General features: G+C 47.0%; 1 protein-coding gene across 4 annotated transcripts; it reads left to right on the forward strand.

Moving 5' to 3' along the window:
* The first annotated feature begins 11,772 nt into the window (after nucleotides 1-11,772).
* Nucleotides 11,773-94,878, forward strand: LOC146338016 (mitochondrial peptide methionine sulfoxide reductase-like). Of its 4 annotated transcripts, XM_084815713.1 has the most exons (7): nucleotides 11,773-11,896; nucleotides 16,947-17,199; nucleotides 44,803-44,871; nucleotides 48,314-48,433; nucleotides 59,870-59,974; nucleotides 69,788-69,894; nucleotides 92,247-94,878. In XM_084815713.1, the coding sequence occupies exons 3-7, from the start codon at nucleotides 44,829-44,831 to the stop codon at nucleotides 92,403-92,405; spliced, it is 534 nt and encodes a 177-aa protein (XP_084671839.1). In that variant the 5' UTR covers nucleotides 11,773-11,896; nucleotides 16,947-17,199; nucleotides 44,803-44,828; the 3' UTR covers nucleotides 92,406-94,878. The 4 variants fall into 4 exon arrangements, with proteins under 4 accessions (XP_084671839.1, XP_084671838.1, XP_084671837.1 ...); XM_084815712.1 differs by lacking the exon at nucleotides 16,947-17,199 and having other exon boundaries at nucleotides 11,773-12,163; XM_084815711.1 differs by lacking the exon at nucleotides 16,947-17,199.
* The last annotated feature ends 49,301 nt before the right edge of the window (nucleotides 94,879-144,179 follow it).

Below are 144,179 nucleotides of genomic sequence, written 5' to 3' on the forward strand. Positions count from 1 at the left end.
TGATACCAATATATACCTAAGGCAGTTTTGGCAGAACAGCGAGAACCTGACAAGGGCTGAGCAGTGTGGAATCCTAGCTGAAGGAGCATGCTTTACCCTGGATAGCTCACACTGGAGACTCTGGGTCAAAGAAATAAGAAAGCTTGCATTTTATTGCAGGAAATACATGTTGTATAGAAAGGACCCCAACTCAAGATGGAGAGAGACCCAAAGAGAGGTCTTCTCTCTGAGAGGCAAAAGCATGAAGAAGTAGGAAGTGAGGTCAGTAACCCTAAGAGAATCTGTCTACCATTTGAAGGAAGGTCAACACAGATCAGAGGACAGTCTAGGAAGCTTGGAGGTCCTCTCTCTATCTATTCCTTTCCCATGAAGACACATCAGTCTTTCCCTTTTACTTTTGAAGCTAGCTGAGTTGCACCCACACTTCCAACAGGCAACACCAGAGGATTTGGACCACTGCTAGGCTGGATTAGCAGTGTGACAGAATAAGGTGGAAAAGTGGAGGATGAGTGGATGGTACCATTGCAGAGTACAAGTGAGGGCTGCTGTTTTTAAATGCTTCCTTGAGTTAAAAAAAAAAAATACCGCAAATAGTAAATTAGAAACTTATCCGCTTTCTGCTTTAATGATTTTTTTTTTTTTTTTTTACACAGGGGACATCCATAATTTGACCCCCACTTGAAATGGTGCAGTCCATTCAAACAGGGAGTTAGACCTGATGGTCATATAGGCCCCTTCCAACCCTTGTTGTTCAGTCATTCAGTCGTGTCCGACTCTTCATGACCCCATGGACCATAGCATGCCAGGCCTTCCTGTCCTCCGCTCTCTCCCGGTCCCGGAGTGTGCTCAAGTCCATATTCATTGCATTGGTGATGCTATCTAGCCATCTCATCCTCTGCTGTCCCCTTCTCCTTTTGCCTTCAATCTTTCCCAGCATCAGGGTCTTTTCCAGGGAGCTTTCTCTTCACATTAGGTGGCCAAAATAGTTGAGCTTCAGCTTCAGTATCTGTCCTTCCAATGAGCACTCAGGGTTGATTTCCTTTAGGATGGACTGATCTGACCTCCTTGCAGTCCAGGGGACTCGTAAGAGTCTTCTCCAATACCACAGTTTGAAGGCATCAATTCTTTGGTGCTCAGCCTTCCTTACAGTCCAGCTCTCACAGCCATACGTTGCTACTGGGAAAACCATAGCTTTGATTATATGGATCTTTGTCGGCAAGGTGATGTCTCTGCTTCTTACTGTGCTGTCTAGGTTTGCCATAGCATTCCTCCCAAGGAGCAAGCGTCTTTTAATTTCATGGCTACCGTCACCGTCTGCGGTGATCTTGGAGCCCAAGAAAATAAAATCTGTCACTGCTTCCATTTCCATTCCATTTCTTCCCCTTCTTCCATTTCTTCCCCAGGAAGTGATGGGGCCAGATGCCATAATCTTAGTTTTTTTAATGTTGAGTTTCAAACCAGCTTTTGCACTCTCTGCTTTCACCCTCAACAAGAGGCTTTTTAGATCCTCTTCTCTTTCTGCCATTAGGGTACTATCGTCTGCATATTGGAGGTTGTTGATAATTCTCCTGACAATCTTAATTCCGACCTGTGATTCATCCAACCTGGTGTTTCTCATGATGTACTCTGCATATAAATTAAATAAGCAGGGCAACAATATACAGCCTTGTTGTACTCCTTTCCCAATTTTGAACCAGTCGGTTGTTCCATGTCCGGTTCTTGCTGTTGCTTCTTGACCCTCCTACAGGTTTCTCAGGAGACAAGTAAGGTGGTCTGGTACTCCCATCTCTTTAAGAGTTTGCCACAGTTTGTTGTGATCCACACAGTCAAAGGCTTTAGTGTAGTCAATGAAGCAGAAATAGATGTTTTTCTGGAATTCTCTTGCTTTCTCCATGATCCAGTGAATATTGGCGATTTGATCTCTAGTTCCTCTGCCTCTTCAGAACTCAGCTTGGACTTCTGGTACTTCTCGGTTCGCATACTGCTGAAGCCTAGCTTGTAGGATTTTGAGCATCACCTTGCTGGCATGTGAAATGAGTGCAATTGTACAGTAGTTTGAACACTCTTTGACATTGCCCTTCTTTGGAATTGGAAAGTAAAATGACCTTTTCCAGTCTTGCGGCCATTGTTGAGTGTTCCAAATTTGTTGGCATATTGAGTGCAGCACTTTAACAGCATCATCTTTTAGGATCTTAAATAGCTCAGCTGGAATACTGTCATCTCCGCTAGCTTTGTTGTTACTAATGCTTCCTAAGGCCCACTTGACTTCACTCTCGAGGATGTCCGGCTCAAGTTCAGTGAGCGCACTATCATGGCTATCAGGGACATTCAGATCTTTCCTGTAGAGTTCTTCTGTGTATTCTTGCCACCTCTTCTTAATCTCATCTGCTTCTGTTAGGTCCCTGCCTTCTTTGTCCTTTATCATGCCCGTCTTTGCACAAAACGTTCCCTTGAGATCTCCAATTTTTTTGAAAAGATCTCTAGTCTTTCCCATTCTATTGTTTTCTTCGATTTCTTTGCATTGTTCATTTAAGAAGGCCTTCTTGTCTCTCCTTGCTATTCTCTGGAACTCTGCATTCAGTTGGATATATCTTCCCCTTTCTCCCTTGCTTTTCCCTTCCCTTCTTTCCTCAGCTACTTGTAAAGCCTCATCAGACAGCCACTTTGCTTTCTTGCATTTCTTTTTCTTTGGGATGGATTTCGTTGCTGCCTCCTGAACAATGTTACGGACCTCCATCCATAGTTCCTCAGGCACTCTGTCTATCAGGTCTAATCCCTGAAATCTATTCCTCACCTCCACTGTATATTCATCAGGGATATGATTTAGGTCATACCTGAATGGTTTAGTGGTTTTCCCTACGTTCTTCAATTTAAGCCAAAATTTTGCAATAAGAAGCTCATGATCTGAACCACAGTCAGCTCCAAGTCTTGATTTTACTGACTGTATAGAGCTTCTCCATCTTTGGCTGCAAAGGACATAATCAATCTGATTTCAATATTGACCATCTGGTGATGTCCATGTGTAGAGCCACCTCTTGTGCTGTTGGAAAAGAGTGTTTGCTATGATCAGCGTGTTCTCTTGGCAAAACTCTATTAGCCTTTGTCCTGCTTCATTTTGTACACCAAGGCCATGCTTGTCTGTTATCCCGGTGATTTCTTGATTTCCTACTTTAGCATTCCAATCCCCTATGATGAAGAGGACATCTTTTTTTGGTGTTAGTTCTAGAAGGTGTTGTAGGTCTTCATAGAACCGATCAACTTCAGCTTCTTAGGCATCAGTGGTTGGGGCATAGACTTGAATTACTGTGATGTTGAATGGTTTGCCTTGGATTCATACTGAGATCATTCTATTGTTTTTGAGATTGTACCCCAGTACTGCTTTTCCCACCCTTTTGTTGACTATGAGTGCTACTCCATTTCTTCTAAGGGATTCTTGCCCACAGTAGTAGATATAATGGTCACCTGAATTAAATTCGCCCATGCCTGGCCATTTTAGTTTGCTGATTCCCAAGATGTCGATGTTCAGTCTTGCCATCTCATGTTTGACCACCTCCAGCTTACCTTGATTCATTGATCTTACATTCCAGGTTCCTAAACAATATTGTTCTTTACAGCATCGGATTTTCTTTTCACCACCAGGCACATCCACAGCTGAGTGTCCTTTCGGCTTTGGCCCAGCCGCTTCACTCTTTCTGGCGCTACTTGGAAATACCCTCTGCTCTTCCCCAGTAGTATATTGGACACCTTCCAACCTGAGGGGCTCATCTTCCAGCATCATATGTTTTAGCCTTGTGATACGTTCCATGGGTTTTCTTGGCAAGAATACTGGAGTGGGTTGCCATTTCCTTCTCCAGTGGACCACATTTTGTCAGAACTCTCCACCATGACCTGTCTGTCTTGGGTGGCCCTGCACGGCATAGCTTATGGCTTCACTGAGCTATGCAAACCCCTTCATCACAACAAGGCAGTGATCCATGAAGGGGCTTCCAACCCTACTATTCTATGATTCTATGATCTCCACTTTGTTTTGCTGCTTGCCTGGATCTACAGCTGGACTCTGCCTTCAGTGAAGGGAGGGAATGGCTCTTGTGCAAGCTCTGTTCAACCAAATGGGAACTATGTGAACACCCAGCCATGACTTTGGGCAAGTCCCATTCATTTCAGCAGGGTTTGCTTGTACCCTTTCACTAGACATGTTCTTAGCAGATTGTGCCTAAGGCGGCTACTTTCACCTTGCCAAAAAAGAGGAAATGGATCACCAAAAAGAGAGGACACCAATTTGCATAACTTTTACATATGCTGATATAATTTGGAAATACTTAGGTTATTAAAATTTAAGTAGAAATACAATAAATCTTACCATGGTGAGGAAGACCGACCAGGTGATCTGTGTGTCTGCTCAGTCTGCTGTCCAGTTCTAATGCTTGTTGGACAACTTCAAGCCCCCTGATTCTGCCCTCCCTTCTTATGGTTCTTCAGTTTTAAACCAGACATGGACTGAGCAGTCCATCAAATTGAAGGCATACAGGCAATTGAAGGCATACATTCAAATAGAGGACTGTTCTCTGACAGCTCTTCAAATAGAGGAGCATCCTCTCTAAAGTAGGACACTTGACCACCCGAAGTATGTCCTAGTTTTCTTCCATATGTGTTCATATATTTTTCTCTAAACCAGGGAAACCTTTGGCCATGGGCCAAATGCAGACCTCTTGGCATCTCAACCCAAACCTGGCCATGCCTTCTCTCCCTAGGTCACACCCCATAACCGGCTCCACTCTGATATTATTTACTCCATCCCACTCTGTCCACCAGCTACAAAGGGGAACAATGCACAAGTTGGGGAAGGAGAATACTTGGATGCAAAACATATTTCCCGCAATTCCACTGCATATTGAACAAAGGCTGGAGTCTGATCTGTAACCCTGCCCACTTTTGGTTCTGGACCCCAACTGGTTTCAACCAAGATAATGTGGACTGCAATGAGAAAAAGGCTCCCCAACTTTGCTCTTAACAAATGCTTACAAAAGCAACTGGACCACTCCTCACACAATGTAGCTCAAAAGGGCATCAGTAGAGCCCTGCTGTATCAGACCAAAGGTCCATCTAAACCAGCATCTTATTCCTCGCAGTGGACAACCAGATGCCTCCTGGAAGCCCAGAAGCAGGAAATGAAGACAATAGCCCTCTCCCGTAGTTGCTCCCCAGCACACTGCCACTGAAGCTGGAGGTTCTACTTAACACCAGCAATTATAACAGGTAGCCATCGATAACCTTCTCCTCCATGAATTTGCCTAAGCCCTTTTTAGTGTCCGGTGGCCAGCTGCCTTGGGAGTGCTGGGAGCTCTAGGCCTTTTTCTTGTCTAAACGTGCATAGGATTGCAATCAAAATGATGGACAATGTCAGTCTTCCCCAATGTGGTGCCCTCCAGATGTATTGGACTACAACTTCCAGCATCCCCCAGCCATAATCCTGGACATTGAAGGTTGCCTTGTTTGTTTACTTAAAATGCTAATAATTTGTAACAGGACAAAATAAAAGAAGCACAATGATTTTGTTTTAGCAGTAAAAATGGCATGGGTAGGCTGTTTAGTACCTTCTCCTGCAGACGAAATGCTCAGACTGAGGGGCCATCCCTGGAGCAACACCTATAAAGCACTGGCCAGGTCCCCATCGGTACCTTGGGTCACTTGCCAAGCTGCAGTACTCTCTCTGGCCATTATAGGGGCGGTGCTGTGGTGCAACAGAGCTTAGGCTAAAAAAGCTCCGTTTGTCTAAACATCGCCTTAGCAGTACAGGGAAAAAGGCACCCAGGCCCTGCTGCCAGAGTCCCCAGTTCGAGACCCCTAAGACCTTACAGTGCAAGCTGTGATTGTGCCAGATGGCTTTTCCCCCTCCTGTGCACTGATTATTTCCTCTGCATGGAAAGACATACCCACGCAGACTAGGGACAAGCAATCTTTTTTCTCCGGAGGGCTGCATTCCCTCGGAGGGGGGGGGGTATCCTTCGGGGGTATCCTCCAGGGTTCGCTTGCAGGCAGTGGGTGGGGCCCAAGCCAGTGGTGGCCAGAACCAAAGCCAAAAGTGGGTGGGGTCACCCCCTTTTCTCTCTCTTTCACCCCTTCTGTTTCTCTCCCTTCCTACCTAGGTGGCTGTTGAGGAAAGTCAGATCAATCTTTCCAGAGGTCAGAACCGATAGCTTGCACAGGCCTTCTGAGATTAGGCCAAAGCCTATAGGAGCCTGGGAGTGTGAGCATGGATCAAAGGATCTGTAACACACAGATCAAAGGAATGGAAGGCTACACATGTTGAGATCTATGCATCTCCTACCTAAGTTTCCCCCCCAAGTGCCTTATCCACCTGGCTAGGTGGGGATCACAGCACTGCCCAAATGTATGCTGCAAGCTCTTCCTCTATGGTACTTTCTCCAACCTGGTCCCCTCCAGATGGTGGTGGTGGTGGTGGTGGTGGTTGTTGATGTTGTTTTTAACTACAACTCCCACCACCCCAGACTATTGGCCATACTGGCTGGGGCTGATGGGAATTGTAGGCCAAAATATCTGGAGGGGTGCCAAGCTGGATGGAAAGCCTGGATGGAAAGTCAGGAATCTTCTTTCTCCCGAGGATGCTTTTTGGCCCACCTTACTGTGTTCAGTAGCAGTGGCTTTTGTGCTGTTCACCGCTCAGGTTTCTCCTCCCAGGTGTCACTCTTTCAAACCTCAGTTCAAGAAAAGACTTATCTGAAAACAAAGGAGTTACATGCACAATTAATAGAGCAAATGGAACTGAAGGAGAAGAAAGCAAGGGAGCTATGAGGAAGGGGGGAAAGTCCCTCTCTCGGCAGGCATGGGTGTTATTAGGTGCTCACAAAGAATCCTTAATAAATGCCTTTTGACATCAAGTAGGAAATTATAGGATGTGTACATTCCTTCACTCACTCAGGTGACAATTGCGCCCAGGCTGTCAGAGTCATAGGAGATGGGTGGGGGGAGGTGTGTGTGTGTGTGTGTGTGTTGGGGGGGGTGTCGTAAAGGAGGCTCTAGAGGGAAAGCAAAAGACAGCAGGTTAATAAAGCTCCTTCTTTGAGCATTGATACCCCTTAGAGGCGAAACAAGAGAAGGATGTGAGAAATGCAGAGATAGCATAAGCCCAACACACAGGGGTGTAATGGATCCAGGGCTCACAGGGTTGAAGCCCCGGGACTTCTGGATTATCAAGGGTGATGATGTCACCCGCCACCCCCTTCCCCCAGAATTCCCTGCTTCCTCTGAACTCAGCTACGATCCTCACAGTAGCTGTGGAGTGGGGAGAATGATTTTCCCAGCAACAATATATTGTTCCCTGTTGTAAGGCAAAGACTTTTGGGGTGGCTTGGCCTTGAATGAGCAATTAAAATCTATTAGCTTTACAAAAGATCTGCTTCTGGTGGAGATGCAAATTTCTAGATCAACACAGCTGCTGGAATTTTTGGGCTCTCCTCATAGGTGTGGCTATGGGGAGTGTCATGATGAATGGCTGCACCTCAAAACTGAACACTGCACCACTGACAACATGACATCCATACTTATTCCTTCCAAGTTAGGATGCTGCGTTATAAACGAGACTGTCCTTGTAGACTGTTTGGAAACTTCACGTGGTTCAAAACACAACGGCTCTATTAACTGGGACATGCCAGTCCAATCATATCACACCTGTGCTAAAAAAAAGTAACCTTTCTCAGCAAGCAAGGAATCCTAACTTTAAAAAAGATATGATGGCACCATGGTTTCCATTTATTTCCTGCATTGAAGCTCTTTAATCTTCAATCAAATTCCAACCAAGTACAGTTGCCTACATTTTTTTCTGACTGATACTAACATACGCACAAAATAACAAACACTCACACACACTCCTTTTATATTTATTTATTTATTGCATTTATACCCCACCTTTTTTCCTCCAAGGAACCCAAGGCAGCTTACATTATCCTCCTCCTCTCCATTTTATCCTCACAACAACAACCCTTTGAGGTGGGTTGGGCTGAGAGAGTCTGTGACTGGCCCCAAATCACCCAGTGAGCTTCCATGGCTGAGTGGGGACTAGAACCCCGGATCTCCTGATTCCCAGTCCAGCCCTCTCACCACTGCACCACACCGGCTTTCCATATGTCGTATGAATTGTGTTTTTATGCTTTCATTAGGTATTGAGCTCCTACGCTGTTTTAGTGCTGTGCCGAAAATTTCTGCCACCAAAATTTTGACTGTTCTCATTCAGTTTGATAGAAATGCCTTTCGAAAAGAAATTCAATACTGAAGAAATTTTGGAGAAATTCTTAAGGGTTGGGCTTGAGTTTCTTGGGCTTACCTTACTTAGGAGGTGGCTGAGGAATGAGCATAAGTGTCCTATTCTTCATTGTACAATCTGCTCTCTGGCAGCCTGTAGCCTCCACAGCTCCCTACACTTCAAATGAAGCCCAGTGGAAGGCAGCATGATAGAATTCCTCCCGTGGGCCTTTTTCAGTTCTGGAAGTGCAGGCAGCCTGGGAGGCTAGCTGTGGTTAGGGGAGCTCAAAAACCCCACCCAAAGGAATTCAACATAAACTATAGACTGTCCTGAAAACGAGGCAGAACAATGGAAGCCCCTTTCATGAGGGAAGAAAACTTTCTGGAAATTGGAGGACAGATTTTGGCAAAGTACTAAGCCCACCTCATCCCTGGAGCTGGACACAACACTGCCCCCCCCCACCTGCATTGTGGTGGATGCGAAATGGGGGCCAGCCTGCCAATGCAGCTGATGCTGTTGCAGCACCAACCCCCCCCCCCAAACCCTAACCCCAAATGAAAGAAGCTGTGTTACAGGCCCTGCCAATGGGGAGCTCTGCCTGGGAGAAACCATGGAGAATTTCTCCTCCCCCTGGAGAAATTTGGTGAACACCCTAGTTTCTTTAGTGATCTTGATTTCTTATGATGTATGTTCTTTTTGTTGCCTTTATTTTGTTAACTTTATTTCAAAGTAAAATCAAATGTCATGACAGATGCTTAAAAAAAATAAAAATAAAAAGGTGAGCACCATTTTAAAGCCTGTCAAAGACAGCATGCAAAGATGAAAATAAGTGTCAGGGTTGGGGGAAGCTTCACTGGCTTCCAGTGTGTGTTTCTGGGAACAATTCAAGGTGCTGGTTTTGATCTTAAAAGCCCTAAATTGCTTTGGACCTGGGCATGTACAGGGCTATTTACTCCCATATGAACCTGCCTGGAATTTTAGATGTGTGCTGGATGGCCTACTCTAGATGACCCCTCCTTCAGAGGACAGGCAGGTGGTAATGGGGGAGAGGGCCTTTTTAGTAGTGGCTCCTGTTACAGAACTCGTTCTCTGGTCAGGTTCAGTTGGCATCAACTCATTTAGCATCTAGGCAACTGTTTAAGGCAGGGGTGTCAAGCCTTTTTCAGTCTGAGGGCCGAATTCCCTCCAGGGCCAATAGTGGGCATGGTCAAGGGCAAAAGGGGTGGGACCAAAAATAGTTAAAGAGCTTAAAGCTCTCACTGCCAGTAACTAAGCCTTCACAGAGGCATTTCAGCCTTTTAGAAGGGGGTGGGGAGAAACTGTGCAATGGCTGGGAAACCACCAAACAAATGGCTGTTGTGGGGGGATGGCGGCAGTGCCAGGGGAAGAGGACATGACCATCTGGGGAAGCCAAGATCCCCAAGTGGGCAGATTTGGATCGTGGGCCTGAGGTTCAACACCACTGCTTTAAGGCCTCCTTATTCTCCAATAATGTAATGGGAAATTGCCTTTAATGGGAAATTGGTGGCCAGTTAACTTACCTGAACTCAGTGGGTCTCACTACTTACACACGTACCTGAACTCAATGGGCCTTACTACTTACACATGTACCTGAACTCAATGGGCCTTACTACCAAGTAGACACAACTAGGACTGCAATGTTAGGGTGCAATTCGATGCATGTTTAGATAGAAAAAGAGCCCTACAAGTCCAAGCATTCCCCAGCCAAGCATTCCAAGCATTCCCCATTCCTCCAAGCATTCTCCAACTCCAAGCTTTCCTCATGGCTGGCTGGGGAATGCTGGGAGTTGTAGGGCTTTTGTCTCTCTAAATTTGCATAGGATTGTGCTCTTAGACAGACTTTGCTGCTTGCTATCTTTTTGTTTTACTGCGTTCTATTATTATTTTATGTTGAATTTGTTGATAAACAGGCTTTGGTTCTTTGAAGAGAAAACCAACATCATTTAAAAATAATAACAATATGTAAACGTTTTGAGAATCCCCAGTCAAATGAAGGGTGCACATAATCCATTCAATTCAAAGTTCATAGATGGAACGGTACGTACAAGTGCTGCCTATGAACAAACCAGCGATCCCATCCTCCCCGCCACCATTTCCCTTAGCAATGGGAAATAAAACATAATTAACGCTTCTTTAAAAATCTACTTCCTGCTTAAATTGGGCACAACATTTTAATTGATCAAAAGAGCTTCCATTGGTCAAGAGTCAATGGGAGCCCTCTCCAACCTGGTGTCCTCCAGATGTATTGCACTTCAACTCCCATCATCCCCAGCAAGCCTGGCCATGCTGGCTGGGGCTGATGGAAGTAGAAGTCCAAACTCTGATAGATTTCTGCTGTTAGCCTCTCCTGCTTCCTCCCCTTCTCAGTAGAGTGGGCAAAAGTCTCCCTTCCAGTGTCCCCGCCCATCCATACAACTGAATTGGCTTGATAAGGCAGCAAATGCAGCCCTGTGCCCTACCACTTGGGGGAGTCAGCCTCACTGAACTCAGTGGGACTTCTGAGCAGACATGTAGATAAGATTGTGCTGTAACATCCTCATTAGCCACCCTAAGGATCGATCCTGTAACGCAGCTGAGGTTTGCTCACTGTCTGTACGTGCACACATGCAGCCCTATCCCTACGCATCTTTATTCGGAAGTCCATCCCATGGAACGTACGCTTGAGTTAAGCGTGCATCGGGCTGCAACCTGAGTGTCGGGATGGTGCCCAATAATACAGAAATAATAACAATGCTGTATTATTATTGGCCACCAATTTGGATGACTACAAAAGGGGATTGGACAAGTTCCTGGAGAAGAAGGCTATGGATGGCTACTAGTCCTGATGGCTCTATGCTACCTCCAGTATCAGAGGCTGTATGCCTGTGTACACCAATTGCTGGGGAATGTGGGTGGGAGGGTGCCGTTGCACTGATTTCCTGCTTGTGGCTTTCCCAAAGGCAGCTGGCTGGCCACTGTGTGAACAAAATGCTGGAGTAGATGAACCCTTGGTCTGAGCCAGCAGGGCTCTTATTAGGTTCTTATGTACATAAGGATTCACACTCACCTCTATGGTATTTGCTATCTCACACTGTAAGGATGGCCACCAATTTGGAAGGCTTTAGAAGGGGGTTAGATAAATTCCTGGAGAAGAAGGCTATCAATGGCTACTAGACTGGATGGCTGTGTGTTACCTCCAGTACCAGAGGCAGTGAGCCTAGGCACACCAGTTGCTGCGGAACATGGGCAGGAGGGTGCTGTTGCCCTCATGTCCTGCTTGTGGGTTTCCTGTGGGCAGCTGGTTGGCCACTGTGTGAACAGAATGCTGGACTAGATGGACCTGGGTCTGATCGAGCAACCTAAATACTGATACTGATGATGATGCAATCACGGGCAAGTCAGGCATGGACTTGGGTCTCCTTCCCCGCTGCGTCACACGCCCCTCCCCTTGGCCTCGCCCCCCAATCGGCTGCCCCTGGCTGGATATAGGAAGTGGGAAGTTGCTAGTTGGTGGCGCGTGGACCGGGGAGGGACGGGGGCAGCTTCTTTGGTCGATCTCCGCAGCGATGTCTGGGAAAGCTCTGCCCGGCCGGGAGGAGAGTTCAAGGGGCAGATCTGAAACAGCCGTAGCTTCAGGTACTTTGGGAGGAGGCCACACGCAGGCTTTGTACTGGCGCGTGGGACGGATGGATGCGCGCGGGTGTATGGATTTTTGGAGGGGCGACCGTGTTGAGCTGCGGGCTTGAAAGCCACCCCCCGCCGCAGAAATCACGGCTGCTGTCTCCCTCCTTTCCCGATCCTGCCTCTCTCGTTTTGCAAAAGCGCCTCTTCCCCGGGCTGGTTCTCTTCGCATTGCCGGGGAAAAGATGGGAAGTCCGATCAGTTACTTTATCGCGTGCGGAGGTGAGAAAGAAAGAGATCGACTTCACGCGGCTGAAGATGGTTCCTGCTTTTCCCCTCCTTCGGGCCAAAACGGACGTGACTTCCAATCTGTGTCTACCAGCTACGACTCCCCCCCCCCACCGGGCCTCATTTTTTACTCTAGAGTAGGAGCAGGGCCCCCATTTCGGATCGGGACCCTGCCAAGGTGGGGTTGTGAAGGGGCTTTTAAAATCCGGATCGGGACCCCGGCGCCTAACCGAGGGTGGAACACGAAGGTGAAAAAGACATAGCTGGTAGATCTGGATTTAAAGTATTGTCTGTTCTGGCTCTTATTTAGTACACACACGCTCCGAAACAAGGCTTGAGTGAGTCGGAACAATCGTACACGTGTCTATAGTACGCATAGATATTGCAAGCCATACGAAGTAAGTCCTATGGTTTTGCTATGGAACTTATTCCCAGGTAAGTGTGGGTAGGATCGCTTCTAAGGGCACAATCCTATGCCTGTTTAGGCAGAAAAAAGCCCCTACAACTCCCAGCATGCCCCAGCCAGCCATGCTGGCTGGGGCATGCTGGGAGTTGTAGGGGCTTTTTTCTGCCTAAACAGGCATAGGATTGCACCTTAAGAGATGTTCCAGCACCAAGATACACTTCCTCTCCTCTCCTGTCCCCCACCCTTCCCTTTAACACACGTTTCCCCTTGGAATAAGGAACTGAGTTAAGTTTTGGATGGGCAAACTTCAGTTCCTTATTCAGGTTGCTCATGTATGTGCCTGTGCTGAATAAGCAACTGGGATCCGAGAATCCCATTCGGCTTTACTATAATTTCCAGGGTTGTTGCATCACAGATGTAGAGCTAGTGTTAGTACAGCTGGTGAGAACTAGGGGAGAGGGTGGATTCAGCTCCGCCCCCCCCCCATTCAAACTCATTATTTCCCCTCTGGACCCTGCAAATCTGAGGGGAGGGGTTTTTGCAGGGGGCAGGGAAGAAATATGGGCTGTGCAGCAGAAGGCAGAGACCTCCATTTCTCTCTAGGAAAGAGCAACATGCTTGTTAATGGCGAACGAGCAAAGGCTAAAGTCCATGGAGCAGCAGCAGCAACTTTATTTTATCTCCTTGCTTCCTCCGGCCTGGGGGATCTATAAAGCGCTATGGCACACAAAGAACAAATCAGATAATAAAACTGTTCCTGGTCTATACTGTTTCAGACTACTGGTGGGGAATTGCAAAGTATAATGCTTTCCCACTGCTTTGGGGGGAAGATTCTACTCATTAAAAACTAGCATGTTGGAGAGAAAGCTAAGGCAAAACTCTCCTCTTTGATTTCTAGTTTCACATAGATTTCCTTCTCCTGTCAGGAAAAATTCACACACCCCCCCCCCCAAGACTGGAGTGATATATTCCAGGAATGGCTTGATCCTTGCTTCTTCCATGTTATTTATTGCATGTTTTATCCCACCCTTTCCCGCAGGAACTCAGAAGTGGCACCTATGGCCTTCCTCCTCGTCTTGTTTGCTTCTCACAACAGCCCTGCAAAGTAGGATAGGCTGAGAGACAGGATGCTGGCCTATACTGAGGCAGACCATTGGTCCATCTAACTCAGTTTTGTCTACACCAGGCTTCCCCAGCTTGGTGCCCTCCAGATGGTTTGAACCTCACCTCCCATCAGCCCCTGCCAGCATGGCCAATGGACAGGAATGCTGGGAGTTATAGTCTAAACCATCTAGATGTCACCAGGTTGAAGAAGGCTGCTGTGCATTGTCTGGCAATGGCTCTTCAGGGATTCAGACAGGGATCTTTCCCAACCCTACTAGGAAATGCCCAGGATTGAATGTGGGACTTTTGGCATGCAGAGTGTATGTTCTGCCACTGAACTGCCGCTCAGAAACTGTGACTGGCCTAGTGTCACCAGTGAGCTTTATAGGTGAGTGGGGAATTGAAACCGAGCCTTCTTCACCTGAATGGACGTGTTAATCTGGGGTCCTCATCTTGTCAGGATCCTTATCAAAATAGATTTGGGATAAGCCAAAGTGAGGTAGTCACAAATGGATCAGTTTAACAGTTTCTTGATTACACATGTGATAGTAAATGGATCCAGAAATAAAGCAAGGGAAAGAACCTCACATATCCCTTGTGCTGACCAGAGCTGGCAACTCCCCACACAGCCACGCGTGTATCTGGCTCCCACTCAAGATTCACAGGAAGCCTCTCCACAAGCTGATAATCACTTCTCCAAGTTGGTATGTGTGCAGATTCTCCTTGAAGCAGGACCCAGCTTGGCATGCTTTAACCAATGCTTATATACACCTTTCCTTCCATGCCCTAGTGGATGCATAAAGCATCACAGTCAAGGCAATCAGCCCAACATTCCATTCTGGGCCCAGAAGCTTCCTGGCTGTTCATGGAAACATAATAATATGCTCTTATCTGAGGGACCAGAGTGACCTGGCAAGAATTAAGCAGCATCACATTTGTTGATGTATAGAACTGGCCTTGTCTGGCACTAGCACTCCCATGTAAGGCAACCTCCTTAATTACCTAGAAGCCACCTTCTATACTATCTTAACATAGTCCTCTATGCACTTAAAAAACTGTGTAGAACATGACTGTGGAAACCCACTATACTGCTTGCCATCTTCCAGTGTAACCCACTACAATCCAGCACTCTAGCTACTATACCACACTGCCTCTGTGATTCGATGAATTAGAACTAACGAAAAAAGAGTATCTTGCAAAACATAGTGTTCCCCCTGACACCCCACCTTTCTTCTTTCATTCTTCCTTCTTTCCCTTTGTTTGCAAATTGGGCCCCTCCACTTATTTATTTATTACATACTTATTCTGCCCAATAGCTGAAACTCTCTGGGCAGTTCACAGCAGTTAAAACCACAAGTTAGAATCATAGAATAGTAGGGGCGAAAGGGGCCTACAAGACCATCGAGTCCAGCCCCCTGCTCAGTGCAGGAATCCAAGTCAAAGCATCCCTGACAGAGGGCTGTCGAGCTTCATCTTGAATGCCTCCAGTGTGGGAGAGCCCACCACCTCCCTAGGTAGCCCACTACCTCCCTAAGTTGCATCATAAAATACAATATAACATGTATAAGCTTAAAACTACAATGTAAAAGTACAAACCAAAATAAAACCTAGCAGCAATTCACAGATTTAAAATACAATAACAGATTTAAAACTACAGAGCTAACTTTTAGCTTACTTTTACTTAAAGGGTGATGCCGCACATCCTTGCTCGCACACACTGGTGAACCTGCATGTATACATGTGTAACAATGAACGGGGGCTAAGGAGACCTTTGCCAGAGCTGTGGCACACCCACAGCAGATTTATGTACCATAACTCAGCAAATAAAGTAAGGGAATTAGCTCAGACAACCATGCAAGTCCCAAAAGCATAGATTATTTCTATAGATTTTGTTCTTCACACACACATATATACACACATTACAAAAGAGAAAAATTGATTCATATACCAGTATACTACTTCTAGTACACCTAACTTAAAAATAGAGAAAGCTGGAGATCAGGTGTGTGTGTATGTATTTGCCAAATTAGGAGTAGAAGGGGGTACTATGAAAATGGCAAGGCAGGGGATTGAGAGGCTATGGGTAAAATCCAACTTAAGTCTTACTTAGAGTAGGCCCACTGGAATAAATGGGACTTCAGTTAGTCCTGACTAACTTAAGTCTCATTCATTTTAGCAAGTCTATTCTAAGTAAGACTTACATTGGATTTTACCCTATATGTGTCCAGAAAAAGCTCAAGTGCTGGTGATCCCAGGGGAAGAAATTCATAGATTTAGAGGAGGGCAGGAAAAGTAATAGAGCATAAGTGGTTGTAACTGGCTTCAGAGTAGATGAGAATTACTTGTTGGTATACCTTTTGTTTCATATCATGAGACTTGCCCAGGCGGTTCTGAACCTGTTGACTTGTCTGGAGGATGGGAACGCTTCAGTACTGTACCCTGTTTCCCACCAAGGCTCTAGATTGGCCAGTGTCAAAGTACCCTGGGCAGTCAGTTAGGCATTCACATTGTTCCATAGTTCCATGGAGGTGACGGCCTTTATTCCAGCAGTGAGGAACCTCCGGCCCACAGGCCTGCTTGGCAGATCAAAGCACTTATCTCTAATCGGCTGGGGGCAAGCAGGAGATGAACCTGCTGGGAGATTCAGTCCTGCTTCCTTCTGAGCCTTGTCCTGCTTATGTCATGCAGAGGCTTGCCCTGCTTACTTGTGAGTAAACATGACAGTCATGCTTACTTCTGAGTAAAAATGCTATTCTATAGTGCTGCTGAATGATATGTTAGCTTGGCATAAGACAGCTGCATAATGTGATGGGAACCCATCAGAGGTGAGTGCTGTATACCTGAGATGGGGCAGAAGTGACTCAAAAGCCCCTGATGTCACCAGGGGTTGTCTTCTGTTAAAAGAATGCACAATCAGGATGTAAGATGAAGAAATGCTCTTAATTGAAATGAATAATCTCTTTCTGCCTCTTCTGAAATAACCCATTAGTGGAGGCTTTTTTTTCTTTCAAAATACGAGTTTCTCCTAATTTACAAAAGTGCATGGAGCAAGTTAAAGGATCTAATTTTGTCATTACACTTGGACCAATGCAAAGCCTCAAGAGTCATGCAGTGTTCTGCGGTCACTGGGCATTTTCAGTTCTCATTAGGTTGTTCCAGGTGTGCATGTGCGTTTTGTACCCTTAGGTTCCCCCCACCCCAAGATTTTGTTGTACTTCTTCAAACCTTGGCATTCTCCCAAGCTGATGCCTCCTTCTTGTTTTTCAGTGGCTCCATTTTGGCTGCAGCCCTGTCGGCACTCAGTGGCTGAGTTTCCATTGGAGAGAAGGAGTCTTTTTGGCCTTAAGCTTGAGCACCAGGAGTGGGGATGCTGATTCTTAATGGAGAGAACTCTATTGCTTCAGATCCTGGAGGCCAATTTTATTTACTCCTTCTACCTTTTGCATATAAAAAAACAGTGACTTGACCTTCAGTTGATGCGCCTTGCTTTCAGATCCGCTCCATTGATCCCCGAGTTTCGGTGTGAGCACGCCCTACATTCACTCTTTAAAGTGCTTCTCTTCCCTTTCTTGCTCTGGAGTGTATGATGAGTTGTATGCAGTGGAGGCTGGTGGCTCCAATGTCAGTGGGGCAGTGAATCCACTCCGGGATTCAGTCAGAACCAGTCAGAATTCTAAAGGAGCAATCCAAGACACAACTAGCTCCTTTAGAGTTCTGACTAAAACCTGGAATGGATTCACCTCCACACTGACATCGGAGCCACCAGCCTGGTTGTATGTATTGGGGGTTGGGGGGAGGGCATTGCTTCCTAATTTCCCAACTGTTCTTCCCGAGAGAGTGTCATCTCTGTTTACATTCTGAACATGTGCCAAGGCCCTGTGCTACGGAATGATGCCCTAGCTCCCCGCGTGCTGATTGGGGATGGGGTATACGGCACTCTCCATGGCAACACATAGTGTTGCTAGGAGACAGTAGAGGAATAAAAGACTGGGAGGGATGCCCGGCGGCCTTCCTACCCCTCCTCCTCATCTCCTGCTCTCTCCCCAAGTGCCTTTGGAACAAGATTATTCCTGAAATGTGGCAAGCACAATTACAACCATTACAGAAGCGGCACAGTAGGCAGCAGAGGTGTCTGGAACAGTTGAGGGCCGGGCGTCTTTTGGGGGTTGCACATCTGTTGTGTGGATGAGGGACCCGCCATGGCATGCCCTTCAGCCAAGTTTAGTTGAAGCAAAAGACTGCCCACCAATGTTCTATGGGGGGCATCTTGCAAAGTTCAAATTATGGGTGCAGTGCAGAAGAAGATGCTCAGCATGGATATGGCCCTAGGAGGCACTGCACATATGCTGATCTGGGCAAAGGCTCAGTTAGTCTAACAGAGCCGGCCCAAGACATTTTGCTGCCTGAGGTGAAGAACAAGATGGCACCCCCTCCCATTCCATGTATGCAAGGTGACTGGACTGGCAGTTTCCTCTTTCAATACTGGCACTGGGTCCTCTACCACACCTGAAGAAAGCAGGCTAAGTTAGTGATGAGGGGGCAGGACATGGAGCACAGAGCTCTCTTCTCCCACACTTGGTTGCTGCCTCCCAGAATGTGCCGCCTGAGGCAACCGCCTCACTCTGCCTCATGGTAGGGCCGGCTCTGTAATCCAGCATCCTGTTTCCTGCATTGGCTGCTTCCATGCTTTGCATGTGAAAAGTCTCCAGTTCAGTCCCCGGCATCTCCCAAGACAGCCACTGCCAACCAGAGTGGGGAATACTTAGCTAGATCAGGGGTGTTGAGCCTCTTTCAGCTCAATGGAGAAGCTCTTGGGTGGCTGCATCCCAGTGGTGGGTGGGGCCAAAGGCAAAGGGGTGGGGCCAGAAATACCAGCATATTTTATCTTAAAGCTCTTATTGCCAGTATCTAAGCCTTGGGAAAAGAGTTCAACCTTCTAGAATGAAGGAAAAAACAGCAAAAAAAAAAAGAGCAAAAAGCTGGGAAACCACCAAATGATTGGGGGTAAAGGGGGTGGGACTGGGGAAGGGTGTGTGGCCAACTGGGTAACCCTGGAGGGCCAGAGTGAGACCCCAGATGTGCAGGATTTGGCCCTGGGGCTGGGGTTCTGCAGCCATTCCCTAGATAGACCAATAGTCTGACTCGGTATAGGGCAGCTTCCCATGCTCCTAGTCCCCGAGCTGTGCATGGAGACACTAGCTCTCATTTCTGTCCCTCAGCCAGTGGTATTCAGTGCTATACTGCATCTGAACATGGAGGATCCATTTAGCTGTCGTGAGCATTGTATTTTTGGATGCTCTCCCATGTAAACAGCTCCTGCATATAGTGAAGGAGGGGTGGGCAGGAAGTAGATTTGGATCTCCCAGGAGATGACTTCTGGGAGATCCAAAGTACATCGGCAAAGGTTTCTCACTTCTGATGGTTTAATGATAGCAACAACAAAGTGACTCCCCCGCCCCCTTGCCCTAAATTATACTCCTGAAATGAAGAAAACTTGGGGTAAGCAGGAGTGTATTGTTGTGTGGAAGGGCTATGAGCTTCACTCTGTTCTGGTACTCAAAAGAAATATTTGGGCTTAGAATCCCTTAATTCTCAGTATATGAGATTTGCAGCAGTCTCCAGTTGTAGCATCTCAGGGTAAAAAAACAAGGTAGATCCTGCAAGCCTGAACTCTGCCCACCCATGTAGTAAGCTATAATTACTGCAACTCCAGTAAATAGTAAAATATAGTTTTCAGCATGCAGGGAGGTGTATTTTGTTTTAAAAACAAACAAAACCTGGGAGAGCATTAAGAGAGATGCCCCATCACCTGCAATTGGAAATGTTAAATCTAAAATTCTGCTTCTTCCTGCTGCATAACATGTAGAATTTCTCTAAGGTTTAGGCCAGGGGTGTTGAACCTCAGGCCTGAGGGCCAAATCTGGCTCTCTGTTGTTCCCCAGATGGAGGTTTGATCATTTGGTAGTTTCCTGGTTTTTGTGCATTTCACTCCCCCACCCCCACCCTGAGTTTAAAAGGTTGAAATATCTCTCGTAAGGCTAGAGATGTAAACTTTCCAGAAATGTTGAGGGCATGGGGGGGGGGGGAATTGAGTTTTTTCCTTGTTTTTTTTTCTTCTTCAGAAATTTTGGAAAAAATAAGCAATCCTTTTTTTTTTTACCACTCTTTACAGATCTAAAGTCACTTTGTTGCTTTAAGACAGCCTTTCCCAACCTGGTGCCCTCCAGATATTTTGGGCTTCAGCTCCTATCAGCTTCAGGCAGCATGGCCAGTGGTTACGAATGCTGGGCTCTGTAGTCCAAAACATCCAGAGGGTACCAGGTTAGAGGAGGGCTGCTTTAGGAACATAAAGCAGCCTTTCTGTTCCTAAAGTTATTTTATGTATGACATTGTTTGCTCATAAAATTATCATTATATTTTAAAACTTTTCAAAGTAAACTCAGTGAATTTGTAATTATTGTCTGAATAGATTAGAACTACATTAAATGACTGCCCCAGCATCAGAAACACAGGACTTTATAGAACAAAACCCAAGCTGTCAAGAATGCACATTTACTGTCAAGAATGCACGATGGTGACTCTACTCTCATGTTGGGAAATTGAGCATAAATGTCTGTCAGTAAAATATACTTTAGATCAATAATTTTAATAAGGAGTGAAAGAACTAACTATGCTGGGAATCTTATGGAAAGGATTAAAAAAATATTTTTCCCCATGGCTTCATTATTTCCAGACAATTTACATCTCTAATCCTTCTATAAAAGTGTTCTTATTACATAGTTTTTAGAAATCACTTTGGGGAGGGGAGTAAAGGTTGGATAACAATACACAAATACTTTGTCTTAAATTCTAACAGAAAACATTTCATAATCCAAAGCTTTTCAATTTTTCAGAAAAAAACAAAAATGGTCCTCAGGAAAAAAACATTTCCCCCCGAATTTTTCTGTTTTTCCCCCAGTCTTTCACGTGTCTACCTAAGGCTTAGTTACTGGCAACAAGGGTGCAATCTTACTGGGACACCCATTAGCCTCTGAACCTGGAGGCTGGTGGGCACGCTATGCAGAGCGGGAGGAGCGCAGGGACGATCTTCGTCTCCATGCTCCTCTCGCTTTGCATTTTTGCTAGACAGGCATTGCTGCCCAGCTAGATGGGGCTCTGCAGAGTGGGAGTGAAGGAGGCTGGGGAGGCCAGAGGATTCTTTGTGAGCTGGACTCTGCAGTCCCTTCCCCTTCCCGCTCATAGAACTGCCCTCTTTCCCTCCTCTCCAAGGTTGCCTTTATGACCTCGGAGAGGCAGCTGGCACGGTTTTCTCTGCCCTGGCTATGAGGGGGAGGGGGTGGGGAGCTTGGACTCCTGAATCTGAGGTCTGAGCACAGTCTCCGAACTCGGAGCCAGGAATCCGAATTATCCTATCCCCGCCCCCCCCCCCGGCATGCTGTCTGGGGGCTATAGGATTGCTCTCTAAGAGGTTTAAGTGAAAATAAGCTGGTATTTTTGTTGTTTTGTCCCATCCACCACTGGAATGTGGCCCCCAAGTGCTACCCTGAAATTGATTTCAGTTCTTGGGCCGAAAGAGTTTCGACACCCCTGCTTTAGGGTAACACTGTGATGGCATCTGGTAGGCTTGTACAGCCTCCAGGTTTCACATATTAGGTACTTTAAGCATTGTAGTATGGCACCTTTAGTAACTGAAGCAACTAATAGGAAAAAAGTGTACACGCAAAGCAAAACATATGCAGAGCAATGATACCTCTTCTTTATAAAGAATGCTCATCTAAGACAGTCAAATGGTCAGTTCTATTAGCAAAGACCGATGACAGATTCGGTTTCTCAGTAGCCAAGGATAAGCTAGCCACCCTCCCCCAATCTGGCGCGCCCTCCATATATTTTGGACTACATATCCCATCAGCACCAATCATGGGTCATTATTACTGGGGCTGATGGGAGTTGTAGTTCAACACATCTGAAGAGCTCCAGGTTGAGGAATGCTGCATGACAAGTGAGGCCTGCATTTAATTCCACTCTGTTGGTCCAAAAAGACACCCAAGCTCCCACTTTGCTTTTGGGTGATATTTTCTCTCTGAGATTTTCCACTTGCTTGGTTCTCCTGTTCTGGTTCCTTTCCAAGCTGAATCTTTGTGGGAAACATTTTCTGTTTGCATCCACCCATGTGTGTTCAAGTGACACTGAAAAACACCCATGACAGGATCCCTGACGGTTAGAGCAGGAGGTTAAGAAAGGTTTGTGATTCTAGTTGCTTTCCTATGTGACCCCTTGACTTAATCCCCCTGTCTTGTACATTGTCCAGTTTAGCAGTTGTTACAAATTAACCTAATCAGTCAAAATAATGCCTCATTGCCCAACTCCCCAAACAACTCCCACTTCAAGTGACACATTTAGTGTCATGTGTAGTTTCACCCCTTAAAGTGGGGATGGGCAGAAGGTTGATCTTAATCTACTGGTAGATCCCTGGCAAATTTGCAGTAGATCAGCAAGGATTTCTGACTCCCAGTTGTTAACAACAGTAGCAAGATAATGCCCTTCCACCACCACCCCTTCTGCTCCTGCCCTAAATTGTACTGCAAAATTAGCAGAGCTGGGGGTAACTGGGAGTGGATTTTTGTTTGGGAGGACTGTCAGCTCTGGTAGTCAAAGCAAATTCCTGGGTTCAGGATTCTTTTAAGTGTGTGACTTTTGCACCAGGCTCCAGTTGGTTGATCTCAGGGTTCTAGTAAAAACCCCAAAACTAACTAGATTTCGCAAGCCTGAAGTCTGCCCATCCTTGTGGTTGTCCCAAGCAACAATCATTTCAGCAGTATAGTTTAGGGCAGGAGCAATACCAGCATAAGGGCAATACATAAGAAAATAAGAAGAGCTAAGCTGGATCAGTCCAAGGGTCCATCTTGTCCAGCATTCTGTTCACACAGTGGCCAAACAGCTGTCAACCAGGAACCCTCCAGCAGGGCATGAGCGCAACAGCACCCTCCCACCCATGTTCCCCAGCAACTGGTGTACATAGGCTCATTGCCTCTGGTACTGGAGGTAGCACATAGCCATCAGGACTAGTAGCCATTTATAGCCTTCTCCTCCAGGAATTTGTCCAACCCCCTTTTAAAGCCATCCAAATTTGTGGCCATCTCTACATCCTGTGGTAGCGAATTCCATAGTTTAACTATGTGCTGTGTGAAGATGGACTTCCTTTTACTGTATCTGTCCTGAATCCCCCACCAATCAGTTTCATAGGATGTTCTTGAATTCTAGTATTTTGAGAGAGGGAGAAAAATGTCTCCCTATCCACACCGTCCATACCATGCATAATTTTGTAGACCTCTATCATGTCTTGTCTTACCCTCCTTTTTTCCAAACTAAACAATCCCAGCTGTTGGAACCTTCTCTCATAGGGGATATGCTCCAGCCCCTTGATCATTTTAGTTGCCCTTTTCTGCACCTTTAAGGGCAGGAGCAATACCAGCATATAGTAGCTTTAAGGTGCTGTCCTATGCATGTTCTGATGGAAAGAAATCCTCCAACTCCCAGCATTCCCCAGCCAGCACAGGGAAGCTCTTAAGTGCACAAAAGCCAAGAAACCACCAAATTGGCCATCATTTTGCCTTCCCTTGGTCCTACCCCATGTCCCCTAACGACCAATTCTTGGGTGGTTTCCTACCTTTGGGGCAGAAATTTCCCCATTCTAAGGACACAAACCTATGCAGGTTTAGACAGAAAAAGGGCCTACAACTCCCAGCCTGCCCCAGCCAGCTTGGCTGGCTGGGACAGGCTGGGATTTTGTAGGCCTTTTTTCTGTCTAAACATGCATAGGATTGCCCCTTAAGAGGCCGAAATGCTTCTCCTAAGGCTTAGTTACACGCAGTAAGTGCTTTAAGCTAAAAGATGTTGGCATTTCTGGCCCCACCCCTTTTGCCTTTGACCTGCCAGTCTGAAAGAGGCCAAAAATGCCAGCATATTTCACATTCAAGCTCTTACAGCCAGTAACTGGGCCTGAGGAGAGGCCTTTGAACCTTTTAGAATGGGAGGGAAAAACTGCACAAAAGCCAGGAAACCAAAGGATCACCTGTTGGGGGAAAGGGGGTGTTGCCATGTGAAGGACTCAAGTGGGCTGGATTTGGCCCACAGGTCTGAGATTCAACACTCCTGCTTCAAAATGAGTGCAAGCCTATGCATGTTTACTCAGATGTAAGACCCCCTGTATTTATTGAGGCATATCCCACAAAAGCATGTGTAAGATGGGAGCTCTGTAGTTCTGCTTTCCCCCAACGTGGTGTTCTCCAGATGTTTTAGATGACAACTCCCAGCATTCATGATGCTTAGCCATGCTGGCTGGGACAGGTGGTAGTTGATGTCCAACACATCTGGAGGCCATCAGGTTGGGAAAGGTTGGACTATGGGGCTCCAACCTTATGCCTGCTTTTGAGGGATAAGCCTAGATCTCTAGGTCAGGGGTGAGCAGAAGTTCAATTTCCAGATGTTTTGGACTTCAACTCTCAGAAGCCCCTGTTGGCATGGCCAATGATCAGAAATACTTAGAGCTGAAGTCCAAAACATCTACTTTCTGCCCACCCCTGATCTAGAGAGTCACAGGTTGGGGAAGGCTTGCCCTTATACAAATCTATGGTGCAACCACACTTGGAATACTGTGTACAGTTCTGGTCATTGAACCTAAAAAAGGATATTGTACAGTTGGAAAAAGTGCAGAAAAGGGCAACTAAAATGATCAAGGGGATGGAGCAATTCCTCTATGAGGAAAGGTTACAGCAGCTGGGATTGTTTAGCTTAGAAAAAGGGTAAGGGGGGATATGATAGAGGTGTACAGAATTATACATGGTGGGGAGAAAGTGGATAGGGAGACATTTTTCTCCCTCTCCCATGGTACTAGAACCCCGGGGTCATCCCATGAAGCTGATTGGTAGAAGATTCAGGACAGATAAAAGGAAGGACTTCTTCACACAGCACATAGTTAAACTATGGAATTCACTTCCGCAAGATGTAGCAATGGCCACCAACTTGGATGGCTTTAAAAGGGGGTTCGACAAATTCATGGAGGAGAAGTCTATCAATCGCTGCTAGTCCTGATGGCTCTGTGCTACCTCCCATACCAGAGGCAGTGAGCCTATGTACACCAATTGCTGGGGAACATGGGCAGGAGGGTGCTGTTGCACTCATGTCCTGCTTGTGGGTTTCCTGTGGGCAGCTGGTTGGCCACTGTGTGAACAGAATGCTGGACTAGATGGACCTTTGGTCTGATCCAGCATGGCTCTCCTTATGTTCTTATGTTAAAGCTGGTTTTAGTCTGCTGCCATGAAAGTAAGAAACACTGCTACCCTTCTGGAAGCCACCACCTTGAATTCTCTCTTTCCTCAAATTGCCTATGTCCCCTGCCCACCAGGCCCCAAAAGTATGCCAGTGGAGGTCATATCGTAATTTTGTAAATTGATTATTCTCCCAGCCTGTTTCAGGCAGTGGGTTTCTCTTGCACAAAGGCCAGTTTTTTTATAAACCTTTTCCCCATTTCTAGCCAATCCCTCCTTTTCTACAAAAACTTTGCTGCCAAGGAAGTCTCATTCATCAAGAAGCCTCTCATTTGTAGGCTTGCTCTCATCCAGATCATAGCAATGGCGGGCAATGAAGCATTACCCAGCCTAGAAGAGGCTCTGCCTGGTAGACCCGAGCTCATCACTGTATCAGGTACTTAAAGTGGCAGGATGCAACTTTGCTGTTGAAGGATTTGTGGGATGGGCGTCTTATAGGGCTTGTTTAACATCTAGCGGAAAGCTTGTGTCTGTGTTTGTCTATGAAAGGAAAGTGTTTACAAGAGAGAATTTCAAGATAGAAGCAAGTTATTCAGTAGGTTATTTGTTTTGTTTTTAAATTTGAAAGTGTGCATAGGCAGCCATCCCCAACCTTTTTGGGGGGTGTTTGATTTTTTTTTGGGGGGGGGCTTCAACTCCCATCAGCCCCAAGCAGCATCACCAATGGTTAGGAATGCTGTTATGGTATAAACCATCTGGTTGGAAAAGGCTGATCTAGATTATCAGGAGGCCTGGAGATGGCGAAACAGCTTAGGTGCAATCCTATGCATGTTTAGACAGAAAAAAGTTACAACTCCCAGCATTCCCCTGCCAGCATGGCTGGCGGAGGAATGCTAGGAATTGTAGGCCTTTTTTCTATCTAAACATACATAGGATTGCGCCCTTATAACATTTATAATAGAATCATATCAGTCACAAGTACTGGGAAATTCTATGTTTAGATATACACTGATTCATAAAATTACTAATAGCATAATGACTGAATACAGTACCTTTGCAATCGAGCGACTAGAATAGATCTGATACCACTTGAATCTAATATCAATTTTTTTACGCTAGGAAGCATGCATATTTATGTATCCAGCTCTTCAGGCCTGCTAAAACAAAACAAAAGGGCATTGACTTGCCATATTTACAATGCATCTTTGCAACTTTTCTAGAAAAAAAATATTAAAGTATAGCCTCAAATTTGTTTGAATATAATATTGATTTCTCCTCTCCCAGGTCAAATATTTTGGCCCAGCTTCATTTGGCTACAGGACATTTTTTGTTAGAGATTTATAGCCCAATTTTATATGTGTCTATTCAACAGGAAGACCCAATATCTCTTTATAAAATCTCTTTACAAGTTTTCTAGTAAAATTCATTTCCCAGCATATTCTTTCATGTGTTTAAGTGATGATAATGACGATGATGACAATCACCACCACCACCACCTATTCCAACTGCACATTCTTAAGTCTTTCTCCCTCCCTGGTCGAATATTTGGGCCTAGCTACTTTTGCCTATGGGAGCTTTTTGAGAGAGATTTACAGCCCAATCCTATACGTGTCTATTCAGAAGGGAAGTGCCTTTACATTATCTCTTTACAGTATCTCCTTACAAGTTTTCTAATAAAAATTAATTTGCAAGCTTAGCCTTGGGTTTGTTTGAATATAATATTTACCTATGCCAAGTGTACTTTATTGATCCTTTTCCTCTCCCTAGTCAAATGGTTTGCCCCAACTACTTTTGGCTATTGAAAAAAAAAAAATTGAGGGATTTTTATGGGAGGGAAGCAGGGACATCCCACCAGCCTGGAAGATCACCCCCATGAAGGTTCCTCCTCCCTCAACTGTCATTTCCAGCAGCCATTCCAGCAGACTGTATTGAGGGAGATGACAGGAGAAGCAGGAGATGACAGGAGAACCACCTGCCCTGATGAAAGGCTTATTTTCTCTCTCTCTCCTCCAGTAGAGTAGTGGCAAATTCAGAAGTGCAGGGTCCCTTCGTGCCAAACACAGCCACGCCCCCTCACAGCCACGCCCCCTCTAAGATTGTACAACCTTGTAAGATACACAGCCTTCAACTGGGATCCCAAAACAGTGCAGCTGAGAGCACGTCAGTGGTATTTCAATTGGATGTCTGAGAAAAAATGCAGGGGTGTTAATCTTTTTCATCCATCCACCCACCGACGCACTCACTCACTCACACAAACATTTTAGGTTTTCAAAATATGATACTCTATGGAAGCTTCAAACTCTCAACTCAGCCCTCATGAACAGATCCCTTCTCATTTAAGCAGTCACCTTGCACACTCCCTTAGTGCCCCAACATTACCCATTAGCCTTCCCTAAGCTCCTTCATTATATCTCCCCCCCCCAACAGAAAAATCCACACACCCAGCTGGATTGAACTACACACACACACAGAGTGATGTAGTGGTAAACTTGGAAATGCAGGAGCTCATTGTGACAGTCTCCAAGGGCAGTCCAAAAATTTCAGGCAGCTGTGTCGATCCATATCAACAAACTAGGGCTAGGAGTTTCATCTCCACCTGGGGCATGTTTCTGGTAAAGCAAATAGGTCTTAATTGCCCATTCCAGTCCAAGTCATCCCAAATACTTTGCATTCCAGCATGGAACAATATATTGTTGCTTGGAAAATTCATTGCCCCCACAGCTGCAGTGAGGATCACAGCTAAGCTCAGGGGGAGCAGGGAATTCTGAGCAGGGTGGCAGATGACATCACAGACCTTGCTAATGAAAAAGTGCCAGGGCTACGTCCCTGTGAGCCCTGCCACCACTACACCACTGCTCTCCCCTCCCTATTCCTTTTTACTTGTGGGACTGTCTTCTTTTTTTGATTATTTGAAAGCAGCTCCAGGAGACTTTTTGGCTGAAGAATGGGATAAAAATACTCTAAAGCTGGGTTCACACAACACGCTAACCCACCATGGGTTATCGTGTTGACTGAATGCAGCATGTTTTCTGCAGGGTGGCTTATTAATCATGCAGTGTGGTTTATTTTTCTCAAACAAGCCACCTTGTTGTTGGGTTGTTCAGGGTGTTTAACAAGCCACACTGCATGGTTAATGAGCAACCCTGTGGAAAACGAGCTGCGTTCAGACAATATGATAACCTACTGTGCGGAAAAAGTGCTGTGTTCAGACAACATGATAACACACCCTGCGGAAAATGTGCTGTGTTCAGACAACACGATAACCCATCCTGAAGAAAACGTGCTGCATTCAGACAACACAATTACCCATGGTTCAACAACAACCCACACTGGGTAGGTTAGCATGTTGTGTGAACCAAAGGGGGCAATCCTATGCATTTTACCCCATATGATTTTATCTCTCGTCATTCTTTGCTCCAAAATCTGTTTAGATGTGGAGCGTTATACAAATAAATAAATACATGTTTAGAGAGAAACAAGTCTTACAACAACCGGCATTCCCCAGTCAGCCATGCTGGCTGGGGAACGCTAGGAGTCGTGGGACTTTTTTCTGTCTAAATAGGCATACGATTGCATGCTTAATAAATAAATAATCAATAAGGGTGTATGAGATTACAGCCTTATAGTGCATGTCAAATTTGCATGCCATACTTTTTTTTTTTAGTTTTGTTTATTAGATATAAGTTAATTATATCAATACACTATGTTCAGCATCGAAGGGAAGGGAAACTTCCCTGTTCCAAGGGAAGCTCAGAAGGCAGCAATGAGGGAGAGGGCCTTCTCAGTGGTGGCCCCCCATCTGTGGAACAAGCTCCCTGATGAGGTCCATCTCGTGCCAACATTGTTATCTTTTTGACACCAGGTTAAGATTTACCTCTTTCCCCAGGCATTTGGCAGCACATGATGAGTTTTAATTGGTCTTATGTCTGATAGTAAAATGTTATTTTTAATTATATGTTGTTGGTGTGTTTTTATGTGCTTTTTTGTAAATGGCTTTTAAACTTTTTATATTGTATTTAATGTTTTAACTTTTGTAAACTGCCCAGAGAGCTTCGGATATGGGGTAGTATAGAAATGCAAATAATAATATTTATTTATTTATTTATTAAATATTTACCCAGCTTTTCCCCTCCCAGAAAAGAATAGTTCCAAATGGGTTTCAACATATACAAATAAACATGAGAGATTCAATCTCCATCATGTTAGAGCAGTAGTGTTACCCTTAACACAGAGGCCCAGCAGACATTGCCCACCCCACTTTTTTGCAGCCACCATACCACTGAATTTGCTGCCGAAATTTGGCAGAACAGTGGCAAAAAGGCTGTGTTTTTCCTGTAAAACAAGGCATGCCAGGAATATGCAGCTTGTTTTAAAGCAAAATTGTGCTCCCAGAAGCCAAGAAGGAACATGATTTAAATCAAGGTTCACCTTGTTTCAAAGGAAAAATGTGTCCTTTTTGCCCTTGTGCAACTAACTTTTGGCAATGGTAGCGGCGAATTTGATAGCAGCAGGGCTTGCTGCCCTTGGTGGGTTCCTGGTGTGTGTGGGGGAATTGGCCCCCAGACCCCTGGAAATGCCCACCCCGCCTTAACTGTTGGCTGTGCCTGGCAGGCAGGCTATTGTCCCGAGGAATCACAGCTCCCTGGCAGAGTCTCATCTCTTGCAAAGCACCTCTTAGTTCTTTTACCAGCTCAACGATGAGGATGGACCAAAGGAAGACAGACTCGAGATGCAATTCCAGACCACTCCTGTTGACATGCTGTGTTCAGGTTTTGACCTGTGGGTGATGGTCAGGTGATATATTAGGTCATGAGTGGGTAGAGCAAGATGTAGTAGTTGACCTCTGGGTGATTTGCAAGGGATCAGCAAAGATTCCCCCCCAGATGTTTTGGACTGCAATTCCCAGCCTTCCTGACCACTGGCTATGCAGGCTGGGCTCCTGGGAGTTTATGCCCAAGACATTTGGAGGACACCAGGTTGGGGAAGGCTACCCAAAATTAGACTGCTGAAATGAGCAAACCCTGGAGGTAACCAGGGTGGATTTTTGTGTGGAAGGACTGTGAGCTCTCTTGAGTTCTAGCACTCTCCCCTCCAAATTCCTGGGCTCAGAATTCTTCATTTCTAAGTAAGGATGCTGGAGAAATCTGAGATGGACTAAAATGAGTTTGGATTTCTAAGAACCCGACCTGTGGAATCCGCTGCGGACTGGCCTCCTCAGGACATACGGAGTCCGTGGACTCTCAGATCTTTTTGTTTACTTTCCCCAAATTTACGCAAATTTATTTGTAGGAAAATACGCAAGTTTCTGCTGACACATACGCTATCCTGGAAAATGGAATGGGGAACAATACGCTAAATGTTGCAAATTAACATAAATTACATAAATTGTTGAAAACTGTCTTGCAGAATGATTTGCGTATTTTCCTGCATAATAGGAAAACAAATTCAAATCCATCTGTGAATGAATGCAAGAATGAATGGCACTGCACAATCCACGAAACATACACGAAACATTTCACAAAATCCAGACATCCCAAATTCTAAATGCAGGTCTCTTTCACCTGGCTCCACTTGTGGATCTAAGAGTTTGAGTAACACCACTCCCCAGTTGATCCTGCAGACCTGAAGTCTGCTCACCTCTTGCATTATGCAGAGAGGCAATGTTTACCCTTGGACAAGAGTAATGGATATTTAAGGATAGTGCCTTCTGTGCTCAAGGGTCTCTGAAGGGCCTATTTTTGACTTAACATCTGTTTATCTGTCCCCCAACAGCTGATGGCTAGGGTCTTATCCTTAGCTTTCTGATGCAGTGTTTGTTTTAAGCTGACTGATTTTATGCTCTGGGTTACTTGAAATGACTCTGGTTCAAGGCAAGCAAATATACCAAAGCAAACAGTTGAGTGTTAGCATTCCTAAGGAAAATCCCTCCAATTTGCTCCCGATATCGATACCATTCCTGAGGTTTGTCACATCTTCCTTTTTCCTGTGGGAGGGATTGAACCATTTTGGCAGGAATAGTAAGCATTGTAAGTGGGCTAGGAACCTTTTGTTGATGATCTTTCCTTTGAAGCCAGGTTGGGGAATGTGTGGCCTTCCAGATGTTGTTGAATTCCAACTCCCATCAGCCCCATCCAGCATAGCCAGGGATTATGAGAGTTGTAGTCCAACAACATGTGGGGGGCCACAGGCTTCCATCCTGGATTTAAAGCCATGTATAGAAATCTCCATGTTCCATGGGATGGATGTATTGGGGTGGAGAACTGGAATGGGGTAGGTGCCAGATGACCACCCATCCCGCCGTGGGCCAAATTCAGTTCCCAGTTGAAGCACCAGATGGCGCTCCCCTAGCACCTCATCTATTACTGCTTCATCATCTCAGCATCAGGAGCAACTAATTGCATTATTTCCAGAACTCCATATCCAGTTCCTTCAAGGCTTGGCTGAAATGAGCAACTTAAGATAGATGGTATATACCTGTGTAGCCCTGGATACAACTTGAGACCCACCAAGACAGCTAACCCACTCTATGGGTTACTAAGGGCTTAGCAAATCTCATGTTTTTGCTGGACAGGGACACCCATGGAGGAATGAGCCAGGATAAAACACTGGGCTGCAGAAATTACTTGTGCCCAAATAGGAAGTGATTCCCCCCCAACACAGACACACAGAAATGCAATGTGGGGGTCTAGGGATTTATTATTATTTCTCTCCCCGTCCCATTTCATGACTTTAGAATGGCATGGGGATGTGGATTTGGCCTAGTGTCGTGCAGACTTTGGCTCACTTTGCAAACCACACCCACTATATTTGCAAACCACACCTACTTTGACTCCAATTCTGCCCACTTTGGGCTCTGGCCACACCCACAGACATGTTTTGACCAAGGTAATGCAGACCTTGACAGGAAAAAGTGTTCCCTTTCTCAGATTTAGCTTTTCAAAAGAGTATCCAAAAATAAAACTACTGGTTTGTCTGTCCTTAGTTTTTAAGCATAACACAATGAATCCAGACTTTGTTGTCTTTAAAGCAGACGCGCTGAAATTAATGGGACATAATTTCATTATGGCTAACTTAAGTTCCAGTGATTTCAATGGGTCTGTTAAGAATGACTAAATCTGGATCCAATCCAAAGTTTGCAGCGTACTTTCAGAGTGGGATGGGGAGGTAGAGTTGCTGCTTATTCTGCTTATACGTGTTTTTGAATGGCCACAGCCATTTCCAAAAGTAATATGGGTTTTCCAGAATATATTGAATCACATTTTCCACTGTAGCATGTTAGTACATCCCTGCTCAAGCCCCTTTCCTCCCCCGCAGTACCCTGAAGGACAGTGGGGTAGCAGTCAAAACCTGTCAGTTGGTGTGGCCAGGGCCCAGATTGTGCATATATAGCCATCATGACTAGTAGACATGTATAGTCTTGTCCTTGAATCTGTCTGATCACTTTTAAAGCCATCTAAGTTGGTGGCCATCCCTTCATCTTGTGGTAGCAAATTCCATAGGCCTTGGGTGTGATCCTGCTGGACTTCTATGTTCTCCTGATATTTCTCTCCCTCATTTTCTTGGCTAATTCTGAACTCTCGTGTGCGTGTGTCTGTCTGTCTGTCTATCTATGCTAAGAAGAAATCACAGAACTGGCATAGGATAATTTTGCTCATTGTCTCCCCTTTACTCTCTCTCTTTCTTTCTCCCCCCTCCCTTCTTTCCTTGTCCCATGATGCTTTGCACCTCAGCAAGCTGATGCCATATAAAAAGAGTGTCTGTTTTGCTGCCCGTTCTTCTGATGGCAGAAGGGGGGAAAGAACCTGGCACCATTTCGAGACGAAACTCGCCAGGCTTCTGACAGCATCCTCCTTGTCTTGAACTCTCTGGCTTTCTTTATCCCCCTTCTTGACTTCCAGAACCTCCTGTGGGTGAAGGGCACGAGGCGGGCACCTAAAGGGGTTCAGGCGGGTGCTGGCCTGAAGGAAATGGGGAACCGCACACCAAAGGGGGTAAGCTTTTCCTTGTGTTGTGTTCTTTCTGGATTTTTTTTTAATGAAGTGGTTGCTGTGACTGTTTGGATCTTTCTAGGTTTTTGTTTTGTTTTGTTTTTGGCTTGCTTTCTGGGTTCCGCCAGGCAGGCAAAGCAGCCGGAGAAAGGGAGGAGGGAAAGAGAGGGTGGCACAGAATCACTACAGTTGGGATGAAGGTTGGCAGGGAAGCTGTGAGACAGAGGGAGAGGGAGAGAGAATAAAGCTGGTACGGGCTGGAGGTCTGCCAAGGATGCTTGGCAGAGATGCCATCGAAGGATGGGGCAGCCTGGACGTGGCAATGTACAATTGGGAGGAGAAATGGTGAAATGCGGAAAGGTGGAGGAGCGAGGGGGAAGACTGTAGACTACTAAACTGGACACTTTTCTTTTGTGCCTAAGTATTTTAATGTTTTTAAAGATGGCAAGCCCTTTCATTGTTGATTTTTCTCTCTTGGATGTTGGTTGGTTGTTCTGTTGTTAGATTTTCTTTTAATTCGGCGGAGCGGGGAGTCGTGTTTAGGGAGTGTGGCTGCTCCTACGCTGATGGAATTGAATCTGGGCCAAGGAAATTATGTAGCCGGCTTGTCTCACTCAGAAAAGGGGGAGTAAGTGTGTGTGTGTGTGTGTGAGAGAGAGAGAGAGAGAGACTGGGAAGAATTGGCTGTGAGCTGCCAAACTGCCTGGCCACTTTGGCAATGAAACACCGAGCAGATCCAAGCGGGCCTCCATGCCTTTTGACTCCTCTTGGGCGTCTGGCTTTGTCCCCTTGGTTCCCCACATGGCTTCAACTGATTCTCGCCAGACTCCTAAATGGGCAGCTTTCAGAGTCTGTGACAGGTAGGAAAATGAAGGACCAAAAGCATCCATTCCTGGTCCCCATCATCTCTTTTATTTTTGATGCCAGACATCAAAACCTTTGCAAGTCAGTAGGGTCTGTGATTGGGGGTGGGGTAGGGTTGGTGTGGGGTCTGGTGTGTGTCAGGGGTCGAGTTCTACATTCAAATAACCACGAACGTAGAGCTGCAAGGGAGTTTGCTTCGTTGCATCTCGAGCAGCACACCCTCTTCTCATTCTCCAGAGTGTGGGATTTGGCAAAGCCTGCATGCTCTGTGTGTTGAATGAATTCCACATCATTGGCCCCTTGTGCTGGGCAAATCTCTGCCTGGCCAGCCCTGTTTTTACGCCTTCTCCTTTGGCCTGCATGCTCTGAAGGCTTAGGCACAGGCGAGGGTAGAGCCGTAAACATGGCCGCATCTTTGGCAGGTTTCGGATTGCCAAGAGATGCGTTGGGAGCTGCATTGGATGGGTGTGGTCCAGGAGGCCGGAGCTCAAGCTGGGACGTTGCTCTCCGATAGAGGGCAGTTTGCTTAGGCTGGAATTCTCATGTAATGCAGATTTGCAATAAGGCAAGGAGAGTGCTGGAAAGAGAAGGAAGCTGCAGCCATGCCCTTAATTGTCCTTTACGGCTAGCAACAGCTCCCTGTGGAGCCACTTATACATAGCTGCCAGTTTCCTTGTCAGGCGTGCGTGTATATGTGTGATATCCTGAGAGAATAAGAAGCTTAGATGCTTTGAAATGATGAACTCCCCTGACCAAGTGGAGGTTTAAGGAAAACGATTAGGCTGTTTTGGTACTCAGTTCATTTGTGGTATTAATGGTTTCATTTATTTCATTCTGCATTGGTAGAAATTCTATTTGTTTTATTGCTCATATTTGTTATTGTTGTTTCCTTCTTGTACCTTTTTTAAAACTGTCTGTGGCAGCAGAAGCAACAGGGCTGAGGTTGACAGCAGCTCGTTGTAACTGCCACAGTTTTTACCCATAATGCTCTGGATGTTGCATCATGGGGGGGGGGGAAATGGTGGTCTCCACTGTTATCTGCCATTCTTTTGTGTGGTTGCTACCTGCCATGGCCTGTAATGAGGCAGCTAATGAGAAAACCTCTGCTGCTGCCAGTGTGGTTGAGTTCCCTCACATCTGAATGGCACAAATGAGAAATGAATAGGTGCAAATGGAAATAATGAAAGGGTGTCCATTTCTACCCATTCATTCTTCAACACATTCATTTAGGATCGAATAGAAAATTGAACGGAATGATCCCCATTCTCGTCAATGTTTCCTTTGTTCCCAACCAGGCACGCATCCCTATTTTTTTTCCATATCCCAGTTAAATAGCCTCCCCCAACCTGGTGCCTGATTTGGACTACAACCCCCATCAGCCCCAGGCAACATAGCAGATGGGACATTGGTCTCATTTCAGCACCAAGTAAAAACGTGGCTTTTTACCGAAGCCTTTGGGGGCTAAATGCATTCCCTAGCACATTGTTTGAACTGTTTTATTGTTTTAGATTTTAACTGGTTTTAGCTTGTTTAATAGTTTAATGTGTTTTTAGGTGTTTACATTATGTATTGTTTTATACTGTTTACATCAATTTTATCTGCATGCTGCCCTGAGATCTTAATGATATAGGGCAGGATAGAAATGGTTTAAATAAACAAACAGACAAGCAAACAAATAAATAAATAAGCACATCTGGGGGCACCAGATTGGAGAAGGCTGCCTCAGTACTACCTGGTCCATTTTGAGATTAAATACACTTAAAGGGTTTTTTTGTTTGTTTTTTAAATAAAACTTTTGGCACGTTGCCTCAAAGGGTAAGAGCAGAGTGAAAGGTCAGATCAGAATTGCAGGGTGAAGGGATACCATGTACATCTGGAAGTGGAGAATCTTCAGCCAAATGTACGTGTGTGTTTGATGTGTGTATTTGGTGGAGGGGTGTTTTGCAGCAATTCTGGGGGAGAACGAGGGCTATTCATAAAAACACAAGTGCAACCCTCTTTTTTGCTCATGAACTGTCAGAGGCTGAACATGCTAGCAGCATGGTGTCGAGGTTCAAACGCTATGCTAACATTTTTATTTTTTTTTTAATAGCCAAAGTTAGGTGATTCAGATCTGTTCTGCAAATTGCATAAAGGATGATAAATGCACTTCGCATTATTATGTGTGCAAAATAGAGACATTTTGCCAGTTGGAGACTTGAATAATAATGGCTTAGGAGGGATGAGGCCCAGAGGATGTTGGAAGGGAGTAGCCTGTCAGGGACAGGGTATTTGGATTTTGGTTTTGTCGGGGCATCTGCGTTAAGTATGTCTCTCTCTCAGCTCCTCTTTCCCCCTCTTTTGTCTTCCTCTTCTGCCTCTCCCCTCTGGCTTCCCTTTCCTCTGTGCTCCTCTTTGGCCCGGTCTCTCTGTTTTGCCGTTCCTGCTCATCCTCCTTCTGTCTGGCCTCCTCTCTCATACTCTCTCCTTTCGTCCTCCTCCCCACCCTATCTTTCTTCCTCGTCTCTGGTGTTGAGTGACCTTGCCTCCCCTGCCTTGCCTGCTCCCACCTTAAGGCAGGGGTGTTGAACCAGATCTGGAGGCCTGATTATGTCAGGTCCTAGCCAAAGTGAGATTCTTTTGATGCCAGGATGAAACAAACCCACTTGTGCAAACAGGTGACAATTTATTGATTGAAAATGGATGCAGAATAAATAGGCAAAGAAGGCTTACATCTCCCCTCAGCCCATGCACAGCTGAATTGCGTGTCTGGACCCCTCAAGAGACAGACGGGAAATTGTTTCTCAACCATACAAGTTCTCCAAGCTGACAGCACATGCTGCCCTTGGAGCGGGACCCACTTGGCATTAGGGATGTACGCACTGTGTAAAATGCAGTCCATACATCCCTAATGCCAAGTGGGCCCCATCTGTCTTTCACGGCTTGTCAGGCACCTTTCCTACTGTCCACCTGCACATTGACTAAATCGGATTTTTTGTTTGTTTCTGAATTTGTGCAAATTTGCACGTGCAAAAATACACAAATTCCCCCCAAATGTGCATTTTCATACTTGTCTTGTGGGGAAAATGTACATTTTTGGCTGGGGTTTTAAAAAATATTTTGTGTATTTTTCTACTACAAAAAGTTAGAAAAACAGTTTGCAAGGCCGTGGAATCCGCCTGACCAAGGGGAAAGCCCATCTGCTGCAGAATCCACGGGTTGATTCATGAAAATCTGAATTAATTTGGTTCCATTGCAGATTCCTCCGACATCCCTACTTGGCATGCTTTAACCAGTGCTTATATACACCTTTCCTTCCATGCCTCAGTGGATTCATGAAGCATCACAGTCGATGCAATCGGCCCCAACATTCCAATCTGGGCTCAGAAGCTTCCCAGCTGTTCATGGAGACATAATACTATGCTCTTATCTGGGGGAGCTGAGCAACCTGGCAAGAACCAAACAGCTTCATGTTTGTTGACATACAGAACTGGCCTTGTCTGGCACCAACAAAGAAAGCTTACATCTCCCCTCAGCCCATGCACAGCTGAATTGCCTGTCTGGTCCCCTCAAGAGACAGATGGGAAATCATTCCATGACTTTACAAGTTCTCCAACCTGACGGCGCATGCTGCCCCTTGGAGCAGGACCCACTTGGCATGTGTCAACCAATGCTTTGATACTTTTCCTTCCATGTCCTAGTGGATGCATAAAGCATCACAGTCAAGGCAATAGGCCCCAACATTCCAATCTGGGCCCAGAAGCTTCCAGGCTGTTCATGGAAACATAATACTAGGCCCTTATCTGAAGGACCAGAGTGACCTGGCAAGAATCAAGCAGCTTCACATTTGTTGACATATAGAACTGGCCTTGTCTGGCACCAGAACTCCCATGTAAGACAGCCTCCTTAATGTCAGGGATGCATCTAAGTGCCCTGAGATGTCTGACAGTTCCAATTCTGAATCAGAGTTGGAGCAGCTAGGGGAGGAACCCTCCCTAGTGAGCCAAGATGCTGGGAGAGATTCCTCTGAAGGCCTTGCCAAACAGATGGCCCAGGCTGAGTCCCTGCCCTCTCCCTCCACTGTTAGAACTCTAGTTTCCAAGGAGGAGGAAGAGGAGGAGGAAGAGGGACATGACATGACTTAAGGGGACATGACATGAGGGACATGACTTGAGAGATGCTAGGGCACATCTCAAAGCAAAGCAGGAAAAGTTAGGGGCAGGGCTCAGACACTCTGCCAGGATAGCCACTCTTGGAAGCCAACGTGGGAGGGAGCCACCCTATGGGAGTGGCATTAATGTGAAGTGAGAGGATTTAATTATCCTAAGATGGTTATTTGGCCTGGTTAACCTTGTCCTGGATCAAGGGCCAAGGCTGCCAGGTCCTGAGGTCTGATGCAAACAGGAGCTTGGTAGGGGTGCTCAGAAAGCTTGAGCAATATGCCAGATGTTTCCTGTTTTCCTCCTACAGTTAGAAATTGCTGTTTACTAAGAAATGGTTTCTGTAAGCTTTGCAAACATCTGTACTAATTTAGGAATCATCATATGATAAGGAATAATCTTGAGTAATGTATGACATATGCTAATAGTATGCTGTATTATGATTGGCCATTAGGCTGTACTGTGATTGGCACTTGGGCTGTCTTATATCTCAGATATGTATAAGAATGTGTGTTTGTTAGAAAAAGGTTGTTGTTCCCACCAGTTGGTGACCAACCTTCCTGCATGAATAAAGGAGTATTTAACTCAACCTCAACCTCCAGCCTCATTCCTTACTTAATGGAGAACATGACAGAAGCTAGTCTGGCCATGATGTTCATGCCCAAACTGTCATCAACTTCACTACCCTCCAGTTCATCTCCTCTAATTAGGGATCACAGATTAGTTGTTTAGGGGCCTGAGGTAGTCTGAGAGTTTCCTGGAATCTGCATTTGTAAAGAGGCTAGTCTCTAGCAAAATAAAGTAGTATTAGCCTGAAGCTTTGTCTCCTTGTGGTGTTGATTGCGAAGGGGGAAGGACGATCTATTTCTGACACTTAATTACTTAGAAGCCGCCTTCTATAATACAGGCCGCTATGCACTTAACAAACTGGGTAGAACGTGACTGTGGAATCTCACTATGTTCTTTGTCATCTTCTGGTGTAACCCACAACAACTTATTTCAGCCTGTGGGCCAAATTCAGTTTCGGAGAAGCTCTCGGGGGCTTCATTCTAGTGGTGGGTGGGGCAGCAGGCAAAGGGAGTTGTGAAGATTTTCAGTGGTTGGGGGTGGGGCGTCAGTTTCCCAAATAACTTTGTCCTTTCTCCGTGACTATCAAAATCAGAATAGATTACGCAAAGTAAAAGAAATCATGCAAATGGTGTACCGACACCACTCCCCTGTGTCTCTTCCCCGCCCACAGTGTTCAGTCCTGTTCATACTGATTGCATTGCATGTGGGAGAGGTGAGGGCTGTGTGGACATGCAGCCTTCTGCTGTACTTCCAGTTCCATGGCTTTTGGCCATTTCGTGTACACTCTTTAAAACAGTAACCATGCACATTTGAAATGTGCCTCATCTGATACATGGTCATATGAATCCTCCAGGTTGTATTAATTTATCAAATTATTATTTGTTTTCCTTTGTGTTAGCATATCAAAGTTATTCTCAGTTTTCTTTGAAAGATGAATGGAAACCATCGCAAAAGCATTTTATTTTCCTTTACTGAAAGGTTATTGCAGTCTGTATGGAAGACACAGAGAGTCAGTACACCAGCATGAATGTCTCCTGTATCAGCTTTCTTAGAATGTCCAGATTTAAATTGGTTTCTTTTAGATTTTTATTTATTGCACTAGGAATGTTTTAAAAGTACTGAAGCATTTTATACATGAACAAATGTGTTTGTTCATTCAATCACCTTGCATAATTTATTTTAATAGTTTTATTGTAATTGTAACATAAAATTACAGAAAGAATTTAAAATATATATATAAATATATAAATACCTATATGGAGCGTAGAATATTTATTTATAAATAAATAAATAAGATATATGTTCTTGTATATTGTTCTGTTCGTGTTTGGTTTTGTTTTGTTTTGTTTTTACGGAATTGACTTTTAAAATCTGTATATTGTATTTTTAAATGTTTTAATCTTTGTAAACTGCCCAGAGAGCTTTGGCTATTGGGCGGTATAGAAATGTAATAAATAAATAAATAAATTTCTTTATTCACAGCTGGTGGCACCCTGATTGTGGAATGCCCTCCCCTTGGAGGCCCGATTGGCGCAGACATTGGTCTCATTTTGGCGCCAAGTAAACAACATGGCTTTTTACCAAAGCCTTTGAGGGCTAAATGCATTCCCTAAAATAGCACATGGTTTTAACTGTTTTATTGTTTTAGATTTTAATTGGTATTAGATTTTAATTGGTATTAGATTTTAATGGGTATTAGATTTTAATGGGTATTAGATTTTAATTGGTATTGTTGGTATTGTTCATGGTTTAATATGTTTTTAGCTGTTTAAATTATTTATTGTTTTATACTGTTTAAATTGATTTTATCTGTATGTTGCCCTGAGATCTTAATGATATAGGGTGGGATACAGATGTTTTAAATAAGTAAATAAATAAAATACATACATACATACATACATACATATTTATTTATTTATTTATTACATTTCTATACTCTCCAGTAGCTAAAACTCTCTGGGTGGTTCACAACAAGTGGATTGCCTCGATGCAGAATTTTAATTTTTTGAGGGAGTGGGGGTGGGGAGAGCATGGAGTAGGCACAATGATAGTTATGGGTCTCCCAAGTTGAGTGTGTGGCTTTGGGACCTGATGGTACACTCTGACTTTCACCAACCAACCAGGCTTTGGTCTCTTGCACGGTTGCTGCCATGTGTTTTCTGAACCTCCACCCTTCGCTATGCTCTTGCATCTCTTTCAGCTGGAGCTGGTTAAGCTTCCCCAGTGGATTCTGCTTCTATTGTCACTCTAATATTCTTTCTTTCTTGATTTATTTATAACATTTCTATACTGCCCAATATACCACTCTCTGGGTGGTTCACAAAAATTAAAACCACAAGTACAGCATGAAAACAATATAAAATATAAAAGCATTAAAACTGCAATATAAAAGTACAACCACCATAAAACCTAGCAGCAATGCAGACAATTAAAATGCAGTAATAAATTTAAAACAGTAGAGCTAAAAGACTAGAATGCTAAAATGCTAAAATCCTGGGAAAATAATAAGGTCTTCATCTGGCACCGGAAGGAGTACAATGTAGGCGACAGGTGAACCTCTCTAGGTTCTCTAGAACAGGGGTGCACAACCTGCAGGCCACATACGGCCCCCAGACATGGGTTGTTCAGCCCCGTGCTTCCACCCTCACTGCCACCAAATCCCCCCCACATACCGATTGCCATCACTGCTTGCACACCACTAATGCCGGTCAGGGGTGGCTGGAGGGGGAGGAAGCTAAACTCAGCTCTCCTTCCCTGTGATCCAGAAACAGCCGGCATCACTGCTTCCAGGCTGCTAAGCATGCCACAAAAACAGTGATGCCTGTTGGGGTCACTGGGGTGGGTGGAGGAGGCTTTAGCCTCCCCCACAGTGACCCCTGAAGCAGCGTTCCCCTATGCTTGTGTGCATGCAGGTGCAACCCCCAGGGCCGTGGCTGACACTTGATGCAGCCCTTGGGGCCGGAAAGGTTGTGCACCCCTGCTTTCCTGCTTCTCTCCTTGCAAGCAGTCATTCTGGCTATGGTTGTGGCTCCTCTTCTGCTGACCCACACAATAAGCGGCTGTGCTCAAGGAAGGGCATTGGAAGGAACGAAGGAGTCCTAACCCATGGGTTGGGTTTAAGGCTTACACGTAACCCTACACCTGTAGAATATCTAGGCTGATCTCCAGGCAGGTTTGCACTCTCCCTCCCCACTGTTCACCTCAGAAGGCCCTGATGGCAGCATGGAAGCCAAAGCAGCACTCAGCTGATCTGTCCCAGGCCATCTACAGACATAGCCCACACCATCTGTTGGGGTTGGAGGGGAGGAAAAGGCTCTTCTCTGAGCCAGCTCAGGCTGTCCTGTTCTGTCCGATCTTCTGGGCACGTGATGGTGGAAAGATACTTAAAACAGAGCTGTGCAGAGGAAGGACAGTTAGTGGGAGGGTGATGGCAGGGGAGAAATCGGATTAGGGCTGTTCTGTAGTCTTAATCTGTGAGACGGAGGAATGCTGTATAACTCTGGTGCGCATCCACGGGAGATGCCGGTTCGTCTGTGGGTGCGGATTAGCAGGCAGCGGCCTGACTTCCCTGCTTGTACTGGCTGTGTAGCAGGATTCCTTGCCCCACTGGCAGCTCCCTGTGGTCCAATAAAAATAGGCTGGAAGCCTTCTGAGTATTCTGTACAGTAAGGCTGGCTGCACGTTTCTGCTGATCCTCAAGTAGAAGGTGCCTGCGGGCCCCCCCCCCCCAATATTGTGGCTCTCTTTTTCTCTTCCCTCGACCCCAAATTGTGACCTCTCTCTCCCTGTCCCCATCTGACTGAGGGAATGGAGGGCAAAAAGGTGGAATGGGTTGGAGAACGTGTGTGTGTGTGTGTGTGTGTGTGTGTGTGTCTTTGGATATGTGTGTGTGTGTCTGTGCCTCCCTGCCTCTCTGTCTGTCTGTCTCTGTCTGTCTGTCTGCCCATCTGTCTGTCTCTGTCTTTCTCTGTCTGTTGTCTGTCTCTCTCTCTCTGCCTGCCTGCGTCCCTGCCTTTCTCTGTCTTCTTCTCTGTCTGTCTGTATCTGTGTGTGTGTGTGTGTGTGTGTGTGTGTGTGTGTCTGCTTGCCTGCCTGCCTGCCTGACTCGTCTCTCTCTCTCTCTACGGCTTTGTCTGTGTGTGTGTGTGTGTGTGTCTGTCTGTCTGTCTGTCTCTCTTTGTATGTGTCTATCTGTGTCCATTTCCATGTAGGCATGCATTCTTTCTCTGTCTCTCTGTATGTGTGTGTGCATGTGTGTGTATAGACATATGAGAGAGAGAGAGAGAGAGAGAGAGAGAGAGAGAGAGAGAGAGAGAATGCATGCCTCTGTTCAAAGTTGTCATGGGGACCCATGTATGTGTGAAGAAGGAAGAGAGAGAAATCTATGTGCATTTGCACATGCATGGCAGTGAGTGTGCCCATGCTGTGTGCATGGGTGTTAGTGAAAGATGCAGGGAGCATGCATGCACATCTCCTGGCAAAGTGCAGAATCAGCCCCAATGTGTGGAATTGGCTCCCAAGATCCTTAGAAGTGACATCTCCTTTGCCCTTTCCTTTAGTTTTCTGTCACTTCTTTCCTTGATTAAAAAAATACCTTGAAACAAAACCCCAATCCATATTGTTTGAGAATCTAAATCATGCCAGCAGGATACACCACAAGAGATTCAATCAGTTTGGCCAGTTTGTGTAATTCTGATGGTAGAACCAGAGTATTTGGTTTCCAGAATTTTTCCTCTTCTTTGGGATGTTTAGAGAACAGGCATGGACCTGCAAGTAATAGTAGTGCATAAGAATGGGCTGGATGGACAAGCTACCCCCAAAACTGGATTTTGCAGACCTGCTGGTATTTCTGGTTTTAGCTGCAAATGCTCCAAGCATGAGCTCTATGCGTGCAGTAATTATGATGCTGCAGAAGTCACAGGTCTGTACTGGATGTGTCTTTGACCTCCTTCTCCATCCTTCCCCAAGCTGGGGCCTTCCAGATGTTTTGGACAACAACTCCCAGCCTTCCTGACCATTGACCATCCTGGCTGGGGCTGATGGGAGCTGTAGTTCAAAACATCTGCAGGGCGCCACGTCGGGAAATGCTGCCCTATTCAAAACAAAGTGCAGCTGTGACTTGCAGTCACTTTGCCTGCACAATTGCACACAGCCAGGTCGAGTGACTGATGATCTTGAAGAGCAGAATGCAGTCCACATGCAGACTGGCTTGTTTTATGGTCCTGTGAACAGAGCAAACCTTTCTGCATTTTCTGCTGAAAAGGCACACCAGCAACAACGAGTGTGTTTGCAGAAGGGGTTGTTGGTTCTAAAGCTGCCGAGTATGGAGGACGGAGAAGAGAGAGAGGTAGGTGAGAGCTGCTTGAAGAGGGGGAAAGACAATTTTCCAAGGGTGGGGAGGCTGACTTAAACTCTCCCAACTGACAGCCAAGGTCTGCTGTTCCCAAATCAGATCTCTAGAGGGATAGTCCATACCCTAAGGTACTGACAGAGCCCAAACTCAGCTCTCTGTGTCTGGGTCCTTCATAGGTTCTGCCTCAAAGCTGCAGTCTATTGTTCTGTTCACATAAAGACACCTTGCTCCCTCCTTTCTGACTAGAGCAGGGGCTCAGAACTTCAGGCCTGGGGGTTCTGACTCTACATTCACACACACACACACACACACACACATACACACACACACACTGATGGATGCAGACCCCCCCCCCCAACAGACACAGACATGGAAACACACACATAGACATGCCGAGAAACACACACACACACTGAGGGAGAAACGCAGACACACACAAACCGACAGACACCCTTCAGCACAATATTTTTAGCTACTGTCCTGTTTAAGGGCATCCATCCATCCATCCATTACATTTCTATACCACCCAATAGCCAAAGCTCTTTGAAATATGTCTTTACTCAGGCTAGGATCAGCCTCTCCTTCCTGCCCTTCAGCCTGATAAGTTGTCCTGCCTAGTAGTCCCTCCTGCTGTTCTCATCTCCAACACAAACTTCCATCAGATTGGTGATCTTCTCTGAAATCCATGGCATGCATGACCCCAGGGTCTAGTTAGGAGAATGTGATATTTGAAGTCCAGGGGACTTGACAAAGGATTTATATGTACATCTCTATCTCCCTCTCTCTGAAATTCCATGGCATGCATAGCCCAAGTGTCTAGTTAAGAGAATGTGATACTTGAACTCCAGAATTTATAGAAATACTGGATTTATACAGGATTTGGCCAAAGATTTATGCATCTCTCTGTCTCTCTCTGTCTCCCCCCCACCACGCCTTCTTCAGCCAGCCATGCCATCAAGAAAAACCCGATGTACCCACCATTCCCGGAAGGAATGCAGATGGCAATATTTGGTGCGTGATTTGTTTTTGCTGTGATTTGTTCTTGTTTCATGGCCAGGTTTGAATATGATTCCACCCCCCTTCATTGGGTTGTAGTACTGGCTGTCCTGGACTCTCACCTTAGAAGAGGAAGTAAATTCCTTGGGGCTATCAATGGACAGAGAACAGGGACAGGCCAGGACATTTTGCTGCCTGAGGTGAAGGACAAGATGGAGCCCCCTCCCATTCCATGTACAAAAGCCAGCTAGACAAGCAGATGAATCTCTTCAACACTAATGATGAGGCAATGTCCTCCACTGAACCTGAAGGTGGCAGGCTAACTTAAGAGGCACAGAGTAGGCTGCAAGGCATGCAGCTCTCTCCTTGAACACCTTGCTGCTGCCTCCCAGCATCTGCTGCCTGAGGCCACTGCCTCACTCTGCTTAATGGTAGGGCCGGCCCTGACAGAGAACAACTCCAGATGGACCTCCTCTGATGGCTTGAAGGGGTCATATAGAGGCCCCCCTTGTGTTCTGGGTTTTTAAATAGGATTGTCTTCATTTTTTAACTGTTGGTATCCATTAGGATAGTCCAGGATGCTTCCTCCTCCCCCTCAGTCAACAGAGAGTACTGAGCTCCAAGCGTAGAGTTGACTAGGCCCTTGAAGCTCTCCAAGAGTCACCACAGAAGAAGCTTCCATGACCAGGAGTCTGACAAACAGGAGATTTATCGACTGTTTATCTGCTGATTTATCTACTGTGCCTAGATTTATCACAGGGCCCTCTGTGATAAATCCAGCCTCCCCATTCCATCTACCCCCCCAATCTTTCTCATCACGGGCTAGGTACCTTAAGATCAGAGCTGGAGCAACACCACTAGCTCCTTCCTTGCCACCTAATATCCAGCCACCAAATATCCAGCTGGGTCATTTTAGACCCTGGACTTAATGGTCTTACAGGGGCGGGGGGGGGGGTGGCTTTAGGTGATCATGTGTACTGCTTCCATTTTGAAGCACACAACTAACATTTCCCTATTTCCCCTTTCTCCCCACTGCAAGGCCATGCTTTACGACGTTCCTGAAATGTGTGAATCAAAACAGTTTGCCAACCCTGATAAAAGGGAAAAATCTCTGAGCACGTGCAGTTTCACAGTTTCAACTTACTGAAATCCTCATGCCAAATGACTACAGGAATAAAATGGGGTTTGCTTCTGCTGCCCTAATGTTAAACACATTTATTTGGGGATGGGAAGAAAACACTTCTGTCTGGCTAGTCATCTGGGGGGTGGGGGTGGGCTGAGCAGCGGGAGCTTTGGCTCTAAGGTCCAGCCCAAGATGCACCACTGAGCCAGTGTGAATCTGAATCTTGCTCCTCAGGGAGCTCTCCATGGTCCTGATCCTCAGCTATCTGACCAGCACCTTGCTGTATTTAGCTGCAGTGGAGGCTGGTGGCACCGATGTCAGTAGGGTGGTGAATCCTCTCCAGGTTTCAGTCAGAACTTTAAAGGAGCTATCCAAGGTGCTTCCACACCTTGGATAGCTCCTTTAGACTTCTGACTAAAACCTAGAGCAGATTCACCACCTCACTGACATCCAAGCCACCAGCCTCCGCTGCTTGGCTGGAATTATCCCCACAGGCTCCATCCTGAAACAGGAGACCAGTAAATCCAGACTGGGAATGGCCAGTTGGACACACAGTGGCTGGGTTCACATAACATGCTAACCCACATTCAGTGGTTGAGTATGGGTTGTTTTGAAGCGTGGATTGTTTGTTGAACTGTGGGTCTCTGTGTTTTCTGAACCCAAGCTATTTTCCACAGGGGGGCTTGTTAACCATGAAGTGTGGCTTGCTAGCCACCCTGAACACCCCAACAACAAACCATGGTTTCTCAAGGTGGCTTGTCTGAGAAAAATAAGCCATGTTCCATGATTAAGAAGCCACCATGCAGAAAATGACCTGGGTTTGGACAACACACTAACCCACAGTTGGACAAACAACCCACAGTTCAAAACAACCCATGCTCAAGCACTGAGTGTGGGTTAGCGTGTTGTGTGAACCCAGCCAGGCTTTGCTCAATTGGGCACAGATTCAGCTTTTGGTGTGTGCCTATTTTAATGGTTGGCATGTTTTTTTAAATGCTGCAACTGATGTGTTTTTATCATTGTAGAAGATGGTAAAATAGGCAATAGATTGAGAGCTCGTGTGGTGTAGTGGTTAGGGTGTTGGACTGGGACTCGGGAGATCTGGGTTCTCATCCCCACTCATCCATGAAACTCACTGCGTGCCTTTGGGCCTGTCACTGACTTTCAGCCTAACCTGCTTCACAGGGCTGTTGTGAAGATAAAATGGAGAGGAGGAGGATCATGTAAGCCACCGCAGGTTCCTTGCAAGAGGAAAAGAGGCAGGATAGAGATGTAATAATAAAGGAATAATAAATAAATATTTCATCGCACAAAGTGGCCCCACAATTAAAATTAATCTTCAGGTGCACTGTATTATAATGTACCAAGGGATTTTATGTTGGTGCTTAAATCTCCCAGTACTCATTATCTGAACTGATATGATCTCTGGGAATGTTTACTGATGTTCTGCCTGCTAAGAGGCATTGTCAGCCATAGAATGTTCAAAGCCCAGCTGTGTTTATGGAAATGAGAGGTCAGCTTGGCTGAGAAAAAGACATACACACCTTTCATCCAGGCTTAGGGATAGGTGGAATGGTTAAGGCATTTTAGGTAGACTGAAGACTGGAAGTCCAAAGCATTAGGGAAGCTAAGAGGCCAGGAGGAAAGGGTTGAACAGACAGTGTTCTGAAGAACAGTAACCTGGGATTAGAGCAGATGGAAGAGACCCCTTGAGAGGGCTTTTGCACTGGCTAAGAATTGCATATAAAAGGACACTGACAGAGAAAGCAGGTGTTGTCATTGCACTGCTATGTCTGTTATCACTGGAACATAGGAAGCTGCCTTATACCTAATGAGACCACTGGTTCATCTAGCCCAATATTGTTGACACTGACTGGTAGCGGATCACGCAAGATTTCAGACAGGAGCCTTTCCCAGCCCTACCTGGAGACTCTGGGATTCAAACCTGGGTCCTTCTGCACCTAGAACAGGTACTCTGCCACGGAGCATTCAGTGATAAGTAAGCTAAGGGCTGTGCACTCAATTCTCTCACAAGCATTCACAGAATGCATGTGCAGGGGGGAGGTCCAGCCCCGGCTGCCCCTGCCCCCTAACTCTGTCCAATTAGCACTAGTGTGAAAGGGGCTCTACACACGTGGAAGCCCCTTTCACACTTTACGTTGAATTTGCAGGGGTTGGGGCAGAGCCAGTGGAGTTGCTCCACCCCCCCCCCCACACACACACATGAGGAAGCCTCTACTCTCCTAGCAGGAGTCACTCTCCAAAACAATTCAGGAGCCAGGGACGTCTCTGAATAACCTCTTTCTTAATGAAGGTTTCCTTTCCCTTTCCCAGGCATGGGGTGTTTCTGGGGAGCAGAGAAACTGTTCTGGAATGTTCCGGGAGTCTTTTCCACCCAGGTGGGCTTCGCGGGAGGCTTCACCGCCAATCCTACCTATAAAGATGTCTGCACCGGTAAGAGATTAGTCTTCACTTTGGTGAGGCTTCCGGTCACGATTGTCTGCCTCCGTTATCTATAAAGTGGCATCTCACTGTGGGAGGATTTGTGCACATGTGTTTCCCTCTATACTGCAAGGACCTTTTCTTCTTCTTCATAGAATCCAGCGAAATAAGTTGGTACTACCATGCATTGACCTCAGATGGCCTCAGAGGTGGCAGCCATTTTTAGATTTCCACAAAGCCGGGGGTGCTGAACCACTGATTTTCAGGGAAGCTCTTGGGGGCCACATTCCAGTGGTGGGAGGAGCCAAAGGCAAAGGGGGTCAAGGTCAAAATGCCCCCAATTCCAGCATATTTTAGCTGAAAGCCCTTACTGCTGGTAACTAAGCCTTAGGAGAGACATTCCAACCTTTTAGAATGGGGGAAAACAGATACACAAGAGCCAGGTCCCAATGAACGCCCGCCCGCCCGCCTGCACACAATTCCTACCAGAAGGGGAAACTGCCATTGATACCACTTTTGAAGCCCCCCCCCCCCCCGACAGAAATATCTCTCTAATACTAGAAAACAAGCACAATAAAGAGAGCTGGACTAGAATATCTCTCACGTCCTATGCTTTAAATCATCATCAGGGAGTTCTGTAGATGAAGGAGCCTTCAAAGATGGCTCCAAAGACTCTGTGGAAGTCTTTTCCAAGCTCAGGGCACCTGGAGATTATTGGTTGACAACTCCCATCATCCCGAGCCAGCTCACCTGGTGGTTGGGGATGTTGCGCGTGGTTGTACAGCACCATCCAGGGGACCCGTGGTTGGCAAAGGCTGTGCTCTGTGGAAAGAAGCGAGGTGCCCCTCTTCCAAAATGCTAAGGTTGACACATGGGTTTGGCTCAAGCTGGGGAGGGCCCTGGGGGCTTGCTGGAGCCCCCGCCATTAGAAACCCAAGCAGCTGCAGGAGAGTGCAAGGGAGCGTGTCAGTTAAGGAGGAGCGGCAGCGCTTGTGTGGGTGTAGCACACGGCTGCCCCGTTTCCTTCACTTCATGCTAATGCATTTACTGGGGGAGTTAATCCTCCATCCTCAACCTGGACCCATCAGAAATCAGAACAGACGGTTTTGCAGCTTATCTGTAAAAACATTTTGAGTGCGGCTGCAGGGGATTATCTGTCTGCAAGAAATATTACCCACGTCTGTTGTCTACGTTCTGGGTATTTAGACAATGCAGCAGAGGAAGGAGCAGATCGCTCGCCTGCTTGCACACACTGCCTTTTGCTGGAAGGGCCAATCTCAGCAAAGCCCCAGGGGGCATGTAGGACTCTGCCTGGTTGCCAGCATTTTCAGGTCCATTGATGGCATGCACCAGCCCAGTGGAGCCTGGTGGCTCCAGTGTCAATGGGGTGGTGAATCTGCTCTGGGTTTCAGTCAGAACCAGCCAGAACTCTAAAGGAGCTCTCCAAGGTGCTTCCTGGAGTGGACCCACAGCCCCACTGACATTGGAGCCACCAGCCTCCACTGCATTAGCCTCTCCTAACCTAGGGTCCTCCAGATGTCTTGGAGGCTCAACTCCCATCACCTCCACTCTGCATGGTCAATGCTTGGGAATGGTGGGAGTTGTAGTCCAAAACAACTGGAGGGTACCAGACTGGGGTAGAGGTGTGAAGGCTAGGGAAAAAACAGGAAAAAATGGGGGGGGGGCAACATGTATTTCCCCCAAATTTTCCAAAAATCCCTGGGAAAAAATGATTATTTTCTAACTTGTCCCTGCAACCCCATTTTTTTCTGTTTCTCCCCCCACTCCACCCCCAGGCCTTCACATCTTTAGGTTGAGGGAGCTTGGTATACACATGTGTTTGGCTTTTGGATTTAGTTACATCTACCCCATTCCTGCGTACCATGATACGGTTAATATATTTTATATTCAGTTGAAATATTTATATGCTGCCTTTAAAGGCAAAGCCTTCCCCAGGCAGTTAAAAAAGGAAAACGAAAAAAGAAACAAAGCAATTTTATATATGCATGCACACAGTGGGAACCTATGCATGTCTGCTCAGAAGTAAGTGTCATTGAGTTTGCTGGAACTTCCTCCCAGGTAAATGTGTATAGGATTGCAGGCACTGTCATCTAAAGCAGCAGCATTAAAATACCTTTTTGTCACAAACTGAAAACTAAATGTCTGAAATGGTTAAAACCATACACATTAAAATATAGAATATACGCTATCTATTGAAAGTGGTCTGAAACATCCGAGACTTTCAGTCCCATTTAAAAATAGTGAGGGAGGCAGCCAGGCATGCCTCCTGTGGAAGAGCATTATCCAAGGATGAGGCTACCACAGAAAAGTCCCTGTCCCTTATGCCCATCAACTTGATGGACTTTACTGGTAGGGCCTTGAGCTGAGCTGCTGTGTCTGTTCTTAGGCTCTGGGCAGGTTCATTCAGGTATGGATGGTCTTTCAAATAACCTGTTTCCAGGTTGTTTAGGACAGGGGTGGACAGACCTCAGCCTTGTGGTATCTACTTTGTGTGTTTTTTAGTGGAACCCTGAAATATACCAACTGGAGCCAGGTTCAAAAGACATACGTTCAGAATGAAAATTCTGCGCCCAGGAATTTATTCTGCATACCAGAACTGAACAGAGCTCACAGTCCTTCCATGCCTAAATCCATCCCTCATTACCCCAGGCTTTCTTCATTTCGGCAGTACAAGTTAGTGTGTGTGTTTGATAAGTGTATGTTGTTTTATTACAATGGGGAGTTAGAAATCCTTACCGATCTACTGCAAGTCACCCAGAGATCTACCGGTAGCTCCAGATCTACCTTCTGCCCACACTTCGTTTAGAGGTTTGAGAATTTATGGGAATCCGCTATATATCCGTTATACCAGGTTTGCACATTCCCTGAATTTGCATGCCTCTGCTGTGCAATCGGGGCTCAATCCAGCCCTTGCCACTACTTGCAGGGGGAGGACAGCTCAGGGGCTCCTCATAGAAAATAACTCATCCCAACCCTCCCCTTCCAGTCCTGCCTTGGGTTGGGCATGCCACTGCTGGGCTGGGAATGCTGTAATGCAGGTGGCCATTCCAAGTGAGCTGAGTCCTTCCTGCACGATGCTTGCATGGAGCTGTCTGATGCTCCTCAGGCCTCACTGTGTGTGGTGCCACTCCTGCTGGGAGTGTCATATGGGCTGGGAGCCCTGAGAAGCAGCAAGCTTCTCAATGCACAGAAAGGGCCCTTGACTCACCAGAAACTTAGATCCAGGTAGGCACCATAGCTCAGTGGTAGAGCACAGCTTTGCACACATAACGTCCCAGTTTCAGTCCCTGGCATCACTGGTTCAAGGGATAAGGTGACAGGGAAGACCTCCGCCTGAGGCTCTGGAAGGGTACTGTCAGTCAAAATGGACCAGGGGTGCAGAACCTCACATCCAGGGGCCAAACCTGGCCCTCCAAGGGTCTCCAGATGCCCATGCCCCTTTCCCCCAGTCACCGATTGTTTGGTGGTTTCTCAGCTTTTGTGCAGTTTTCTACCCATTCTAAAAGGTTCAAATGCCTCTCCTAAGGCTTAGTTCCTGGCAGGAAGAGCTTTCAGCTTAAAATAGGCTGGTATTTTGGGTGGTTTTGGCCTCACTCCTTCTGCCTTTAGCTCCGCCCCCTTGCCTTCAGCCCTACCCATGACTGGAATGCGGCCCCCGAGAGCTTCTCCAACATGGAACCCCATACTTGAGATGAAAGAGGTTCAACACCACTGGAGTTAGATGGACCGATAGCGTGCTTTAAGGCAGCTTCTATGAATGGCTGGGCACATTGCAACACACTCTCATGTCCAAACCTCTCTTGAGTTTTTATCAGAATGCAGGGAGCAAACAGTTCCCTCATCTTGACAAGCAAGAGAAGGTAGCTGGGCTGCAGCCAGATTGTACCCTGTGAGGACCCGGTCCTTAAGAATATTCCAGACCCTTCCCTGAGTTTTCAGCTTTCATTTCTTTTATTTTTTTAAGATGTTTTGAACCCTTTTTCACCTGTGGTGACATCAGGCTAAGGATGTCCATCACTGGGAAATCTGGTTCTTGTTTTGACTTGACAAGAGTTCTGCAGCATGTATGGCTTGATTTGTGTTTGTGAGCCGAGCTGTGGGGTTTTCCCTGAACTCTGGGAACTTTTTTCATGCATTATTTTCACAGGTTCTGCAATTCTCACAAATTTCCAAGTAATTTGTGCAAATTTCTGAGCCGTTTGCACAAATTTCTGAGCCGTTTGCACAAATTTCTGAGCCGTCTATGCAAATTACAGCTGAATTTGTGCAAATTGCTCAGAAATTTGCACAAATTGCTCAGAAATTTGCACGAACTGTGGGACCTGTGGGGAGAAAATGCGCAAAATACCTGGAAAATCCACGAACTGGCCTGACTCACTGCGGATCAAGTTGGGCACTGCAGTGGGACCCAAAACTAAATCCAGGGGGGCAAGCTTAGGAAAACACATCAAACTCCATCCCCAAACAGATTTCTCTGACATGCCTACATCAGACAAAGTGTACACACAGCATTCTACCCAATTGTTCACTGAGGAACAAACTTGCTCCAGCCCTCCAGCATCCTGGGTAAGGCTGAGATGAAAGTTCTTTCTTGAACTTTTTCAGTGAATTTTAGTGGAGGGGTTCAAGGTTCCCTGAAACTACCCCTTCCTTCCCCCACACCCACCTTGTTACTGTTAATCAGCAATGAAGGTTCCCTGAAACTACCCCTTCCTTCCCCCACACCCACCTTGTTACTGTTAATCAGCAATGAAGCCATAAGTATCGTTTCAAGTTACAATCTGGTCTGTAGTGATGTTCTGTGGTGATGTATACCTGTTGGGATTAGCCTGGTTACCCACTGGGGTGCTTCGGACCCATTTGGTGCAGATTCTGAGGTTTAATGGGACCGAATTTACAGTTACAGTACATGCATTGTGTCCCTGGCTGTGGCAGCCACGACATTGTGCCTGGGTCTCCGTGGTTGGCAGACACCAATTTTTCTTCTTCCCAGAAGTCCCTAGAGTCAGGGCAGGAAGCATTGGCCTCACTCTGATTGGCTTCATCACTCTGGACATCCAGGAAAGTGAAAAAATTAAAAAGGCAGCCGCCAGCTGCCAAGACTCCAGGGGACGCTGTTGTCACTGGTGGCAAGTTGTCCCCTTTTCCATCCTCCTACCACTCCCGGAAAACTGCCCAAGTGACCACCCTTCATCTTCACAGCCTGTGAATGGGATGGTGACATTTGGGGGCAGACGGCGCTGGCCAATGAATACAAAGACACTGGGATGACTGATGAGAGCTACGTCCTTCTTTGAAATATTTTTTTTACATGTAACTGTATTGTGTTAATATTAGATACAGTTCGATCACTTTAAACCTGAGGTAGGCAACCTTTTTAGGCCTGTAGGCACATTATGCAATTTGAGAAACTGTTGTGGGTGCCACTACAAAATGGCTGACATGGGAGGTAAAAGACAGGCGATCTGCACAAAAGACTGCACAAGGCAGAAGTGGGGTCTGAGACCCAGCACACTAAACCCCTTTGACCCCACAGTTCAAAGTCCCTTCCTCTTTATTCCTGTCTTTTCCTTGGTGGCCAGGTGTGCCGCAGAGGAGAGCCTCGGCCCGCAGTGGCCCGTCATCTTCCTGTCCTAAGAACGTCTCTGACCCCCACATGCAGCCAAGAGCAGGGAAGGCTGGTGGCTCTGATGTCAGTGGGGTGGCTAATCCACTTTGGGCTTCAGTCAGAACAAGTCGGAACCAGTCAGAACGCTAAAGGAGCTCTCCAAGGTGCAGAAGATGGAGCAGATTCACTGCCCCACTGACACGAGAGGCACCAGCCTCCACTGGCCGAGAGGCATTCATGGAAAACAAAGATGGCAGCAACAGAAGGCCCTCGCTTTGCTTTGAAGTGACCCCAAACATGTCAATTAAAAAAAAGTTGGAGGATAGGGCACCTCAGTCGATGCCATGAAAGGTGCCGGGGGCACAGTGGTCCTTTAAACCTATGAAGCACTCCGCATTCATATTCCCACCATTCCCTCACCACAAAATTCCTAACAGAGTCCTCCAATGCCATGAGATCTAATGCAAACACATTGAACAACAGGGGTTACTCCAGCCCGGGAAGGGGGTGTCCGGTCCTTATCTGAGCGGGTGACACCTCTGCCCTTCTGCCACCCACCCCCCGCCCCACTTCCTGGCAAATCTATTAGGAATTTGCTTAGTAGATGGTGGTGGCTCCGATGTCATTGGGGCGGTGAATCCACTCCGGGTTTCCGTCAGAGCCACTCAGAACTTAGTGTGCCTTGGATAGCTCCTTTAGAGTTCGGACTGGCTCTGACTGAAACCTGGAGCAGATTCACTGCCCCACTGGCATCGGAGCCACCAGCCTCCGCTGCACCAGCCTCTTCTAACCTGGGGTCCTCCAGATGTTTTAGAGCCTCAACTCCCATCACCCACACCCAGCATGATCAGTGCTTGGGAATGGCGGGAGCTGTAGTCCAAAACAACTGGGGTGGTGGTACCAGACAGGGGTAGAGATAGGAAGGCTAGGGAAAAAATTTTCCCCCTGAATTACATTCTTATTGCTTTTTTTGCTGTCCACTTTGTGTGATTTTTATTGCGTACCTCGAGAGGGTTCCACCCTTAAAGGTGGCCTCAGTGGAGGCAGGTGGCTGCAATGAGGAGCACCTTGAATAGCTTTCTTTAGAGTTCTGACTGGTACTGACTGAAACGTGGAGTGGATTCACTGCCCCACTGACATCGGAGCCACCAGCCTCCACTGAATTTGCCTTTCCCAACTCCTCCGCCTGCTCATCTCTCGTCCTGCCAAGGAAACTGAGATTTTTTTCTTTCTGTAGAAACGGAATGGCTGCACTCGGATTTCTGGAGCAGCAGCCCTTTTTCTTGGCTCTGCCACACAGCCTTCCCCAAAATCTCTGTCCTCCCCCTCCGATGCTTGGTTGGCTGCAAATAACAGAAAGCCACAGACTTCTCTCTCTCTCTCTCCCTCTCCCTCTCCCCCAGCCCCTGTTACATACTGCACTGGGCTAAAACTGCAGCAGAGATGCATCTAATTATAACCCATCTCTGAGCTTAACCCTTCCCAATCTGGGCTGTGAGGCACCACATCAGAGAGAGAGAGAGAGAGAGAGACACGGACGTTGCCTTTGCCTTTTGCTTTTCTAAACGAGATGGGGCTTTGGTGATTGGGGTGGGGTGGGGAGGGCTGCTCTGCAGGGTTCTGCTCTGCTGCCTTCTCGTTCTGTGGCAGCTTGAGGTGAAAGGATGATGGGAGATCCGTTTGGGAAGGTCCTTTGGCATTTGCGGATGCCCAAGGCAATCACTAGGAATGCTGAAACAGCTATTAAAATCCCCAGCCTTGGTTTCATAAGAACATAAGGAGAGCCACGCTGGATCAGACCAAGGGTCCATCTAGTCCAGCATTCTGTTCACACAGTGGCCAACCAGCTGCCCATCAGAAACCCACAAGCAGGACATGTGCCAATAGCACCCTCCCGCCCATGTTCCTCAGGAACTGGTGTACATAGGCATACTGCCTCTGATCCTGGAGGTAGCACAGAGCCATTGGGACTAGTCGCCATTGATATCCTTCTCCTTCAGGAATTTGTCCGACCCCCTTGTAAAGCTATCCAAATCAGTGGCCATCACTACATCCTGTGGTAGTGAATTCCATAGTTTAACTCTGCGCTGAGAGAAAAAGTCCTTCCTTTTATCTGCCCTGGATTTCCCACCAGTCAGCTTCATGGGATGACCCCGGGTTCTAGTATTATGGGAGAGGGAGAAAGAAACATGGAATCCGAGCGCCTGATCTCACCTGATCTCGGAAGCTAAGCAGGGTCAGCCCTGGTTAGTACTTGGATGGGAGACTGCCTGGGATTCAGACTTCCTGCACTGAGGAGGGGGTTGGACTTGATGTTCTTATAGGCCCCTTCCAACCCTATGATTCTATGACTCCATGTTTCTAAGAGAACTATGTCTCCTCATCCACCTTCTCCACACCATGCAAGGTTCCAAGTCTTTTGTCCAGCTGCTTTGTTGGAACCCAAAAGGTTGATTCTCGGGGGGGGGGAGTGAGTGGGAAATCAGTGCTTTGTGGAATTAATGCCTTGTGGAAAACCATGAGATGTGGACAACCCATGGTGTTTCCTAGTCATCCTTAAGGGCTATGCAAGGGATTTATCCCTCGCCACCCATGCAGACGGTTAGGGCCAGCCCCAGAACTTGGCTTTGTCAGACTCCTGCTGAGGCCCACACCCCAGCAGGGTGCCTACTCTTGATTCGCAGAGCTCTCCTTGCTCTCACTATCTTCTTTATTACAAATACAGCCTTTGCACAAACTGAACGGCAACAGAGCCCCAAGCAGGGTTGGCATCACCAGGCACTGGCTGAGGCCCACACCCCAACAGGGGCCCACTGCTGACCCACCTAGACATCCCTTACCTGGTCCTCCTCACTGTTGCTATCAAGTCACCTGCCCTCTTCAAGTACACAAGCAGTGACAAGAGCAAGGAGAAAGACAAGCAGACTTCGCTTGCCCTGCCCTCTCTTTATGGATAGACTTGGTCTCAGGGAGAGAGGGAAAGCAAATGGACAGTGAGGTCACAGTGTCAAGGAGGTGATCCACCCCTAAAAGCCAGGAGTCAGTACCGTTCTTTTGTCACTGCAAAAATGGTAAGGGGAAAGTGATCACCAGCTACCCAAGAATACCTGGCAGCAAGGGTGTTGCTAGGCCTGGATCCATGGGGCCACAGCCCTGAATCTATTCCCCAGAGCCCTGAGCATCCAGTGGTCCCAATGGAAGGGTTTTTTTCTGAGCTTAATGGCCATGCAGTGGGCGATATTGAAGCTGCAACCCACCACCCACAATCCCTCTGCAAACCTCTCCCTGCACAGCAATTAAGCTTGGAAATGTTTTTTCCATCGGTTTGGGATGATGTTGGGCAAGGGTGCACATGAACTGAAGCATTTAATTTTTGTTTTGAGATGATTTGGATGAGAAACTAATTGGCTGGTGTTGCCTTCTGTGAAATGTAAATAAATCCTAGCAATTATTTCTATGTTTGCATATATAGATATAAATCAAGGTATGCACATTGTATGCAGATTTGTGTCCTGTGGGTCTGGCCCTCCAAATTGTTTAAATGCTTAGCAACACCCCTGGTGTTGCCCCCCCCCCCCCCGATGATATGTTTAAGGACCTTCTAATTCACCCTTTGCTTTAGGGGTAGTTTTGCAATAAGGCCGACGAATGTACCCAGGCAGGATGGGTTGGCTAAGCATGGCCAAACCTACCCCATGCCCTGCCTGCCGACCCCTCTGCATCCCTCCTGCTCTCGGCTCACTACTTCGTTAAGCAGCACAGGGCCTCTGACACCCAAGCGTGCAGTTCCTCCTCGGCCGCAGCAGAGGGCAGAGGCACACAGCCATGGAAGCCAGCCTGCTCCAGCCGAGACAAGCAGGCCTGTTTTGAGGCTGCAGCTGCGAATCTCTCTCTGCCGCAGGAGTGCGTGATTTTTTTTCCTCCTAGAGCCTGGCCGGTAGAGGGTTTTTTGCGGGGGGAGGGAGTGACTCGTTGCATGCATTTGCTTTAGGAGCTTGGCTTCTGTGGGATCGGCCTGCTGTCCCCTTGGCTCACCTTGCAGCCCTTGAGCAGGAGAGATGGGCGGGAGCGAAAATTTGCTCTCCCCATCTGCCGCCGCTCCCCTCCTGAATGTGTCCTGGGTGGAACAGCCTCCAGCCCCGGTGCTCTCCCAGCTGCCCCTCCTCATCCGCCTGTATGTAGGGCACCTCACAGCAGGCACAACAGGCTTGCTCCGTTCATCGGGTTGGAACATCACCCTCCCATGGCCCCTTTTTTCCTCCTAATTGCCATGTGAGGGGTGGCAGGTTTGCTTGAACAAAACCTAACGAGAAACTGCTCCAGGGAAATGTCTCTTTGAGAAGGATCGCCAGCTCCATCGGGGGATGCGGTCGTGGAAAGCGTGGCTCCCTCCCTTCCCTGCTTTAGATAGGAGTCAGCCAGTAATTCAGTGGAGATGCTTCAAATACGATTAACTCTTGTAGTGCCGCTTGCCGCGGTGGCTTCAGGACTGATCCACGGTGGAAGTAAAATCTTGGGTGCGCTAAGAAGATGCAGTTTCTGCTCAGGCGTTTTACAGTCAGTTTATCGAGAATCTGTACAATGCAAAGAGTTCTGTGGTTGCAGCTAAGCTCACCCTCCTAAGAACCCCATGACTGATATGTTGCTAATATTAAGTCCATTTTACAGATGGGTCCAAATAGAACGTGTTCAGCCCAACCCTGACTGTGGTGCCTTAGATCACAGGGAGGCAACGATTTGGGGCCATGGACACATTTGGCAATTTGAGAAAGTGTCCTGGGCACCACCACAAAATGGCTGCTGTGGGAGGTGTGGAAAAAGACAAGCAAGCTGCCCCACAGTGCAAGGCAGAGGTGGGGATCTGAACCCCAACCCGCTAAACATCTCCTTTGAACCCACAGTTTTCAGCACCAAACGAAGTCTATTTCATAGCAATCCCAGCGGCCAGTAAGAAAGTGGGTTAATTAAAAAAGACTAGGAGGGGTAGGGCACCTTGCTGGGCACCAAGAAAGGTGTCCCGAGCACTGTGGTGTCCATAGGCACCATGTTGCCTTCCCCTGCCTTAGATAGAAGAACTCCCATTAGTTTCAGATCAGTGGGACTGACTGGCTCAGAAGGAAGCATGATCATGAGCAGCATGTCTACTCAGAAGTAAGCAGGGCAAGCTTCAGAAGTAAGCACCACAGGACTGTAAGAAGTAAGCAGGGAGCCTTTTCCAATGCTCAGCAGGGGAAAGCTCTGATCTCTAATCAGCAGCTGATTAGAAATAAGATCTTTTCCCTGCCAGGACAAGCTGTAGACTGGGTGGGGAAACCCGGTGGGCTCTATTTGGCCTGCAGGCCAGTGGTCCCCTATGCCTGGGTTACACAGTAGGTGGGTGTTTTTCAAAGTTCAGAACTTGGGTGGCCCAGAATGTGGAGGTGATTAGCCCTGGAAATGATACTCCCACATGCACCTTCGCATGCTTCCAACTCTTCAGTCAACATGGCTGAAGTTAAACCAAAAGGGTGTTTGCACCCCATCATATGGGCTGGGTTTATGAGCATATGGAATCGACCAAAGAGGGTTGATTCCTTCCTCTCCATTCCATGTGAGGTTTTGAACTATGATAAGTTCAGACCCAGCTGGAGGAAAATTTCTCTCCTCCAGGCGAAACATACTCAACTCCTTCAACGTTTCCTCATAGGATTTGATCTCCAACCTCCTCACCATCTTTGTTGCCTTCCCCTGCATGCATTCCAAGGCAGTAAGGGAAACCCCTGGCCCATCAAGTGACCTTCCCTTTTCTTTCCCTCTGCTTTCTCCATTGCAATTCCCAGGGATGACGGCACATGCTGAAGTTGTCCGAGTTGTGTTTGACCCACAGAAGATCAGCTATGAGGACCTTCTGAAACTTTTCTGGGAGAACCATGATCCAACCCAAGGTAAGGTTCCTAGCATCAGAGGAAGGGGGAATGAGGGAGATTAGGTTAGACCAGGCTTCCCCAACCTGGTGCCCTCCAGATATCTTGGACTATAACTCCCATCCTCCCCATCGGCATGCTGGACATCTGGAGAGCACCAGGTTGGGGAAAGTGGGGCTAGATCTATGAGAATCTCACTTGTCAATGGTTACTTGCAGGAGCAGCCCAGTGAAGGAGAAGAAGCATAATTTAGTAGTAGGTTTGTTCTTATCTATGTTACGCATCTGCCCAGTTTCCTTACCTCCCATTCTTACTTCTTTTTCCTCATGTGTCTGTTTATGTAGATTCTACGACCTCACTCTCTTTTTTAAAGAATCATTTTTTTTATTGTGAAATTTCAACAAAATAATAAAGAGGAAAAAAAATGTAGCTACCCAGTGCATGCATGTGAAATGTTATAAGTACACATACACACAAAAATACAGCTTTCTAAGAATTCTTCATAAACTTCAACAAAAGCAGACCAAACATCCATATAAGTATCCCTTCGCAAGTGGCGTCTACATACCACCTGTTCAAATGTTAAAGTCGCCATCATGTCCTCAATCCATTGCATTATAGGAGTTGAGCGTCTGTCCTTCTAATGTTGTAATATCAGTCTTTTAGCTGTCAAAAGGGCGCAGAGAATCCATTTGCATTGACCATGTGTTAACTTCTAGGAAACAGGTAGATAATTTAAAAGGACATGTATATCAATAAATATTAAAGAGTGTTCCAATGCAAAGTTTATCCATATAATAATCTCCTCTCCAAAAGACGCAACTATTGGGCATTTCCAAAACATATGACTGAAAGAAGCATTAGCTATGTTACACCTCTAGCAATTAGCCAACTTTGACAAACTCTTATTAAAGAGACATTGTGGCATCCAATAGACACAGAACAAGAGGTTTTGCTGAATAAGGCATAGCCTGAGAATAAGGCATAACTCTTCTTTTTCCTCTCATCATCACCACTCCACACTGTTTGTTTTCTTATTTATTTCAAATATTTTTGGATCTCCCCTCCTCTCAATGAGTGCTTACGGTGACTATTTCTCTCCCTCCCCCTCTCTTGAGATTCTAGAGAGAGAGAGGTGGGGAAGAGCTCTGGCCCCACCCAGTACCTGCATGCACCCCCCGAGAGATTACCTCCAAGGCCATGCAGCCCTTAATGGAAAAAAGGTTGCCCATTGCTGGAGAAGACTGTAAGAGTGCAGGTTTTGCCATCATTAATTCTATACTTTTATACTATACAGTAGGGGTGTTGAACCTCTTTCAGCCTGAGGGCCAAATTCAATTTTGGGTAAGCTCTCGGGGGCCACATTCCAGTGGTGGGCGGGGCTAAAGGCAAAAGAGGCAGGGTAAAAACAACAGTGCATTTGAGCTTAAAGCTCTAACTGTCAGTAACTACGCCTTAGGAGAGGCCTTTCCAACTTCCAGAATGGGGAGGGGGGAGTGCAAAAGCTGGGAAACCACCACAAACAGTCAGGGTGGGTGGGGCCAGAGTAAGGGGGCATTGCCATTTGGAACCCCTGGAGGGTCAGATTGGAACCCCAGGTGGGTTGGATTTGGTCCCTGGGCTTGAGGTTCCACACCCCTACTGCATAGCATCATAGTGCTTTCAAATTGCCCCAGAACCCAACTGGAAGCCTACCACCAGCTTAAGGGGAGAGACCGTAGCTCAGCAGCAGAGCTTATGCTTTACATGTTCAAGCTCTGTGGTTCAATCCCTGGCAACTCCAGTTAAAAGGAACAGGTAGCAAGTGATGGGAAAGAGCTCTGACAAGAGACTGTGGAGATCCCCAAACAGACAGAGTAGGCAATCCTGCACTTAGATGGACAAATAGTCTGACCTGGTATAAGGTCACTTCTTGTGTTCCTAGCTGCTTGGCTCTTTGTAGCATAAAGGTACCTGACGCAGCAACCTTGTGGAAGCTAAACAGGTTTGAAACTGGGCTGTGCTTGGATGGGTGACTGGATGGGACTGGGCTCTGCCTGGATGGGAACTTTGCACGGTACGCCACCTTGAATTGGGCTATAAATATAAGGAATAAATAAGATGATCTCTACATTCCTGTGCTGAATTCTCAGGAAATGCTGGGCAGATGTAGGGAACAGCATATCATCATTTATCTGGGTAAGCCAGTGTGGTGTAGTGGCTAAAATGTTGGCCTGGGACTTGGGAGATCTGGGCTCTAGTCCCCACTTGGCCATGAAGCTCACTGGGTGACCTTGGGCCAGTCATTGACTTTCAGCCTAACTTACCTCACAAGGTTGTTGTGAGGATAACAATGGAAGAAGGAGGACCATGTAAGCCACCTTGGGTTCCTTGCAAGAGGAAAAAAGGACAGGATAATTGTTGTGAACTACCCAGAGAGCTTCAGCTATTGGTTGGTATAGAAATGTCATAAATAAAATAAATAAATATGAATGTAATAATAAATTGTTTAAAGCCTGTGCAGAGGATGCGTGAGGCTTGTAACCCAGGGCAATTTTGTTAATCCCGTCTCTAAGGAGTGACTGCATTTATGCACCGACTTTGTAAACCGGCCTCTGCATTCAGCTTTCTGTCTCCTTAAATGGCTTCTAGCACCCTGCCGGAGAGCAGGCCCAAGTAACAGTGCGTACATCAGGGGACCTCTGCTAAGGCAGGAGGAGATCAGTTGCAAAGAAGAGGGCAATGGGGATTTCAGTCTTTCCCCCCTCTTTTTCTTTTTTTAATAACCAGGAGGTGAGGGTGAAAGGCCTACTTGAAACCCGCCTCACGTCAGCGCTGAGCGACAGCAGGGGGAGGGTCGGAGGCCTGGGGAAGGCTGAGTGCTTTTGGGGGGGGGTAATGAAGTGTAATTTTAATGAGGAGATTAGCATTCTCTGTGTGTCACTGGCAGGGCACTCCTCCGGGCTGGTAATTGCGTGTTTGCGTTTTAATGAGTAACGTGTGTCTGTGTGGGATGACATCTTAGGGGGAGGGGGCATTGGGGGAGGAAAGCACTGGGCTTGGGCTGAGCCACTGACAGAGCTTGTAGATTTGGGGAGGGTACTTTCTCCCCACTCCATAATTGTCCATTATATCCAGTGGAGGCTGGTGGCTCCAATGTCAGTGGGGTGGTGAATCCTCTATGGGTTTCAGTCAGAACTCTTAACGGAGCTATCCAAGTTGCTGCAGCACCTTGGACAGCTCCTGCAGGCTTTGGACTGAAACCTGGAGTGGATTTAGCACCTCACTGACATCAGAGCCACCAGCTTCCACTGGTTGTATCCCGAATGGAGATTCAGTGTAACCCAGTGGGGGAGGAAATTGGGGATACCACTCCTGCATTAGCAATCTGGGGCATATTTACCATATAGGACCCACCTACCATTGGCCTCTCCATTCTGTAGATCCTTCCCTTGTTGTTGTTGTTCAGTCGTTCAGTCGTGTCCGACTCTTCGTGACCCCATGGACCATAGCACGCCAGGCCTTCCTGTCCTGCGCTCTCTCCCGGAGCGTGCTCAAGTTCATATTCATTGCATCGGTGATGCTATCTAGCCATCTCATCCTCTGCCGTCCCCTTCTCCTTTTGCCTTCAGTCTTTCCCAGCATCAGGGTCTTTTCCAGAGAGTTTTCTCTTTGCATTAGGTGGCCAAAATAGTTGAGCTGCAGCTTCAGTATCTGTCCTTCCAATGAGCACTCAGGGTTGATTTCCTTTAGGATGGACTGATCTGACCTTCTTGCAGTCCAGGGGACTCGTAAGAGTCTTCTCCAGCACCACAGTTCGAAAGCATCAATTCTTCAGCCTTCCTTATAGTCCAGCTCTCACAGCCATACATTACTAGTGGGAAAACCATAGCTTTGATTAGGCGGACCTTTGTCGGCAAGGTGATGTCTCTGCTTCTTACTATGCTGTCTAGGTTTGCCATAGCTTTCCTCCCAAGGAGCAAGCGTCTTTTAATTTCATGGCTACAGTCACCGTCTGCGGTGATCTTGGAGCCCAAGAAAGTAAAATCTGTCACTGCTTCCATTTCTTCCCCTTCTATATGCCAGGAAGTTATAGGGCCAGATGCCATGATCTTAGTTTTCTTAATGTTGAGTTTCAAACCAGCTTTTGCACTCTCCTCTTTCACCCTCAACAAGAGGCTCTTTAGATCCTCTTCGCTTTCTGCCATTAGGGTGGTATCGTCTGCGTATCTGAGGTTGTTGATAATTCTCCCAGCAATCTTAATTCCGACCTCTGATTCATCCAACCCGGCATTTCTCATGATGTACTCTGCATATAAGTTAAATAAGCAGGGTGACAATATGCAGCCTTGTCGTACTCCTTTCCCAATTTTGAACCACTCAGTTGTTCCATGTCTGGTTCTTACTTTTGCTTCTTGACCCTTGTACAGGTTTCTCAGGAGACAGGTAAGGTGGTCTGGTACTCCCATCACTTTAAGAATTTGCCACAGTTTGTTGTGATCCACACAATCAAAGGCTTTAGCATAGTCAATGAAGCAGAAATAGACATTTTTCTGGAATTCTCTTGCTTTCTCCATGATCCAGCGAATGTTGGCGATTTGATCTCTAGTTCCTCTGCCTCTTCGAAACCCAGCTTGTACTCGGTTCTCGGTAGTTCTCGGTTCGCATACTGCTGAAGCCTAGCTTGTAGGATTTTGAGCATCACCTTGCTGGCATGTGAAATGAGCGCAATTGTGCGGTAGTTTGAACACTCTTTGGCATTGCCCTTCTTTGGAATTGGAATGTAAACTGACCTTTTCCAGTCTTGCGGCCATTGTTGAGTGTTCCAAATTTGTTGGCATATGGAGTGCAGCACTTTAACAGCATCATCTTTTAGGATCTTAAATGGCTCAGCTGGAATACTGTCATCTCCACTAGCTTTGTTGTTACTAATGCTTCCTAAGGCCCACTTGACTTCACTCTCGAGGATGTCCGGCTCAAGTTCAGTGAGCGCACTATCATGGCTATCAGGGACATTCAGATCTTTCCTGTAGAGTTCTTCTGTGTATTCTTGCCACCTCTTCTTAATCTCATCTGGTTCTGTTAGGTCCCTGCCTTCTTTGTCCTTTATCATGCCAGTCTTTGCACAAAACGTTCCCTTGAGATCTCCAATTTTCTTGAAAAGATCTCTAGTCTTTCCCATTCTATTGTTTTCTTCGATTTCTTTGCATTGTTCATTTAAGAAGGCCTTCTTGTCTCTCCTTGCTGTTCTCTGGAACTCTGCATTCAGTTGGATATATCTTCCCCTTTCTCCCTTGCTTTTCGCTTCCCTTCTTTCCTCAGCTACTTGTAAAGCCTCATCAGACAGCCACTTTGCTTTCTTGCATTTCTTTTTCTTTGGGATGGATTTAGTTGCTGCCTCCTGAACAATGTTACGGACCTCCGTCCATAGTTCCTCAGGCACTCTGTCTATCAGGTCTAATCCCCTAAATCTATTCCTCACCTCCACTGTATATTCATAAGGGATATGATTGAGGTCATACCTGAATGGTTTAGTGGTTTTCCCTACGTTCTTCAATTTAAGCCAAAATTTTGCAAGAAGCAGCTCATGATCTGAGCCATAGTCAGCTCCAGGTCTTGTTTTTACTGACTGTATAGAGCTTCTCCATCTTTGGCTGCAAAGGACATAATCAATCTGATTTCGATATTGACCATCTGGTGATGTCCATGTGTAGCGTCGTCTCTTGTGCTGTTGGAAAAGAGTGTTTGCTATGATCAGCGTGTTCTCTTGGCAAAACTCTATTAGCTTTTGCCCTGCTTCATTTTGTACACCTTCCCTTACCGACTTACAATTTAAATATAAAAGGAAGGGAAGGATTTCTCCAAACCCCTTCAGCTCCCTTGGAGTCTGGAGACACTATCTGCTGCCTAGGCTGCACTGCAGTGTTGCACGCCTCTCAGCCGGCCTGATCAAGGGGCTATTGCAGAGGACAGCTTTCTCCAACCTGGTGCTCTTTTGATGTTGATGGACTACAATGCCCATCATCTCCAGCCAGTATGCCCTTGCTGGCTGGGGATGATGAGGATTGTGGCCCACCACATCTGGAGGGCACTGGGATGGATATCAGTCTCTCCAGCAGACTCCCCCAACCTGGTGTCCTCTGGTTTTTTTGGACTACAGTTCTTGTCATCTGCTGAGCTGTAGTCCAAAACATCCGGAGCCCGCCAGGGTGGGGAAGACTAGACCAACAGCGAGGGTTGCCAACTTTTTGACCGACTGTTCCCCCCCTCCCCGCTGTAGCTGTGCCTTTAACGGTGATGTGTTCTGCAGCAATTAGCAAGTGATAACATTTCTTTCCATGTCCTGATCAAGCCAAAGTCAATGGCACAGCAGAGGAAGGGTGATTGCGAAGTCACCTACGCTCCTCACAGCTGGCAGTGGTGAAGCTTTTCCAGGCACTGGAAGAGTGCAGATAGGGATCCAGTGATCCCTGGTGAGGAGTGTGTCCTTCTTATGATCCGTGAAGTCCTGAAAGGCACAGGGTGGGAGTTCGAGGCTCTGGGTTTGCAGAGATGCCCCCTGTGCCTCCAAACCACAAAGGTACAAGAACTATCAGTGGTCTTTTAAGAAGCAGCTAAATAAGTCCTTGCTGTGAGGGCAGAGGGCTGCATGGGCTGGTTTGTTTGTGCTGTTGAATCATGGAAACAATGATAACAGCCCTTGCGAATGGCAAGCCCACAGCCCCTGGTGGTGTCTGTACATCCTGGGGAAACAGTTGTGTTGGGGCGAGGCACACTTAGATCCTTAGTCCAGAGCTACAAGCACATGCAGGGCATCCTGTTGTTGCCCAAACCTAGCTCAGAAGCATTTATAGCTGGGGTCCTCAATGCAGTACCCATGGGCGCCACTGTGCTGAGATGCCCTCAGGGCTATTTTTCCCCTCTGCAAGGGAATGGAGCGATTTCTCCATTCACTTGCATAGGGAGGGAAAATGCTGCCTTGCTGAAACCCTGGAGAGCTGCTGCCAGTCAGTGTCGATAATACTTGGCGAGATGGACCCAGGGTCTGACTCAGTATAAGGCAGCTTCCTATGTTTCTCATGTTGTAGGTGCTTAATATAACTTCCGCGCTGTGTATTTTATTCGATTTGAATGATTGTTATTTCATATTGGTTGTTGAAGAGAAATAGTTCTGGGTCCCTTGCTGTTATGCTAGTATTTTGTTAGGTAGTTCATTGTTGTTGAAATACTGAGTAAAATCCAGTGTAAGTCTTACTTAGACTAGACCCATTGAAATGAATGGGACTTCACTAACTTAAGTCCCATTCATTTTAATGTGTCTACTCTAAGTAGGACTTATGTTGGATTTCTCCCACTGTGATTTTATTATTGAACTCTTAAGATGGATTTAGCAGGTTCATGAACTACATGTCCTGCAATTTTGGAGACTATGACTAGGTTCACACAACATGACAACCCACACTCAAGGTTGAGTATGGGTTGTCATTGAACCATGGGTTGTTGAGTTGTCTGAATCCAGCCCTGTGCTAACAAACCATGGTTTGTTAACCACAAACAACCCATGAATAGAACCCATGGTTTGTTGGGTTGTGAGCTGTGGATTGTTCATGGTTAACAAACCATGGTTTGTTATTGCAGCTGAGTTCAGACTACACCTCAAGCCATGTTTCAACCACAAACCATGTTTCAGTGACAATCCACACTCGACCCATACTCAACCTGGAGTGTGGCTATTGTGTTGTGTGAACCAAATCTTTTGTTCTTTGTTTCAGAGCTTGTTGAGATACTTTGCACTTTCCCCAGAAAGTAAAAGTGGGATATAAATATGGAAACATAATGAAATTGGTCTAATCTCCTTTTAAAAGCCATCTGTGAACTCCAAAAATGAGTGACGGGTTGTGTGAAGAAGTACTTTCAGTCAGTTCCATTGGATGACCTGAATTCGAGTATTTATGGGAGAGGGGAAAAAACATCTTTGTCTGTCTCCGTACCATGCATAGTTTTACTGACCTCTATCTTGTCTCCCCCTGCCTCCTTATTGGACTGTGGGCTGATGCATCCCTGGCCCACTGCACCACAGATTCTTCTGGGAGAAGATTCTCCTGCAGGAGGAGCTGTAGCTCAACAGTAGCCCAGGTTCAATCCCCAGCATCTCCAGGTAGAGCTGGAAATAATCCTGCCCAAAACCCTGGAGAGCCACAGCTGCCAGTCAGTGCTGACAATACTGCACTAGATGGACCAACGGTCTGACTCGGTATAAGGCAGCTTCCTAGGTTCCTAGGTTACCCTGCCCTTGGGGACATTGTCCTCTTCAGTGTCTTTCTTTGCTTCACTACCCTATAGGGGTTTTGTTTCTGCCCTTGCCCCATTCTCTCTGTTCCAGACCTAGGCCCTATAATATATTCACATTACACAGACACAGGAACGGCTGCGCTGACAAGCCACACAGCGGACACGTTAAGATTTGTCGTGCCTAGGTGATTAATGGCCTATCCCATGAGAGGAATAGCAATCGTTTGCTCACAGCTGGGAGGAAGAAGGCAGCAGGGAAAAGTGTATGTATGTACACATTGGACAGGCCAGGGTTTGGTGTAGACAGTTAGCTGGAGAAAACCATAGCACAGTGGTAGAACACATGCTTTGCGGGCAGGAGGTCCCAGGTTTGACTCCTAGTGTCTCTAGTTAAAAAGGATTGCCAGTTTCTCACACATGCATTTGCCTGGAGAGGGCGTCACCTCCTCCAAGCTCTGCTGGGTACCCCATTCCAAACTGGAGAGAGGTTTTCCCCCAGCCATCAGGAGACCATCTCCTAACCATTAGCTCCCATCAATAAATATCAACTTGACCATTGAGAGTGAGGTGTGCCATTCCTTGCTGTGAGGGGTTTGCCCAGGGAGGAAAATCTCTTCATTATTATCTTCCCCATTGATACACACACACACACACACACACACACACAACTTATGGTAAGAGCACAGTCCTTAAAGGATGAAGAGCCAGTGGGGACATCGCCTGTTTCTGCATGGTTTTGTTTCCTTGGGTCCTTTCTCTGATGTCCTGTCCCCAGGTTCCCATCCCACCATTCAGGACTTACTGCTGTCAAGCAAAGGGAAGCTTTGACACCCCAGTGATGCTCAGGGATCTATTCTTGGTCAGAGTGCTAAACAATTACATGGAGATACAAAGCTGCCTTCTGCAGAGTTAGACCCTTGGTCCATCTGCCCCAGTGTTGCCTATTCAATAATGGGCTAGAAATGGACTATGGGCCTGATGCAGCAGAAGGTCTCAGAGAGCCAATGTGGTGTAGCTGCTAGAGTGTTGGACTGGGAGTCGGGAGATCCGGGTTCTAGTCCCCACTCAGCCATGAAGCTCACTGGGTGATTTTGGGCCAGTCATGGACTCTCAGCCCAACATACCTCACAGGGTTGTTGTGAGGATAAAATGCAGAGGAGGATTATGTATGCCACCTTGGGTTCCTTAAGGAGGAAAAAGGCGGGATAGAAATGTAATAAATGAATGGATGAATACGGGTGTTTCCCATCACCTGCTACCTGATCTTGAGATGAGAAAGAGGCATAGAGAGAACTGAGAGTTTCCTTGCTGGAGCTAGCTGGGACTGGGATGCAGTGTTGGGAGCTGCCCAACTTGCGCTGTGGGGGGACGCTCCTGCCTTGTAGGAACATGTGTTTTCCTCAACTTATGCTGTGCTTGGCTGTCACATCCTAAGCAAACAGATGCCCCTGGAACTTCTCACCATTCGGGTGGGCGGACTGTGCCCCCCAGGTTCAACAGTTGCTGTCAGCGTGGCGGGGGCGGGGCGGTCATGTTGGTAATCTAATCTGGCTTTCTCCCCAGGCATGAAGCAACATGAAGACATTGGCATGCAGTATCGGTCGGTCATCTACACCATTGGAACGGAGCAGATGGAATCTGCCCTGAGATCCAAGGCAAAATATGAGCAGGTATGGGAGAGATGTGGACTTTGAGGCAGGGCAGGATCTGAACATACGGAGCTCCATCATACCATTGGTCCGTTTAGCACAGAGGTGCGGAACCTCAGGCCTGTGGGCCAGATCTGGTATTTTGGCCCTACCCTTCTTGCCCTTGGCCCCACCCACCACTGGAATGCAGCGACGGAGAATTTCTCTGAAATTGAATTTGGCCCTCTGGCTGAAAGAGGTTCAGCACCCTTGACATATCTCATTTATTTATTTGTTACATTTATATACCACCTTTTTTCCTCTTGCAAGGAACCCAAGGTGGCTTACATAGTCCTTCTCCTCTCCATTTTAGCCTCACAACAACCCCGTGAGGTAGGGTCAGGGGCTGGCCCAAATTCACCCAGTGAACTTCATGGCCGAGTGGGGACTAGAACCAGGGCCTCCCAAGTCTTAGTCCAACACCCTAACCACTACACCACACTGGCAGCGGCTCTCCAAGGTCTCAGGTAAAGGTCCTAGACAGTCCCACTACCTGAGATGTCTTAACTGGAGATACTCAGAATTGAACCCAAGACATTCAGTATGCGCAACATGTGCTCTACAGCTGAGCTACGGCTCCACCGGTGAAGTTATGTTGTTATTCCTGAGCCTGGTGCTAATTAACAAAACTGGTTATTAGTCGCTGTTCCCCATAACTAGAGAGGGCAGGTTAAATTAGTTCAGTCCGAATTTCTATACGAATTTACCTAATTTGCACTCCCAAACCAATAATCGAACTGGGATGCCTCTGTGCACCGAAGTTTGCCCTTTTTCCAAATTGTGATAAGAGTTCTCCACTCAAAAAATGTGTACAAAAATGTGTTCATTAGGGGAAAGCACACACAACAAAATGTGCACACTAGGGAAGAGTGTGCATAAACACGCATATATTTTTGGAAATTATGTACAAAAATGTTTTTTGCTGGAGAAAATAGCTGGTGAAAATGTGTATGTTAAAAAAGTGTGCACAATAATTCATAAATCAGGACATGTGCATGAAAATGCATATGAATTTCTGTGCGGATTTTTAAAACAAACAAACAAAAAGCATGTAGCCTGATGTGGAGCTCGGTCAGAATGAATGTAAGTTTGGAAAAATGAGAAACCAGAATCAAAAGGGACAGTTTCACTCATAATCCTCAGAGAAAGAGGTCAGTGGTTGTTCTGCAGCCATGAAGAGTATCCCCAGATGCATCCATTTGTTTATAATTGGGGGCTTTGTGTATGCCACAATCCTGCAGAAGCACAGAATAATGCCAGACAAGACCTTGCTTGCAAAATCCAGCTTTCTGTCTATCTTGCCTGCAAGTTTCCAGCCCTTATAGTTGTGAACATCGACTTAAAAGTGTATGGGAAACGAAGTTGGTTGAGACTCCAGAATATTCATAGCTGTGAAACGTTCCCCCTTGCCGACCATTTCTCGATACATGCCAAAGCCACCACCTCTTCCTCCAAAGCACTATCATTGTCTTACACTGACCTGCCAATGCAAATGTTCGCTTGCTAAGGTGGTACAGTCCTCTTTTGCACCTCTGTGCCACCTTACAGACCAAGGGGGCTGCTAATTGGAATGCCTTATATCAGCAAATCATGCCTCACATTAAAACTTGCCATCTGTGAGGATGGGATGGGCTGAAACGGATGCCCTCAGTTCACTACCCCATTTGTAGACACCGTAGCATCCTCTTCGGAGGCACTCTGGGAAGGACAAAAATGGACAGGAGCTGCTACCAAAACTCTGCTGCTAGTGCTGCTGTGTTACCAAAGTTGGCAGCTTTAAAACAATTCAAAGAAAAGGGGGGAAAGTAAGCCCCCCATCCACAATTGTATGCCCTCTTCTCTCCCCCTGCAACCTTTTCGTCTCCTCTCCTTCTGTTTTATTTCAGTAATCCACCTTGAAATGCACACACACACACACACACACACACATTCTGGCAAACCTTTGAACCAAAAGGAGACCAGGCGTAGAGAGATGGTTCTTTTTCACCGCCTGCCCATCTCGCAAGTCAAATATGCCGTGCCTCTTCCAGTTCAACTCTTGGCAGTTCTGGGGTGACACCATCAATGTGAATCTGAGTTGCATGTCCAGTGGTGATGAAACTACCATGCAATCCTTTTTCCATATGCCAAACTCTTCTTGGATCCCTTTAACCCAAATCTTCCACATTTGTCCTGATTTTAGAATCATAGAGTTGGAAGGGGTGTCAGAGGTCATCTAGTCCAACTCCCTGCCAAGGCAGGAGATCTGCTACTACAGCACTTCTGCTATGTGGCCGTACAGCCTCTGCTAAATACCTCTAGCGAAGGAAATTCCACCACTTTCCGAGGCCATCTATGCCACTATCGAACCATCTGGAAGCTCTTCCTACTGGTTAGTCGAAATCCACTTTCTTGTAACTTGAACCCATTGGTTTGGGTCCTGCCCTCTGGAGCAACAGAAAACAATTTTGCTCTAGTATCAATCATGTGACAGCCCTCCAAATATTCTAAAGGTGGTTATCATATCACCTGTTAATTGTCTCTTTTCCAGGCTAAACAACTCCTTCAACCTTTTCTTGTAGGACCTCATTAGGTCTCAGAGGTTTGGGGTTGCAGTCCAATTATTCCGTTTCCATCAAAACACTGTCAGAAAGGTGTCATTGCTTACGTTCAGGGTTTTCAGATATGTCTCCTTTTAAAGGGTTGTTCCTTGCACTTGGAAAAAATAATGCAAAGCCCTGGTGCCCTCCAGATATTTCAGTTGTTCCAAAATGAGTCCACACCTCTATTTTCTTTCCATACCCTAGTTAAACTGCCTTTCCCAACCTGATGCCCTCCTCATGTTTTGAACTACAGTTATCATAAGCCCCAGCTGGCATGGCTAATGGTTGGGGATTATGGGAATTATAATCCAAAACATCTGGAGGGCACCAGGTTGCCTACCCAGCCCTAAATGGTTTGTGTCCTGACTATCTCATGGCAGATCTTCTTCCTATCTGAACCTCTTTTGGAACTGAGGTCATGCAAATAAAGCCCCACTGAAATACCTCTAACTAAGGAAATTCCACCACTTTCCGAAGCCATCTGTTTCACTCTCTAACCATTGTGTGCAGATCCTAGGTTAGGTTCTGCAAGAAGCAGGGCCTTTTCTGTAGCGGCCCCAGAACACCAGAAGGTTTGGTGGTGTCCCTGGAATTCATCCATTGAAACTGATAAGTGCTAGAGTCAGGACTGAGCAAAATAAAGGACTTCTTCGTACAGCAACTAATTGATTTATAGAATTCGCTGTTACAAGCTGGTGTGATGGCCAGTAGTTTAGATGACTTTTAAAGGGGGCTTTGACAAATTCGAAACCCCATAGAGAGAAAGGGCTGTCAGTAGCTATTAGCCATGATGCCTGTATGAGGCAATTTATATCTGAATACCAGTTGCTGAGGGGCAACAGCAGCAGAGGAAAGCTGCCTTGATGCTCCGCTTTGAGGGCGTCCAGAAGCCATCTGGCTGGCCTTCGTGAGAAAGGGGGTGCTGGCCTAGATGGACCTTTGGTCTGATTCAGCAGGACTCTTCCTGCAGTCTTATGTTTGGAATGCTCTCCTTCTAGAAATTTGCTAGTCTCCCACCTCTGCCATCTTTTGAGAGTCAGGCAAAGACGTTTCTCCTCCAACTCTGCCTTTGGGATTTAAGCAGTTTTCCAGCTGTGCTGTTTTTTTGTTGCTTACATGTTTTGTTGTTTTTAATTTTTAATCCTTTTTACAACGCTGTCATTTGAGGCTTAGATTGCAAACCGTTTTGGAAAGCATGTGTTACAATCTAGAAATCCCCCAAATAAAATGGACCCAAGACAATCCACAGTTCCAAGTTTTGAGATTTTGACAAGTCTTCTTTACCTGAGATGCTGATGTGGCTTGTCAGCCAGACAGAGACACAGAGACGCATGCACGCAGATGCACAGAGAGAGACACACACCTATTCAGAGACATACACAGATGCAGAGACATACACACACACACACACACACACACACAGAAACACATATACAGACACGCAGAGACACACACACAGATGCAGAGAGACACACACTTGCAGACACACACATACACACACATACAAAGAGACACACCTACCGAGACACACAGAGACACAGACACCGACACACACACACACTCACAGACACACACAGAGACACACATACCAAGACACACAGATGCACACACATGCAGAGACATACACACACTCATAGACACACACACAAAGAGACACACATACAGGCACACTCACACAGAGAGACACACACATACAGACGCAGACATAGAAACACATACTGAGACTCTCTCTCACACACGCAGACACACAGACAGACACACACACTCAGAGAGAGGGAGAGAGAGAGGCCACTTACACAGACACACACAGAGACACAGAGAGAGGCACAAAGACACACACACGCACGCACGCACACACACACACACACACATATACAGAGACACACGGACACACACACACAGACTTTAAAGAGGCCAGGTTTTGTTTCTGTTCCCCCAGTGAAGAGACCCTGCCCCCTAAGCCATGCTCTGTAACAAAGGCAAGCAGAGTGAATATAGATAATTACTCCTTCAAGGCCATATATGTACTCTGGGATGGAAAAGAGGGATTGTGGCAGTGGGGCAGGGGGAGGAGACGTGTCGGTCTCCTTGGCAACTTGCCATCACAGCAATTGACAGCTAGGGAGCAAAGGTCATCGGCAAAGACAGGTGCAGCATCTCCCAGCCCCCCAGCCCTTTCGGAATGATTCATTGCCATAAGCGGTTTGCCCCCGGCCGCCATCGCAGGGAGAATTAAGGGCAACCCAGCTTAAAATTGGCACGTGCTGGGCAGACATTGGCATGTGTCTGAGGGGAGGAGGGGGGACATGGGGAGTGTTGTAGGCAGAGCTGGCTGAGCAGTGGGTCTCTGCCCAGGAAAGCGGATCCATGTCGGCAGGCCGGAGAAGAGGTGAGGTCAAGGGCAACCGGGGTGGCTTTGAACACCCTGCCCCTTCTTGGATTGAGCCGCTGAGAGCTGAGCATGGCTGGGCCGTGAGCCTGCCATCTCACAGGCGGACAGAGCCCCTTTCCAAGAATTAAGACAGAGGCGCACGGTTATTTGCATGCCTTTACACATATATCTCGGAGCCTGAAGTTCAAAAGGGAGGGATGAGTTGAAGAGGCCCCACTTAGCCAAAACACAGGCTAGCCAAAGCCAGACTGGGCCAAGGTGATCATAGACCAGCCTTCCCCAGCCTGGTGCCCTCTAGATGTTTTGGACTCGAACTGCCATCAGCCCCAGCCAGCATGGCCAATGGTCATGGGTGATGGGAGTTGTTGGCCAAAACCTGTGGAGGGCGCCAGGTTGTAGATCCTCTTAGCAACCCGATGAATAGAACTGAGGTTAGGGGGAGGGGGACCGTGGGTGGTGAGCAGAGGGGAGGGGGCAGCGGTTTTCCAGGGGAACCACTCCCAGTCTCATTCTGGACACAGCTCTCAGCAAAATAAAACATGTGTCTCTGGTCTAACATTTGGTGGGCCCCAGTGGAGGCTGGTGGCTCTGATGTCACCTTGGATAGCTCCTTTAGAGTTCTGACCGAAACCCGGAGGGGATTCACTGCCCCACCAACGTCAGAGCCACCAGCCTCCACTGGTGGCCCCCTCTCGTTGCAGTTCTAGCACTTCCCGCCTTGTGCCATGTCACTGCTGCGCCCTTCCACATCCTGTTGGCTTCGAGTTCCAGAGAGCCCTTGGGCAGGAGATCCTCAGCAGGCCCGCTTCCTCCATGCTTTCATCTTTCATTTCATTTCATTTCTTACATTTCTGTACCACCCAATAGCCAGAGCTCTTTGGGAGGTTTACGAAGTTTAAAACCCTAGAAATACAATATAATAACATCATAGAAAACCATTTGCATACAAAAATGTGAAACAATTTTGCACAAGCAACAATAAAACCCCCCAGGACCCGTTAAAAAAACTTATATGCTGGCAAATGCCTGGGAGTAGAGGAAAGTCTTAACCTTGGGCCGGAAAGATGACAATGTTGGCGCCAGGTGGGCCTCACTGGGGAGAGTGTTCCATAATGGGGGGCACCACTGAGAAGGCCCTGTTCCTTGTTACCATCCTCCGAAGCTCCCTTAGAGGAAGCACTCGGAGGAGGGCCTCAGATGGAGATTGTAGTGTATGGGTAGGTTCATACCAGAAGAGGTACTCCATCAGGTATTGTGGCCCTGAGCTGCTTAAGGCTTTGTAGATCAAAACCAGCACCTTGAACTGGGCTCTTCTGTTCCTGCTCTCAATTCACTTGCCTTCTCCCTCTGCGCTCTGTCTATAGAACCGCCTGTAGATAGAGCGCCAGAGAAGCAAAGGGTACTGCTCTGTCTCCTCACTCTGATCATGTGAACAGGCAGCGACAAAGGAAGAGGAGCAGCAGGGCCAGAAGGTGCCAGGGCTGATAGTGGGCATTGGCAGGTGCCCCTAACGCCCATCCCTGACACCAGCCCTACTTTCCATGGCATGTGCTTGGATACAGAGTGTGGCTTGTTCATTCCTTCGGTCCATAAGGCCCAACTGCCTGACTAGATGGGGTTAGGCAGCTAGCTTGCCACCTCAAGTTGCTGTGGCTTGACCTGTTTTGTAGCTGTGGCCACTTCTGGAAGCACATATTTCCTGTATTGGGCTCTGTAGTGGCATCATGGTTTGGAACGGGTTGGGCTATGGAGTGACAGCCCTGGTGCAGCCCAAAGGACGTCTTGGTCTCATTCCTAGCAAATGGCTCATGCCACTGGAGAGAGCAGGACGCGTGAGTGTGTATAGGGAGTCATGTGGGAAGATTTCCCACAGATTCCGTATACACTAGGGATTCGGAACCTATGGTCCGTGGGCCCGGAAGGCCACTGGGGTTCCCCATCTGGCCTGGCAGCTTCTCTGCCTGCTCCCCTCTGTCCCGGAGGGAAGAGCTCATATCTCTAATCCCTTCGTTCTGTACATGCAGGTCCCTTTTACACATACAGTGGAACAAGGTGGTAGAATGGCCTGAGCCACGTCAGACTATTGGGAGGGGTTGTCACCATGCTGAAGAGTCCCCAGTGTTAACGGACTTCCTAAAAATGGAAAACAAGTTTATCAGGGGTTAGAGTGGGGCTAGAATCTTTCTCCATAATGTGTTAGTTTTCTTCTTCCAGGGCGATATATGGAGTGGGGAGGGGAACAGTCAAAAGTGGTATGCCCCACCTGTAGCTTGAACTGGTATAGTCCATTCTACCACCTCAGAATGGTAGGGGGAAGAACAGGACCTTCCAGACCCCAGTAGGCGACCACATTTATGCTCAAATGGAGCCGACTGCTTAATCCTTCTGCCCATAGTGGGTGTCCCTCCCTGAGAGGGGCTACCTCTTTGCCACTCTCGCCACTTCCCATTCTCTCATCTTCTCCCTCAGGGGCCAGTCCCTGCCACGGCCCAGAAGGAGCAGGCAAGGGGAAGCTGCTGCTGCTAGTGCTTCTTCTTGCTTTTGTCTCTGCTCATGTTTGTGCAGAGGCAGGGCCAGCCCTACCATTAGGCAGAGTGAGGCTGTTGGCTCAGGCGGCAGATGCTGGGAGGTGGCAGCAAAGTGCTGGAGGAGAGCCAACAGTGTGCCTGTAGGCCTGTTGAGTTAGCCTGCAGCCTTCAAGTGCAGTGGAGGATGCTGCTCAAGAAGAAACAGATTCATTTGCCACTAGAGTTGGCTTTTGTACGTGGAATGGGAGCGGGCGCCTTCTTGTTCATTGTCTCAGGCAGCAAAATGTCTTGGGCCAGCCCTGCGGAGAGGGCAACTGAACATGCAGCAGCAACAAAGAGGAGCAGGCCAACAGTGGACCTCCTGCTGCCGGGTGGGCCTTGGCAGATGCCTAGTGATGTCGACTCCTGATGGAGTCTACGTTATCATTTTGTTTGTAAATAGGCTGTATTCTGTAATAAATCAGTATACCTTCTCTCATCCGTCTGTCTGTCTGTCTGTCTGTCTGTCTCATCTATCTATATCTACCTATCTATCATGTATATATACATGCACACACACACACACCCCACACCAAACCCATCTAGGGTTTTTTTCCCCCCTAAACAAAACCAGATATTTGCCTTAATACAGTACAGTACAGTCTGTACTGTACACTATGTACTGCTGTACCTAGCTGAGAAGTGACAGAGAAACACTGGTCAGCACCAGAGAGAGACTTTGCATGGCCCCACAGACCTCGATATGGAATTGGATTTGCTCTCGGACCACACAATTGATCCATCTCAGGGCTGTCTGTTCCCCATCCTAAGCGACTCTCTAGAAATTTCCTCCAGCACCGTCTGTTCCCCATCCTAAGCGACTCTCTAGAACAGAGCTTTCCAAACTGTGTGTCGCGACACATTAGTGTGTCACCGGCAGTGTGTAGGTGTGTTGCGCGAAAATTGTGTGGAAGGGCCCCGCGGAGTTTGCTTCACTTGGTCCCTCCCCCGGAACTTCCTACAGCAGCTAATGTTAAAGCAGCTTAGCTGCTAAGGCTTAGGTACTTTAACATTAGCTGCTTTAGGATCACGTGGCGTCTTGATGCAGGACGCACGTGATTGGCGGCGTTGGAGCAGTACGGCAAGGAGTGTGGAGAATTCGAAGTTAGCAGAGCAATTAGTTGAGCAATTTGCAATCAGCTCTGGTGAGAGGCTTCCCATGTCCTCGGTGCGGCTGCAGGGCAGCAGGGGAGAACAACGGCCCGCTGGACGCCCCCAGAGCAGGGAGGGCTGTGCCGGGCAGGCAAGGAGCTTCGAGCCTGCGCTCCCCAGAAAGGTAGAGGTGCGGGGTGAAGAGAGGGGAAGGGAGGCACTGCCCTGGGAGCAGAGCTCGGCCGACACCAGCGCGGAGAAGTGGCAGCGGCCACCAGCCCTGTGTGGTTTCGGGCGTGCCCTTCACTGACTTCTGCACCGTGCTGCCGCGCGGCCAGGCCAAAGTAACACACAGGTGGAAACACCACCTGGGATTGCACCAAGTGGGCTGTCTGCCATCTTGGCCAGTCAGAACGGAGCTCAGTTGATTTCTGCCATTTATTTTTATTTTTACTCTGCTGTAATTGTGGATTAACCACCCACCGGCAGTGTTCCACCGGAGAGTGCTGGAACTGGACTCTGGACATAGGCATTGCAAATATTTACAGCAGTATAGCCTTGTAGTGAGACATATATATATTTACACCATTTTTGTTGGACTTTTGCTTCTCTACTTCATGTGTTTTTGCAGCTGAGCTCCTACCTGGACCTGGAAATGGTAAGTAGTTATTGGTGTTATTCAACTTTTTAAAATTCTTGCACATATTTACATACTGTTACTCATAAATGACAACAATGTATGTTATTATCTTACAAATCATATATTTTAAAAAATATAAATGAAAGGTTTTCATGAGATATGTTGTATTCCCATACATTTTGTTATTACCATTTATGTATGTGTCCGTATCTCTTATAACGGGTTAGTTTAACCTCCGGTTTGCTAGTAAAACTGAGTTACCATGTCACGAAATGATGCATGTCTAAAAAGTGTGTCACCAACATGAAAAGTTTGGAAAGCTCTGCTCTAGAAATTTCCTCCACCACCGTCTGTTCCCCATCCTAAGCGACTCTCTAGAAATTTCCTCCAGCACTGTCTGTTCCCCATCCTAAGCGACTCTCTAGAAATTTCCTCCAGCACCGTCTGTTCCGCATCCTAAGCGACTCTCTAGAAATTTCTTCCAGCATCGTCTGTTTCTCTGCTAAGCCACAGCATTCGGTTCTCAGATGCATTCCTACCAACCAGCATCACAGCCTTGAACATGTGCCAAGAGTTGCATTGGGGCAGTCCAAGCATCTGTCCGGGCTTCTCAATGCTGACGGGCTGCATTTTGTTGCCCCAGCAAGCAATGGGCCAGTGACTCTGGCACTTAGAGCAGAATACTGTCCGTAGGGTGTCTCTGGCTATGTGGCAACATAGCTGAGATCAGAATCTGTCTCAGTCTTGGGGATCCCAAGTGACATGTGCAGCTTCACACCGGCAGGCTTGCTTCCAACGGCCCATTAGACATGCTAAGCTATTCCCCGCCAGGGAGAAAAATATTCAGTAGCCCCCATCCCAGAGGGCAGAGGGACAGCATGCTGCCTCTAGGAACAATCTGTTATTTATATATTCTGTTCCTCCGTGGAACCTAAATACCAGACACTTGCTCCCTGCTCCCTGGAGGGGCCCCTAGAGCTTAGCTCATCCAAGGCCTGCTTGAGGCAGAAGAAATATCTTAGCATTTATTAATAGCTTCAAGGGAAGGTGCACCTCCTTGTTGTCCAGACCCACCTGGGATCCTGTCTCAGTAGCTCAAACACCGTTGTCTTTGCCCGTGGGAAGACTTTCCCTTCCTTACTCAAAGGATCTGATTGAAAGAAGAGCTGAGGCAAAATGGTACTTCCCAAATTTTGTGCTTCGTGTTCGACCACAGGACAGAACTCTTCCAAATTTGCACACAAAAGTCTCTGAAACTGGAAGTGAGCTTGAATTGAAACGCTTGGCTATTTCGAAGACGTTTGTCCAGTAGCACCAGATTAAGACATCAAGCAGGCACTCTCAGATTTTTCACTCATGCCATTCTGGTCCCTGTTCTCCCAGTATTCATAATTCCAAGTTGCAGGCAATCCAAAATGGTGCTGGCAGCCCACTCTCCACCTTTGGAGAACAAACAGCAAAAGAAAAACCATGGAACCTCAAGAAGGGCTGGAGCTTGGCTGCCATTTTGAATTTCCAGGATCGCAGAGACTTGATTTGTTGACAGTTCTGGGAAGAGGGGAGGGGCATTTTAATGTGTTCTTTATTGAAAATGTTTCTGAATCACCCCTCTACTCAATGAGTGCTTGCAGCAATTTACAATAAAACCATAAACACAATACAATAGACCAATTCCAAACACAACTAATAAAATACGGAACAATAAAACGGGAACCTTCTAAAATGGCAGATCAATACTTTTTTAAAATCAGCCATCTAAAGGCCATTAATGAAGGAACCAATCTAACCTCCATGATGTCATGTCCCCTAGTCCTGAGGCTGCACAGTACCCTGAGGATGACACAGATTCAGACTGGTCACAGGTCACCCCACTTCTGGGGGAGCCCTTGGCACCCCTTTCTACACATTCTCAGCCTCAGGATATAACTCTCCCATTAAGTGACTCTGAGGATGACTCCCCTGCAGATTCTCACGTCCCTCAGCCACACAGGAGCATGAGACTGCAGGAACAGATAATGGATCTTTAAGAACTACAGAGCATCCAGCAGGGCTGGAGACCCTGAAAGACCAAGCTCTGCTAGGCTTCTTAAAGCCTCTGTTGACTGCAGTCCTTTGCTGGGACAACAGCTCCTTATGGGAGAGTACTCCAGCCAGCACTTCCTGCAGTGTGCTCTCCAAGGTTCTGCCTTGGGTCCTGCCTTGCATGATATGACCCAGTGAGCACCCAGTTGCAGTCCATTTCCCCTGGGCCTCATATGTAGTCAGGACACGTGAAAAAGGAGTTCCATGCCATTGCACAGAAGGCCCTGTTTTGGGCTCCCACCAGCCTCACTTCTCCAGGAGGTGGGGCAGATACGTAACAGGGCCTCAGATGGTGATCACAGGCTCTTGGCAGGCTCATTGGTGGACTCTAAGATATCCTGGACCCAAGCCATTTCACTCGCACCCCCTGCTTTCCCTCCCTCATCCATAGACTTCTGCTTCACTGAGACTGCGGTGTAGTCTTGTGGTTAAGAAACTGAACTATGAAACCAAAAGCCCTGGTTCAAAATGCACCTCCGCCAAGAATTAACTAACTTACTTGCTCCAGGGCTGAGTGCAAAGTGCTGTCCTGCTGCCCTCCCACCACCCAATATAAAGAACATAATGTTTACGTTCTTTATATTCAGCCTTCCCCAACTGGAGTTCCTCCAGAAGTGTTGGACCTCAACTCCCAGGATCCCGGACCATTGACCATGCTGGCTGGGGCTGATGGAAGTTGAAGTCCACAGCATAGAATCATAGAATCATAAAATAGTAGGGTTGGAAGGGTGCTGTGGGATGTCTGCTTCTGTGGACCAGCAGTGGTGGATCAACCTCCTAGCCTGGGCAACCTGAAGTCCTTGGCCTAATTTCATGTGGTCCTCAGCCTAATTTCAAAAGCCCCCTGCATGTGATCAGTTCAGACCTGTGGTAAGAGTGAGCTGTCCCTTCCCTGGCAGCCTGCAGTATAGGAAAGAGAGAGATAGAGAGAAGGAGGTGACCTTTGGCTCTGGTCATAGGCACCATTGGCTCTGACCCTGCTTACCACTGACATACAGCCTCCAAAAGATTACCCACAAGGTAATTTGGCCCTCAACAGAAAAAATGTTCGCCCACCCTTGTCCTAGACTGATCCCATTTTCCTGCACTTTTCCTGAGTTGGAATAGATAGTCTACAAGGCTTGCTTTGGTACCTCCAGTATCAGAGGCAGTATGCCTATGTACATCAGTTGCTGGCGAACATGGGTGGGAGGGTGCTGTTGCACTCACGTCCTGGTTGTGGGTTTCCTGTGGGCAGCTGGTTGGCCACTATGTGAACAGAATGCTGGACTAGATGGACCCTTGGTCTGATCCAGCAGAGCTCTTCTTTTGTTCTTATGTTCCCCAACTCTGCAATTCTACCAGAGTCTGAGTGGCATACATGTAGGATCATACCCTTGATCTCCATATTCCTAACTCTGGAATAATCAGAGATTAATCTGGTGTGGATAAGTATGCCCACTTCACTGGTAAGCAGGATTTGAAGGGGTGAGAAAATCTACCCATTTCACAACAGTGCTTGTGAGGACAACGGGGTGGTTGAAGGGTGCTAAGGTATAACTCATTCTCGACAATAGCTGACCTTGGCTATTCACCTTCGGTTGCTCATTGGGCTTGGTTTGCTGCTTCTCCCTTGCTAGTAGAACAGCAATCAATAGGTTAGTAGGGAATGGCCAAGAGAAGTCAGAAGAGAGAATGCCCCCTTTCTGACTCAGCTAAGATCCAGCAGGGCTTTCCTTACGCTCTTATGCGTCAGGCCAATGGTCTGTCTAGCCCAGTATTGCCTGCTCTAGCTGTCCAAGATCTCAGGCTGAGTGGTAGCGGTCTGCAAGCTGAGGTCCATGTTTTATGGAAGATGTCAGGGATTGAACCTAGGACTGTGTGTCCCATCACTGAATCGTGTCCCCTCTCTCAAATTTTGCTTTCAGGAACCATATCTCTGCTCCCCCTCAGCTAGGAGGATCACAGAATGCTGAATAGGCTAAAACGTGATCTGTGCCAGAGGGGACTCACCCTTTACATGCCAGCGAAAACTCGGTGGCCAACCCAAGCAGCGTTGCTGTTGTGATGGCTGAGAAGCAGGGGCAGTTTAGGGAAGTTTCTCTTGTTCCTGGGGCTGGAGGGTTGTAGATCAAAGAAGTGGGTCCCCCCCCCAATTAGTCCCACCACCCTAACCCACCCTACCCCAGCTTGGTGCCTTCCAGGGCTGAGGGGCCATCTGCAAAGTGCCCCCCTGCGGGGACCTCCTCCCACCACCTTTTTAATGTTTAAGTTGTGTGCGTGGGTGTGTGCTCCCAGGATCACTTGCCATAGGCCATGCTGGCTGGGAATGATGGGAGCTGCAGTTCAACACATCTGCAGGGCACCAGGCTGGGGAAGGCCGTCCTAAGCCCAGTGGAGACTGGCAGCTCTGATTTCGGTGGGGCTGCGAATCCATTCTGAGTTTCTGTCAGAGCCAGCCAGAACTCTAAAGGAGCTAACCAAGGTGCTGAACCCTAGCTCAGACTAGGTTCAGCACCTTGGATAGCTCCTTAAGCATTCTGGCTGAAACCCAGAATGGATTCACAGCCCCACCAAAATCAGAGCTACCAGCCTCCGCGGCCTAAGCCTTTCCTGCCAATGGGGAAAATCTGAAGAAGATAAAAACAAAGAAAAGAAAAATAAATCCCTTAGCATCTCTAACCCCTATATATTCATTCTGTATCACAAGCATGCATGCATGCTCTCCCCCCCCTTTCTCTCTCGCTCCACCCCTTTCTCTCTCTCTCTGCAAGACTGACTGCCATTGCTCTTTTGCTGTCGCAGCTTCTCTGCCAACACCAGGCCCAGCTGGGTTCCAGTTAATTAACTGTGTTGTCTTATCGGCTCTCTTGCACGCAGCATCCGTGCTGCATGTGAATTAACTCTGCCTGCGATAAGCCTCATTGTTCTGAGCCCTGGAGATCCACATGCCTTCTCTCTCTCTCAGATTCCCCACCACCACCCCCATTGCTTCCCGAGATGCACAATCAAGGTTCCTTTGGCTGGAAAGTCTCCCTGGCTGGCAGCGGCTTCTTTCGAAGTGGGCAGCATTGTTAATTGCAGTTAAAAGAGAAGGCTGCAGAGCTGCGCTGTGTTCCCCCCCACCCCCTACACACACACACACACACACACACACACCTCCCAGTGTAAATCCCACCCTCCTCTCAACCAATTGCTGGGCTCTTTTTGCTACCTTCACTTCCCTAGGTGCAGCCTCCAAAGAGGAGTGGAGAGGAAACGGCTACACTTGATTGAGGCCTGAGTATTGCTAAGAAAAAGCAGAAGGGGAAGGGGAGGTTAGCAGTAGGCCAGTCCCTCCTAACCCATCCTGTGTAAGTAGTGGAGCCATTAGAGTGAGACTTTGGGGCAGATGTCTGGGGGCCCACTTAGCAGAATGAGTAAAAAAAGGTAAAGGTGTCCCCAACCAGTCGTGTCCGACTCTAGGGTGCGGTTCTCATCCCTGTTTCTAAGCCGAAGAGCCAGCGCTGTCCGAAGACGCTTCCGTGGTCATGTGGCTGGCATGACTGAACACCGAGGTGCACGGAGCGCTGTTACCTTTCCCGCCGAGGCGGTACCTATTTATCTACTTGCAATTTCTTGCTTTCGAACTGCTAGGTTGGCAGAAGCTGGGACTGAAGACGGGAGCTTACTCCGTCACGCAGCACTCGGGTTTCGAACTGCTGACCTGCCAACCTTCCAGTCTGCAGTTCAGCGTCTTAACCACTAAGCCACTGCGGCCCTTGTAGTAGAATGTAGTAGAATAAGTAACACCCCCCCTCAAATTTTGATGTAAGTGCAGTAATATGCATTACCATCTAAAGTGTGGGGAGTGGCCCCATAAAACCCTTATGTCTAGAGTCTAAAATTCCAAGACATTTTGCTGCCTGAGGCAAAGAACAAGATGGCACCCCCTCCCATTCCATATTCTTTCTTCGAGGCTGAACATCTTTCTTTAACACCGATGGATGGGATAGCATCCTCCGCCACACCTGAAGACAGCAGGCTAGCTTAGGGGGCATAGGGAAGGTCACGTGGCACACAATTTTCTCCAGCATCGCCTTGCTGCTGCCTCCCACCATTTGCCGCCTGAGCCAACTGCCTCACTTTGCCTAATGGGAGGGCCGGCCCTGTAAAATTCCCTACTGTGTGCACTACTGTGTGGAAGGAAGTAATTTCAATGGAAATTATTACCATTCCGCTCAAGCTTTGTTTAGGGTGAGGTTGAAAATGTTGGCAGTTCTGAGTGATTTTGAATGGTCCCGGAGGTCACAGATGGAAGCAGTGGGTGTTTGCTTGTCAGCAGCAACACTGCTATCCATGGGGGGTGGCTGTGGACCACTGCCATTTTAATTGCCTACAATGGCCTCATGTAGGATTGTTCCAAAGCATTTGTGGTTAATGTAAAATGGTGGGCAGCTGTGTTAAACCCAAGCCTATGGAAAGAGAACTCACAGTCCCAAAGTACTAACGGGCCCTGTCAGGGTATTAGGACCCCAGCCACTGCCTGAGGATGCCAGATGGTGGCGCCAGCCCAAAGTCTGAAGACTACTTTGAAGCTTCAGCTGTTGCAAAATATGCTGGCTTCAGGTGAGAGCAAGGCACTATGAGCACACTCCATCTCATTTCTCTTCTGTTTTCACTCCTCCTTTGCCTTCTGTTTCAGTCTTTTATTTTAAACTTTTATTTTTAATATGCAAATATAACAGAAGAAGAAATAACAACAACAAAGTCAGTTCACAATAACATTAGCCAGAATTCAACACTTGCATCTTAAATCCAGGGCGGGCAACTTGTAGTCCCCCAGATGTTTTGGCCTAGAACTCCCATGATCCCTTATCATTGACTGTGCTGACAAGGGCTGATGGGAGTTGTAGGTTGAAACACCTGGAGGGCCACAAGTTGCCCATTCCTGCCTTAAATATATACATTCATGTAAGCAGTCCATATATCTGAATGGTACCCAAGCAAGACCGATGATGATAGGATATATATTCACATGCAGAGAAAGCAGTAAGATCTTCAAACCAGTGAATGATAGGTAGTTGGTGTTGATCCTTCTAAGCTTGCAATATAGATCTTCTTTGCCTTCCTGGAGATTTTTTTTTTTTTTTTTTTTGCATGCTGGTCTTTAAACTATAAATCCTTAAACAGCTTGAGCTGAATACATGAAAGACTTCCTGATTCCCCCCTCCCCTGCCCGTTTTTTCCTGTTGCATTTTCTTATATTTACCAAGAGCACCCCTATAATCATTCTGACTGTGTTTCAGGTCCCGGGATGAGGATACAAAAAGGTGTTTTTGAAAGCTAAGCCAGAATCCTAGAACTCCCCTTCCCCTGGGAGGCTCTCCAAAATCTGAACCTGGGCATTTTTGAGAATCTCTCTGGGATGCACCTCCTTTTTTGGACTGGCACTTGATATGGTCAGGGCTAGCAAGCCTTGCACAGAGTATTCTTAATTTGGTATTTATTTTTAGTCAGAGTTTTCCTGGTTTTGATTATCATCAGTGAAGATCCAAAGAAGTACCACATTTGCACAGAAAATAACCCCATCCATAGCCAGGTTGTGTTCTGATTTTATTTATTAGTTACATTTCTATACCGCCCAATAGCTGATGCTCTCTGGGTGGTTCACAGCAATTAAAACCACAAAATATAGCATAAAATACAACATAAAATTTCAAAGTGTAGAACTACAGTATAAAAGTAAAACCAGAATGAAACCTAGCAGCAATGCAGATATTTAAAATTCAATAAGAGATTTAAAACAGAGCTAAAAGACTAAAATGCCTGGGAAAATAAAAAAGGTCTTCATCTGGTGCTGGAAAGAGCACAGTGTAGGTGCCAGGCAAACTGCTCATTTTGCTGCAGCAGTTCCTGCTGCTGAAGAGGCAACCCACTCCTTTGCTGGCACTGTGGCTTGTCTCTTCAGCTATGAGAACCAGTTTGTCCCTTTGAGGATGAGAAGCACAACAGCAGACAGTAAACCTCTGTTTTGTGTCTGGATATCTCTCCTGTGCATGTATATTCCTTTGATGGGTCCTGGCCAGAGTTGTCAATGGGGATTGCAAATAACCCTCTCATCACACCAATTTTGCCTGCTCAGAATAGTCGATCTGTAGTGGCATGGGCACACCTGCCCCTAAATACTCACAACCCTCTTGCAATTCATTTTGAGGCATTTTGTGTTACTGCTTTGAATTATTGTTATTTTTATAGGTCTGTTGCATAGCAAATGACTGTCCTCCTGCACTATCTTTATTCGGGTTCAAAACGGTGGTTTTTGTGTTTCGGAGCTCAGACCTCTGCCTTGTTTTCAGTTCCTTGACTACGTTGCTGAGCCTCATCAGTTTGCCTTCTGCGATATGGGTGCTGGAGCAGAAAACTGGGTTCAACAGGGTGGCTTTGTGGTTTCGAGCTCCAGCCCCTTCTCTGCCTTGTACTTAGGTTTTGGGGCAAGTTATTTTTCTTTTAGTCTCACCAGTGTCCCTTCTGGAAAATGAGTGTTTTGTGACTGGCCATCCCCCCACCCCCAGTGAGTCAAATTCCAGCTTGTGGGGAGTTATTTAGATAGGGGAATTGTTCAAGAGAAAGGCAAAATCCCTGCTGCTCCAGTAACTAACATCTGTCTGTCTGTCCGTCCGTCCATCCAATTTATGAGTCACCCAGTAACTGAAGCCCTTAGGACAACAAGCATAATAAAAACAAGTACAAAAACGAATGATAAAAACACACTAAGAGAGCAATCCTATGGGCCCTAGACAGCGTCAGGGGGAGGGGGGCATAGGATAGTTCAGATTCCTGGATCCAAGGTTGGAGACAGCTCTGATCTCAGGCCCAGGAGTCCAAGCTCCCCACCCCCTCCCCCTTGCAGCTGGCATGGAAAGAACTGAGCTGGCCGCCTCTCCAAGGTCAGAAAAGCAACCTTGGAAGGAAGGTAAAGGGGGTGTTCCTGTGGGCAGGGAGGGGACTGGGGAGGCCACCATATGAAGAATCCTCCAGCCTTCCCAGCCTCTTTCCCTCCTCCTCCCTGATGGCTCAGCTAAACAGGTGAAAAAGCCCATCTAGCTGAAATGCAGAGCAGGAGGAATTCGGAGGCTTACAGCCATCTCCATAGGATTGTGCCCTAAAATAATTTTTCAAAAGTTTTAAAAGCAGCAACAAATAATAATTCTTATTCTTGATGATGATGCAACAAATTCTGCAGTTGAATAGCTACTAACCTAGGAGTAAGTCCCATTGAACTCAATGGGATGTACTTTTGAGTGGGAATGTATAGGATTACACTGTACAAACCAAAACCTCGGAAGATCCAGTTGTGAATCTCCTGCATCTTGTGTAGCTCTGTCTTCCAGAGCTAAGTGATCTGGATCAAGGGGGCTTCCAGACGGACAGCTCCTATCACTGCCAGTCAAAAGGGACTCTGCATCTATTCCATCTTTCCCTCCTTAATAGATTGTCTGTGGTTAGAAGAAAACCAATTTTTTGGTTCTGTTTTTGTTTGTTTGTTTTGGTTTTTTGAAAGTCACAATAAAAATTGATGAAGAGAAAGAACAAGGAAGGAAGGAGGGAAGGAAGGAAATCAGAAGGAAAACCCAGGATGGCTACAAATGGAAGATAACGTTGCCTACACCCCACCCCCCCAAATCCCATGAATGAAGCAGGGTGTTGTCACAATCAAAGCCCCATCTAAAAGCACCCCAAGAGTTGGGTTGGGGGGGATTTTGGAATCCAAGACCACACCAAGCAGTGGGAACGGCTCTTTTCTCGGGAAGCTACCCATCCTACTCTTTTGCCTCTATGTTTCTTTCCTTCTCAAGAGCCCAGAAGATCTTCCTTCCTTTCATGGGCAATCCTTTGGGGTTAGGGAGTAGTCAGAAGAAGAACTGAGAAAGAAGAGGGGGGGTCTTGGTCGCCCCCATGTGTCCACTTTAGGGCACTGCAACCCTTGCTCATTGTGGACCCATTGTGATGTTTTGAGCCAGAAGAAATCCTTAAAAACAAAACAAACAAACAAAAAACCCGACAACAACCCCACAGCTTATTCGTTATTAGAGCTTTGTGTTTGCTCTTGCTTTTTAAAGATTGGCCAGTACTGCAATAAGATGCTTGTGTGCATCCCGGACAAAAGCTGGGGCCAAAGTCTTGAGCTTTTCCCTGGTTGCTGAATGTAACAGGAAACTATCTGCGGTATGTGGTCATGCATTTATTACAGTTACAGCCCACATTTCTGATGAGTGTGATTGCACAGCTATAGCTCAGTGGTAGAGCACCTGCTTTGCACACAGAAGGTCCCAGGTTCGATCCCCAACAACTCCAGGTAGGGCTAGAAAAGAATCCTGCTTAAAAACCTGAAGACCTTCAGCCAGTCAGTGTCAACAATACTGGGCTGGATGGACCAGTGGTGTGAGTTGGTATAAGGCAGCTTCCTGCATCCCTGTTGCATATGGGAGCAAAGCTATTGGTGCATGTAGGGTGGAACAAAACATAACAAGAGAGCCCTGTAGGATGAGACCAGTGAAAGCCGGTTGCTCCAATTTCATTGGGGCTATGAATCCATTCCAGGTTTTAGTCAGAACCAGCCAGAACTCTAAAGGAGCTATCCAAGGTGCTGGACCATAGGTCCTTTAGAATTCTGGCTGGTTCTGACTGAAACCCAGAACAGACTCACAGCCCCACCAAAATCGGAGCCACCAGCCTCCACTGGATAAGACTGAAGGTCAGTTTGCATCCTGCTTCCCAGCATGGCTAGCCAGATCACCACCGGAGGTCCACAAACAAGGTGTGAACAAAGATGGGTGAAAAGTTCCTTGGTTTCACATTTCAATGCAAACTTCCCAAATCCCCACTTCCCAAACCTAAAGAGGAAGCGGGATGCAGTTTGCCATTGAAATCTGTACATTTCTGGTTTGCAATGCAGTTTGCCCCCCCACCCCCCAAAATACTGCACAAAAAATGCATACATTTAAAAACAGAAAAGAGATGCACCCAAATTGTGTGCATGCACTTCAAAAAATGTACACAAAAAAACCCTTTATTCATTGGAAAATTGCTTGGAAAAATGGTTATGTTTGCAAAAAGTGCACACAAAAATAAACACATTTTTAATGCATACATTTTTTTCATTTCATACAAAAATGAAAAATGTACATTTCAACGTGCCCTGAAATGTGTGCATTTCAAAAGCACGCACACAAATGTGCAGGAAAATACAGAAGAAGAAACAAGATGGGATGGATGTAAAAGTGGGGAAAAGAGAACCTGAGTGAAATCGAGGTTGATAGATACACCTGTCCCTGGGTATGAAGACAAAAGCCCCCCTCTCTTATTGTCCATAGAAACTTGTATTTGGAGGTACATTCCATCAGAACATAGGGATTCCATTTACCTATGATGGCCAGTGGCTGTTGGTAGAAACATCCTCCCTGAATTTCTCTATTCTCCTTTTAACTCTGTCTTGAGTCATTGGCTATCACTCCATCTTGTGGCGGGGAGTTCCACAAGTTAAGGGCACAATCCTATGCATGTTTAGACAGAAAAAAGCCCTACAACTCCCAGCATGCCCCAGCCATTCCATTTTGGAGAAGATCTGAGGGTCTGCATTCCAGTGGTGGGTGGGGACAAAGGCAAAAGGGGTGAGGGCAAAAATACAAAAACAAACACACCCAACATATTGTTGCTTTAAGCTTGTACTGCCAGTAAATAGGCCTTAGGAGTAGCATTGCTCAACCTTTTAGAATGGAAGGTAAACTGCACAAAAGCTGGAAAGCCACCAAACGATCTGTGGTCAGATGAAAGGGGTGGGCAGGGGGCGTGGCCATAGGGGCAACCCCAGCTGGGCTGGATTGGGACCCAGGTGGGTCAAATTTGGCCCTCGGGACTGAGATGCTGCACTAATCAAAACAGCCCTTTGAAGGTCACTTTATTCATACATTTGCTGGTTCTACATGAATTATTTCACTTCCAGACGCTGTGGGGAGGAGGAAAGGAATAAGACAAGGAACTGAAGTCCCACTTCCTGAGCACTTCAAATTAGAGCTGTACGCAAAGGTCCTCTTAGAATTCTCCAGCCTATTTCTGGAGCCTGTTGGGGGGACAATTTCACTGAATTTCTCCTAGGGGAGGAGAAATTCTCCAACAGTTTCTCACAGACAGGGCTCACTATTGGCAGGGGTTGTAGCACAGGTTCATTCTTTTTCCCCCTAAAGGTTTTTGGTTTATTGCAGTGATCCTGCAAGTGGCAACAGCATCAACTGTGTTGAGGCTTCCACTCTTCCAAGGCAGAATTTTGAATTTCTTTTGGTTTTTGAGCTTATGCAATCACTGCGAGGTGGCCAAGGGAGCTGTGTGTGTTTTCTCTCTCTATTGCACATCTTTCCATTGCTCTGCAGCCACCTGCACGTCCTGAACTGAAAAGCCCCATGGGAGGATTTGCCTCATGATGTCTTCCTCATGACAGTTTTAAATGAAGTGTGGGAAGCTGAGGAGGCTACAGGTGGCCACAGAGATTATTGTACAATGAAAGACAAGTCAATCACACATACTCCACAGCCACAAGAACCCCAAACCCAAGCCATGAGAATTTCTCCAAAATTTCTTCTCCTTTGAATTTCTTTTCGAAAGCAATTTCTTTTCTATCAGATCAAATGAGAATGGTCTAAAAAAAGTGGGAGAAATTTTTGGCACAGCACTACTACAAATCCTCCTCAGTGCCATCCTCGGTCCCTGCCCATAGGTTTTTAAGCCTACCTTCACAGCCATGAGGACCAGAAACTTTTTTTTAAAATGAAGTCTGAAATTGTTAAAGTTCTGTCCCCCAATACCAACATTGGTTGGATGCTTCAAAGGAGGGAAGGAGGGGTGGAGATAAACTAATGTTCAAGTCAGGAGCTTGAGGAGAGTTTTTATTTTGCTTTTACTATCCTGTTGAGAGCACTAACTGTTCTATTCTTTTTTTCTTTTTAAATGTCATCCCTTGGCAGGAGTTGTCTAAGAAGCAGCTGGGACCAATAACTACTGAGATCCTGGAAGCCAAGGAGTTCTACTACGCTGAAGATTACCACCAGCAATACCTGCACAAAAACCCGAGCACGTGTTCCAGCCTGAAAGGCACAGGAGTTGCCTGCCCCTCTGGCAAATGAGAGCTCCCCAAAGGGAGTGCTCTTGGGAGCCATGGTAATCGTAACCCTTGAGCAGTTTCCATGGAAACCGAAGCAGCCTAGCATCCTCTTAATTCAACTGTAATTTAGCAACAGGGGCCTTTGTTTCCTTCTTTTGTGTTTGTGGGACACTGCGAGATTTGGGGAGACAGGCAAAAATGGGCGGTCTGCTGGGAGACCTTCCTGTGCCTTTGATAGCTGGTATGGATATGATAGATAGACCCATTTCCATCCAGGGCTGTTGTCTGGTATTGCCGAGAGAGGCACCGATGTATACAAGTCATGCTTTTATCCTAGTTGCAGCCTCTTTGCTGTCTTACAGGAGCGGATGGAGCAAGCTGAAGTTCCCATATGTTCCCAGCCTGTATGCTTCCCTCTGTAGCATTGTGTTTTGGTCACTGGGACTAAGGGAGAGGCCATCTGGACAAATGAAACATTGCTCTTTTGACCTCATGGAGGATTTCTACATCTGTGGCCTGTGGTGAAAGCCAAGACTGTGTTTTCTCCCCGTGCCCCACAGTACCTCTTCTGGAGGGTTAAGGGACAACAGGGCAACTTTTGTTGAGAATAGTTCCATATTCCCTTTCCCCTTCACCAAGCTGCAACGAGCAAGCAGAGCGGGTTTCTTTCTCTCCTCTTTCCATTCTTTCTGACAAGGTGTGTAACGCTCAGGCTGTGCACCTCCATAGGTTCTTTTAACAGCCCCCCTTGGCTCCCCTGCTGTCACCATGGCCATTGTCGCTACCACCATTCTGCTGGGAATCTGGCCGCACAGCCACTCCTGACAGCAGCAGGGTGCAGTCCATAGTATGTTCTAAGGGGGATAATACAGCCTCCCAACCCACCACAGTTGCCCACTTCTGCTTTATTGCTATCAGGACCAAGCCGTGACAGGCTATGCTACGCCCACTGGGCTCTGATTGGCTCCCCTTCCCTCTTAACCCTGATTGGCCATGGGCTCATTTATAAGACCACTCTTATCTTCAAGGCATGTTTCAGTGGGATTACCAGACTTTGTGCCTCAGTTATGACCTACCAGTTTGCCTTATATGTTGGTGACTTGGGTTACTGCCCCTGCTGGAGCCTTAACCTAAGTTTTGAACCATGAACTGCCTGATTTTCCCCGCTACTAATTCTGGACTGATCATTAAAGGCTTGCTTTAGTTTTGGGGTGTTTTTTTTTAATGACAGATAATATTGCCTCACCCAGTAGATTGAATTTTGTTTATATGCATGATACGATTATGTGTGATACATGTGATATTTCAACTTTCAGTATATAGAACAAAAATGTATACAGGCAGGCAGATGTTAAGCGATTGATATTAAACTACACATATTACCATTTCTAGCAAAGTCTTATTTTTTGTCCTTGCACAAGCTTAGTTTAAGGTCTGACTAGACTGTTTTCTGCCACCAGAGTTTGAATACTATATACCAGGGGTGCAGTACATCAAGCTCAGGGGCCAAATCCAGTCTTCTGGTGCTCCCCAGATGGATATGCCACTTTCCCTGACTACTGGTCTTTGGTGGTTTTCTGGGTTTTGAGCAGTTCTTTCCCCATTCTAAAAGGCAGGAATGCCTCTTCTCCTAAGGCTTAGTGGCTGGCAGGAAGAGCTTTCAGCTAAAATATGCTAATATTTTGGCCCTGCCTTTTGGCCACACCCACCACTAGAATGCAGCCCCCAAGAACTTCTCTGAAATGGAATTTGGCCCTCGGGCTGAAAGAGGTTCTGCACCCCTAGTACAGGGCCTCTTATTGTCTGCATTCCTGGGAGGATGCACAATTAACACACTTCTGTCACGCTGTTCCCCCTTCATACCTTCAGCAAATTCATTTTCTGGGTGTCGATCCTCATACAAACCAAATGGCGCCACCCATGCACAAGAGGGAGGCATCTGCAGGCTTGAGGGAATCAATATTTAGGGTTTTTAGCTTTGAAAAAAGGCGCGCAAGGGGGGACATGATAGAGGGGCACATAATTATGCATGGTGTGGAGGAAGTGGGAAATTCAGGACCAATAAAGGGACAGCACATAGTTAAACTATGGAACTCACCACCGCCAAGTGTAGTGATGGCCACCAACTGTGAGAGCAGTCAGGTGGGTGACCACACGTCAGAGGGCCTTCTCTGTAGTGGCTCCACACCTTTGGAACAAGTTGCCATCGGAGATCTGCCATGCTCCATCATTGCAGGCTTTTAAGAAAGCCTTGAAAACATATTATTTTACCATGGCTTTCTCTTTAAATGACTGCTATTGTTGCTGTTACTGCCATTATCATTGTTGCTGGATTTATTGTTGGCTTTTATTGTTGCTTTTATTTTTTTTATGTTTTTATCGCTTTTAATATTTTAACCGTTTTATGTGTTTTATTGCTGTAAGCGCCTTGGGAGGGCTTCTGCCCTGAACGGTGGCCAAGAAATGTTTTAAATAAATAAATAAACGTGGACGGCTTTAAAGGGGGATAAGACAAATTCATGGAGGAAAAGGCCATGAACAGCTACTAGTCATGACGGCTGCATGTTACCTCCAGGATCAGAGGAAGCATGCCTCTGAATAATACCATTCACTAGAGGACATGAGCGGGAGGGTGCTCTTGCTTATGTGTTTCCCACTGACATCTGGTTCGCCACTGTGTGAACAGAATGCAGGACTAGATAGGCCCACGAAGTGCTCAGGCTTCACTGCCGGCTGTAAGAGCTTTAAGCTAAAAGACGCTGGTATTTTTAGTATTTTCCCCCCATCCGCTTTCCTTTAGGTCCCGCCCTGTTTTGCCTTTGGCAAAACTTGAATTCAGCCTCTGAGAGCTCTGCATTTGACTTTGGCTGTTGGGCTGGAATAGGTTGAGCACTCCTGCTTTAGGTGGTGTCAGAGATGTAAGCCCTGTACTATTGCATGCACACATTGTCCTGGCACCTGCCATTTCAGGAAAGCACTAACATGCTTGATGTCAGGGTTCAGCCCTGTCTAGCCCTGGAACCTAGGAACCTGGAACCTCAGGTGTCCTAAGAAGATGAGCAGGAGGAGCAAGACACCCCCCCCAACCCCGGATACTCCCACATTGTGCCTACTCTACACTAAAAATGAAAAAAGACATTGCTTCTAGACACACATTTAAAGTAATGTCTGCTTTGGTCCTCACGGAGTTTGAATCAGGTTGCAGTGGCGGAAAACAGCCTGTCTTTCTCACACACTCCTAATCATGATAAGCAGGGGTGCGGAACCTGTGGCCCTCCAGGTGTCCGTGGAGGCTCCCAGCTCCCATCAGTCCAAGCCAGCATGCTGCATGGTCTGGGACCATGTTGAGTTGTAGTCCAGCAACAGCTGGAAGTCCATGGATTCCCCACCCCTGCCTGATGGAGTAGTGTTGGTGACGCTGACCCCTTTTAGGGTTGCTGCTGCTTTTTCCAAGAGACAAGGGGAAAGATGGGGGGGGCAGGAGTGACTGCTCATTTGCATATGTTAATTGTATTGATTCGGAAGCCATTCAAATGTGAAATGGTTTCCAGTGACTAGCAGTGCTTAAAAAAACCCCCACCAGGCAGCTGTAAAGCAGTCCATGTGTCAACATTTACAGTGATAAATGCATTTAGCGTAGCTAAGCGTTGGTGGCAGGAGGGGGGAGGATATGTTTAAAGCTACAATCTTGCATACATTTACTTGGCACTGAGTGGGCCTTACTTTCAATGGGCCTTATTTTACAATGGGCCTTACTTTCAAGACAACATGGATACGACTAGGCTGCACGGATGCAATTCTGGGTTTGGGAACATAAGAAGCTGCCTTATACCGAGTCAAACCATCAGTCTGTCTTGCTCAGTGTTGCTGACACTGACTAGCAGTATTTCTACAGGGTTCCAGGCAGGGGTCTTTCCCAGCCCTAAATCCAGAATGGATTTAACAAAGTCCGAGCATCCCTAGGTTTGTCTAGATAAGTACTGTCTGCTCTGACTGGCAGAGGTCCTCCAGGGTCTCAGGCAGAGAGTCTTTCCCGTGGACTGTGTCTGATCTTTTTTTAACTGTCGAGGTCAGGGATTGCCTTGGGGGCTTTCTGTCTTGAAAGTATGTGCATGCAAAAGATTCTAGATTCATAGGAACCTAATCTGTCCTAACCATACCTTGATTGAACCTGGGACCTTCTCCAGGCAAAGCATGTGCTCTACCAAATTCATAGGAACCTAGGAAGCTGCCTTATACTAAGCCAGACCATTGGTCCATCTAGGCCAGTATTTGAGACACTGACTAGCAGCAGCTCTCTATAGTTTCAGGCTGGATTATTTCCTAGCCACACCTGGAGATGCCAGGGATTGAACCTGGGACCATCTGCAGGCAAAGCAGGGGCTCAGTCACTGAGCTATGGCCCTTCTCCAGCCGTTAGGAATATAAGAAGCAATGGGTGTCTGCAGGAAGGGGCAATGGGGTGCTGTTGCCCCCACCATGAGCAATCATCTCCAGATTTCCAGATTTATTGTTTTTAAAGGAAGTTTCTAGCCCTTGTAGAACCTGAGATATGAAGCAAAATGTGCAGCTTCCATTCTACCCGTTTGTTTTGTGAGAAACTAACCTGCTCCCACCTTTCATTGTTTTCAGCCAAGGAATGTAGTAATAGCAATGGTTAACACACCCAGTGGGTGGGTTTGCATGATCACGGAGGTAAAATAAGCCACAGTGGGTGCAGTTTGTCATGACGTCCAAACCTGTTGAGGGCGGGTGGCTGGGGTGGTTTACAAACCACGCTGAATCCCATAACTTGTTCAAGGGTTGCCAGGTAGTTTGTAAACCATCCCACCCAGCCACTTTCACCAGGTTTGGGGGTCACAACAACCTGCACCCAGTGAGGGTAATTATGCTAATTAGGTAGATCATGACTGGCATGCACAGGGAGGAAAAATAAGCCACTGTGGCTTATTTTCCCGCCGTGATTGTGCGAACCCGGTCACTATCTGGGTGTGTTAACCATTATGGGTGTGTGTGTGTGTCTTGGGGGGGGGGGAAGTAATCTTCCATGTTAGGAAGTAACTTCAGCCTCATAAAAACAATTTAGAAATCCAGGGGTTTAGTGTAGTTGAGGCAGTAGTGTGTCTACCAAAAAACAAAAGGCAGCAGCAAAGACAGGAGTTCATGATCTTTCGAACTCAGGCCTTGTTAATATTTTCCCCCAAGTTTATGAACACTTTAAAAATTACCCTGAGAATGTGTGCAGATAAAGCTCATCATTATTATACCCACATTTCTGAACCAGGATGTGCCTGGGTGGGAGGGAGAGTGAAATCGAGGGGGAGGGTGCCAATTTAATGGTGGTGGTAGGTAGGAGATGGGCTGGTATGACGGAGAAAGGATCTCGGAGTGCTGGAAGACCTAAATGATTATGTGCCATTCCTCTCTTGTATCCCTCGACCGTACCGCTGGTTCCTGGTGGCCTGGCTACTGTACCCTCTGGCCGGCTGTGCTGTTGGTGAATGCCAAGTTGGTGTGTAATAAGTAGGGATGTATGGATTTTGTAAAATCTGTTCTGAATGCATTTTGCAAATGGTCAGGTGTCTTCCATCCCCATCATCTGCTCACTGACAGAATTTGATCTTTTCCAATTTCCCAAAATTGTGCAAATTTGCATTTGTGCACATTCACGTTTGCAAAAATGCACATTTTTGTGCTTTAGCCTATGGGGGAAATGTGCATTTTCAGCTGGTTTTTTTTTTTTTAATTTTACGTATTTTTCTATGACTAAATTCACGTAAAATTCCAAAAAGTAAAAATAAAATGGTCCACAAGTTCGTGGAGTCCAGGCAACTTGGGAAAAGCCAGTCCGCTGTGGAATCCACAGGTCAGAATTCCAAACTCATTTGATTCCCTTGCAGATTTCTCCGACATCCCTAGTAATAAGACCTCAATAATTTGTGATTTGGTTATGATGAGGGAGCCAACCTGGTGTGCATCACCAAGACCTGGGTGGGCGGGCTGGGTGGTGTAGATCTGACCCAGACTTGTCCACCTGAGTACTCCAGACAGCACTAGGCTAGGCTGCAGGGCCAGGGGGTGGGGGGTGGGGTGGGGTGATCTATACAAGTTCAATCCTGCTTACCAAGAAACTCTCCTATTCTGGGATGGGCTATGAGAGCCTTACTTTGTGTTGGGTCAAAGAGACAGACTGGGGATGCTATTGGTGTACTGCCCATCCTGCTGCCCAATGTCTTCCCTGACTGAGTTGGCTGAGGTGGTCTTGGATGTGGTTTTGGAGAACCCTAGGATCTTGGTCGGGGGGGGGGGGACTTCAATTTCCATGCTGAGGCTGCCTTAACAAGATATTGGGCTGGCTATTGGAGTGGTGGTGGAAATCATTCCTTTGACATGGTCAGATCACTTCCTGGTGAAGTTGAATCTCATGGTGCCAGTCTCTCCCTGCACAGGTGGGGGACCCATTAAAATGGTCCACCCTCGGACACTTATAGAATTCGATGGATTCCTGAATGCTCTGAGGGATTTTCCAGTAGCCATAGCCAGCGCTTCTGTTGAAGCCCTTGTCATGCTGTGGAATGGTGAGGCACGAAGGGCCTTTGACACAAGCACTCCTAAGGGCCCTCTCTGGCACTGTGGAGTTTCACAGCAATTAAAACCACAAAATACCATCTTAAAGTTTAAAACTACAGCATAAAACCAAAGTGAAAAATAAAAACCAAACTAAAACCTAGCAGCAGGGCAAAGATTTCAGATGCAGCAGTAACAGATTTAAAAACAGAAACTGAAAGACAAAGCAAGAAGGGCTTCACCTGGTGCCGAAAAGAGCAAAACGTAGATGCCAGGCAAGTCTCTCTTGGGAGTTCATTCCACAACCAGGGTGCCACAACAGAAAAGGCCCTCTTCTTAGTAGCCACCCACCTCACTTCCTTTGGCGGGGGCTCCTGGAGAAGGATGCTCCAGATGTGTTGGACTTTAAAGGACATTACCGATGGCCTTCTGAGCTGGCCGTTGCTGAGCCACTCCAAAATGCCGCTCCCCTTTGCTTTTCTGTTGTGATTCCTGAGGCTGCCAGCTGGGGGAGCTGTTACATTAATCAGAGTTAGGGATGTCAGAGAATTCCGCCACAAATCTCAGTGAGGCCGAATGCCAGTGCATTCGGCCCCCCCGAAATCCGTTGCAGAACGAAGCCCCCACCGCCCCCACCCCACGAAAGGCGTGCAAAACGGAGCACTTACCTGCTCCTGTCCACGCTGCTTTGCAAATGGCGGCTGTCCTGGCCGCCATTCGCTTCCTCCTCTTCTTAGCCGTGATAGGCTACGTAAATACTTACATAGCCTAGCACGGCTAATGCAGGGACGCAAATAGCGGCGGCTACAACAGCCGCCATTTGTGTCCCTGCAGGGCTGCCAAGTGGCCAGATGTCCGGCTGTGGGTGGCCAGAGCCGGCTGGTGGGCAGGATTCCGGGGGGAGGGACGGAGCGCCTCCCCCCCGTCGAGGATTCCGGGGGGAGGGACAGAGTGCCTCCCCCCCATCGAGGATTCCGGGGGGAGGGACAGAGCGCCTTCCCCCCGTCGAGGATTCTGGGGGGAGGGACAGAGTGCCTCCCCCCCGTCGAGGATTCCGGGGGGAGGGACAGAGTGCCTCCCCCCCATCGAGGATTCCGGGGGGAGGGACAGAGCGCCTCCCCCCCACTGTGGATGCCCCTGCGCGGAGCCAGGTAAGGGATTCGTACATCCCTACTAATAATGCACCCAAACACCTAAACCAAGCCAGTCCCTCCTGGTCAGCATTTATCAGCCTGTTCCCCAAAAGATAAGGCAAGAAGAAGCCAACCCTTCCATGCTAAGGGGAAAGAGACTCCCGCTCAGCTCAGCAAGGACCTGATGCAAAAGTAACATGGCTTGGATGATTAGAAACAGGGTTCGGGGATCAAAAACAGCAGAAGACTCTTGTGTCTCCTGAAGGAATGCATGTATTGTGGCATGAACCATTGGTGATCAGATCACAGGGCCTAAGGCCTGGACCGGAAGTCTTACAACTGAATGTCATTACAGCATTCGCAGGATGGGGAAGGTTGCTAGTAATGGGGAAATGGACAGAGGGAGGGTCTTGGGTCCCTTTTAAAAAATGGTATAAAGCTGATGCCATCTCTGGTCCTTCGGTCAGTGAGCCAAAGTCATTGCTGAGTAATGCACACAAGAATCCAAGACAGGTGCCCCCTCCCCAAATGGCAGCCTTGATTGAGACTTGATTGTCTTGTGGCTCCAACTAACCATCTGTGCTGGAAGGAAGGAAGGAAGGAAGGAAGGAAGGAAGGAAGGAAGGAAGGACCAAGCATTGACTTCCTATTCTTATCTTTACCTACCTTAGGGCTCCTGAAACAATAACGTTTCTATCTCCTTCTCCCATATTATCAGCTCTGAGCTGTGAAGAAGCTGGTTAATAACAAGAGCTGCTGTGCCAAATATTCTCCGAGGGGAGGGGGGGGTAGAGCTGACCAGTAGTTTTGGTTGGGTAGAAATTCTGAAGATATTCTCCTTTCTATCATGGTTTCCCATCTATGTGGTTTCTTTAGTGCCATTTCCCTGTCCCCGCACCCCCAATTGCTGCTTCTTTCTCTTTATTGGGTTTGTAAAAATGGCCGAACCCACCCAATCAGGGATCATGCAGTGAATGGGATGACACGCCAATGCTCTTTTTACCAATCAGGGATCACACAGTGAATGGGATGACATGCCAATGCTCTTTTTACCAATCAGGGATCACACAGTGAATGGGATGACATGCCAGTGCTCCATTGCCCATCATATTTGGCTATGTGAGGACTATGTAAATTAAAAAGCTAACATTTTGCCAGAAAGGAGAGGACTTTTTCCTTTTCCTTTTTTTTTACAATGCTGAAAACATTTGTGAAAATCTAAGATGCTTCAGCTCAGTTCTCCTTTGAGAGGCAGAGCTCACGCTGCTGCTGCCGAAAATGTTTCCCCATAATGAATCATCCCCATCTCAGCTGCAATGTGTGGAAGGACTCATCCTGTGGATCAAGGCCATCGGTGTTGTGCACCTCCCTATCAACAGCCCACATTCTCAGCATGCAATAAGCTCTAGCAACTATTAGACAACATCTCTGGCAAAGCCTTTAGTTTTAAAGTCCAGAGGAATGAGCAAGCTTTTTGAACCTACAGGTGATTCACAACAGGAAGTGTATTGGAAACAGGTGCAAGAGGGCAGTTCAGGACAAAGGAACGGCATGAGTCAGGGAAGGAGGGAAATGTCAGCTGTTAGTTCTTCTAGTCACCAGTTTAGTGGTGCCATCAGGGCAGGACTTTGGGGCAGAGGTCAAGGGCCCCACTTGGCAGAAAGCACAGGAGGGCCCCAGAATGAAGCAGAGCTGGCTTACCACATTTGGAAGTAACTGAAGTATTACACATTACCATCTAAAGAAGAGGGTGATAAGACCCTGTAGTCCAGAGTCTAAAAGGTCAGAAGTATTTGAGCATTCCTTCCCTTTCAAATAGTCAACCTGCGGGATCTTGTTAAGAATTAATGAATGTTGGCAATGCATCCTGGTGGAGGAGGCGGTAGTGGTAGCCACACCTCCTAGTGTAACGTAGCTGCACAAATGAGCATCCATCTTTGGCTCATTGCTGTGTAGCTTTCGATATGGCCATGGTTTCTGCCCCACAATTTACAAAATAGATTGCAAAAGCAACAACAACCCAACCCACCCAAATTCCTTTCCCTCCTTTTAAATTAATTTTCCACATACAAAAACAAATGAACAAATAAACAAACCATACAGCAAATTTAAATCTCGTTGCTGACGGGGGATAGTACATTTAATGTTTCCTCCCTTTACTCTACAGTCAGAAATATAGGTGGAATCCATTGGATGCTTGGAGGTTTTCTTTGTGGTTCTTCATTATATTTTGGGTGCAATCTTATGCATGTTTCAACAGACAAAAGTCCTACAACTCCCAGCATGCCCCAGCCAGCCAACCTGGGAGTTGTAGGACTTTTGTCTGTCTAAACATGCATAGGATTGCACCTTTAGTCTCTTTCCCATAATCTGAGAAAAGGCTTTGGCAAATATTGAAGCATATGTCCCTGATGTGTATGTATTATTTGTTTGTTTGTTTGTTTGTTTGTTTGTTTATTACATTTCTATACTGGCCAATAGCCAAAGCTCTCTGGGCAGTTTACAAAGATTGAAAACATGAAAAATACAGTATACAGAGATTAAAAGCTGTTTGTATAAAAAACACACAAACAGACAATATACACAAGAGAACATATATCTAAAACAACTTCAAACAAGCAATCTCAAGCAAACAGCCATAACCATAAGACATTCCAGGATCAATTAAAACTTATCATATGCTGCTGAATGCCTTGGAGAACAAAAAGGTATTTACCTGGCACCAAAATATAACAATGTTGGCACCAGGCAAGCCTCATCGGGGAGATAATTCCATAATTTGGGGGCCACCACCGAAAAGGCCTTCTCCCTTGTCGCTGTCTTCTGAGCTTCCCTCGGTGTAGGCAGCTGGAGGAGGGCCTTAGATGTGTAGTAGACAGGTAGGTTTGTGTCGGGAGAGGTGCTCCATCAGGGTATTGTGGTCCCAAGCTGTGTAAGGCTTTATAGGTTAAAGCTAGCACCTTGAATCGGGCTTGGAAACATCCAGGCAGCCAGTGCAAGCGGCCCAGAGTCAGTCTTATATGTTCAGAACTTCTGGTCCCCATTATCAATCTGGCTGCTGCATTTTGCATGAGCTGTAGCTTCTGAACCGTCTTCAAAGGCAGCCCCACATAGAGTGTATTACAGTAATCTAACTTGGAGATTACCAGAGCATAGACAACTAAAGTCAGGTTATCCCTGTCCAGATATGGGCGTAGCTGGGCCACCAAAGTTGGTAGAAGGCACTCAGTGACACTGAGGCCACCTGAGCTTCAAGTGACAAAGATATACACTAAAATCATACCATATTTTATAAAAAATGACTTTGCCTTTAGCCTACTTTGACTGATTTTGCCTTTGCCTTTAGCCTATCTTCAGTTGGTATGTCAATTTTTCCACCATGGCTTTTTGCCATAACTCCATGATGTACCAAGATTTCAGTGTTAGAAGTTCTGCAGCTTTCCAACTTTTAGCTATTACCCTGCAAGCTGCCATCAGCGTGAACACGATTAATTCCTCAGATGTCACTTTTGCATTTTGTTCTCCCCATATTGCTCATAGAGCCAATGCTGATGTAAAATATACAGTTTGATGTGTAACATTTGCCATTTCTGAGGATATCACATTTCAAAACTGTGACACAACAGGATATGACCACCAGATATGAGTATATAAACTTTGCTGATTACCATTTTTGCAACATTTTGCATTGTTCGTATTTGCTATTCCTGCCAGATGCACTGGCATAATATACCATCGGTGTAACAATTCTAACAAATTCTCCCTATGGGGCGTTGATACAATTTTCTTTGATTGAGTCATCCATAATTTATCCCATACGTTTTGCACCCAAATTCCATGCACAGACCAAACACAGTCAAACTGCCAGTCATGAAAGCTTCTGCAGAGTTCTTACTCCTAACTGTGAAACTCGCAAGGGAAGAAGCCATAAAAATTGGTCCAAGTGTCCCCGAAGAACTGGTTCTTCATCTACATTCAAGAGGGAGCAGTTCCTGGAAGTTATTTTTTTCCCATGGGATGGGCAGGCTAATCCATAATCCATTCTCCTCTGCAAACGCTGAAGGCAAATAGTCTTTGAACGTGTCAATATTTGACATTCAGCCTTGGCCATGGATGGTCTGAAGATTCTGCAGAAAGCCTGAAGATTTTGTAATAGCAATCCACATTGAACAGGATCTGACATGTGGCAGTCAGTAACTGACAGCTGATACGCATGAGTTACCAACACGATATGTGCCTGCCTGCATACCTACCCACCTGTTCCATTTCCATACCATCTTTATGCTAAAGTACTTAAAGCAGATTATTATTTTAAAGCAAAGCTTTTGATTCTCAAAAGACAATGGTGTTTTATTTTTAAAAAATCACACTGCAAGTGTTAATCAGCTCACTAGTGCAGGGATGTCTCTGTTATCGCCCAACAACTGTTTTGTGAATGGCCACTGTTAATAAGATATTTCTCACTGTTGGTACTTTCTGCATTTCATTTCCCTCTGACATCATTGTTTACATCTCCTGCCTCCCCCCAATGGGGTGGATCCAGGATCTGCCTTCCGCGAGAGGTCCCTCTGCCTGAATTTGGGGTCCCCCCATCCCCATACACACCACAGCTCACTCCATTCAGCAGGGTCTCCTCACTCTCTGTGTAGGATTTTTTAGGGGGCTGGAGGGGCAGCCCTAGGAAGGAGGGGGCAGGGAAGTCCACCTCTGTCAGTGCAGATGATCCAGCATAAATCTGGGTCCATATGTGTATGTATACCTGTAACTCAGGACAGCACTTTATGCAGCCGAGGCAGCAGACTGTAGTCCACAGAAGCTCATGCCATAGTAAATGTGTTAGTCTTTAGAGTGCTACAACACACTTTGTTGTTTTTGCAGCTACAGACTCACGTGGTTACTCTCTGGAGATTCTATAAAGAAGAAAGGGGTGTTGGTGGGAGAGGAAAATTGGAAATTCAAGGTTCCAACACTTTTGTGATGTTCTATAGTAAAGTTACATGCTACAATTGCAGTAGACAGTTCTCGGAGGGAAGGTGTCAAATGATCCCAGTGGAGTCAAGGGAGGGGCTCTTGCTGTCCCCTCTGACTCATTTGGGTGGGATGGCTACACTCCTGACAGTATGTGTGATAGGGACATCAGAGAAGTCTGCAATGGAACCAGATGAGTTGGCATTTTTATGAGTCCGACCCACTGATTCCACAGCAGACCAGCTTTTTCCCTGTCAGGCAGATTCCATGGCCTTGCGGACTGTTTTTTAAACCTTCCCAAATTTGGGGCAAATTTCGTCATAGAAAAATATGTCAACATTTTTTAAAAACTGGCCCCAAATGCACTTTTTGGGGAAATTTGCACATTTTCGCAAGTGCAAAGTTGTACACACTGAGAAACTAAAAAAAATCCAATTCTGGTGATGGGCGGACGATGGAACGAAAGGCACCTGACAATCCATGACACACAGATGGAACAGATTCCACACAATCCATACATCCCTAATTAAAACTACCTTCAGTCCAAATGTGTCAACTCACATTTGGGATCTGTGATGGAAACTTTTTAAAGAATTGGAGGCAGAGGGAGAGCCTTTTATTTCAATGCTTTAAAAAAAATTAATTAGGGGCGCAATTCTGTGGGGATAATTGGCCGCCTCCGAACTTGGAGGTGACTGACTGTCCAATGAAGGGAGTGCGGAGTACAGAGGGGATTTTCTCCTCCATGCTCCAGTCACCCTGCACCCTGCACCGCATCACCATAGATGGCTGATTTCAGCTGTCTAGCTGGCGCAGCTGGGAGGGGAGGCCAGATGGTGCTTAGGAAGCATCGTGCTGGCGTTTCCACCAGCCCCAGCCTCCCTGCCCCCAGGAACGCCCCCTTTTCCCCTGTTCCATGCTGCTCGTCCAAGCACAGAGCTGGAGATGAACCACACCACCTACGAGACAGCGGGAGAGGGGTGGGGAGGCAGTTTTCTGGCAACCAACCATGGATCGTTTGCCCTGAGGTTGATTCCCAAAAACCAATAAATCCCATGGCCATCTAGCTGCTGTCCAGTGGCCATAGGGTTGCGCCCTAGATGTATTAGTTTAACTGAGAGATATCAGTCTTTAATAAAGCCTCTTTGGTCATCTGAAATATCTTTGCTAATTGCAGAGTTTAATTGTCTGGCTAGGATGCTTGTCCAGACATTGTCATATTGATTAAGGAGAGAGACTGGTCAATAGGACTCAGATTTGGATATATCATGCCCTGCTAGCCTATTACTATCATATTCCAGTATTCCATGTATCTGGAAAATTACGTTCTTACCTAATTTTGTTTCATTAACTTTAGCAAAGGACCTGATAGGATGAAAGATTTTCCTTATAATTCTCTCCAATGAAACCATCCACCCTAAGAGCTTTATTCCTCTGTATTAACCATTTGTTTGAGCAGTTCCATTGATGCAGGTTGTTGCAAATTGCTTGCACCTTCTTCCTGACATGGGAGTCATCTTTAATCCACAAAGAGCACCACATCCACACAGCAGTTTCCTGTACATCTATTTTGGTGGTTCAACACAAAGTTCTGAATGTTAGAAAAGTGTGGGTTATGAGTAAGTGTGTGTGTGTATATAGAATGTAAACAGAGTGTGTAAAATGTTGGAAAACAAGCTTTATGACACAAAACTCTTCCTTGGGATGGACAATCATGAAATGACACACTTGATGTTGCATTGGCAGGTTGATTATCCTCCAGCATTGTCTACAGATTTTTAAGGTCAACATGTGAAGAAACTAGCTAAAGCAGCCATGGGGAGAGAAAAGTATGGGCCAAGCTCAGAGAAATTCCACAGACAAATCCATGCATCGGGATTTGGGGGCCAACAATCCATTCAGAGCCAAAAGACCCAGCAAAGACAAAATCTTCCCAGTTCATTGTGGCCCTCACTTTGCAGGTCATGAGGACTACAATACCCTTGATGCAATGAGACTTCACGTGAACATGCATGAGGGAGCACCAGGGATGATGTCTGTGTCATATAAATCGGGCACTCCTTGGAAGTGGTGGCAAGGAGGGCCCAATCCACATGCTCCCATGGACAGATGCTTATTTGCAGAATCCCTCCCCACTCCATTTTGCTCCTGTCCCCAAGCAGGGTGTCCATATGTCCTATTTTACAGAGGCCAATCCTCCATTGGAAGGGCAGAGAGAGGACTGTCTTCTATTTGAAACCATCCTCTATTTGAAGGGCTGCCCTGCCGAATTCTGATTTAAAGATAAGGAACCATAAGAACTGTGGTCCATCAAGAGCACCTGGACAACACCTCGAATAGTTCACCTGGTCACAGTCTTCTATGCTATGGTGAGATGTACTACATTTCTATTTAAATTATAGTCATTCTTTCTAAATTTGCACCTATACATATAAATGAACATATGCAAATGCTGTGCAAATTGACATCCTCTTTTTCGGCGAGGCATTTCCTCTTTCCTCCCGATTCATAAGTGGACACCCTATCCCCAAGCCTCTGGCTTGCTCTGGATCAGGGGCGGGCAACTTGTGGCCCTCCAGAGGTTTTGGCCTGTGGCTCCCAGCAGTCCTAGCCAGCATAGCCAATGGTGAGGGGTGAGGGGAGTTGTAGGCCAAAACGCCTGGAGGACCACAAGTTGCCCACCACTGCTCTTGATGGGTGGAGTCTGGGCAGGGCGGATTCTTCTTCTTTCCACCCCAGCCATAGAGCAGAGAGGTGGTCAGTGGAGCTTGCCAGTCACTCCCCGTCTCTCCCCGGTCATTGTCATGCTCCAAATTGCAGCAACAGAAGGCAAACTTGGCACATGCACTAGCCATGTGCCAAGCTTGTGTGTGTTTTACTCAGCAGGGAGCCCCACTGGAGCAGGGACTTTTTTTTTTGCTGTTGTAACTGTTTCTCAATCCAGGCTCGAAATAGGCACTCAATGAGTCCGTTGGGAGGGCTTGTTTAAAGAACTTGGTTGGATGTGACAGGCTGGATGCTGTGAGCCAGAGCCTCCCATGTGCTCCTGGCAGAAGCGCCTGGGACGACTGTAATGCGCTGGAATCCTTCTGACCTGCTATGACCTCTTGCTGCTCCAGCCTGATGCACATGCTGCTTGGCCATAGGGGAGAAATGAGGGCTCAGTGGAAAAGCATAGGAAGGAACACAGAAAGCTGCTGTATACCCAGCTAGGCCATTGATCCATCTAGCTCAGCCTTCTCTGTGCTAGCTGGTGGCAGGGCTCTCCCAGCCCTACCTGGAGATGGCAATTTGAACCTGGGACCTTTTGCATACAAAGCATGTGTTCTGTCACCGAGCTGTGGTCTTTCCTGTAAAAGATAAAGTAAGGTTCCAGTCCTCATGGATCTGAATAACAGGCTGATTTAAATAGGAACATAGGAAGCTGACTTATACCGAGTCAGACTATGGGCCCTTCTAGCCCAGTATTATCTGTACTGATTGGCAGCAGCTCTCTAAGGCTTCAGGCTGGATTCTTTCTTAGCCATACCTGGAGATGCTGGGATTGAACCTGGGACCCTCTGCATGCAAAGCATGTGTTCTGTCACCGAGCTGTGGTCTTTCCCCTGAAAGATAAAAGTAAGGTTCCAGTTCTCATGGGCCTGAATAAAGGGCTGATTTGCCCATGGTCTGTGTCTGATCCTTTTTTTTAACTGGAGAGCTCAGGGATTGAATCCGGGCCTCTCTGTCTCAAAAGGACATGCATGTAAAAGATCCCAGCTTCATAGGAACCTAACCTGTCCTAACCGTACCTTGATTGAACCTGGGACCTTCTCCAGGCAAAGCATGTGCTCTACCAAATTCATAGGAACCTAGGAAGCTGCCTTATACTAAGCCAGACCATTGGTCCATCTAGGCCAATATTGTTGACACTGATTGGCAGCAGCTCTCTAAGGTTTCAGGCTGGATTCTTTCCTAACCATACCTGGAGATGCAGGGGATTGAATCTGGGACCCTCTGCATGCAAAGCATGTGTTCTGTCACCGAGCTATGGTCTTTACCCTGAAAGATAAGGTAAGGTTCCAGTCCTCATGCATCTGAATAACAGGCTGATTTAGATAGGAACATAGGAAGCTGACTTATACCGAGTCAGACTATGGGCCCTTCTAGCCCAGTATTATCTGTACTGACTGGCAGCGGCTCTCCTGGGTTTTTAGGCAGGAGTCTTTCCCAGCCCTACCTGGGGCTGCCAGGGATTGTGGAGGGGCTGTAGTTCAGTGGTAGAACACCTGAAGGTCCCTGGTTCAATCCCTGGCTTCTCCAGGTACTGTTAGGAAAGAATCCAGCCTGAAACCTTAGAGAGCTGCTGCCACTCAGTGCCTCCAATGTTGTTGTTGTTGTTCAGACGTTAAGTCGTGTCCGACTCTTCGTGACCCCATGGACCATAGCACGCCAGGCCTTCCTGTCCTCCGCTCTCTCCCAGAGCGTGCTCAAGTTCATATTCATTGCATCGGTAATGCTATCTAGCCATCTCATCCTCTGCCGTCCCCTTCTCCTTTGCCTTCAGTCTTTCCCAGCATCAGGGTCTTTTCCAGGGAGTTTTCTCTTTGCATTAGGTGGCCAAAATATTTGAGCTTCAGCTTCAGTATCTGTCCTTCCAATGAGCAGTCAGGGTTGATTTCCTTTAGGATTGACTGATTTGACCTCCTTGCAGTCCAGGGGACTTGTAAGAGTCTTCTCTCCAGCACCACAGTTCAAAGGCAAGTGCCTCCAATACTGGACTCCAATACTGCACCTACTTTCAAGACAGAAAGGCCCCGAGGCAATCCCTGACCTCACCAGTTAAAAAAGATCAGACACAGTCCATGGGAAAGACTCTCTGCCTGAGACCTTGGAGGACCTCTGCCAGTCAGAGCAGACAGTACTTATCTAGACAAACCTAGGGATGCTCGGACTTTGTTAAATTCATTCCATCTGTGTTTTGCACATTGTCAGGCATCTTTCACTCTGACATCTGCTCACTGATGGAATCAGATTTTTTAACCAGAATTTTGTTCTACTTGTGGTAGTTCGCATTAGCGCTCATCCACATTAATGCTAATCAGCACTAATATGCATTAGCACATTAGCACAAGTGCATATTTACGCTAATGCACACTTGTATAAATACACCTTAATGTGCATTAGTGCAAATCCCCATCCCCAAAAGTGAAAAACTAGTCCCCAAGTCCACAGAATCCACGTGCCTTGGGAAAAGCCATTCCACTGCAGAATCTGCAGGTTGGATTCATAGAAATTCAAACTCATTTGAATTGGCTGCAGATTTCTCTGATATTCTTAGTCCAATATAAGGTAGTTTCCTGTGTAACAAGAACAGCAGCAGCAGCAGCAGCAGCAGCAGCAGCAGCAACAAGCATGTTTTGGATACCCATTACTGCTCTATTTCTGTCCTGCTCTATAAAGCCAGCATTCCTATGCCATGACATAAGGGCCCTGCCAGATCAAACCAAAGACCTGTCTTGTCCAGCATCTGGTTTGGAGAGCACACCCCTCCTGCTGGGGCCAACCCAAATGCCTGTACTGCTTTTTGCTGCTGTTGAATCTGTCTTGCAAAGCTTCCTTTCCTTCTAATCAGTTTCATCTCATGTGCAATCAGATCATGTGGTTCTTGGTTGAGATTTCCTGAACAAACGATACTGGGGATTAAGAGGGGAAAGATAAGCTTCGCAAGAGTTGAACTGCTGAGTCAAACCAGAGCCCCCTGCACGCTCATTCATAACGGAATCCTATGCATGTTTCCTAGAAGCAAGTTTTACCATCTTCAGTGGGGTTTACTCCCTTGCAAATGTTCTTGGAATTACAGTCTAGGGCAGCAATCTTGGGCTTACTTATTTGGGAGTAAGTCCCACCATGGAACAGAAGTGGACTTGCTTTGAAGTAACGTGCACAGGGATCAGGCTGCACAATAAAACACTATAAGAAATATGCCTTTATTGTCTAATTCTTGACTGCCTAAGTTGTACAACTCTTCCCATCCATGGAAAATAAGCAGTCCCATCACTCATTTGAAAATTCTGCATTGGAAGCAATGGTGTAGGGGTACATTTTAAAGTGCAGGAGCATATTATGACAGTGTGTATGCATGCACTTAAGAACAGAAGAAGAGCCATGCTGAATCAGAACAAGGGTCCATCTAGTCCAGCATTCCGTTCACACAGTGGCCAACTGTCTGTCAACAAGAAACCCACACGCAGGACATGAGTGCAACAGCATCCTCCCACCCATGTTCCCCAGCAACTGGTGTACATAGGCTCACTGCCTCTGGTACTGGAGGTGGCACAGAGCCAGCAGGACTAGTAGCCATTGATAGCCTTCTCCTCCACGAATGTGTCCACTCTCCTTTCAAAGCCATCCAAATTGGTGGCCATCACTACATCTTGCAGAAATGAATTCCATAGGTCAACTATGCACTGTGTGAAGAAGTCTTTTCTTTTATCTGTCCTGAAGCTTCCACCAATCACCTTCATGGGATGACCCCACTGGGTTCTAGAATTATGAGAGAGGGAGAAAAATGCCTCCCTATCCCCTTTCTCCAAACCATGCATACTTTTGTGCACCACTCACGTACACACAAACACACATCAAAGAGCAGTGGCACATTGTATAATATTCAATTTATTAGGATCAGCATGATTGCGATCCTAAGCATAGTTATCTAGGCATATGCTTCCCTAAACTGAGTGGTGCCCACTTCTGACTGCATAGCTGCAACTTGTAAAACACACCAATCTTCAACCAAAAATCTTCAGCCAGGTGAAATGCAACTTTTTAGCTTTTAATTAAAAAGGCAAACAATCTTTTGAAGAATGGTTACCATTTTAGGGCGCAATCCTATGCATGCTTAGACTGAGAAAAGGCCTACAACTCCCAGCTGGGGCTGATGGGACTTGCAATCCCACCACATCTGGACAGCCACACATTCCTTACCCTGCTGGGTTAGAGAATCCATGTAGGACTCAGGAGGCCTGGATTTGAATCTCCATGTAACAAAGAAGCTCACTGGGCAACCCTGGACCACTCGCTTATGTCTTTGCCTAACATATCTCGCAGGGTTGTTGTGAGGATGAAATGGGAGGAGGGCTGAGTTTTATGTTAGCCTGAGCCACAGCTGCCTGAAAGTAGTATAGCCCCCCACATTTTGTTGTCCGGATTCAGCAGGCCCAAGGGTTCCTAGCTAAAAAAAGGATTTGACCCTGTGTATTTTGTAGGATGACCAGTTATGAATTGCAAAAAAAGACAAAACGCATCACCAATAAAGACGACACATAGATGTTGTTGTTGTTCAGTCGTTCAGTCGTGTCCGACTCTTCGTGACCCCATGGACCATAGCACGCCAGGCCTTCCTGTCCTGCGCTCTCTCCCGGAGCGTGCTCAAGTTCATATTCATTGCATCCGTGATGCTATCTAGCCATCTCATCCTCTGCCGTCCCCTTCTCCTTTTGCCTTCAGTCTTTCCCAGCATCAGGGTCTTTTCCAGGGAGTTTTCTCTTCGCATTAGGTGGCCAAAATATTGGAGCTTCAGCTTCAGTATCTGACACATAGATACAGAGATGCAATATACAGAGATGCAAATGTATATATATAGAGATGCAAATTTAGAAATAATTATTAGAATTTAAATAGAAATATAGTCCATCTCACCATAGTATGGAAGACTGTGACCAAGTGACTCTTATGGATTTTGATCTTTAAACCAGAACTGGACAGGACAAACCTTCAAATAGAGGGCTGTCCTCAGTAAAAGAGGATACACGGCTACCCTTTGGGCCGTGGGCCCAGTACTGGAATTGTGTGTTGTAAGTATGGGGGGGGGGGATCAATTAAATACATAAGCCCTACCTCTTGACTCCCTCCAATTTTAGTCAAATCATGCCCCCCTCCCTGCCCCACACATTAGCCTTCTGCAACAGTAGCTAAGGGGGCCATCTCAACAGATAAGAGCGCCAGGCCTTTTCTGCTCTCCCCCCACCCGCCCTGGGCCACTGCTCTGGTAATTTGTTTGAGTACCGCTTGGCTGTTAACAGGAGATAAGCACCTCACAGGAAGATCCACTCTGTGTTTTCTTCACCCAGACCCACATGCCTTTCGTCTTATCAGCCTGCACTTGCATGTGTTTCTCTCTCTCTCTCTCTCTCTCTCTCTCTCTCTCTCTCTCTCTCTCTGCAAGTGGGGCTCGAGGTCAGGTGGGTGGGTGTTAATGAGGAAACAACAGGAAGCGTTTGGGTCTTTTATTAGCTGCTCTGCTGTGCCTCACAGCTGTAGGTGAGTAATCTGATCTCTGTGGTGTCCTGCTTGCCACTCCTGCAAGCCACGCTCCCCCGTCCCGGTGTTCACCTGGTGCTGGACCAGCCGTGCAGCTCTGGCTGATGTTGACACCCACACCCGGGCCGCCCTTCCTCCCCGCCCACGTTCCCCCTGCTTCGCCGCCCGCTGTTCAACACGAGCGAAGCCGCCAACCCAGCTCCAGAGCCCCAGTGACTAGGTGTTGCACATCTCTGCCACCTACTCATGTCCTGTCTGAAGAAAGACTCCCCAGCTGCACCTCTTAGAGACAATGTTGAGCATGCTCCAGGGCTGTGCTATAGCTAGTTTTTCTAAGCACCCTGCCCAGACCTTCCCAATGTCCTTATGTTTATCAGGGGGCCGTCCCTAATTTCTGGTTAATCACCATCCCTCTTTGGGCCTTTTGGGCAGTTGTCTCATTAGGGCAGGACCTTGGGTCAACAGTCAAGGGCCCTGCTCAGCAGAACAAGGTGGCTGAAAGCCCCTGTGGCATAGTGAGTGCTGGACTGGCACTCAGGAGGTCTGGGTTCTAATCCCCACTCAGCCTCGAAACTCACTGGGTGACTTTGGGCCAGGCACAGCCCCTCAGCCTCACCTACCTCACAGGGTTGTTGTGAGGATAAAATGGAGAGGAGCAAGGCTATGTACACCGCCTTGTGCTCCTTTTTAATTATTAAAAAAAAAAAAGTGTAGTTTGGCCCTCAACTATCTCTTGGCAGCTGAAATAGACCATATGGACCAGTTCATCTCTCCTTGTAAAGGCGGCCACATTGACCTTCCGGAACCAGCATTGCTTTCATTTTTGTTTCTGAGGGAATGTTGGTCTGTTTACGCAGGGAAACATGTAACTTTGATGGCCATTCAATGACTCGCGCACATCATTGAGAAGATAACCATGTCTGCAAATATATTGTCTTGTCTGAGAGCAGTGAATCATGCACACAGATTGTGCATGAAGGTCACAAATTGGGCTATGACCGCATTTTATTTTTTTAAAAATGGTATTCAAGTGCTGAACAAATAGAAAAGGACCTCTGGAGACATTCCTAGCCTGAGAGGCTAATGGATCCAACCATCGTGCGAGCGGACTTCCACTCTCATGATGGGACTTCTGCTGGCGTGATGGGACTTCTCCATCCTCTCCTCCCCACTGCAGCTCCCTGTGTGACCCCAAATTTCCTCCAGGGGGGGTCCCTCAACCTTCTGGAGCATATGGGGGGGGGGGCTCTGTGGAGGGCTGCAGGAAGGAAAGGAAATCCATTCCGCTGGTGGTTCCATTCCTCTGGTGGAATACGCCACTGGATATAACCCCACATGCCCTACTTTACAAAGGACAGTTTTCAATGTGAAGAGGTGTCAGAGGACTGTCTCCCTATTTGAAGGCATCCCTTCTTTGGTGGGCTGTCCGGTTTAAAGTTAAAGAAACATAAGAAGGGAGAGCAGCAGAACAGGGGGCTTGAAGTTGCCCATCTACGCTTTGCACCTGGATGGCAAAGTGAGCAGCCTCACAGGTCACCTGGTCACAGTCTTCCCCACTAAGGTGAGATGTATCTAGGGGTGGACGAAAGTCCCTTACCTGTCCTCGAAGGATGTTCGCGGTGGGGGGGAGGCGCTTCGCTGCTCCCCCCGCGACGTTCAGGCCGGGGGGGGAGGCTTCCCGCCTCGCCCCGGCCGAAATTCAGGCCGGGGGGGAGGCTTCCCGCCTCGCCCGGCCGTGAATGCGAAAGTTAAAAAAAAAACAAACGCCCCCTGATAGGCTATGTGACGATTCACGTAGCCTATCATGGCTAGATCTGCAAAGTCAGCCGTGATAGGCTACGTCAATCGTCACGTAGCCTATCACGGGTGACTTAAAAAAAAAAAAAAAAAAGCGCGTACGCTAATGGCGGCCCCCATAGGGAGCCGCCATTCACGTTCCTTATTTGGTCGCTGTAGTCTACGTAAATCTTTACGTAGACTACGGCGAAAATAAGGGCAACGCAAATAGACTTTGCAAATCTAGCCGTGATAGGCTATGTTAATCGTCACGTAGCCTATCAGGGGGCTTTTTTTTTTCTTTGATTGGAATGGTGGTGGCGGCAGCCGGTCGAAAGACCGGCTGCCGCTCCCGCCCCGCTCGAACACCCGCTGAACCGCCGGCCGGAACCGCCGCCGGGAGGGACATTCGGCGAAGGTAAGTCCCGTCCCGGGGGGGGGGTGCAGGGGGCGGGGGGGGTCCGGAGGATTTCTCCCCGAAACTTGTTGGGGGGGCCGAACATGTTGGCGCTCGGCCCCCCGAAGTTTCGGGGAGAAATTCTCCGCCATCCCTAGATGTATCGCATCTCCATTTAAATTATAGTCATTATTTCTAAATGTTCATCCATACATATAAATTAGCATATGCCAATTTTATGCAAATCATGTCCTCTTTCATCCTCTTTTTGTCGTTGTTGATGCCTAAGTGGCCACCCTCTGCTGAAGCCTAGTTCTTATTTCTGTGTCTGGGCTCTTCCGCTTCATGTGGAACAAGGGGGAAACCAGCCTGGAAACCATCAGTCAGAGAGGTAAGAGCTGCAGGGAGCTCGCTCCACCCCACCCCGCCAGAAAGAACATGCAGCTCTAGCTGACAGTTCCCTGGGACTGCAGACCCTGGCCTCATCCATCCATTGGAGAACCAAGGGCCACTGGGAGGCTGCACCCGCTGCCTCCCAGGAAGGACATCATCACAAGGGGAGACCAACCTGGCCCAGAACATTGCTCAGCGATGCATTTGCTTTCTTCCCCCTCTTCCCTCCCAATCTCGTTTCCTTTTGCGTTGTGTCTTTTAGATTGTAAGCCTTAGGGCAGGGACTGTCTTATTCTTAACCTTTGTCAGCCACTCTGGGAGCCTTTTTTGGCTGAAGAGTGGGGTAAAAATGCCCTAAATAAATAAATAAATAAATCCGTGGGACTCACACAATGGAACATAGGAAGATGCCTTATACTGAGTCAGACCATTGGTCCATCTAGCCCAGTATTGTCGACACTGGCTGGCAGCAGCGGCTCCCCAGAGTTTCAGGCAAGTCCATCTAGCCCAGTATTGTCGACACTGGCTGGCAGCAGCGGCTCCCCAGAGTTTCAGGCAAGTCCATCTAGCCCAGTATTGTCGACACTGGCTGGCAGCAGCAGCTCCCCAGAGTTTCAGGCAAGTCCATCTAGCCCAGTATTGTCGACACTGGCTGGCAGCAGCGGCTCCCCAGAGTTTCAGGCAAGTCCATCTAGCCCAGTATTGTTGACACTGGCTGGCAGCAGCGGCTCCCCAGAGTTTCAGGCAAGTCCATCTAGCCCAGTATTGTCGACACTGGCTGGCAGCAGTATTGACTAGCCCAGTATTGTAGGTCCATCTAGCCCACTATTGTTGACAGTGACACTGACTGGCAGTGGCTCTCCAGGATTTCAGGCAAGAGTTTTTCCAGCCCTACCTGGAGATGTGAGTGGACCTGGGACCTTCTACATGCAAGGCATGTGCTCCACCACTGAGCTGTGGCCCTTCCCTGCTCTCCTCCACACATTAACGTTCCCTGCAGACAGACAGTTAACATGTTAGAAGACTAGGGCTCTTCTTCCTGCCATGCTAGCTTTCTACACGGAGGAATTTTTTTGATGTTTATTTTTGAATAGACAGATACACAAGTCTGGGAGCTCCCACCTGCAGTCTGAAATGGTAGGGCGCTGATGCACGTTTACAGGTGAGTTGCTATTTCACCTGAGCACATGTACATTTTCCCTAATGGGGCTAATAGCAGTTTGAGAGCAGCAATTTTAATAAGGAAATCAGCATCAGAAGAAGAAAGGGTGAATCCCCCCTTCCCCCCAGCATGGCTGCCTTTGGCCCAAATCTCAAGAGACTGGCAATCTTATAGCATCTTTTTTGGCTCAGAGAAGGGAAATACCCTCACATCTGCTGCTGAAGCTAAAGACGTGCTTCTTACCCACCCAGTGCTGCCCTGGGCAGCTGCTTCTGAAGAATATCTCCTGGCCTATTATTAGCTAGTCTGGGTGTGGTTAGATTTTGTTTGTTTGCTTGTTTTAAATTGTTTTGCCAGCTGGACTTTAATTTTAAAGTTCCTGATTATTTTGGTTCAGGGTAATTAGAGTGAGCAATTTGTAGACCTATAATTAGCATAATCCTATGCAGATGAGAAATGGCTGGGCTTTTCCCTCTCTGGGAAAGGCTAGTGGTAGCAGGCCAGCCCAGGCAAAGAGGTGTCCTGTTGGCAAGGTGCTGACTCAGAGGAAATGGCCCATCGTGATGATTCATCAGCCAAAGGGTTTTTCTTCCTCTCAGAGGTTTGGCTGCTTTGCCTTCAGCTGGCCTGCGAAATGTCACACTCACACTCACCGCATGTGCGTATGCACACACGCACACACACACACATATTAGAGCTGTGTGCAAGTGACCTCTCGAAATTCTCCTCCCTATTTGTGGGCAGAGAAATTGGGGAAACCATTTCACTGCATTTTTCCAGGGGGAGAAGAAATTCCTCCACAGTTTCTCACAGGTAGGGCTCACCATTGGCAACGGTTGTCACACAGCGTCTTCTTTTTCCGCAAGGGTTTTTGTGTTTTTGGAGCTGAAACAATATCCACTGTGTTGGCAGGCTGGCCCCATTTTGCATCGTCCACAATGCAGGTGCAAGGGGGGCAGTGTTTTGTCTAGCTCCAGGGAAGAGGTGGAGCTGGTACTGAGCCAAAATCTGTCCTCCAATTTCCTGAAAGTTTTCTTCCCCCATGAAAGAAGCTTCCATTGTTCTACCTCATTCTCAGGGTGTTTTATCATTCATTTTTGTGGTGTGTTTGAGCCTACTTAATCACTGCTAGCCTCCCAGGCTGGCTGTGCTTTCAGGGCTGCAAAGGCCCTGTGGGAGGAATTACCTCATGATGTCTTCTCCTGGGCTTGAACTGAAGTGCGGAAAGCTGAGGAGGCTCCCGGCTCCCAGAGAGATGATGTGCAAGACAGGACAGTCACTCACACTTCTTGGCCACCTCCTAAGTAAGGGAAGCACAAGAAGAACCCCAAACCCAACCCAGGCCCATTTCTCCAAAATTTCACCACCACTGAATTTCTTTTTGAAAGCTATTTCTTTTCTATCAAGTTGAATGAGAACGGTCAAAAAAAATGTGGGGAAAATTTTCAGCACACACACACATTCACTAACATAAGTAGGCAACCTCTGAGGATCGGGGGGGGGGGCACACTGCAGGGAGCTCACACCTTGTTTTCAAGCAAAATCATGCACCCAGGAGAATCCACTGCTTTTTGTTGCTGTTGGAAAATCACTGCTTTCTTCTTTCTTTTTTTTGCTTCTGCCACACCACCAAATTTTGATAGCAAATTTGGCAGTGGGGGCTGCAAAAAAGGCTGTGGAGGGGAGACCTGCATGGTTCAGTCCATGTTCAAGGTATACATGAGTGTGGCCAGATCTGCCACAGTAAATTTTATTTTATTTTATTTAGGATTACATGCATATCCCGTCTTTTTTTTTCCTCTTGAAAGGAATCCAAGGCAGTTCACTTGGTCCTCCTCCTCTCTATTTTATCCTCACAACAACCCTGTGGGGTAGGTTAGGCTGAGAGTCAGTGACAGACCCAAACTTACCCAGTGAGCTTCATGGCCAAGTGGGGCCTAGAACCAGGATCTCTTGACTCCCAGTCCAACACTCTAACCACAACCCCATACAGTTGAAATATGCTATATCTATGCTAACAATTGATTGGGCAGGGCTTTATAACTATGTATTTTATTGTTAGCCACCATGGTCATTTTACATGGGAAGGTGGGGTATACATTTAACAGATAAATATAAACATATATGTAGCTGTCATCATTTCTGAACCTCAGAAGCAGTGACATTGTCAAAGTCAGCATGCAGACATTGTGGTGCAGGGAGCAGATTGCCCTGGGAGAGAAGGCTTTGATAGGCCTTTGGTCTGGTCCAGCACGGCTCTTCTTATGTTCTTATGATGATTAATTATAACAACATCCTCCTCTTTCTTCTTCCCTCCTCCTCCTCCTCCTCCTCCTTCTTCTTCTTCTTCTCTTCTTCCTCCTCCTCCTCCTCCTCCTCCCCCCCTTCTCCTTTTCCTTGTCAGGGGTGTTTCTGAGCTCAGGGAGTAGGATAGCAGTTCAGATTCTGAAGGAGAGCCATCAGACATGGGGGAGGTGTTTTCCCAGGCTAGTCTAGATATGAGTAGGCCTGCTTCTCAGATTACAAATGTACAGATGGCTGAGCTTGAGGGTCCCTCCTCACCCCCCCCCCCATGAGAGGCAGCAAACAGGAGGCTGACCTAATAGATGCCAGGCGCAGGCGCAGAGCAAAGAGAGAGAAGGCAGGGGCAGAACTTAGACGGTCTACCCGATCAGCCTCACGTGAGAAGCTGTGCTTAGAGGCCTCACGACAAGAGAGGGACCTCCCCCCCCTTAAGTTAGGCTAGCGAGACCGCCTCCCTCTTCAAACGGCGGGCAACTCTCGTGAATTCCATTTGGATCCCCTGAAGGCATTCCTTGTAGATGGAGAGTTTCTCTGAGAATTTGCATCTGCATCTGTGAAGTAATGGATTAAAAGCTGTAGACTGAAGCCTCTCATCTGTGTATGTCTGGGTACTGAAGTAAAGTGGTGGCTAAGGGAATCTTGACCCTCCTCCTCCTGCTCTCCTCCTCCTCCTTCTTCAATAAATGGGACTTGTAATAAAATTTTGCATGTAGAATGCTCCCTGTTCAGGACTCCAGCCATTTCATTACATTCCCCCACTCCAATAGTGAGTCAATATTCTGTGCCTTCTGAGCATGCTCAGTCCTCACTGGGCTGTTCTGGGCTTCTCCCCCATTACAGTCTCTTACACACACACACACACACCCCAAATACTTTTTTTTTACTTCTGCAAACCTCACCATTTCCCCAAGCCTGCTGATATCTCCCTGTTTTGTATTTGTGTGTGTGGGATGTGTGTGTGTGTGATGTTGTTTCAGCTACACAAGGAACAGCACTCACCACTTGCACATCAGAAGTAGAAGGAATGTTTAACAATTGTCATCTGAGTGCCCTAGAATTAAATTTTACAGATAAAGTCATTGTTGTTGCGTGTGTGTGTGTGTGTGTGTAGGATTATTGATGAAGACTCTAGGCTTTTAACATTGCAGAGCAGACAGAAATCAATGGGGGGAGGCATCATTGCATGGCCTTTCTGGGGAAAGCTTGACTGTTTTTAATTTCTGGTTGTTAAGCCACAACTACAAAAGCTCCATCCTTCAAAAGGCAAAAAGCCTAACTGCGAGATACATTCCCAAGCTGTACAAATCAAGGCTGGCATCAAAGGTAGGCTTGGCTGGGCACCTTTCAAGGACCCACATCCCAGCAGGGGCCCACTGACAAGAGCTGCCTGGACTTGCTCCTCCTCTTCAGCAATGCAATCTGCTCGTTCACGTGCCTCTCGCTCTGGCCCAGAGGAGCAGGAGATGCCACAGCCTGCTTGCTCCCTGGCTCTTTGCCTGTCAAGCAAGCAAGTGGTAGCAATGATGAGAAAGAGAATGAGGGGCAAGGGCCCACTGAACCCTGGAGCCGGCCCTGGTACAAATGAGTAGCATGCAGCAGCCCTGTGTAGCAGTAGCAACAGCAGTTAAGGTCTTCCCTTCTGATTTCCGCTTGCTCTGTGCACAGGCTTGGCTGCTGCCTCAGGCTGCTGAACCCAAAGCAGGATTGGAGGGGAGTGGGGAGTGGGGGGGGGGGAAGAATACAAAGAACAGAAACCAGCAAATTGGCAACTCAGCGCTTTCCCAGGGGAGAAGCAGCCAACCCACATTCCCTTCCTCTGCCTGCACTTTCCCTTTCAAGGTTCTCAGCGTAATTAGTACTTTGTTAATGACACACCTTTGATGTGCTTGCCCAGGTGCGAGGAAGTGATTGCTCACGCCATGCCTAGGCCGTGTCCCCACAAGCCTAAGGGGAGCAGGATCCTTGCCTTACAGGGCGGCAACGGGGGGGGGGGGAAGGATTGTCACAGAGGCAGCTTTCATGAAATTCTCCACCCCCAACCTGAACACACACACACACACACAGCTGTTTTGTGAGCCGAACATTCACGCATGATCAGCCCAACAGTGTTTCCATCTCTGCGCACAAATGCCCCAGAGGTACAGCCCATCTGCCAGAAGAAGAAAAAAGGGATAGGTGGATCATATAGGTGGGAATCACATGCATATTAGACTCATCACAAGAACATAAGGAGAGCCATGCTGGATCAGACCAAGGGTCCATCTAGTCCAGCATTCTGTTCACACAGTGGCCAACCAGCTGCCCATGGGAAACCCACACGCAGGACATGAGTGCAACAGCACCCTTCTGCCCATGTTCCCCAGCAGACTGCCTCTGATATTGGAGGTAGCATCAAGCCATCAGGACTAGCAGGCATGGATAGCCTTTTTCTCTGTGAATTTGTCCAATCCCTTTTTAAAGCCACCCTAATTGGTGGCCATCACCACATTTTGTGGTCATGAATTCCACAGTTTGACTATGTGCTGTGTGAAGAAGTCCTTCCTTTTATCTGTCCTACATCTCCCACCAATCAGCTCCAAGGAATGACCCTGGGTTGTAATATTATGAAAGAGGGAGAAAAATGTCTCCCTATCCACTTTCTCTACACCATGCATAATTCCGTACACCTCTATCACGTCTCCCCTTATTCACATTTTTTCCCAAGCTAAACAGTCCCAGCTGTTGCAAACTTCCCTCTTAGTGGGTTGGACACTGGAGGGCACTTTGCCAAGGTCCCTGTCAAACACTGGGTCAATCCTGGTGTGATCTGATTAGATGCAGAGACAGAAGGCATTAAGAACATAAGAACATAAGGAGAGCCCTGCTGGGTCAGGCCAAGGGTCCATCTAGTCCAGCATTCTGTTCGCACAGTGGCCAACCAGCTGCCCATGGGAAACCCACAAGCAGGACATGAGTACAACAGCATTCTCCTGCCCATGTTCCCCAGCAACTGGTGTATTGCCTCTGATACTGGAGGTAGCATATAACCATCAAGACTAGCAGTCATTTTCCTCCAGGAATTTGTCCAATCCCCTTTGAAAGGCCTCCAAATTGGTGGCCATTGCTACATCCAGGACCGTTCACACATGACTTTCAACTAAGGATGAGTGAACTCCCCATTAAAGTGTCTCTTGGAATGACTACAACTCCCAAAGGGGTTGGGCTCTTCTCTGGCCCCAATATTGATCCTCTAAGGTTGGCTTTTAAGTGCCCTGGGAGTTCGTATCTGAGCCAGGATCAGACAAACTTTGGTGACACCCCTACAGTCCCTACAGAATGTATGTGTGTGTATGGAGAGGGGCATGTATGACTCACTCTAGCCTAGGGATGTGTGAGTCAACAAAACTCAAGTTTGCCAAAGTTCTCCAAATTCCAACTCAAAGTTCGTTCTGATTCAAGTCCATAGCAGATTCCGAGCTTTGCTTCTCTCTTTTTGCAAGAAAATCCATGTTTAGCTTTGTGTGGATTTTTTCCAAATGTACTAATCAATTACGCACATCTTTGAAATGTACACATTCTTCCCCCTTTGATCAAAGGATATTTGTGCACATTTTTCAAAAGTACAAATTCTTCAGGAACATTTTTCAAATGTTCGCATGCTTTCAAAAACAATTGTTCGGGTGCACGAATCATGCCTCCAGCTTGGAAATGTACCGACTTGGACTGCAGTTTGCGTTTGAGTCTGTGTTTGGTCTGGAAGGTGCAAACTGGATAAATCCTGATAAAAAATGAACTGAAACGAATTCCTCATACATCCCTACTATAGCCCTATTCAGTCATTCTCTTTGCATGGAAACTCTGCACTCAAGGAAGGGGGACAGGGACAAGCAGTGGTATACTGGGTTGTTTTTAAATTCTTATATGTTACACAATTTTAATATTATTGATGATTTAATTATATTTTTAACTTTTGTATATTTCTATTTATATGTTTTAACTACCAGTTTTTAATGTTGTAAAGCTGCCTTGAATCCCAGTATTGGGAAAAGGGCAGGAAATAAGTAAATACTACAACAACAACAACAACAACAACAACAACAACAACACTGGAGCCAGAGCTCACAAGGATGCCTCACTGTCACTTCTTTATTAGCAGGAATGCAGATATCATCTGCCACCCCCCTCAGACTTCTGCGTTCCTTCTGAGCTTAGGTCAGTAGCTTGGAGAAACTGGATTTTCCCAGCAACAATATATTGTTCCTTGTTCTAATGTGAGGTATTTGGGGGGTGACTTGGTCTTCAGTGGGCAATGAAGACCCAATAGCTTCACAAAAGACCTGCTCCTGGTGGAGATAAATCTGCTAGAACTGGTTTGTTGATATGGATCAAGGCAGCTGCCTGCATTTTTGGACCCTCCACGGGGGAGTGGCTATGGGGATGGTCATGATGAGCACCTGCACTTCAAAATCTACCGCTACACCACTGGGGACAAGCATGCTAGTTCTGTGCCCTCTTGTTTCCATCTTGGCACCTACCACGTGTAGAGAGCAAGGAGAATGGCAAGGGAAGGGGCAGAGCTAGTCCACTTGTCCCCACTTGTCCCCACATAATTCCTAGTCAAGAGTAGAGTGCAGGATAGACGTTTTTATTTTAGGGATGCTGGACAAATACGGGCTTTGCTTTCATATTCAAGAGAGTTCTGTGTAACTTGAAAGCCTGCATAGTTTTCTACCTGACAGCTATGCCAAATAAAAGTAACCAGCCTACCTTGTTATCGTATTGCATCGTAGTGTTGCCCCAGCCAGCTTTTTTGTTTTTGTTTAGTGACCCAAATGTTTTGGTTAGATAACTAATATCGGGATCTGAAAAGCCAGTGAAGGCCAAGTTCTGGAAGGTTCCACTCATGAACTGCTAGATTTTGTCAGGCTCCACACATAACCCATCACCACAGTCTTCTCATTCCACCTGCACTATCTCCAACCCCTTGTTTATCCAGAAGGCCAGTATAATATATGCCTGTCACCATTTGGGCCAGTTCACAGTAGGAGTGTGCAAAAGTAAACAAATATCCATTTTGTGAGTACATTTGTTTTCATTATTAAGGGCCTCCTTTATGACCCAGTTGCATGTAACAGCCAACCATACTTGGAGGGAAACAACCCAGAGTTTTAACCCATGGTTTGCTGGTGGGTTAAAACTCTGTTGTTTTCCCTTCACCAACTCAGAGTTCTGGGTTCACACATCATGGAGCACAACGCAGGAATGGTGTGTTCCTGGGTTGTTTCATAAACCAGATGCAAAGTAAAAGTGGCAAGCAGACAGGAGACAGCACACTCGCCCGCTTGCTCCAATGCAGCCCCAACAACCCATGGGTTAAACAGCTCATGAGTTGTTGTTATATGGAAGTTGGACCATTCAGTAAAATCACTGGAGGGGAAAATGGCAGGACCACCACAAAACAAACGGACCCCTCATCATGAACATCTGTGTTTTTTTAAGTGTGGCAGCTACCATTCCCTTCCAGTGAATGCCCCGGAATAACATCATGTGCAGGGTATTGTGGGAAAATAAAATGGCAGCCAACAGAAAGCAACCAGTGAAATGATCTCTGCTGCCACCAGTGAGGGTAAGCCTCCCTGATCTTGAAAGCATGATGAATGGGCACAAAGAAGGTAATGAAACAAATCCCATCGATACCCACTTGTTACTGATACTAGGGATGGAGAAATCTGTCAAGTTTGTTTTTCATTTTTCTGATCTTAGGTTTGGCTTGGCTTGAACTCTGAGAATGGTGTGTGTTGTTGTTTTTTAACTTTGCATGAAAATTTGTACTAATTTTTCCACACATTTCTCCTGATTCATGCATTTTGATACACAATTTTGCCTAATATGCACACTTTTGGTAAGTGGGTTTCCTAATATAATGCATTGTAATGTTATTTTCACTAATACACACATCTTTGTGTGCAATATCCCCTAATATACACATTTTTGTATACATTATTTGATTGGTGAACTCTATTGCAAAAATTTGGAGAAGTGCAAATTTCGAAGGATACCTGAGTTTTGGTTGACATATTGGTTCAAAAGTACAATGTTAGGTAAGTTCATACTAAACTGGAAACTGAACTAAGTTCTTCCCCATTCCTACTTGATAGCTTTTGTTTCATAATGGTTGAAAATGGAATGGAATTGAGCCCATTCAGTTCAATTTGTCATACTTTACAACGGAGGTGAGCAACTTGTAGCCCTCCAGAAGTTTTGGGCTAAAACTACCAGCATCTCTCCCAATTGGCTATGCTGGCTAGTGCTGATGGGGATGATAGTCCAAAACATCTGGAGTGCCACAAGTTGCCCACCGCTGCTTTATAATACAAATGCATACCCCTAGGTGACAGATACACACTATGGGCAGTGGTGTATATGCATTAACCTTTGATTTGTACACTTTGCCCTGCCCAGGAGTGGGGGGAACCTGTTGTTGGACTCCAGATCCCATCAGCCCAAGCAGCATGGCCAATGGTCAGGAATTCTGGGAGTTGTAGTCCAAAGTATCTGGAGGGCACCCAGTTGGGGAAAGCTGTCCTACATAAAGTCAGCTAGCTCCTTCCTGTGCAAGTAGGCCTCACTCATGGGAGTCATCTGCCATAAAAGAGGGTGGATTACCTGAGTCTATTTGCATAGGTAATTAAATACTTTTAGGTCTAGGTTCACACTTGGTTTACATGTGGACAAATAGAACAGCCTGATGCTCATTCCCAACCTCCCATTGCATGGGAAATCTACATGCTACTGAGGCCATGGGTGATCAAGACATTTGTCAGATAAAAATTGGTATGCATGTTTTACATAAAGAGGGAGAGTGACATTTAGTTGCAGTGACTGATGGGAGCTAGCTTTTCCCAACCTTCCCCTGCTCTCTTCTCCACCACTCCTGCAACAAAAGGTTCTGGAAACCTTAAAACCTTACCATGCACATATTTTTACAACTAGATCTCACATGTACAGAGAGGTTCACATTAATCCAGCAATAAATATGGTAATATTCAGAATGTCAAAACTTGGTACACGAATACTAGCAAAGTTGTGCAATCTGGTATTAGAGCAGAGGACTAGAATTATAGTTGCCAGAGAGATACATCTGGGAAAAATTATTAGGTACTAATCAGTTACACGTCAGCAAGTGATCTGTATACATACTGTACCCATCAAATAAGTGCAGTTGGAAGGATGCAATGCTATTGCTGGTAAAAGGGAATCACCAATTTATACTTTATTCTTGTTAGATTGTATGTATGTATGTATGTGTTTATTTATTTGTGGTATTTGCAAATCACTGAATATAGTAAAACCTCTCAGTGGTTCACAATATTAAAATACATTGAGGTACAACATTAAAAACACAACAGTAAAACAACTACAGTAAACACTACTTAAGGAGCTTCAAAATGGAGTGGCAAGATTAGTTGATTTAGGATGCAATCCTGTGGGAATGGTCGGCCACCTCCAAACTCGGACGTGGCTGACTATTCAATGCAGGGAGGGCAGATCGTGGAGGGGATCTTCTCCTCCATGCTCCAGCCACCCTGCATTTGTGACCAGATGGCTGATTTCGGCTGTCTAAGCGGGGCACTTTGGAGTGGTGGTGGGGAGGCCGGACAGCACATAGGAAGCACCGTACTGGGGTTTCCATGGTCCCGTCCCCTCCTCACCCCCAGGAACACCCTATTTTGGCCACTCTGCACTGCTCTTCTGAGCATGGAGCTGGGGACGAACCATGCCTCCTACTAGGTGGTGGGGGAGGGGAAGCACTGGCTCCAAACTCAGTTCTCAAAAACCAAAAAATCCTATGGCTGTAGACGCTGTCTAGTGGCCAGAGGATTGCACCCTTACAGCTCAGGGAAAGCCTGGGTGAAAAGGTGGATTTTTAGGAGGCGTTTGAGAGATGCCACATTTTCTGCCTTCCGAACTGCACAGGGGAGGGTTTGCCAGATGGTGGGTGGCCCACTACAGAGAAGACTGGCTGTCGAAGTTCTTCATGGCGACATTCCATTCACTTTGGAATGACCAGCGAGTGGTGCCTCTCCTTGATGAAGCTCAGTGGCATGTGTGAGGTTTCCCAGGCATCTCCTATCCAGGCACTGACCAGACTCAGACCTGCTTAGCTTCAGCAAGATTGCTGCACCATCTACCTTCAGACCATGTTCTGAGCCTACATAACAGGGGTGCAGATCTTTCAGCCTGGGGTTCCAGTTCCAGCCCTCTGGGATTTCCCAGATGGTTCCACCCCACGACACCATTGTATACAACCCAATCAATTTTATGAATGCATAATGGAATATATTAGAATCAGGTCTGATGTTGAATATTGACAAGGGGGATCAGTCCTCCAGGCCCCTTTGCATGCTTTAACACACATGCACAACCTCTCATGAGTGCAGATCTCCCTCTGCTCATGAGAGGGCTGCTAATGATAAGGGGCAGCAGGAAACTCTTGCACATGGCGCAGTACACAATGGAGGAAATGGGAGGGATGTGGCAGTCGTGGGGGGGGGGAATGGATTATCTCCTGTGCCTTTGCGCAAAAGCAAATCTGCACTCATTCAGTGCCTTTGCAGTTCAAGCACTTCCAGTTGTAGGTCAAGGGTGTCCACTTGAGAATTGCCCAAAACAGGACCTGCATCAGCAAAAAAGAGGAGAAAACGGGATACCAATTTGCATAACATTTGCATGTGCTAATTTATACGTAGAGATGCAAATTTAGAGTAATTATTAGGATTAAAAATAGAAAGACCGTACATCTCACCATAGTGTGGAAGACTGTGGCCAGGTGACCTGTGTGCCTTGCCCAGTCTGCTGTCCAAGTGCTGTTGAGGGGCACCTTCAAGGCTCAGCTTTTCCTTCTGATGGTTCTTTTATCTTTATGCTGGACTTGGACTGGACAGCCCTTCAAATAGAGGACACCTTTAAAATAGAGGACAGTCCTCTGACAGCTCTTCAAACAGAGGTTAAAAAAAAAAAAAGGACACGTGGCCACCCTATTCACACCACAATCTTATGCATGTTTACTCAGAAGTAAGTCCCACTGATTTGAATGGAGATTATTCCTAAGTATATGTGCACAGGACTGCAGACTTCGCCGTTATGCCTAGACTCTGGCTGAAGAAGCGCATACAAATGTGAAACATATAGGTTGGCTTGCATGTTGCACTCTAAGGTTTCCAACTCTGTGTGTGTGTGTGTGTGTGTGTGTGTGTGTGTGTGTGTCTGGGCATCACAAAGAAGAGAAATGGGTTCTCAGGATGCAAGGAAGAATTTATTATAAGAAGCCCTTCTTATAATGAATCCTACCTTGCATCCTGAGAATCCATTTCTCTTCTTTGTGATCTACTTTGGATGCTCACCTCCTTCTGTTTTCTCTCTGTGTAGGCATCACAGGTTGTATAAGCCTGTTGTAAAGTATGTCTAGGGAACCTCCAGCTCATGGGCCAAATCCAGGCCTTTTTCAGTCTGGATGTCCAGACCCTCCCCAGGCCATGCCCCTCACTGGCCCTGCTCTGGTTAATTGATATTTTTTACTGCACCCTGCTCAGTCCCTCAGCTACAAAGCTGATGATGAATTGGAGAAGGAGAGTGCCTGGATCTCTCTCGTTTTCCCTCTTTACCATACTGAATAAACATTAAGAGTCACATCTGTAACTCCACCCATTTTGGGCTCTGACCCCACCCACTTGAGGTTCTGGTCACTTTGGTCACTTTGGGTTCTGGCATGCAGACCCCAACAGATTTCAACGGAAGTAATGGTGATCTTGACTGGAAAAGCGAGTCTCTCCACTGCTTTGCTGCAAGGGTTTTGACCTTCATGTTCACAGGCCAAATTTGGCCCCCAGATGGTCATGCCTCCTGCCTCCTGCCCCCAGCCCCGCCCCCTTTCCCCCGATCCCCAGTCATTGGGTGGTTTCCTGACACTTGCATGTGTTTCCCCTCGTTCTGAAAGGTTGAAATGCTTCTCCTAAGGCGTAGTGGCAGCAAGAGCTTTCAGCTCAAACATGCTGGTATTTTGGCCTGGCCCACTTTGCCTTTGGCCAAACCCCGTTTGCCTTTGGTCGTGCCCACCACTGGAATCCACTGAACATCTCCAAAACTGAATTCCGCCCTCAGGCTGAAAAAGGTTCAATTTCCCGCTTTACAGTCACGGCTTTCACACTATGGTCAGAAGAAGTAAGCCAAGTGCAGGGTGGGTGGAAGAGGTAATTGCATTCTTTGCCTCCCAGGCCATGTTAACAGAAGCTGTTGCAACAAGAACCTCCAGTCCTGTCCACAGCTACCCCAAAGCTACGGATCGGAACACCTCCATGGGTAGTGAAGGGTTCCAGGCTGGCCTGGTTGTTTTCCACAGGAAGGACTTGAAAGGCTTCCTGTTGAGATGGTTGGGACTTGGGCCGGGCAGTAACAGTCTCCTGACTTGACCTCTTGGTCTCACCTTTGGTTTCAAGGTCCTAGCTGCTCCTTGATGGCTTGCCTGGTGCTAGTGTGGGCAGGTGTCCTATTTTAGGGAGCCATCAGAGGACAGCTTGAAGGTGTCCTCTGTTGCTGCTCAATCCAAGTCTGGTTTCTAGCTGAAGAACCATAAGAAGGGAGAACAAGGGGGCCCTTGAAGATGCTGATCAAACATTAGCACAAATGTCTTTTCTTTTATCAAAATTTTATAATAAAAACCGGTTTTTTAAAAGTGTTAGCACCTGAACAGGCACACAGGTCACCTGGTCAGCCTTCCTCAGTAGGGTGAGATGCATTGTATTTCTATTTCTAAATTAGCATTTACATACATACATACATTAGCATATGCAAAGTGCTATGCAAATTGATGTCATCTTTTGTCCTTTTTTTGGTGATGCGTTTCCTCTTTTTTGACAAAGCGTAAGTGGCCACCCGGCATGTTGCTGTACTCTGGCCATCAGTGCCAAGGCTGAGACTGGCCCAGCCTGCAAAGGTCTGATTTGTTTTTGTTTCTTTTCAAGACCCAGTGACCATTTCCAGGCAGGTCTTTCCCAGGCCTCTTCCAGTTCATTATCCACTTTGTCCCAAAATGCCTGGCTGAACTGGATTGTATCATCGACTTTCCACTAGAGGCCTCCCTAATAACAGCATTTGGAGTTTGGGAAGCTTCTTCACTCAGTAGCCTTATGGGAGAAGGAGGCAGCAGAATAGTATGGATAGTGATGCTTCTGTTAGCTTTGGCATGCAGAGGGAACTGGAGAGGGACTTCAAACACAGAGCAAAGAGCAATCGAGCAAGAGAATAAAAACCCAAGTCAGTTTCAGCAGATCAGGAGCACTTTTTTTACATTAACTGTATGCCGGCCGCTCTTGGTAGCCCTGCTAATGAGACGTATGTTTAGGAGTGAGTTTAAAAAGCATACTGCTGCAAATCAAAGGTCCATCCAGTCTCCAGCACTATGTTTCCAACATCATCATCAATAATAATAATAATAATTATTTGCATTTCTATACTGCCCCATAGCAGAAGCTCTCTGGGTGGTTTATAGAAGTTAAAACATTAAATACAATATAAAAAGTTTATAAGCAATTTACAAAAAGCACATAAAAGCACAGACAATATACACAAACAACATATAACTAAAAACAACATTGAACTATCAGTCATAACTAAAGACACATCCAGAACTGATTAAAACTCATCATGTGCTGCCAAATGCCTTGGAAAAGAGATAGGTCTTAACCTGGCGCCGAAAAGATAACTATGTTGGCGCCAGGCAGACCTCATCAGGGAGCTTGTTCCACAGTGGGGGGGGGCAACCACTGAGAAGGCCTGTCTCCCAACAGAAGACAGCCAAATGCCACCAGGGAGCCCAGAAGTAGGGCATGCAGGCAATAGTCCTCTCTTACTGTTGCCTCTCACCAACCAGTTGTTCAGTGCCAGGGCTGATCCAAGACATGCTGTATCAGAGGCGATGGGCAAAATCGTGCCCCACCCAAATTCATCTACAAAAGCCAACTGGACTGGCAGTTGAATCTTATTCAACACTGATGATGGGACTTCATCCTCTATCTCATCTGAGAGTGCAGGCTAGCTTAGGGGAAAGCCACATGGAACACACAGCTCTGTCTTCCAATAATGGGGAAAGGCCAGGGGGCTGCCACTGACCCCTCCACTACACCTTTTATTTCTTCCCTGAGGTGATTGCCTTACTCTGCCTAATGGTAGTGCCGGCACTGTTCAGGGGCCATACTGCCTCTGAACATGGAGGTTCTATAAAGCTCTCATGGGCCAAGAGCTGTAGATAGACCTATCTGGTGTAATGCCCCTTCCCTAAAGAAACAGAAATGGTAAGGTTGTACTAGTATATCATATGGCTTGAGAGGCCTCATTTCAATGCCACATCAACATATAAACCAGCCTTCCCTAACCTGGTGCCCTCCAGATGTATTGGACTACAACTCACATCATCCCCATCAATCCCATGGTAAGTTGGCACTATGCCAGGATACCTAAATAGGCTAATCTCCCTTTTTCATCCTTTAATATGCATCCAAAAACATAAGCTGTTTTTGGTTGTTTAATAATGGGCGGACTGGCTCAGACCAGCTGAACCTTTTGAGATGTAAGTTTCCAGCTGTTGGTGGATCCAACCACTAAGTGATTTTCTGATTTGCTGGCTAGAGCACTGGCATCAGAAATGGAGATTATCACATTATTGGACAAAACAAGCATCAGTCTCCATGAAGGGGCCAGCTTTTACTGAACTCAGATTTCCATAAACGTAAGAGTTTGATCACTCTTGGTGAGCCTTCCACATAACATCTAACTGGAGGCCAAGATATGCTTTCTCAGACCATCCTCTCTGCAATGAACTCTGCATATACTCTGGAACCCAAGACTCTGCTCAAGCAGGTAACATGTAACTTGATTGGTTAGCTTGCTTTTATGATTTATTTGGAATTCTCTGTGTATGGTTGCTGCCTTCCCTTGTTTCTTTTCTTTTTCCCTCCCCACTCCACAACCCAAATAAGCACCTTTTTAATATTTGGACATTTGGCGGAACTTTTTAAAAGGGAATTTCTCATTAAAATTTCCTCCCCACATGAAGGACTGGATGATGTATGAAGAGGTTCAACGTGACTTGTGCCAACCTGTCAGTAATTCTTGGGAGCAGGATCCACCAGTAGAGAATGTTGTTCCCCCACCCGGTCCATAACAGGCCTCCTCCCCAGAAAGCTAGAGAAAGTTCTTCCTCAAGAAGCCATTTGTCTTCTTCCCTGCCCTCTTGCTGAAAGTGCCTTACAATCAGTGCCACCTCTGGGTTTCGGAGGGCCCTTGGGCAAGACAGCCTCAATGAGCCCCTCCCTCAGTGAGTCGGCCGTCTCACACCATTGTCACCAGCTGCTATTGCTCCTCATCCTCTTTCTCCTCATTGCTACCAAGTGCTTGCTTGCCAGGCAGAGAGCCAGGGAGCCAGTAGGCCATGGCATCTCCTCCTTCTCCTTCTCACTGCCACTATTGTCTGGGCCAGAGCGAGAGGTGAGCAAACAGAGCAAAGGGCTGGATGCGCCTGATCTCGTCTGATCTTGGAAGCTAAGCAGGGTCCGCCCTGGTTAGTACTAGGATGGGAGACTGCCTGGGAATCAGGCTTCCTGCACTGAGCAGCAGGTTGGACTCGATGGCCTTGTAGGCCCCTTCCAACCCTATGATTCTATGATTGTAAGCAGGTTGCAATGGGGAAGGAGCAGCAAGGTCAGGGGGCTCTTGTCAATGGGCCCCTGCTACAGCATGGGCCCTTGGCAAGTCCCCAACCAAGCCTACCCTTGACGCTGATTGTGGTTATAAAACATACTTCTTTCAAGCACTTGGAAATGGAGTCGGTTTGACTGTTCTTAATGGGCACGGAGCAGTGCTATTCTTAATGCCCGGTGCAGAGAGTGCCCAAGTCAGAGCCTCCACAGCATCCGAAGCCCTGCCAGGCTCATTCTGGGGCAGAGTGGGGCAGAAGTGGGGGGAGGAGCAGCATTCATCCCCTTACCCTTCCACCTTTTTATTATTATTATTATCTCCTTCTCACTGAGATCCAGTGTGGTGTAGTGGTTGGAGTGTTGGAGACACTCGGGAGATCCAGATTCTAGTTCCCACCTGGCCATGAAACTCACTGGGTGACTTTGGGCCAGTCACTGACTCTCAGCCTAGCCTACCTCACAGGGTTGTTGAGAGGATAAAATGGAGAGGAGGAGGATTAGGTAAGCCATGTGGAGTACCTTGCAAGAGGGGAAAAAAAGACAGGATAATAAATAACGAAGCAAGGAAGCAAGCAAGCTCAGGCCTGGCATACATTTCCCTCCAGGCTGGGGGATGTGTATGGGGACCCTAACACTTCCCCCGATTCACCCCTGATCTTCCCCCTTTGACATCAGAGAGGTAAGAGCTGCAGAGGTTTCTTTAGGAGCTGAGGGGGTGTGGGGTTCCAAGATCAAATCTCTCCCTCTGAGTTTGGACCTCTCTCTCTGCCCACAGAGGGGGAGATCCAATCCTTCCTATTGCCTCTGGGACACATTCCCCAGGACCATAGGATTGCACTTTTCACTATGTTTAAAAGCGTTACAGTTGTTGGAATTGTCTTCTTAGATTCTGAATGATATTTTTATTATTACATGCACTGCCTTGTGAACCTACGTGGAAAGGTGGTTTATAAATACTGTAAATAAATAAATAATATAAATAATATAAATTCATCATTCCATAGCTAAGCGTTACGAGAGGACTCTGTACACCAAGGCTGGGCAACTTGTGGGTCACCAGATGTTTGGGCCTACATCTTCCATCAGCCCCAGCCAGCATAGCCAATGGTGGCTTATGGGGATTGTAGGCCAAAACATCTGAAGGGCCACAAGTTGCCCACCCCTGTGGACACCATTAACTGCCCACTTCCCCCACTGGTTTTAGTGGGGATACAATATTTATCTACTGACCTATATGTTGGCGTGCTAAAACGGCTGTGTGATTCAGCCCCGAGTTCGCTTTCATTCCAGTTTTGACTCTAATGAGAAGCAATGACATGCATATTCATTTGACAAACCTTGGTTCACTAATGGTCTGTTGGCTGTAAATAAAGGCTGATTGATTGACAAACCTAGATCAGTCTCTTCTTGGCTCCGAAATCTCTGTCTTGCAAACATGTGCCTAACAGTGCAATCCTACGCATGTCTGCTGGGAAGTAAGTCCTGTGGAGTTCAATGGGACTTACTCCCGGGTGAGTGCAGACAGGATCGCAGCCTGAAGCTGCAGCAAGTCTACAAAGTTACCTGGGAGGAAGACCCATTGAACTCATTTGTTACTTATCTCTGAGCAATAGGAGTACCTTGCAAAATCTCATCCCGCCTTCACCGCTTCCTTCAGCTTGCTGTTCCTTGATCTATCCATCCATCCACTCAATGCTTTGGACTGGGGCAGCAACAGATTGTTTGCAAACTGAACAGGGCAGAGCCCCCTTTGAAGGGTGACATTCCATCGGGAGCCTTGGCTGTCTTTGATATGGGTTCCAGATGGCAGGACAGACTTGCTGGAGTCAAGCGGATGCCAGAGTGTTACAGTCAGTGGAGCTGTTCTCCTTTCCCAGGTGCAAGTTCTCAAACTCCCCTTGCCCTTAAGTAAACCTTTCCCAGGCTGCTTTGCAAAACTGCAAGCTATCATTTTGGATTGTTGTCAAACAAAAGAATAGCATCCCCCCCCCTTCACATCAGGGTCGGCTCTTTGGAAAAGGGTACCAGCAAGAACGGCTGGATAAGGGATAACACCTTGGCTACACTTGGTCTTTCTTTCCAGTTAGCTTGCATGAATCAGTGCCATACCCTCCAACTATATCTCCTGAATAAGTACAAGGGCCTGGATTTGAGCTCTGCCTTTCATGGATGGAAGGGCTTGGTCACAGAAGGTGTCTTCTCTCGATTTTCAGGGATCCCCCTTTCTCCCCACACTGCAGCCAACCCGATTCAGCAGGGTCCCCCAACCCTCTATATAGCATTTGGGGGGTGTGGGGGGTGTGGGGTGAGGCCATGGAGAAAAGGAGACAGGGAGATCTTCAACCAGCACAGATGCATGCACCTAACTCTGGATCCAACCCAAGGCTGGGAACCGTCACAACTGAAATGTTTTGAAGAAAACAAATTGACTGTAGATATGCACGAAAATTACACCCAACAGACTGGAGCACGCTTCCTCCCACTCACCCTAAATGTGGTTTGTCTATCTGATGGAATTCCTCCATCATCATTATCATTATCATTTCTATACTGCCCAATAGCCAAAGCTTCCTGCTGGTTTACAAAGATTAAAAACATTAAAAATACAATATACAGAAATTTAAAACCGTTTACATAAAAACACATGAACAGACAATGCACACAAAAGAAACATATATCTAAAACAACTTCAAACAAACAATCTCAAAAGCTAACAACCATAACCATAAGACATTCCAGGATCGATTAAAACTTATCATATGCTGCCGAATGCCTGGGAGAAGAGAAAGGTCTTAACCTGGTGCCGAAAAGATAACAATGTTGGCTCCAGGCGGGCCTCGTCAGGGAGAACAGTCCATAATTTACTTCTAGCCACTGCAGCTTAGCGGTGGTAAAGGGAGTGCGACCCTCCATCAGTCTGCCAAAGGAACAAAGAAAGCGACCTTATATGGAGTTGGTCCTTTGACCTGTGTAGCTCAGTACACTGCCTAACTAGGGTGGCCGTGCCTCCTATTTTTACAAAGGAGAGTCCTCTGTTTGATGGTGTCCTCTGTTTGAAGGACTGTCCAGGCTACGTCTAGTCCAAACATAGGGAACCATCAGGAGGGAGGGCAGATCAGGGGCCTTGAAGTGGCCCATCCACAGTTAGCAGCTGGATGGCAGCCTGAGTGAGGCCAACAGCTCACCTGGTCCAGTTTCCCCCACTATGGTGAGATGTATTGTAGTTCTATTTAAATTCTTGTCCTTATCGCCAGTGTGCTTCCACATGTGTCAATGAGCAGCTGTAAATTCTATGCACATCTGTGTTCTCTTTTTTCTTTTTTTAGCCGTGTAGAAGTAGCCACCCTATCTGGGAGGAGGGCATAGGAACCATGCTGCCATGGGGCACATCAACACACTGGGACATCTTTCTTCCCCACTCATGATGGTTGCTATTTCTACATTTGGATCTCTACATGTATGTTAGCACGTGCAAAAGTTATGCAAGTCAGTGTCCTCTTTTGTCCTTTTCTTGGTGATGCAGTTCTTCTCTTGCTTTTGGAGGTACATAAGGGGCCACTCTATGTCTCTCCCTGAAATCAGACAGGGGTCTTTCTTATTGATTGATTGATTGATTGATTTACAGTATTTTTACCCTGCTCTTCAGCCCCCGCCCCCCAAAAGGCTCCCAGAGTGGTTTACAGTGATTAATAATGAGACGTCCCTGCCCTCAGGTTTACAATCTAAAACACGTGACACAAAAGGAAAAGGGACTGGGAAGGAGGAGGACAAAAAGAGAGCAAAAGTCAGGCACTATCGGTGTTCTTTCTTGCAAGGAAGGGCGAAACAAGCTCCCTGCAGCTGGTACATCACTGGCTGATGTATGGGGCCAGGCTGGTCTCCCCCTTGTCATGATGTCCTTCCTGGGAGGTGTGTGCATATGTGCGCGCACGCTCATGTGTGTGTGCGTGTGCATGTGTGCACGTGTGCAACCTCCCTGTGGCCCTTGATTCTCAGGCTGTCGGATGAGGCCAGAATCTGCAGTCCCAGGGAACTTCATGAAGGGCTGGCCATTCTACAGCTTAGCAGAGGGAGAAAGGGAGGGAACGTGTCCTGTTCCATCCATGGCTGACGTGAACTTAATGCCACCCAGAGAGTTCCTTGTTGTATTCTGGCTCTGCATGGGTGAAAAGGAAGGTGAGAGAAAGACCCTTCCCATTGGCCTAGTTTGGATTGTCTTCCTATATACTAATTAGGGATGCTGGAGAAATCCACTGTGGACCCCAATGAGGCCAGATTCCCAAGAATCCAACCTCTGGAGTCCACAATGGACCGGGACCCCCTTACCTGTATATCCTCGGATTTCATGTGGGGCAGATCTCTGGCTTTATAAAAGGTGAGATAGGCTCATGGCAACTGCGGGAAAATTGTGGGGAAATTACAGCTGTAATTGGTGTATTTTATGCCATTTGCAGCAGTAAAGCACCCTCTTTTACATAAACTGTGACCATCTGTTAAGAAAGATGGAGAGCCCCCTCAAAAATTCTGGCAGATGCACAGGGCTCCAGGGAAATCAGCAGGGCCCCAAGTGGCCCAGATTTCCTCCCAGCAGACGCCCCCCCCCCCAGACTGGATGTCGGGGTGGGGGGTCGCCATTCCCTAATACTAATAACAAACTCGTGTAGCTAAAATGCCCTCTCCACACACAAGAAGGAGGTTATCAGCAGGCTTTAGGGAACCCCAGAATTTGTAGAAGTACAAAAAAATGGGAGGCAACCTAAAGGGAGGGGACCCCACCCCCAAAATAGCCCAGTGAGAACTGAACATGCTCAGTAGCCACAGAATGCTGGCCAACTGTTAAAGGGAGGGGAACAGAAAATCGTGGGAGGCGTGTAATGGAGTATTCTGGAAGAGGGAGTGGCTGGCTGGCTGGAATCCTGAACATGAGCACTCTAGACTGCAATATTGGCCCAGTTTGGCCCAGGGTGTGTGTTTTAAAACTCTGGGTTCCTGCAACTGCAGCTGTCTGCTGGTACACACTGTTCGACCACTTTGCAGTGGGATCAGCTAAACAACCCAGGGACGCTGCATCCCTGGATTGTCTAGTAGTACATGAGATCTGGGAACTCTGGATTTTCAGGGGAGAAACAAGCCAGAGTTGGAAGGCAGGGCTTAACTACCTACAACATGGCTACCTATAATATTTGGGCTGTAGCTCACAAAAGCTTATGCTATTGTAAATGTCTTAGTCTTTAAGGTGCCACAGGACTCTTCGTTAGTTTTGCTCCATTACGTTGTCTCTCTGAAGAATCCTGAGGTGGGGGAACAGGCAGCCTCTGCAGTTTTGGAAAATGAGTGTGCCCAGAGTGCCTGAGCTCCTCCCTCCACCCCCAAGGGTATACTTAACCATGATCTTTTTAGGCATTTAACAGCATAATGTCTCCTTCCTGTTGTGATCACATCTGCATCCTCTGCGATGCTGGGATTCTCCCAAGGGGGGCTGCTGCATCTCCTGCTGGGCACAGCTAATGGAAGAGGAATGAGGACCAAGGCCTTGAAGCCAAGTAGCTACTGATAGCCCATTGTGTACAGACCCTCTAGCCACGGGTTCAACAGCCCCAGGTGAAGGAAGATCAGCAGTTGTGGAAGTGTGGCAATTGTCCCTACGCAAACCTCTTTATCAGCTCATTACAAGGCCCTTTTCACAGTGGGATTGTCTCCATTGTATGTATCATGTCTGTGAATGAATGAGAAATGGTACCTGGGTGTATGTTTGTGGGGGTGGGGGAAAGCAAATGGCTAATAATGGGCACCTCTCACCCCATTTGCCTTTTTGATTTGAAATGTCACCTAAGCTGCTGACCTCACCCAGCAAAATCACATCACGGCTTCTCACCTTACCTTGACTCACCTTCAGATCCAAACCACTTACACATGGCCAGAAAAAGAAAGCCCATCACCCCCAAAGAGCACACAGATTTGCATCACAGTTGCACAGGCGAATGTGTGTTATGTATAGATGCAGACTCGGAAAGAATTCCTGTGAATCCAGCAGAAATACAACACAACTTGTCATAGCACACGGGGAAGAGCATAGATGCTTCTGGATGAGGCTGCAATCACCCTGCCTTGTTCACGGAGTTTCACGGGTGGGGGCGAGAGGATCTTCGTGCTTCGTCTGTGGAAAATCTGTCAAGAAGAAGAAGGCAGAAGAGCTGCGGAATGCCTTCCAAGTAGCAGCGTTAGGGGCCTTCAGTCTGGAAACCACCATTAGACCCGGTGGCCTGTGTGCCTTGCTCAGTCTGCTGTTCAGGTGCTAACTGTGGATAGGCAATTTCAAGGGCCCTGCTACTCTCCCTTCTTAAGGTTAAACTGGACTTTTAAAATCCTGCTCTTAAGCAAACCACACCAAATGCTCCCAGAGCAGCTTACAGATCAAAGAACACAAGGCAGTCCCCGCCTTCAGGATTGGGACTTTGGTGTTACTTGATTTGTCTTGCATAAGACTGCAGGTGGGATCATGTTTTTGAATGCTCCCCCTAAGCCACAAAGCAAGCAACATTAAAACTCTCTGCAAGTAGAAAACTCGCATAGCCAAGGCTAGAATCTTTCTCCCTGATGGGCTAGATTGCTACATGCAGGGATGATGATGTTGATGATGATGATTTTATGGTGGGATGCATGGAAACCCCCCCACACACACCTGTAGTCTGACAGTTCTACTGCCTCATTCTGCTGTACATGTAGAACGGACCTGGGTCCAACACTGAATGTCTGCTGCACCAAAGACCTGCTTCCCAGCAACTCCCGCCCACCGGCTTACATCTGGCAGAAGGCTTATGCAGCAGAGTGCCTCCACGAAGCCACAGCTGCATCATCTCAGGTCTAGATTAAACTCTGAAGATACTTCTGCAATTTTTTGTTTCCATCTTCCTCTTCCTCTGCTGTAGAGTGTCGCAGGTGCGAGGCAGTCAAGGGTAGCGACGGAGATGCAGGCTGTGGCTGTGAAAAGGCACATGCCGCTCAATCCATTCGCAGGGCCACAGATACTGGAGCGGCGGCCGCGGTGGCGATCCACAGAGCAAAACTGATTTGCATCAGCCCGGGCTCTTGCCTCTAGGTTGTCACAGCTGCGAGGTGAGCGTGCCTCTAGCAATGAGTCATGGTTGTCCTGTGCCAATGCTCTGAGATATGGATCGTACCGCATGCCCTGGCACTGTGTCCCATCTCCTTGCATCATGCATGGTGCCTGCTGCTAAGGACATAAGAAGAGCCCTGCTGGATCAGGCCAAGGTCCATCTAGCGCAGCATTCTGTTCACACGGTGGCCAACCAGCTGCCCACAGGAAACCTACAAGCAGGACAGGAGTGCAACAGCTCACTCCCACCCATGTTCCCCAGCGACTGGTGTACATAAGCATACTGCCTCTGATACTGGAGGTAGCTCCTAGCCATCAGGACTGGTAGTCTCTGATAGCCTTCTCCTTGAGGTAGCAAATTCCATAGTTTAACTATGCATTGTGTGAAGAAGGATTTCCTTTTGTCTGTGCTGAATCTCCCACCAATCAGCTTCATGGGGTTACCCCATTGGGGCACCCCATATTATGAGAGAGGCAGAAAAATGTCCACCTATCCACTTTCTCCACATAATTTTGTGCACTTTTTCCAGCTCTACAATACCTTTTTTTAGGTACGGCGACTAGAGCTGCACACAATATTCTAAGTGTGGTTGCACCATAGATTTGTATAAAGGCAGTATGATATTGGCAGTTTTATTCTCAATGTCTTTCCCTCACTATGCGTAACATGAAGTTTGCCTTTTTCACAGCAGCCACACACCGGGTTGACATCTTCATTGAGCTGTCCACACAGCCCCGAGATCTCTTTCTTGGTCATTCACCGCTAGCTCAGATCCTATCAGGGTACGCTTGAAGTTGGAATTTTTTGCTTCAGCATGCATCCCTTTACACTTGCTTACACTGAACCTCATTTGCCATTTTGATGCCCATTCTCCCAGTTTGGAGAGATCCTTTTGGAGCTCCTTACAATCCCTTTTTGTTTTCATGACCCTAAATTGGTGTCAGCAGCAAACCTGGCCACTTCACTGCTCACTCCTAATTCCAAATCATTTATGAACATGCTCTCCTTCATGTTAATGATGGCAATGCCCCTCTTTGCATAATTCAGAAAGATGGGGAGACACGTAACCCCGCCACACACACGCGCGCGCGCGCACACACACACACACCCCTTATGAGCTAAGCACTCTATCCTGATACCCAATTGTATGGGGGTCAACTCTGTCAATGGGGTGGATCCAAATTACTTACCCACTGAAATCATGAGCTATAGTCAGTCATCAATCAGTGGTGTTGTGGTGCATTTTGAAATGCAGGCATTCATCATGGCAGTCCCCATAGCCCCAGTGAGGGATCAAAAATACAGGCAGCTTTCCATATCAACAAGCCTGTTCTATCACTTTTCATCTCCACCAGGAGCAGGTCTTTGGCAAAGCTAATGGGTCTTAATGGACTATTCAAGACCACCCCAAAAACTGCTGCTGCCTGCTGGTGCACGCTGTCCGATCACTTTGCAGAAGAACAACAATATTTTTAGGGGGAAAAAACCTAAAGAGAGGTGGGTCCCCCCCTCCCGCAATAGCCCAGTTAGAACTGAACATGCTCAGTAGCCACAGAATGTTGGCTGACCATTAAAGAGAGGGAGACAGAAAATCATGGGAAGGGTATAATGGAGTATCCTGGAAGAGGGAGTGGCTGCCTGGGTGGAACCCTGAATAAGAACACTCTACACTGTAATATTGGACCAGTTTGCATAGAAGAACAATGCAGGGTGTTCTTTAAATCTTGGGTTGTTGCAACTGCAGCAGCCTGCTGGTACATGCTGTCCGATCACTCTGCAGTGGGAACAGCGAAACAACATAGGGACACTTTGTCCCTGGGCCATTTATCATGAGGAGGAGAAACAAACCAGAGTTGCAAGGCAGGGCTTAACCACCTACAATGTGGCTACCTACAATATTTTGGCTGTAGTCCACAAAAGCTTCTGCCATCATAAATTTGTTAGTATTTAGCAAATGATGTTCCCCATGGCTCCAAGAAGAGGGCAAAATTGCAGGGAACTGTGTCGATCCATATCAACAAAGCACTTCCAGCACTTTTCATCTTCACTAGGAGCAGGTCTTGTGTAAAGCTGATGGGTCTTCATTGCCCATTCAAGACCAAGGCACCCTACTTTGCAGTGCAACCAGGAACAATATATTGTTGCTAGGAAAACTCATTTCTCTCCAGCTACTGTGAGGATGGCAGCTAAGTTCAGAGGGAACAGGGAAGATTGAGGGGTGTGGCAGGTGATGTCAGCATCTGCTAATAAAACATTGCTGGCACTGCATCCCTGCCTCCAGTACACCAGTGGTCATCATCTTAAGTCTCATTGATCCAGATCCAACCCATCGGCCAGTGGTCATGATGGCTATATGCTACATCTATGTTCAGAAACACTATGCCTCCAGATCAGGCCTGGCCCTCCCATTAGGCAGAGTGAGGCAACTGCCTCAGGAGGTAGATGCTAGGGGCAGTGGTGGCAGCCTCCCAACTGTTCCTCATGAATTCTCCAGCTGTTCCCCTCTGCTGGAGGACAGATGTGTATGTCACAGAACTTGGACTGCCCACCCCCCACCCCCAAACTAGCCTGGTGCCCTCAGGTATGGTGGAGAACCCTATCCCATTGCCAGAGTTGAAGAAATTCGTTCGTTCGTTCATTTATTTATTTATTTAATTTCTATACCACCCAATAGTCAAAGCTCTCTGGCTGGTTCACAAAAATTAAAACCAAAAAGCGCAGGATAAAACAACATTAAATACGAAAGCATTAAAACCACAATATAACAATACAACCAGAATAAACCCTAGCAGCAATGCGGAGATTTCAAACACAGATTTAAAACACCAGAGCTAAAAGGTTAGGAAGCTAGAATGCTAAAATACTGGGAGAATAAAAAAGTCTTCAGCTGGCGCCAGAAGGAGTACAATGTAGGTGCCAGGCAAACCTGTCTAGGGAGCTCATTCCACAGCCGAGGTGCCACAGCAGAAAAGGCCCTCTTCCTGGTAGCTTCGAAAGATTCGATTGTAGTCCAACCCATCCGGAGAGCACCAGGTTGGGGAAGGCTGAAATACAGAATGGCTCTAGGGGATCGGACCTGCCCTACAAGAGGAAGGGGGAGAACAACAACACACATGCATGCCGGCACCGATTACCTCCACCTGCCACCTGTTCTTGGGTGGATGGAAAAACTTTGTTTCAGGAAGGAAATGGTGTCACAGAGGCTAGCATCATCTGTGCCTTGGGGCAGCTTGTAAGAGGCTGCACCGGAGGCCTCACTATGGCATTGGAAAGGCTGATGACATTCAAGAAAGGATGAGATTTTAGCACCTTGAAGGGTGGTTTGGAAGAGGGCAGGCGTTCGGGCAGGTGCCAGTGCCGACAACAGGAGGGCTCCCTGTAGTCCTGATTTGGCCCATTTCTGCATAATGGGACATGAAGGAAGCAGTCCCTTATTTTTGAAAAAAGAGAGAGAAAGGGGCACATTGCACAGGGAGGGAGGTACTGTGTCCTCCCTCTCAGTGCCATTGAGTGTCTTTAGTCTTCTAATAGTGCAATCCTATGCATGCCTTCTTAGAGGAAAGCCCCACTGAATTCACTGGGACTTACTCCCAGGTAAGTGTATATAGGATTGAACACACACACACACACTTCTTTATCTCATTTATACCCCATTTTTCTGCTACCAAGATTTCAAGGCGGCCTGCATAATTAAAAATCACATCACAAACAATAAAAATCTGAATGAAACAACCTAGAAGAAACGATTCGCAAGGTAATAGTCATGTTAATGGAGACAGCAGCAGTGTTACAAAAAGCCATTCATTAAATGCCTGGGGAAATCTCAGTGCCAGCCTAGGCATATCTACTCAGAAGTAAGCTTCACTGAGTTCAATGAATGAATATTCCCGGGGAAGGTATTCCACAAATACAGTACACCAGCCTTCCCTCCACCAGGCACCCTCCAG

This window comes from Heloderma suspectum, chromosome 10 (assembly GCF_057233095.1).
Source record: "Heloderma suspectum isolate Gila_16-S chromosome 10, 16-S_ref, whole genome shotgun sequence".
In the NCBI taxonomy this organism is placed as follows: domain Eukaryota; kingdom Metazoa; phylum Chordata; class Lepidosauria; order Squamata; family Helodermatidae; genus Heloderma; species Heloderma suspectum.

Excerpts from the sequence above, each read along its gene's own strand:
- LOC146338016 (XM_084815710.1), top strand. The coding sequence starts at position 33,653 with ATGAAACACCGAGCAGATCCAAGCGGGCCTCCATGCCTTTTGACTCCT. Across the intron at positions 48,434-59,869 it reads CTATAAAGATGTCTGCACCG|GGATGACGGCACATGCTGAA; the intron begins GTAAGAGATTAG and ends TGCAATTCCCAG. Across the intron at positions 69,895-92,246 it reads CCAAGGCAAAATATGAGCAG|GAGTTGTCTAAGAAGCAGCT; the intron begins GTATGGGAGAGA and ends ATCCCTTGGCAG.